This window comes from Haemaphysalis longicornis, unplaced genomic scaffold (genome assembly GCF_048455015.1).
Source record: "Haemaphysalis longicornis isolate Haplotype H1 unplaced genomic scaffold, Haemaphysalis longicornis Haplotype H1 scaffold_3, whole genome shotgun sequence".
NCBI lineage: Eukaryota > Metazoa > Arthropoda > Arachnida > Ixodida > Ixodidae > Haemaphysalis > Haemaphysalis longicornis.
In genome coordinates, this window is record NW_027526335.1 from 156,200,776 (window position 1) to 156,344,954 (window position 144,179).

The following is a 144,179-nucleotide window of genomic DNA, read 5'->3' on the forward strand; positions in this document are numbered from 1 at the left end:
GGGTGTCATAAAGGCGACACACACAGTACATGTTTTATGTCCTCATGGTCACTGCACACGTGACAGCGAGGGGACGAAACTCGGCGCGTCTTGTGCACGTAGTGGCCGGTAAAATGACGTGGGATCGAATGCGGTAAACAACTGCTTCGTCGCACTTTCCCAGGCGACGCACCATTCTGAAAGTGCTGGCGGAATCAATTGTGTACAATGGCTGATAATTTCTTCATCCGCCCGTCAATATTGAGAGTTGTAACTGCCGCGCAACGGAGTATGCAAGCGTCTACCATCATGTCGATAGAAATGAATCAGAATTATGACTACATAGGTTTCGTGTGGCCCAGGCAAGCTGTATCTTCGGCCACCACGTTCCTATTCACCCCACAATGTCCAGTTACCCACTATAACAATACCTCGTGAAGTGAGCCGGCAGCTTCTGTATGCAGGGTGTGTATTTAGTGGGCCAGTTGTTCACGCGGAAATGATGCTAGTTGTTGAAGCACCGGCAGTGAATCTGTGAAAATCACCGACACAGAAGCTTCTTCCAAAGAATGTACCAAAAGAGGAGCTCATGGGATGAAGTACTGAGGCCGTTGATGTTGTTTTGTGGCGTAACCTGGCCAAAACTGTGGTCCGGATGTATGGAACCCAGATTCCGACAACAGATGATGTGGCCGTCACCGATGCATCAGTGTATTTATGCTTGTGGTTAGGGTAGTAATTCCGAATCTGCTCTAGCGTGAAGTACTTTAGGGCTGGGATTGGCAACCTTGATTTACTGATAATTTCCGGTATTAAGTGCAGAGGGCTATAGGCGCTCGCCTTGTCGTTCTAGCTCGATTGCTCGCTCGACCCAAGTATATAGAGCAGCAACGCCGCGTCCCGGGGTACGTGGTGTACGTGGCGTACTCCAGAGGCTTCGAAATCCAAGCGCTTTATATAGTCATAAGCGGCGCTGGTGCTACATCTCCCCGTTGTTCAGCCTAAAGAAACCATAGGTACATTTAAAGACAAATATACGTAATTACCCGCAGCGCCCGCGTTAATTTTATTAGGAAGACTCGTTTTGCTTGGTGTTTACAATAAGAGGGGAAAAAAGGAGCCGCGCAAGAAAAAAATGGCGTGTTCGAAATGACGCAGGAAAGCCCCACGTGCAAGAATAAATGGTGCGTTCGAAATGCCGCAGAAAGGCTCCAGACATGCGAGAAAAAAATGGCGCGCGCGAATTGACACAAAACAGCGCCACTATAGAAATTAAAGCACGCACAAAGAGACTAGAACTTCCGCTGCCACAGTTTCAGGCAGGGGGTGCGCGAGGACTGCGAAGGCGGGAAATTTGAAATGTGTGGTGTGATGGCAGCGACCGGATAACGGCGGTACAGCTGAATATGGAGAATCACTGCTTTGAACTTCCCACAGCATACACATTGGGTGGAACGGCTTTAATTTTTTTACAAAAACCGTTTAAATTATCTCACTTTTTGTTTTGTTTGTTGCTCTCTCCACAAAGGTCGTCTTATTCAGGAGTTTCCCAGAGCCACAGCACTTGCAGTGGTCTGCTAGGCCGTATGGCCGTATGTGGAGTGGGCCTGCAACGTCTATCCCCACAGTCTTTCACACAGGCCACTCCACCTATTTGAAACAATTATTCAGCATGAAGTGTACATAGTCATGGCGAATACAAACTAATAGACAACTCCCATGCTTCATAAATCACAGCACAGCGCACCACAAAGAAACCTCAGACGTATCAGAGTTAACATCGCAGTATTACGCACCAGAAACAAGTCTTCAGGCATATGTATACCGCGGCAAAACAGGACGCCAGTCACAGTCACACAGATATATATATTTATGCTCACGAACTCCCTCAGACTCACGCTCACAAGTCGCTCTCCCACCTCGCACTCACTCGCACTCATGTTCACTTCTCGCCCTCACCACTCTGACCCAATCGCGCGCAGGGTCACCACTAGCCGCGACGACTCGCCCTTACTTTTACTCACGCTCACCACTCGAAGCCAGCACTCGCACTCACTCGCGCTACGCGCGCCACTCTTCCTCACCACTCGTACTCACTCGCGCTCACGGTCACCCCATGCCGTCACCGCTCGCACTCACTCGTGCTCACCAGTCGTCAAACCTCGCAAACGAGTGTGCACGCATACCCTCTATGAGTCACGAAACGGAACAGTATCAGAACCTTATGACGTAAGAAGCCTATCCATATCATATTCCGAAATCAGCACACAACCAGAGCAATAATTCTACGGTGCTGTTAAGCTGGAGCGCAGTCACGAGATTTTTCCGAAGCTAAAATCAAGCACTCCATTAACAACCATCAGAGTGGGCGGTGCCTGCGCCTACTAGCCAACATCGAGCACAAGCGCAATAGTAGAGAGCGGCTAGCGGCTAGCGGAGGCTCACGTTACGGTGGCAGGTTACTGGGACCCGACCGCGCATGCGCGCGCGGGGAGGGTCAGGAGGTTGCCCCTCAGTGGAGAGAAGGCGCGGGCATAGGGAAGATCGTCCGGCGAAACTAATCCCCCCACCGGACGAATTTTTCACCTTCCCCAGTCGGGCCCCGCTACCCGCCGCAGTAGCGTTAGCGCACGGTACCCGGTATGCTAAAACTTTCTAGTGGCGCTCACCGCGGTAAGTCCAACAAATCGCGTGAGTAGCAGCGAGTGCACTCGGGAGTGGTGAGCGGGACTCAGCACTCGCGAGTAGCCAGTGGGGCTTCCCAATCGCGAGCGTTGGGTGCACCTGCACTCGCGAGTATGAGTGGGGCTCATGGAATGTGGCACTCGCACTGACAAATGGGGAGCAGGGCTCTCCGCTACAGCTCTCGCACTCGAGAGTGGTGACTGGGGATCACTGCGAGTGGGGCTCTTTATCACTCGCACTCGCGCCCGCCAGTCGAAACCGATGGCGAGGCTCACTCACCACTCACTCGTGAGTGGTGAGTGGGGCGTGTGTGAGCACACTTATGAGTCAGCCTGCCGACCTAGGGGAATATCTGGGTTAAAATATAATTTCGTAAACCAGAGCTCCCTTACACTTTGCATTAGACGGACAATTTGGATTGGGCTTTTCGATGGCAAGTGAGAGAAAACTACGCACAATACGCTGTCAGCACACTTAAGAAGTCTCCTTTTGGGGCTCGAAACGCAACAAAAAATATACCCAAACACACGTGCTCTGCCGGCAAATTTGGAGCAGGGGTACAGCCTACGTGGGTAAGTACAATTTAATTAGGCGATTGTTTGCATTGACTGCCAGAGGAGTGCGAGTCGTGTGAAAGAGGAGAGAAAAGAGGCTCTTTTGCGTAAGCAGTAGCCTAAGACGAATGTTTTTAACGGAAATCCGCTGCAAAACAAGCTGGTGCTGGAATACGTCTTCGGGAGGACAGCGCGGAGGGTGAAGAAGGGGTGCCAAGCGAGCGCTCTTCCCCGCTTTTACAGTTGGGAAGGCGTCTCCGATCCGGGATCCATCATCTCCGCCATGCGTGGTAGCGTGGTGAAAAGCCGCGAACAAATGTGATGACTTGGGGACCCTTGTGATCACCGAGTGATGACGACAAGACGCCGAGGGCAAACGTGCGGGGTTTACTGTATGGCGAGAGATGAGCCGTAGCAATACAGGAACAAACCGTTACGGGCGTAATTACAGCATACTCAAAAAGAAGGACGGCATCGACCCGCTGTTGCAAAACGAATGCGAACTATTACCGAGACGGTGGATTTTATGCTCTATAGCCGCTGCGGCTGCGCAGCTGTCCCAGTGCTTCTGTGCACAGGGTCTAAAAATACTGCAGTCACATACAACGCTCTTTGTCGATTTCGTGAGGCCGGTAGCAGCGGCGGCCGTTTAGGCAGAGAGCGGGGAGAGAAGACCCCCGCTGCGGGGTTCACTGTATGGGGACATGTGTCTACATAAAGATCCGTTGGCTTCTCTTTTATGAACAGCCGAGATTAAGTCATCAACAGCGAGGTGCTCTCGAGCCGGCCGTTCACCGGCAAACTGGCAAACTGCGATCTGTTTGAGCACGCTTTCTTACACTGCACCACATATCTCCGCAACTCGCAGCACGCGTGATAACGGTAACGGCGCGCTAAATCGTAACACCAACCACAGCGAAAAGCTTCTGCCTTCTATCAAATCGTAATTCGATAAAAGCCTGGCATTCAGACCCTGACCGAACATGTGAACAGGTACTGCACCAGCAGCTAAAAATGACAGAAAAGTGCGCTGGTTTTTCTTTGATATTTACTCGTTCTTTTACCAGCGGAATGGTTTTATTAGTACTTAGAAACCAACTCGTTCATTTACAAAGAAGGTCATTGCATTAGTACAGCAAAAAACGTCTGAGTTGGGCAGGTCGAATGGTATTCCAATGACAGTCACCGTTAGGCAGTCACTGCCGTGTGATGCTTCTAAACACTGAGACTTCAAACGTTGTTGAAATGCGGTTATGTTGTTTTTGCTGTTTAAGTTTTTGGTTTTTATGAACAGTGTAAAACAAGAAGTAATGATAGCAAGACCACCAATGAACAATCCAGCCGACGGAGTGTTTTTTGTGAAACCAAAGCAGAATGCACGTTTTGAATGCGAAGTTCTGGCGTACTATTGTGCTTGGCTCCTATGTATACGCCTACACATACATTGAGCAGCCACAATGTTTCACTGTGCTTAATCAACCAGGATACCCCATGATTTAGCCTAATAAACTGTATCCATGCTATTCTGTCTCAAGCCACGATAATCCATCTTAGTTTATGTAAGCCATCTTATTTCTACTTAGTCCTTCCGCAATCTCCCTCAATACTACCCGAATCTACCCAGTGAATCATAATTCAGATAATGTTTTTCAAACTTATCTTAGTTCACCCTCACGCTGTTTAAATGCCTCTAATATCATAAATATCGCGCCTGCATCCCACCTAATAACAAACTAATCTATCTTTACATAATATTATTATATGCCTTATTTTCTGCCATAATTCATTGAGATTCAAATTCAACAGGCCTACTTCAGTCTAGGCCTTCTTAACCTTCTTTATTTTGAATGAATCCAGCGTAATATTGATTACTATTAGGCATTGCGCAATCGATAATTCATCCTTATTTAACTTAGTCTACCACAACTCATTCTAGTTTGTTGTTCGGTCCTACTTACAACTCATTTCTCTTTATAGGTTTAAAAGAAAAGAAATACCTGTGGAAGGATGTTTGCAACGCGCGGAACCCCTACAGCGGGACCGAGATATTTTCCTTAGTCAACACTAGATAAACGTTCAAAGGCCGTTGGAAGATACTAAAATGTTAATTTAGAAATATCACTTCTCTCATATTCCCCCCAATATTTTCATGCCGATTCCGTATACCCCACCGTTTCTCTGTGAAGAGTTTTAGAAAAACATTCGCGGTTAAAACCACAAGGAATCTTTAGGCCTTGCCTCTTTTCAGAATCACCTTTTAATTGCTCCGAAAACGAAGCAACCCAAACAGGAGGATGAAGGCTGTCATCGAGGACCGGGTTGTGCACTCACCTTACCCGAACATCAACATCCCTGTGTGCTCATTGTATTCTTTGGTCGAAGAGAGGTTACGGATGCAGCCGGAAAATCCTGCTCTGGTGAGCATTTTTTCTCCGGGTGTTTTTGTGCAAATGTTGTCAGGTTTAGCATTGTTAATAAATAATATACGCGCCAATGTTGTATATACGCAGCTTTAAGAGACTGCCCTGAGATAGTCTAAAAAGAACCTGCGGACACCGCATGGGCTACCTTCGGTATTCATTGTGACAGTATTAGCGACACCTACACTTCGGAACCCGAGCCCCAGACGTAAGCTGTGACCAACCTTTGTAAGGTGTTTATAGCACAAGGGTGTAAAACCACAAACGAGGGTCGTCGGAGCCCATCCGCCAGAGCTCGACTAGGGCTTCACTATGGAGCAGTAGTAAAGCTCCTGTTGATGGGCTCCCTGTCTGTTTGCCAGGCAGGGAGCTGAAGACCTCTCGCCATCAGGGAAAACCGAGCGGAGAAAAAACCTCCATTCCCAGGTTCATTTCTATGACGTGCGGTATTTTCTTAACTCCTCTCCACACATGATCGGTCCCTGAGAAGGGGCCACACCGAAGTTACATATCCACCGCTTCCAACCATGATATTACCAAAACCTTCCAACTATCCCCGTTTTTTGGTTTTTAAATGAGTTGAAAATCAAAATCCACTTCTTTCAAGTCACTATTCCTTTTGTCCAAACTCCTTGAAGGAATCTTCGGCAAATATTACAAGGCTAAATCCTAGAACAGGCGAAAACTGAGTAGAAGTAAATACTCACCAGCAAGAACAACTCTCCTAATCCAAATTCTCATGGCTGATCTGAATGTCAGTTTCACACTGCACCGCAGCCTCGACACATCGCGGGGTGTGATATCGGCTAAACGAAACAGATGCCCACCTTGTGGAAGGCGTGAAGGATCATGGTGTTACAGCCGTGAGGAAAATCACCATTCGGGAAACGATGCAAAACAAACAACTAAACGCAACACCTCGACTATCAACCGATCGAAAATTCCTGAACGCACCAGTGCTGCTCTAAATATAGGTGTGTATTACATCGGGACACCCCTACCTCACGCCGCTGGTACATGTTGCAGCTGTTCGAGCAAGGCATAAACTATTGCTGCGGCAAAATATCCTGTACAAAATGCGCGGCAAAGGTCCACCCAAATGACGAAAACTCTACCATTCCCGCTGACTCTAACTCCCAGGGAGGCCACGTGGCATATTCCCCGCCTGTGAGATATTTAAACAGGAAAGATAATCAGTAACGTCAAAGTCACTGAAAACATTTTCTTCTCAGAGGTGCGAAAGAGGTTCCTTTCTTTCCCCGTCGAGGGTACGACGACGCAGCTCACCACGGTGAGGAGTGGCGTCTGGTTTCAGCGGCTACTGTGGTGAGTGGGGCTGATCTGATTGATCTGATCCTAAGTTACATACAGCGAAGGGCAAGCTCGCAGCGGTTGTGTTGCTCATACGCACCGAAGGAACCGCTCCAGCGGCTTAGCTTTCACGGCCCCCTCTACACCTGACGGCGCCGAGGAGACGAAGGTGGAGGCTATAGCGGGGGGCCCCACCGCCATGGCACCGCCTGTGCCACCTTGGCGCTCGCGACACGCGTGGATGCGGCGAATGCAACGAAGGGCATCGGCAAAGGGTGCTAAGTCCACAGGGCCAGGTCCACCAGGCACCCATATGACTTATGTCGGCGATGTGAACCTCGGAACTTTTTTATCTGCGTAGCAGCGAATGGAACGGGTCCTATCGGGGAAACTCCCAGAGAAGCAAAACAATGCCCTCCGAGAATAAATGACCCAAAAGACCTTAGATAAGCAATCACACTAGAGTAGCTCTGAACACTTAAGAATGGAAGCAGGAAAATGGTTCAATGAAACTTCGGAGGCCTTTTTAAAAAGTTTGATGATGTGTACGAGATAGCGAATTTTTAATTAACCAAGCATCTTCCGCCTACAGGAAACTTACCTTAGTACTAAACAGACGAAGTTTATTAAGAAATTTTCCTTTCTTAAGAACGCTTCTGGAAAGTTCAGGTATTCACAAAGGATAGGGATGGCTGCACACACCTTGCGGCCGGGGTCGCATAATCATCCTGAAATACTTTGCATTGTACCGTATCAATCTGAACACTTTCCTTGAGGCTGTAAAATACATTCTCATACTGTCACGAAGCCGAAGATGATGCAGCTGTCTTAAACAAAAAACAAGTTTTTTGGAGCGAACTTGTGCTTCCCTAACAACCTAAAGCATACACAGGTGGCGAAGCAGCAGTCCGCAAAGTGACGTGCGCAGGCAAGTGGCGGCGAATTGAATACCACGGCGTCTCCTCTGCAGGCTTTTAGCTGCGGGTACGATTGTTTCTCGAACCGTCGAGTTACATCCAGTAGAGTGTAGACGAAGGAAGATTATTCTAGGCTAGTGACGTTAAGGAAAACGCTCTGTTTATCAGAATGAGATAACTCGTGAGGCATAAAAATGAAGAATTGGACAGATAACACAGCCGGGAAGTAAAAACAAAACATAAACAAACCCAACTCAAGGTTCGCGGCATTTCCCCCTCTAAGAGTGCATTGACCCCATGCTAAAATAGTTACAGTCCAAACAAAAATAAAAAAACAGTCACCTCACGTGGTAAGGTTTTAGGCGAACCAAGTGGACAACTTCGGGCCGCTTGCGCCACCGAGATGTTCTGGAATCGCTGTCGGGGATCACCTCGTACATAAGTTTGGCAACACGTAGTAGAATCCTGTAGGGTCCAAAATACCGTCGCAGAAGCTTCTTACTAAGTCCGCGTCGTCGGATGTTAGTCCAAGATTCCCTGGGTTGTACTCAGCGTCTCCGCGTGGGAGATTGTAGCGTCCGGCATCCACTACCTGCTGGTTCGTTGTAAGAACTCGAGCGAGCTGGCTAGCGTCCTCCGCACGCTGAAGGTATCCCTAGACGTAGGCATTGAAGTCGTTGTCTTGTGCGTGCGGAAGCATGGCGTGAAGCAGCGTAGTCGGCCGTCTTCTGTAGACAAGCTCGAACGGTGTCATTCGCGTAGTTTCTTCGATAGCCGTGTTGTTCGCAAACGTGACATACGCCGGCCCTTCATCTCAGGTCTGATGTTCAACGTCGACGTACATAGGCAGCATATCCCCAATCGTGTTCAAAAGTTTCGTTAGTCCGTTCGTTCGGCGGTGGTAGGCAGTCATTCTTCGTTTATCCGTGTTGCTGTAGCGTCATATTCCTTGCATCAGTTCCGCAGTAAAGGCCGGTCCGCGGTCCGTGATTAGGACTTTTGGGGCTCCATGTCGCAGCATAACTTGGTTTATGAAGAACTTCCCGACTTTTTGTGCAGTACCCCATTGAAGAGCGTCGGTCACTCTTCTCGGATTGTCACGCACTTCTCGGATCGTCACGCAGGGAACTGGCCCAAAGGTACATTCTAATCAGTTCGAAGGACCTCAATGGGACGGCGGTCAGCTGAAGAAGTCCGGTGGGTCAGGTCAGCGGCGTTTTTCGTGTCTGGCAGTCACGACAGCTCCGGACGTAGTGGGACACATCGGTTGTTATCCGGGGCCAGTAGTACTCCGCCTTGATTTTTCCAATAGTGCCTGCTGTGCCGAGATGTCCGGAGGCAGGGTCGTCATGGCACGCTTCGAAAATTTTCTCTCGAAGGTCTGAAGGGATTACAGTAATTTATTTCTTCTCGTTTCCGGGCTGAAATATTTCTTCGCAAGAACGGAGGTTTTGAGGCGGATTGCTGCTAAATTGCGTTTGAGGGTTCCACGCACGGCGACACTGCGTCCTTCGAGGATATCGACAATGATGAGTAACTCGAGTTTGGTACGCTGCTGGGCGGTCAGGGAGCTCTCTGTCACTACTCCGAAGAACCCCCTGTCTGCATCCGAGTCTTGAGGTGGTGGGTCGACGGCCGCACGGGACAGACAGTCGCCGTCGGAGTGTTTCCTGCCCGGTTATAGACGATTCTAACGACGAAATCTTTAAGGCGCAAGCTCCATCACCCAAGGCGGCCAGAGGGATCCTTCAAATTGGCGAGCCAACACCTTGTATGGTGGTCTGTCACAACCTCGAAAGGTCTACCATACATGTATGGGCGAAATTTCGAAAGGCCCAAATGATAGCGATGTCCTCTTTCTTGGAGTCAGAGTAGTTTTTCCCCTCCTTTGTCAGACCATGGCTGGCATAGGCGCTAACGTTTCACAACCGCTTTGCTTTTGGACGAGGACGTCACCCAAGCCTATACCACTGGCGTTGGTGAGCATTTCAGTTTCGGCGTTTTCGTCGAATGAACGAGAACGGGCGGGCTTTGCAGGTATTGTTGCAGCTCGCAGAATGCTTCCTCTTGGCCACTTTCTCAGCTATAAGGGGTACTATCTTTCCCCAGGTGTGTGAGTGGCTCTGCGATGCATGCAAAGTTTGCAACGAAGCGCCGGTACTTTTCGCACAGTCCGAGAAATCTTCGCACGCCCTTCTTGTCTTTCTGTCTTGGGAAGGTCGCTTTGGCTGAGGTTTTCGCCAGGTCAGGCAGGACTTCCGCTGTGTTGACGACGTGGCCCAAAAACTAGAGTATTCTTACGCGAAGCGGCCCTTTTCAGTCTTCAGTGTTAACCCCGATGTACGGATGGCCTAGAGTACTGACTCCAACCTTGCAAGGGGTTCGTCGAAAGTCCGGGCGAATACTACAACGTCGAGGTATACGCGGCAGGTGTGCCACGTCACGGCAGCTAGGACAGTGTTCATGACTCTTTGAAACATCGCTGGCGAAGTGCATAGCCCAAACGGCATCACCTTGAACTCGTATATGCCGTCCGGGGTTATGAATGCAGTCTTCTCTCGATCTCTCTCGTCCACTTCAATTTTCCCGTAGCCTGTCTTCAGATCTATTGATGAGAAGAACTTCGCGTGGCAGATATTGTCGAGGGCGTCGTCGATTCGTGGCAAGGGGTAAAAGACCTTTTTGATAATTTCTTCAGTCGCCTGTAGTCAACGCAGAACCTCAATGTGCCGTCTTTTTTTCTTCACGATTACGACCTGCGCAGCCCAGTGGGTTTTCAATCACTGTGTCATGCGTCGCTGAGCAGGTCTTTGACTTGAGCGCGGATGGCTTCTTGCTCGTGTGAAGAGACACAGTGCGATGACTGTCGGGTAGGTCGGGCTCCATCTTCGGTTATGATCCGGTGCTTCGCTAGAGGTGTCTGACGTTGTTTTGCGCTCGACGAAAAACATTCGCTATAGCGGCGCAGCAAAGCCAATAATTGGTTCCGTTGTTCTTGCGGTAGCACCGAATTCACGTCGAAGGGCTGCGGCAGCTTGAAGGATTGTACGGGTGTGCGTTCAAAGTCGGCGACCACGATCACGTCACTTGCTTCTTGCGTTTCTTCTAGGAATGCAATTGCCGCGCCCTTGTTTAAATGATGGTATTCTTCGCTGAAATTAGTGACAAAAACTTGGGATTGGCGTTGCGTAAAGTGCGCAATGCCTCTTCCGACGGAGACACCGCGGTCGAGGAGCAACCTTTGGTCACTCTCTACGAGAGCGTCGACGTCAGGAACAGCATCTTAACAGCAGACGGTTATCATCAAGCTTGCGCGGGATGGCAGGGTGACATGATCATCGGCGATCCTTAAAAAGGACGGTGTTCCGGGTTCGGTTCCGGCGTCATGGAATGATCCGAGGAAAAAGTAAGAGCGCACAGGTTGGGCAAGCTTTCTGCGCACAAAAAGCGTCACACTGTGGCGAAATGTTTCAACAAGACGTGGAAAATGTTTCAAGCCGTGGTATTAGGTTATAGAACTGAACTTTTGGAATCTTGTGTGACTATTCTATAACCGTTCGTGAAGTGCGCCGTATGCTTCTTGAATTTTGAAATACAGATAAAGAGCGGGTGATGGTCGGCTCGTATTAACCAAACTTTTGATTACGACGACGCTTATGTTTAGGATGCTGGTAAAGGCTAGGCTATTCGTTTAAACCAAAAAGAAAGGCGTGAACTTAACTCCCAAGCATATGCGCCGACGACTGGATGAAGTGATAATTCCTGTTGTTTCATTCCAACTAGTTCACAGTAGTTATCAACACAAAATCGCCTGTTTCTTAGTACCAGTATTTGTTTTCTGTACACTAACATTCGGAGTGTCTTATCAAGAATTGCCTCCCTTTCTTCTCTTCTTGATTCATGTTGCGCAACTATACTAGTATTAACAGAAACGCGGTTGAACGACAGGGTTCCTGATAGCAGCATTCTTGTCAGTGGATCGGACTTCAGCTTTTTTTGGCGGCGGCGGACTAAACCGTGGGGGAGGGGTCGTTCTCATAGCTGTCAAAAAAGAATTCTTTGGCTCTCCTATCATATTCAATTCCTCTCTTGAATGTGTTTTTGTGTGCATAAAATGTGACGCGTTTCATGTCCTAATTGCAGTTTTTTACCGCACTCCCGGTATGTCACCCTCATTCACAGGAGAAGTTCGTAAAATCCTCGTAGAAGCTTGGGCAATTTCAACTTCCCGAGCGTTGACTGGTGTTCACTTTCTGTAGCATCCAATGAAATTGAGCCATTCTCTCTTCTTCACACCTGCCTTGACTTCTCGTTAACTCCACTAATTAACTACCGAACTTGTCGTTCCGTGACGTCTGCGAATATTCTTGATCTAGTAACTACCAATTATCCCGACCTTTGTTTCAATATTACTATCTTAGGCGGCATCTCGGATCATGCCATTACAACTGGTAGCATTACTCGTCCCTTGAATTCCAGAAAAACCAATAGTAAAAAAATTAGGTGCTACGCTAGAGCCGATTTTGATGCAATGAACATTTGAACACTCAACTGTCGCGTTTTTCCGACCAGTTCTTGATTTCTTACCCTTTATGCTCCACTGAAAAAAATTGGCTCATTTAAAAAAACATTTATGAATGTGATTGAGTCGTGCATTCTAGTCTTAACCATAAAAATAATTGTGCAGTGCCTTGGTTCACCCGTGCACTTCGCCGCTTAAACAATAAAAAACGCGATTTTACAGCCAAGTTGATAAAAACAGACTCGGTGTCTTGGCTGCGCCATAAAGTGTGTGACAAGCAGTATCAATACCTTCTTAAATCTACTTGCCGCAATTTTTACACCCACGACTTAACATCCATCATCAGTAACAAAAAACCCTCGGTAATTCTGGCGCGTAATAAATCCTAAAAGCTACCCTGACATAATTATTATAGATCATAGCGGCTAATCTGTTCCAGAATCTCAGTGCGCGCAGATACGTAACTCATTTGCGTCGGTTTTTGCTTGCAAAGACGTTGCTTCATAACCGCTCACAACTGGTTTCATGGAGGGCATGATGCCTTAAATCGTCCTTACTGAAGGGGGGATCTTATCTTTACTCAGTAAACTCAAATTTCATCAACATGTGATCATATAGACATTACAATAGAGTACTAAAAATACTTCTTTAGGCATTGCTTCAGTACTAGCAGCACTTTTCACTCATTCCTTATCTGCGGGTTCAGTCCCGCGTGATTGGCGTATAGGGAAATCTGCACCCTTCAAATCAGGCGATCGTTCTTAACCACTAAACTACCGACCCATCTCTCTGACTAGCAGTATTTGTAAAACTATCGATCATATCATAAATTTTCAAGTTATTAGTTACCTAGAAGACCAAAACACTGTTTTTAATTCCAACACGGTTTCCGCAAAAGTTACTCGTTACTCGCAAAAGACCCAATTGGCGGGATTTAATAACCATTTATATACTTCAGTAGAATCCGCGTTGCAAGTGGATGCAGTCTTCTTAGATTTCTCTAAAGCCTTTGATCATGTTCCTCACCATAGCCTACTCCTCAAGCTATCTAAATTTAACCTACATCCCGACGTTGTGGTTTGGACTAAACATTTCCTTACTTCTAGACTTCAATTTGCATTTGTCAACCATCACGCATCTGCTTTCGCTCAAGTAACATCAGGGGTCCAGGAAGGCAGCGTATTAGACCCATTACTTTTTCTAGTCTACATTAACGACCATCCCCCGTGTGTATCGTCCTTTGTTCGCCTATTTACTGATGACCTTGTAATTTACCGTACCATTTCTTCTGATACCGGCCACTGCAGTCTCCAATCTGACCTAGATACTATTACTCTTGGTGCTTAAGATGGTTGATGCGCTTGAATTTTTCCCAAAGAGAGCAATTGTCGTTTTCAGGAGGAGCCCCCATTTCGCAATTTCTGATACTGTAAGTCATAATGCAATAGAGGTAACGAACACGCACAAATATCTTGGTCTTCATTTAAGAAATGATTTACAATTGCACCACCATATTAACGTAATCCTTGCCTCAGCAAACCGCTCTTTAGGACTACTCATGCGCAATTTAAAACAAGCCCTATCTGATGTATAAACACTTTCGTACGTCACCCTTATTCGTGCAAAATTGGAATGTGCCTCCGCAATCTGGGATCCTCATCAAGCATATCTCAAAAATAACCGCGAGTCTTTACAGAACCGTGATGCTCGCTTCGTCTTTTCTGATTATTCAACATTTTCAAGCGTGGCAGCATTAAAGGGGCCCTGAAAGGCGTTTTGAGCACACGAAATGAACTAGCGCAATCGTTAGATTGGGTCGTCAACGTCATCTGTGCCAAGTATTACTTTTTTACGCGCAGCGGAAAGCTCACACTTTTGTTGCAAAGTTTGTCGTTTTTTTATCACCCTTCCCTTCGTGTTTTTGTACGCCGCCATCTTCACATGTATACGTCATCGATTCCCACATGTTCGTCATGAGCTAGACATCCTGCTATTGGGCGACTTTCTCACGCACTTCCGGCAAAGAGATGAGTCGTCTGCTCAGCGTCGGCTCGCCGGCTGATCTGTCAGCGTAGTGCCGGAGTGCTTGGACATTTTACGATAAATGAAACAAGTGTAAACAAACGCTTAACCGTTTGTATTGAATGCAACACGGCCATAACACGACATGGATATTCTCTTACCTGAGTACGTTCCATAAAGAGAGCGTTGAAGCCCCGTGGCACTTCTTTCGTGCAATCGCTGAGGACGGCCTGATCCGAATGCCCGGGTTTGACGCACACATTTTATTAAACTTCAAAACAATCCAGAGATGCGTTTCGAACGAACACAACATCACAACATGCGTTGCAAGTGTGAACCGCGATTGACCGACGATGGGTTGCCTCCTCCTGCCCGTCGTAAATTCGGCACTCACCTCGCGCGCGGTTTGCGGGGACGAACAGCAAGTCACTAACTCTGGCGCACAAGCCGAGATGGCTTTTAGCCACGCACACTGCACATACACCATGCGAGGTTGAGTCGTACGCCGCCCGAGAAAGATAATCCAGAACATGGGAAGCACTATCTATCCGCAGAAGCACAACGTCGCATTTCATCGCGAAACAACGGCGTCCACAACACACACACCATCGCCTCCTGTAATGCCAAACGCACCTCGCACTTCGCAATGGGAGTGAGTGGTACGCCTGCAGTGCCCACATGTCGTGAGGTGGGGCCCCAAGCTGAACCGGGATCACGGAACCGTAACTGACTTCTAGAGTGGTTTGTGCCTTGTTGCCTAGGCAACCGATGTTTGAGATTGTCAAAGAAATGGCGATCGTTCCAGCGCTAGAAAGCTCAGAGCCGCGGCGGAGCATGTTTTGCCAACGTTGCCGCTCTCCACCACGCGTCGCCCCAAGCTGAACTGGTCACAAGATGGAAGCGTTTTGTGCACGGGTTCTGTATCGGTTTAAAATGTCTTTTTCACATGCCGCCAGCAGGAATTACCACCGCCGCAAAATAAGACCCGGCACTAGTGGGACCGCATCTGATACGGCACTTTTTGGATAAACAGTGCGCGGTGCATTAAAAAGAACGAGCGCACGATCCTTCCCCTGCGGCTGCGAGTTCGCCGCCGATAAAAAGGCACGTGCCGCCGATAGCAACTGCACCAACAGACACCGCGAAACGGCAAGGCCAGGCCGCCGCACGCATGCGGGCAGGTTTTTCGTTCGCTTTTCCAGCCTTGAGTGGAGTGCGGGATTCAAGGTGTCAACAAAGCTTGCCCGTAGCAGACGGCAGTATGAGCAGCGCAATAGCGGAAGTACGTCATCGCCGAGGAGCGCAGCATCGCGGGAGGGAAGGCTGGCGCACCGTCAACAGCGGAGAGTAAGTTGAAAGGGAGGAAACGCGGCGCGACGATAATGCGCGGTTTTTGATTTACGATTTCTCAGCTAATACTCATCGCTTTAACAAAATTCTTGCGGGAGGAGATTGCTAATACATTGGTTTATTTGGTTACATGTACATCCATGCATCGGCGGAAGGTATTTCAGGACCCCTTTAAAGCGGCGTGCTGAACTGGATAAGGTATGCGTTCGGCGCGCATATGCTCGCCTGTCCCTTTCCATAAAATATGCTTCCACCTAACACTTCACAGGGATTTATTTCAGCTTCCATCAGCCATTTTTCCACGCCGGGATCATCCCAACAAAGTTAAGCGCCCACAATGTCATTTGTCCTCGTATGCACACTCATTCCTGCCCCGCACAATAACTGACAGGAACGATTTCATCGCACATCTGGCAACTCAAACTGGCATAAATAAATTTCAAGAGTTGCTTCGAGAATTGTAATAATTTCACTTGTATTGTTCTTTGGAATGTAATATTGTGCACCCACCGCTCTTCTCTTTTTTTTCCCTAGTTCGCTTTTCTGTATTTAATGGTATTTAACTAGTTCCGTAGGGTAATTTCGTTGTCCTTTGCAAGTGCCTTCTTGCGGAGGCGCAATCCGTTTACTTGTTGAAATTATTTTTCCTAAAACACATTGCATTCCTGCCCTATTTTGTAGCACTTAAATTTTCTTTTTTTGTTCTTCTCTACTTTTTATATTTTTGTTCTATTTTTATAATACTGCTTTCAACATGTGTATTTTCAGTGTGTGTATGCCCCCTACTATGCAATACCCTCCATTGAGGGCCTTTAGGGGTAATACGAAATAAAATAACTACATAAATAAAATAAATATTGATTTATATTTATGCAATATTATTACTATTGAGAGGCTCTGGGAGTCGCCAGTTTCAGTTTCAGTTTCATTTTATTAGACAAACATAGTAAATAACATAACATCAGTATGCAGGCAGGGATCCCATAGTGAAGAACACTGCAGTTGGGACCCCTGATGAATAATAACAAAATAAACAATAGGTGCAGTCGCTGAACAAAAATAAATTCATAAGGATTATACAATTGATAAACAAAATACTAAGCCATGAAATGTCGAGGCAATGCTAATATCCTAGAGACAAACAGGAGTAAAGAAATGGTAAGAGTGCGCAAAAACTTGTAATGGAATCTAACAGCCTAATATTTGTGAGAAGCCATACACATGTAAGCACACAATTAGTTATGCACACATACAAAAAAATGTGCATTTCTATGTGTACTCATCTATAGTGTACTGTCTATAGATTAGGATATTATGAATTTTAGTCAGGTAATAGAACCTTTTTCAAATACATGGCCATATGCACATACAAACATATTCCTAAGGTCAAAATTATCGTAAGGTGTGAGGAACATGACGTCTTATGATGGGTAAAGTGTAAAACGCAGCAAGGTCTTAAATAAGTTAAGCGATCTAGAAGATGTGATAGTAAACTCCAAGTTGTGCCACTGCTTAATCTCGGCAAATTCGAAAGTGTACGTTCCGTAGTTGGCCCTTATTTTTGGGAGTATAAAATTATTTTGTTCTGAAAATCCAGTGTTATTAGGGTTAGACAGATATCGTCTACCTATTATATACAGGAGGTATTGGTTGTTGAACACGCGGTATGCCGTAATACTTATACTATAAATTATCAGCCTCTCCAGAGGGAAAATTCAAAGTTCTTTGTACAGAGGTGTGACATGGGCATTATATTGGCTACGAGTGATAATCCGAAGTGCTTGGTTGTGGATATGGCGTACTGGATCTAAATGAACTTGGTATGACTGGCCCCAAATTTTGATGCAATATCTTAGATGGCTGTGAATGAAAGCATTGTAGAGTGTAAGAAGGGTATGCTGGCGAAAGTAGTAGCGAGTTTTTACAAGTTCTCTTATGCCATATGCCATCTTTCTTCTTAGTGCGGTGGTATGGACATTGAATTTTAAGAGGTTGTCAAGCTGGACTCCAAGGAATGTGCATTGATTGCAAGGCAAGATAGGGTGCACGTCAATGTGTAATGGTTGCGGGTTATATGTTTGGTTCCGAGAACGGAAGACCACATACTTTTTTTTCGACGGATTGATTACTAATTTGTTTTTGTGACACCAGTGGTTTACACAAGAGAGATCGCAGGTTAATTGGGTAGTCAGTGTCTGTATAGATTTATCCGAAGTATAGATAGTGCTATCGTCAGCGTACATTAGACATTCTGTGGAGGTGGAAAGACAGGTGGGAAGGTCGTTTATGTAGACTAAAAATATTAAAGGCGCCAATATGAGCCCTTGCGGTACGCCGACGTTACTGTTTTTTTTTGGCTGAGATCGCACCAGAAACACTAACTACTAATACTCTATCTAACAGGTAATTAGGAAGAAGCTGTGAAGGAGGTCCTACTATGCCATATGAAGAGAGTTTTCCTAATAGGATGCGGTGATCGATGGAATCAAATGCTTTAGTAAGGTGAACAAAAATCGATCCAACAAGCTTACCGTCGTCTATGCCTCGTTTGAATTTATGAGTAAGTGCTATGAGAGCTAGGGTGGTGGAATATCCCGGGCGAAAACCGAATTGTCTTGGTGTCAGAATACTATATTTCTCGAGATAGTTAGAAAGCCGGTGGTAGATTAATTTTTCAACCACTTTACTAAAAAAAGGAAGTATAGATATGGGTCTATAGTTTGTTATTTGTGTCTTGCCACCTTTTTTATGTGTTGGAATCACTTTACTTTGCTTTAGTTGGTCAGGAAAAACACAAGTTTTGAAAATGAGATTTACAATATAAGCGAAAGGTTCTACTATATAGTGAACGACTTCTTTCACGTGAAAGACCTTGATACCATCAGACCACTGCTAATTCTTTTCATATTAAGAATAGCAATTCTAACCTCGGCATGCGTGCAAGGGAATATAAAAAATGATTGCGGAAAACGTGGAAGACTATCGACCTTATTTATAGAAGACCGGTTATCAGTGAGATTACCAGTGTTGGTATTTGGTGGTTTCGAAAATGCCGTGCTTAAAGCATTCGCGATGTCTATCGGGCTTGGAATATGTTGTCGTCTTCAAGAATGTCGCTTATTTCACTTTTAGGTATTGCATTGTTCAGAAAAGTATTCAGTATGCGCCATTGCTTAGAAACAATATTACCCGCATCAAAGGTATGTTTTTCCAGGTACTTTTTCTTTTGGCGGCTTTTAGCAGTGATGTCACGGTATTGGAATATTTTTGGTAACGTTATTTTAAAACAGCGTTGAATGGTTTTCTTTCTGTATTTGTATACAAGTTTTCTTTTTTACGCATAATGTTAAGTAAACTGTGCGTCACCCACGCGTTTCGCGGCAACAGCTAATTCTTTGACATAATCTGACCGGGTGGAAGAGTCTATTGCGGATTTAGGAATTGAATAAAATTCGGCATAAGCAGTTTTAGGATCTGTAAGAAAGGTAACACGAGACCAATTGACAACGCTTATTAATTCCGCAAACAGTTTTTTGTTAAAAACAGAATGCTGAGATTGAGGGTTCTTATCCGCCCAGGTCCAATGAAAATGCAGTGCGATCAAATAGTGATCTGTGATATTCGCCCGTATTATGAAAGCCTCTGGAGGAGTTAAAATGTTGCTTAATGTATGATCTATGAGGGTGCTTGTTCCTTAATCGGAACATCGTGTTGGAATGTTCAGGCAGGAGGTTTTATTCGTGCGGCGACAGCGCTACGAAGGCCCAGCCAGAAATACGATGCCGATGGCAGTGTCGCCGCCGGGATGAAGATGATGCGATGATCATATGGTGGACACCCAGAAGAGGGCGATTGTCGACATGCTAATACAGCCTGTACCACTGGTCACACTAAAAATAATGAAAATATATCCTAATTGTGCATAATTTATATAGGGCTCTTCACGCGTGGATGCCCAAAGTCGCCTGATCGAAAAATTCATTAAGTCCTGAGGAGCATGCCTTGTTAATAAGAAACAGCACACATATTATAATATAGAGCACAACATGTACACACCTTGACGTGGCTAATGAATCTGCAGTTCTATTTCCATTCTTGAGTGTAAGTGGGAACAAACACTTACGGAAGAGTCAACTTGCCTACCTCCCTAACATAAATGGAGCCCACCAGTTTTCCTTCTCCTAAGAGGTTCCATGAAGCCCTAGCGGGCTGAAGTATTCACAGAGACAACTAAACTACACCACACATCCATATCACACCTACAGGTGGAAGAAGCAGTCAAACTTAGCACGGCGCAGATTATTGACGCCGCCGAAAAGTCTACTCCGCAGGCCGTCAGCGCCCTCCGCAATGCTAGGAGAACATTGTCGAATGAGGACTGTAGGCGCGCGTCTTGTAGGCACGCGTTTGCGTCTTGCCGCAAACACTAATCTCTTCTAAGGTATGTGCTCTTGCGAACTCAGCCAGCGTTCCTGTTGGCCGGAAGCAGTATACCCCGGTCTCCTGACTCACGAAATTATGACCTGCAAAGAGGGCTTCGAAAAATACAAATGACACTGACGTTTTTTTTAAGGCTGGTGTTTTTATAAGACCTAAAAATGGGGTCGGTACAGCTTTCCCTTGAGTAACCTACCACAGGGAGCTAGGAGTTCGTAACGGTGGCCGAGATCCTCGTGTGAAGGAGTAAAATGTAATGGCGCGTATTTAGGGTATTAAAAAAATGGTTGCCTGTGCCGACGTTTTAGGTGATTTTATTGTACTTTAAACATGTCAAAATAGAAACCACATGTTCTCTACAAATCTTGGCGTTTCATAAGCCCAGAGTTAAGAGGCTGCATGAACGTAGTGAATGGGTGTCATACTGATATTCTGCTCCAGGTTGACAACGAAATGAGCCTCACTCGTGGTGAGCTCCTCGTGCGATTTCAACGGTATGCCGTAGGCTTCAAGCGGCACGGCGTGCGCCCTGGTGACCATGTTTTGATTCACCTGGGAAATGGCGTGGAAAACTTAGTGGCCGTTTTCGGCTGCATCCTGGCTGGAGCGACAGCAGTAATGGCGAAGCCGTCGCTTACTCAACGTATGTGAATACCTGTGCATCTTATTTTGGCTGTTTGATTGCCGTCAGGGGGATGAAGTAGGATGGCATTGATCAGTTAGTTTATTATGATGAGAGGCATCGGTTATTAGACTTTCAGGGCATTTTGGCACTTGCCGTTTATTCAATGCCTACTGAGATTTAGAAAATTAGAACCCCCACTTATAATGCTACCTATATTTACAGAAAAAACCGCTTGTCTCGCTTATATAGATCAGTTGTACCTTATTGTGGTGCTTGAGACCGAAATATACTCCTAAATAATTCCTAGTCCAGTTTAACGCAGCAAATAAAAAGTAAAACTGTCCTTTGCTGGTGCTGCCCCCTTCAGCCACGCTACTCTACATGCCACTGGTTTGTTTATGGACGCCTCAATTTAGGCTTAGCTGGGTAAAATGGACCCATGCTGGTCACATCACAAGTTTGTTTTGCCCAGAAGGACACACAATCACACGGCAAGTGTCTTTGATCTGTTGAACAGTCATATCTTCCCATCCCCTTTAAATTGGAAGCCTACGAGCTTGATCTATAAGTCTTGCAAAGACTTTGGAACGCTGAAGTTTTTAAATGAATTCACTAACTGCGCGTCATAACCAACAGAGGCTGACTACGTCATCAATGCTGCAGCGTACACTGAAACGACGCTGATTACATTCATTTCCATCAGTCGATACGCAGCCGTCACGCGAAATCCACACTGTACCACTACCTTGACCGTCCTTCTGTCCAATTACGGTACACACCTTAAAATCCCTATTACTCTTGGAATCCGTTTCTATGTTATAGGGAACTATGCAGGTGGCCGGCAGGAACGTGACCGCGCATGGCGCCAGACGGCACGTTTGAGAAAGAGTACTGAAGGATGCGGTCTCCGTTGCGATCTCCGCGGTTGTACTCCTTTCAAGTTTAGGGCACTGGTCTACTAGTATAGACAGTCGTCGGGGTTGGACCGAGGTTTCAGTCTGGCTTTCGGTCGGCAAGCCTAGGCTTTTGGATATCTTGTGGGTTTGCCAAAAGGCAGAACCATTTGCATCATTGCGGCGGAGGTGCGCCTTAGTGCAGCAAAGTCGCTGTCGCTTCCCGCGGACGTCCGCCGGAATACGTTTTCGGGGCCTCGCCGCAAGAAATCCTCACAGGTTCACATATTTATTGAGAGTTTCTATGTCAATGTACCGCAATGCCGGCGCATGTTTCCCACGATTTATTGTGTCGCGTGAATAAAGTCTGAGATTTACACAGGTACTGCAGAGGTCCTTGTGCCCTACGATTTAGTTCATATCGGTGTTGATCTTGAGTTCTGGCGCACATGTCATCGAAAAGTAGTTCGTGTTACTCGACAGGCCCGCAACCGGGAGTTTGTTGTTGTGTCCGCCTACGTTTTCCTTTGGGATTGTATAAATTCTTCACTTAACTGTTGCAGAGCAGATAACATACGAAATACTATCCCCGGGGCTTTTTTTACTCCAAAGCAGTATATCTGTAAACCAACAGTTTTCTTTCGATGAAGCCGCTTACTCGGCACAACTCTGGCGTTTATCTACACCGCAGACAATTTTTTTAAAACGCTATCAGCCTCTCCATCCCCCCCCTGATGCTTCTTTCACAATTTGCACAATGGGCTGATAACTGCTGTAGCACACCTATAATGTGATTGCCGAAAATAACGGATGCGCTGATGGGCATTAAAACTACAAATCCCCGCTGACGGCGTACGAATAACTGCCGCCGTTACCGCCTCATAATCATAGTCTCTTCAAGCAGCTGGAAACTCCTGCACGATGAAGAGGGCAGCTCCTGCGTGTAACGTTGATGGGAGGAAATCAATTTTCCACAGGTTTAGAGGCTTTCGGAGCGACGTTTCCACTGGTGTATTTTACGTCTAAGCATGTCCGCATAAGTGGTAGCCGGTTTATGCGTGCACGGGTGGGGATTAAATGAAGGAAGCGGGTGCCATTCAACTACAGGTTTTGTGGCCTCACTGATGACATGATTGTTGCGATGGCGGCAGTTTTTACGAGCAGGGTAAAAGGCCCTATGCGGCATGCCCGGTGTCCTGAATGGTCCATGTGATTCGGTTTATTCTTTACGCAAGCAGTAAAATGCCTAAGATACAAAGAGACAACAAGACACCCCATGTTTTTCTGCAATACAAAGCACAGGTCCTTCTCATTTTTATGCAGCTAATTAGGTAAGAAGTATGGTCTGTCGTAAATTAGAAACAAACATATTTTGTTTCGTGCACTCAGTGGACTCGTACACCTTCGCAGGCTATTCTTTTTACACAGCGAAACGGCACAAAATGTTTTATTTGTGACGTTTTTAAGGTACACCAGAGGAATTGCGGAGCTAAGAATAACAGGTTTCATCTCTCAAACCTTGTTGGCGCGATGCGAGGCTATGAAATAAACCTTGTTATTAACCATGGCTGTGCCACACGCGAAAGTCAGTGTCCGCCGAGACACAACACATATGAGGGAGAGTAATCAATTTTTCCTTTTTCCTAATTTCCATGGTGACGTCACGCGAACTAGAAAGGATATTACAAGCGTCGTTTCTTTGCAACCTTCTCCTGAAAGTCTAGATGAAATCATGGTCATTCCATCAAAAGGCGTTACAGAATCTACCGACATTAATAAACTCCTGCGCAATTTACAATAAAAGAGTCATCGGTACCTGACAATTTAATGGTACACAGGGTAAATCGAGGCAAGATTGCCACTTCCAGAACCGATGCCGTCAGCGCTCTACGAATTGCTCTAGTGCTGAACGAAAGGAAAAGGCGTCGGCTCTCCGTGTAGCCTCAACAGCACAACCATTGACCGTAAAGAATGTGTGGCAAAGCTCGCAGTGGAGAGACGGCTTGACTTTTGCACGCATCTCCATGGAAACGTGAGTTGAAAAAAATATTGCAACTGTTTCGCACATGGTAGGAAAACAAAAAAAACCGCAACGCTGCTTAAGACATGGCCGCGCGGAACCAAATACCGGAATCTCAGTTGGCCCTTTAGGCAGGCTATGTATTTCTTCGTCAAACCGGGACTTTACGTCATCCTACCATGTACTCTCGGTACTCAATAAAGCGAATGTTTGAAGATCTCACAGTCAGGCAGACATAGATCAGCCGTTCGGGATGAGTAAAATCCCCACAGCCTTGCAGAGGACGAATGTTTGCGGCGCCCTAAGCTTTTACAATGCCACCTTCTGAGAAACCCTAAATGATTTCCTGAATCTCACTTAAGCCCCGAACTACAGGAGATTACCGTGGTTTGGAGGACTGGCAATTTTACTAATTACTGGTGTTAATATCTTGATATACTCATTTTTAAACCAGGAAAACAAGCGAATGAACATAAGCTCCACATCTTTAGGAGCATCGTCTGCCAATTATTTGACACCTGCCTTCTCGGCAACTCAATCAGGAGCCAGAGAAGAATGACACATCCCCCTCGCACTAATTGAGCTGTCTTCTTTGGTGTTTCAAAATATTACGTGGTTGGGAAGACGAGGACACCTGAGGGAAAACACCAACGGGCATGGCAGCGATGCTCGTGAGATTGTATTCAGAAAAACGCTAGTTGTTCTAAGGTCACCAATAAACTGGTTCTCCTTCATCTGCGCCTGATTCCTGGTCTTCAAAAATTTGGTGCCGTGACCTGAATTGAAGCAACACGGATAGAGAAAGCCCATTGAAAAGGACTCACCGGCCAATAACAGGCATCGCCTCAGCTCCTGCTATAAAGGCATCTCCGCGTAAGGCGTACCATTATGAACCGCATCAAACAAAAACACGGTGCGGTGTGCGGCTAAATTATACAGATTCTCTGCGGCGAAGGCAAGGACACAGACTACCGTGTTACTGATGGGTGACCTGACAGACCAACTCAATGCGGTCACACTGAAAGAGACTCCTTTATTGACAGACAACAAAATTAGGCAGTACATTCTTGATGAATAACTAGCTCAAGGATATCAGGGAATAAATCACCCGCGTGATCTTCAGCTTGTAAAAACATCTTGCAGCTGCGTGCCCTCAAACGACTAGTACGAGGCATGAGGTCACCTCATCTAAGCAGTGTGTTCAAGTTGGACTACCAAACTTGGGATACAGGACTTTTATTCAGAATATATTCGCTGGCTGCAATTTTGGGACCAATTCGAGTACAAGTTACATGAGAATGCATCACTAAACAAAGTTCAAACATTTAAGCACCTGGCCATGTGTCTGACGGGAAATGCAGAATGCATTGTTGGAGGCTTGCTGATAACAAAAAAGAGGCACCCCATAACCATTGAACTGCTGCAGCAGAGTTTCGGCGACAAACTTTTGCTAGCCAGTTTGCCCATGAGAAACTTCCTAAACTTCCGGAAAGTCACAAATTGTGACAACTTGAATGATCTTAGACGCCTAAAGAACATGTTTATATATTCGCGTTAGATCACTCGGGAACATTTGCATAGACATTAAGTCCTACGGAATCATGTTGAAGACTGCACTATTGGACAGGATGCCCTATGAACTCATCCGCAAGTTAAACAGGCTAACGGTAAAGGAAATAACACCACCAGAAAAGGGAGGTGAACGGCCTGATGAAGCGTCGAAGCGACTTTACCTGTTGATAGTTGATGTAGGAATACGGCAGGATACTTTCATCATGACTATGGGCAATGAACACATCACCGAGATACCATCAACCCGTGGGTAGGTAATAAAATTTTTAAAGTTCTGCTTGCCCGCTAACTGTAATGTTGTCCCACGATAGTTGCCTTTTGTAGGCATTTAGACACATCAGCACAGATATCTGTGCGGCTCAAATAACGTTAGAAGTAAAGGACGCGAAATTGCAACAACATAACTGTTGCTTTAGCAGCCCCAGACCTTTTCACCACGCCAAGAGCTGCAAGCTTGCAAGAAGGCTCACATAATAGAATTCCAAAGCACGCTATACCACTTCCTTGTGCGACCTGTTTTGAAAACGACCAACACCAGAAAAACTGACAACTGTGGTTACCTCAGTGGCTAAATCTGAAACAGACAAGAAAATGAATTTTGGGTGAACGCTGCTGGGACCGCAAAATGTATCTGACCAAGCATCGACTCAGAACCAGTGACTAGCCTACAAATAACAACTGAAAAGCGGGTGTTTGAGCAGAAAAAGGCCTGTTTGGTGGTAGACCACGTAAGAGTTATACACAAAGGAGAACCTTCCGAAGAAAGCACACAGGTCTTCAAAATCCTCGAACACGAAGAAAATATGACGACAACGGCAAAGAGAATACATGGCTTTCAACAAAATTCAATGCATTCTATTCTGTTACCGATTTGGAGTTGTGCAGGTCATAAAGCCGTCTCGTACGAGATACCACTTTGCTCAAAGGGTCCACTGATAACTGCAAGTAATCGACACCCACACGCATTGGTTACCTCTTAACGAAACGAATCTTTATGCACAAATCTTTATGCCGAATCTTTATTCCAAACCAAATCTTTAATGCTGAATGCTTATGCTAATTTTAGCACGTGAACCTAACAACAGCTTCCGGGATCGCCGACTCCAGACGCCCGCGAGCACATCAGTGCGACGACGTCCTTATACTGGGTATTCTATGCAACAGGAGACATATCTTCTTGTTCTGAACCAGTCCGTGAGTTTGCGTGTGAAAGCGAGGGCCTACGCTAATATAGGAACAAATGCTACTATCCTGTACGCCTTCTTAAGGATTTCGCCTACATCACAGGCCTGCAGTCACGCTAAAAGCAAGTGTTCTACTTTATGGTGGCAATCAGCCACGTATTTCTCTCCCTTCGTCTCCTCCGCTCTCTCTGTCATATAAATATGCTGCTATGCGCCCAAACTCAGAATGCAATACGACAAGCCGCGACCAACCTGTAACGTGGCCGTTGATCGACGTTCACACCTACGAAAAAACAGCATTCTTTGTGTCAACTAACAATTTTACACCGAATTCTCATCTCCTCACGCACAGGCGGCTTCCAATAGCGTAAGCCCGCTTCCTTAGTTCAGTAAGAGGTAATCCGGAGTGGCTTCTCACCAGCGGGTCACTGCAGCATCTCCATACACTGGGTGCAGGCGGCCAATAGCCCTGTTGTATACCGTAGCTCGGTAGCGGTCGGGCTGGCTTTGTCCTTCGAAGCAGGAAACCCCACGTTAACACCACCATGCTGGTGGCACAATAAAAGTAGCAGCGATGTCTTCTTCGCAGGTAGCCACACGGAAGGACCAAATTAGACCCAGGTTTAAACGTGATACCACGAGGCCGTCAGATCACCGATTTTTGTATTGGGCAGACAACCGCCCTTGTCTGCACGGGCGTCTTTCCCCCATAAAATGGCGCCCGAAGTCCGAATGCTCATGACAATGGTAGTGTGCAGATCACAGGCAAGAGGGAGGACGAGGTATGAAGTGAGTCGCCATAAGTGTGGCGTTAACGGTGAGGGGCTTTGGCTTTATACGGGAGTGACCTTTAGTGGCGGGAAGCGGGTTACGGCGCAGACACCACAAGCCCTATCCAACCAGCACATGAGTGGCTGCTCGTTAGAGGATTGAGGTTGAAGCCATCATTTCGAGGTTATGGTCTTCTCAATACAATGCGTCATTTTAGTATGTAGGTAGTACTGAAACCTACCAAAGTAATGTGTCTACTCTTCTCAAACACGGGCTCAGTGATGGGTTGTTTCTGCAGTACATTCTCGATTCTGAGTAGCGCACTTCATTGCAACAATCCGGGTCTGATCATTCCGATTTATGGGGTTTGGTACGGGTGCAATACTGCCAGTGCCATATTTCTAAACACTGAATAAATTGTCTTCACTAATCGTCGCTCATATATACCAATTCTGCCCTGGCTCTTCCTCCCACTGCTTAACCCCGAGTAACCTTCCTGAACTTTGCCTTTTCTTAACCATCGGAGTAATACCGCTGCCTGCCTCAAATTTTCCTCGGACCTCCCACCAGCCTCCCGCATCTGCTGTCCTCGTTTCCACTCTTGCCTGCCGACACATTGGCGGCATGCGTGCCCGCGCCACGCTGAATCTACTCTTTGCTGAATGGCCAAAAAGTCGTTTCACGTACTATTACGGCAGGCGTGTTTGCGTGTATGACATTTTACTTTTTCCAGTATCTGTGCTCATTTGGGGGCGACACACTAAGATATTCAATGCGTGTTCAGATAGATAACACCAAAAAGGTTGAGCATTTCCTTTGCTGACCCTTCGTCAAAGTACGCGTTCTTCATCTTATCTGTTATTCTCTTCGCTATCATGACGCATCTTCTGGCCGTATGTATATACTATAACATTGAACTACCCCTTTACAGAGGAAATTCGCTACCAGGCTGGAGACAGCGGATGCACTCACGTTCTCACCGAGGTCCAGTTTGCGGAAAAGGTCGTGGCGGCAACCGCGTCTCTTAATATGAAGGTACGCGAGACAGAAAGCAAAGTATTGTAGCACTGTGTAGAGAAAGGAAATTGTGTTTTCGTTACCCACAGGCTTCAAAGCCGGAGTAAATATACACCTGATGTGTTAATGAACCGCTAATAAAACATTCTGTGTTTCGCAGGTTGAGTTTATAATCTGGGGCACAAATTCTTCTTGCCTTATTTGTTTTCAGAGGCAATTCGGGCATTCAAACTACACCTTGAACAAAGTTCAGTATTAACGCGCTTTCCAACGTCCTCGCGGCAGTATTTGAAATTCTTGCTATGAAAAATTTAAAAAACCGGTGAAAAAAGAGTACATGATTTGTAATGTGGGAGGGCTCCTAAGCTTTCTCGTTAAACGGGGAATCAGAAATTGCTGTATTTTTTTTTTCAGGTGAAAAACTCCTCGTCCACATACCTATTACTATACACGTACCTGACCCTATTAGCACTGTATTTCTCATATTTCATGTTGCATCTTCTGAACCACACGATAAACCTCACTGTGAAGAACTACTTCTTGGCATCAAAAACTGAACCAAACAACACTACCATTGTTTACTAGCAGGTGAACGGTTAGGGGCTCGTTCCAATTTTCGCACTCTTTTGCCCCATTGCGACGACGCCCTTCACTGTGAACATCTCGGGTATGGCGCCACGCTTTTTTGAGCCCATTCTCGTTACTAAAGCTGCTGAGCATCCACTAGGTGTTTTACTTTACCAATGCGATAACACAGGTTTGGTTTTTAGTAACGCTTTATGAATACTCATATTACAAAACTCCGGGCCATCTCCATTAACTTGAAACCTGGGGAGGGGCGAAGCATTCAGTTTACAAGTCTATTCAAGGGTTTTAATTGTCTATCTTGCCACACGGTGCGCGCAGATTGAGCAACGGGGAAGCGCCGGTGAAAGGAGCAATCGCGCGCTTGTTGAGGTGGGGGCGCCGTCTCTTGCGTTGAACCGGATTTAAGCATTCGATTACAGACAGACTGGCCGTAAGTTATCTTCGTGTCACACGCCGCAGCATGCTAATAAGTATTCTGCGAAGTTGCACGAGGTGTTAGTAACGGATTGTCGCGGCGTATTGTTTTAGTACGCGTTTTTTTCCATGTGTAAGAAACTTTCTATCGCGAGGCATTAGAAAACGACTGTCCCCGTGTGCCATTTTAGTATACGTTACATTCTAGCGCAACGCGTTGGAATACGAGTGTTACGGTGTTTTAGCCCATTAACTACTTGAGACTAGAGGAGACGCGAACCGCCGAGCTTCTTAGATTCTTCGCGCCTGAAAAGACTAGGCTAATCGAAAACGCTCCTAATGCAGCAAACGTACTTTCCCAGTGCTTTTTCTCCATGGGACCAGCTGCGGGTTTCGTGTCAGCGGCTGACTTCTCAACGCTTGACGAGCAGGAATTCGAGGAGTGCCCTGTCATCGATCCAAAGAACACAGTGATGGTAGTCCTCTATACCTCGGGGAGCACGGGACTGCCTAAGGGCGCAGAGATCTCTCACTACAACTTCGTGGCCTGCTTCTACATGTCTCGGTAATTTGTCTACTTTGGCTAAAACAAGCTGTTGTGCCTTTGCATGTTAACGTGTGCGTTGATCGACCACATTTCGGGGAAAGTAATTGAAGTAAGTTTTTTCTGCAAAGAAAAATTTGTTATCCATTTCAATGCACCCTTAACGTTAAAAAGGAAATATGTACAGCGTCCCTTTGTAGCCGTAAGGAGGTAGGTGTCAAAGGTTTCTTCGCAGTAACTTGTGCGTTAGGTCCACATTCTGTGAGTAGTGGCTTTATGCTTTTTTACGTTGAGTGATACTTTCAGGCGTTCAAAACTGTTCCTGTGTAATTATTTTGCGTTTACAATAGGCGAAAATGAGCACGCTGTGGTAGTTGACTCTAGGTAATTATGAACGTATATTGGCCTGTCTCAAAATTAACACAGCGGACAGCCGTATTTTATAGCCTTCACAAAATCACGAAAGGATTTATACGTAGCATACATTCTTTAGCAAGGCCAGTCTCATTTTCTTCTTAGCGCGACATTTTCCTGACTCTGGATACTATTTTTCTAAGGCTTATTGTTATTGCGAGTACTTTTGGACCGTCCTTGCGATGAAACGATTAAAAGATGCGATTAAATCCGGACGCTCAGGAATTTAAATTGACAGGCATGCGTTAGACTTCCCAGCTAAATCTCCTTGCTCCGTTCGATAAACTCTGTGGGGCTGCCACAGACGAAACAGCTGCTGTAAAAGCCTGGGCCTACTTCAAATATGATTAAATACTGCTTTACCGCATGGCCATACCTGAGCGCCATGTATGCGCCTGGGTGTAGAACCTGGACCCAGAGCTATCTACATTTATTTTAAAGGGAAGTTTTACATGGATACGGGGAAAAAAACTCCGCCGACCATGTCTATGCAGAAATCTCCTCAGCAGTTACCCTAGGCGCGCGGACGAAAAAGCCGGATTAAAGAGGTGTTCGAACTATGTGGAAAACGGTTGGCAGGGTATAATTCTTAGCCGGCTACCGCTACACCCAACAGCCTGGACCGTGTAACCCCCTGCATTTGCAAGAAAATGCACATTTATTGCAAGTTTCATCTGTAATCCTTATAATAGGGTAAATGGAGATACTTGGTTGAATAAAATTTCTAAAACCAAAAAATAACAAAAATACAGACGTAAAGCGAAAAGTGGCAAACAGTGCAACGCCCTGCATTTCCAAAAAATGCGTATTTTGCGTGAGTTCCACCAGTAATCGTTGCAATAGCATAAATAGAGATAACAGGTCGAATATATTTTCTTAATACCTGAAAATAGTAAACATAGGAAACAATATCGAAATGGGGCGAATAATTTAGCACCTTGCATTTCGACCTAACTGCGGATTTTGCGTAAGTTTTAACTGTTATCGTATTTTTTCGTAATGTAAGATAATTGGTTGAACAAAGTTAATAAAAATAAAAATAGGGAAAATAGAAAATAATAGAGAAAACTGGCAAAACATGCAACACCCTGCATTTTTACAAAAATGCCCATTTGGCTGATATTCTACCAGTAATCAGTAGAATAGCGCTAAGAGAGATAATTGGTTAAAAAAATTTTGAAAAAATAAATCTTAAGAAAAATAGAAAAAGTAGCGAAAAGGGCCGAAGAGTGTAAGGTCGTGCATTTCGGCCAAATGGCAGGTTTGGCGGAGTTTTACTTGCAATCGGTAAAACACCACATATAGAGATTATTGGCCCAAGAAAACTTTGAAAAATCAAGAAATAAGTGAAATATAAAAAATAGCTGCATGTGGCATAAAGCGTAACGTCCTGCACTTCAACGAAAATACATATTTGGTCGAAGTTCGCGCTGTAATCGTTTATCATCATCATTAACATCCTGCTTAGCGCCGCTGTAGAGCGAATGCCTCTCCTATTGTCTTCCAAACGCTCCGGTCCTGCGCCTCTCGAGTCCACTGTTTGCAACCGAATTTTTCTATTTCAATAGAGAGACGAATATTTTATTGTCGATGGCTCGAGGCCGCAGGGTTGCAGGAGTGGGTAATAGTGTTCGGCCATGGCTACATCACAGACGAAGTGCCACAACGCGGCTAACACATCTTCTTACCGACCATGTGGTCTGATCCAGGCCTCATAGGAGAAGACCCAGGCGGGACGGTATTTTCCACGAAGCCGATCCAGTGCACCGCAGTCCAAAGCGAGATGGCGGATTGTTGGGGTCACGTCTGTTTTGCAGACGAAGCACCGTACTGGTTATTGAAACGCAGCAGCGGAGCCACCGTTTGGGAGGTTGCCATCGTGGGATGTTGGTTGGCGCGGGTAATTCCGCGACCGAGCACCCACACCGTCTGTATAAGCGTACCTCAAACTTGTCTGTTTGAGGAACACCTGAACACCTCGGGGAAGAGCAGTGGGTGTGGAGTCGTCGCTTAGGAGAATGGTACTTTATAATTCCTGCCCTCATCAATTCCGTCGACGGCAGCGCTCTACGTCTAGATCAGTATTGAGCGTAACTGGTCTTAAAGGCACCACGAACACGTGTGCGGCATAATGAAGTGCGTGAGCCTTCTCGTTTCTTTGGTGCCCTTGCTGTCCACGAATCCAGCATACAGTTAGTACTGCAGAGTTAGCCCAGAGAGCCTGGCATCTCTGCTTGATAGCCTGCGTTGTGCCATTTCGCCTCAGTGGACCAATGAGGCACTTGAGTGCCTGAGTACTGTCAGTTAATATTTGCACTTGATTCTAACCCCGTTCGCGGTGATCTGTGATGACGAGGCGTGCAAGGTGAAGAACACCTTAATTCACAGCACAAAGCTCAAGATCCGTAATTTCGGCGTCGGCGTCCAGCGAAATAACCTGAATGTTCTGGTGGTCGTCTGAGTGGGACACTGAGGCCAGTGCTGCTATACAGTACTCGGGCTGCAGGAAGCCTTCACAGAAATCTGAAAGGCCGGATTGCGCGGAGAAGTAGCACCGGCTACATCAACTGAGGTCCGCTGCGATGCGTGTCTCCGACGCTGAGTTTTGGAAGCGGCAGGTTTTTGCTCCGTAATATACGTGTCCTCCTATGGCTGGATGTGGTTCTGTATAATCGGCGTGTCCGGCCATGAAACGTGGCCATCATCGGTCAGTAATCGGCGTCCTTGCGAGAGTGACTGATCGTGGCCTCCTCGGGACTTAACGACTATTTCTTCAAAACTTGAAAGCTGAGCATAGCGGTACAGCTGAGTGACATTCGCGTGTCTTGGAAGCCCCGTGATAACACGAAGGGCTGCCCTGCAGAGGGTCTTCAACATTTCTGTCTCACGAAACGTGAGACGGAAACACAAAGCCCCGCAGCAGGCTTTGCTCACCAGGAATGGTTTGACTGCTAAGGATTGCTTTACCTGCTTTAAATGATTGCTTTAACTGCTAATGGCACTTCTGCTAAGTGAGTCCTCCGGATGCACTTAGAAGAAGTGCCATTGCGCTTTCAACTGTCGAAGCCACTATGAAGCTCTTTCGAAATGGGGAAGTGGAATGCCCCGCGCTCGGACTCACTGTTTTAGTGCACACTGAGGTGTTCGACCCCCAAATAATGGGGGCAACTGGAGCCTACTTCTCTCGCTTACCTGTTAGGATGATAAAGTTTGGTTTCGTAAAGGAACCTGCATCCCGGTAGCGTCGAGGAGACTGGTGAACGTGTCAAGGGCTTTTTGGAGACTTCGAACAGCGCTTTCTGTGGAGGAATGATCCGCAGGTTCGGCCTAAATGGTGACATCATCGGCATGTAACGTGCCATGTACTCCAGGGACAACTGCAGCACCTCGCAAAAGCTTAGTCATGACCGAATTCAAAAGAGTGTGAGATAAGATGGACTCCTGCGGAACTCTTCGTATGGTTGTCAAATTGCGGAGTTTCGCGGTGGTCAGAGCAGATCTCAAATTCCGGTTGGTCAAGAAACTCAACACAAAATTGTTCCATCTCTTGCCTGGCCAGACCTCCGCCAGTCCCTAAAGAGCTGCGTCAGTAACTGTGTCATATGCTGTATGAGACCCAATGCAATCATGATGTGCGGTCGTTTGTGATTTGTTTTCTGTACAATGGGCCGCAGAAAAAACGGGGAATCATGCGGGCCCAGATTTTGATGGAACCCAGTTTTACATAGGTGGAAGAACTGAGCTTACTCCTCTAGGTGGTAATGCAGTCTGGTAACTCCCATCCGTTCTATTATCTTACAAAGGGTAGACCTAAGTGGCATAGATCAAACAAACATTGGACATATCGGATGGGTCTTTTCCTGGTTTGGGAATAGCAGTTATTACTGCGTGTTTTAAAACATGTGGAACATGTCCACGGATCCATATTTAATTTATCTTGTTTACGAGCTATTCCTGTAGGTCGAGGGAAGGTTTCTGAACACCGCCCAAGTGACGCCATCTTTCCTTGGTGCACTGCAACATTGATTTGTTTCAAAGGCGCGATAAGTTCGGCTATCGTGAAAAAAGTCTCGCTAGCATGCGACTCATACAGCGTAAGAGGAGCGCATATATCAGCAGAAGGTAAGGTGTCTAGTTGCGGAAAAAAGGTAGGAGCCACTTCCCTCTCGAAGTGCTCCTGATCAATGCCGGCGCGAAGCACCACCGCCTGGACCAGTGTCTGGAGCGCATTGCGTCCGCAGAGAGACCAGAACACTGAGCAAAGCTCCCCTGCTCCAGTGCGCCGTGAAAAGGAATCGCAATATATATATATATATATTCTATCCAGCACTGGTGTGGAGTAGGTTTCAATGACGATGGGTCTGCGCGGTGCCCTGCCGTATGCGCAGGATATCGTAGAACATGCGGCCAACAGCGAAGTACTTCTCTTGCAGTTTGTCTCTATGCTTCGAAAGGTTCACGAGATCGCGATCTGGGGCGGGTAGTCTCCTTGAACCTCTGAAACACAAGCAGCGGTTTCCGCAGCCCTCCCGTCGGATGGATAAGTATCTCCCTAAAAAGCTGCCAGTGTGCGCGAAGCACGCGCTTCCGATACTTCTCTGTACCAAAGAGCTGGATGCAGATGGAGTAGTGATCGCTGCTCCACGGCCTCGGCTGGCGAGACCAGGTGGCCACAGCGTCAACGATTGCGCATATCAAGCCTGAAATGGTATCACGTTGTCCAGGGTTCTGTCTTCATCGAGTTGGCCGACTAAGGTCGTTTACAAGGTGCAGATCCGCCTCGTCAGCCTCTTCCAGCAGTTGTAATCCTCGACCTCGCGATATCCGGTAGTCCCATGCCCTGCGCTCGGCATTGAAATCACCAGGAAACACCGGCACGTCAGGAGGCCAAAACGCACATAGTCGGTGCATCGCGGACAAGTTCCCTGTCGGAAAATCATGTTGAGCCGCGCGTGGGTGCACATATGTGGACGCAAAGATGAAGTTGCGGCACCCAATTCCCAGACGTGGAGCGAACACTTTTTGGGCGTATGGGCCAAAGGAGGCAGTATAGATCTTGCAGTGTTTTATTGGCTTGGGGAGGTAAAGAATTGTATGGAATTCTACAACTGTTCTATAACTATGTAAAGGGTCTGACCGGGATGAACGTGTTAGTGTGTATGCCATGTACGCTCTGTAGCCATATAAAGTGGGGCCGGTTCCCTGAAAATCTAGAAGAAAATGACCAATGGCTTGGTATCCACGCTTTTGATGAACTCATTTAGTTCGGTGGCCACCCCACAGTTTCACTGCAGGAGCAGACGTTTATCGCTGTTGGAGATAGGTTTTCTCCCTGTTATGCGACTTCTAGCTTTGCAGCATTTCAATAGGAGTACCTTCTCTTATGAATAGATACGGGGTACGTTCCCTACTTTGGATCTCAATATAGTGGGAAGGTCTGTGCACAGAAATCCTAAGGCTGCTGCACAGTCCGGCGTCTGTTTTCGAGAGGTTAACGGTTCCCGTAATGACTTGATCGTTTGGTCTTCGCTATCCGTCTTCTGCTAACCATGAGTTTGGTCAACATGCTCCTCTAGGTGCTCCAGATGGCGTCGCTGGGAGGCGATCACTTGCTGCAATATTTTAAGGCCCTCTGTAGGTGTGGTTGCCCGCGGCGCAGTGGCGATCAGTTGGCACAAAAACCTGCTTCCTCCAAGCGGGGGTCGACGTAGATGCTGCCGACGGGTTAGTCATTTCAGTAGAAGGTTCGGCCGTAACTTCACTCTCACAGGCGGGTTGTGTTCTTTCTTGTACCGATGCTGTCAGCTTTATTTTAATCTCTAGCCACGGAAAAACAGTCTGGCTAGCGATATCGGTTGTTGGCATGTTCCTTGTTTTGAATCCGTCGCACGCTTACGCACTTTGTACTGTATATGTTCCCGCACTGGCTGTGCCCTTTCGGATTTATTCATCGTACGGGATCACGCGCTCAGTGTTTTTCCGTATGACATAGGTTGCAGTATGGCGTCGCGTTTATGCAAGCCTCATTTTTATGGCATCATCCACACGTGGGGTAGGCTACGGCGTTGGGACAGTGTTTCTGGATGTGTCCATCCTTGTGACATCGGTAATAAACCATTGTTAGGGGCACATACGGTTTCACAGCACATATTTAGAAATAAATTCTCACCATTTTAGGTGGATAGCTTTTGTAAAATGTGACAAGAGTGTAGTTTGTGTAACCCTAGCGTTTAATGAGGAGAATGTTCGCCGATTCAGAAGTGGTATGAACTCAGAGGTCGTCGTCTGTAGCAGTCGGCTCCCCCCTGAGCACTCCGCGCGAGCAGCTGTGGGACTAAAATAGCTGCGCGTAGAACTCAATTATACGGCCATCATTAGTCACCGAAGAGATACCGCAGAAATTTGTCGCACGGGTCTCATTATATAAGGTGGCTGTCGCGGAGTTGCCACGAATTTCAATAAGACTCGATTTACTCGATTTAAGCCTGTTCAATAAAGTATGCGGTGCTACTTTGTCTATGACCAATGCTAGACCATGTCGCGAGATGTGGCGTTGTGGCGGAGATGTGGCGTTGTTTTTACGATGAAGCAGCAAAACAAAATTTCACTTTCACATACGAGAGCAAGCTTGTTCTGTGTGGCGTGGCGCGTTTCGGCGATGACGAACAACAGTCGTCAATGCGCCGCTATCGCCGTGGACCTACGGTGCAATCTTCGGTGCCTATACGCGGAGTTTTAGGGGTGCTCCGAGAGTCATCATAAATCTGGCCAGTGCACTCATGCGTACGCGCATCCTTCAGGTGTTGTTCAGTTGGTGAAAAGCTGTACATCACGGGAGCGGTAGCCATGGCTGAACGACGTGGTACCGTCGCGACCGTAGGTGGAGACGTAAAGGGTAGTGTCTGGACCAATTGTCTTGAAACTTGGCAAGAAGACGTGACAATGTAGCAGGAAGCACAGAGCAAAATATGGCGATGGGCACATTAGTAGAAACAGCGTAAATAATACCGACCGCACCATCGACTGACGGTGGGTGGCCGACCCGCTTCGTCTCCCTCTTCCCCTTTTTCAACCACCCATCGTGTATTGGCCTTCGCATGCTACTACACCCCTCTCTTGGTATCCGCTCCGTTTACCGTAATTGTCCACGCGTTGTCGGTTGGTCTCGCTATATGGCCAGCCCAAGTCCAGCTATTTTTTTTCTTCCACTGTAATATTTTCTACTCGATTTTCTTCTTGATCCAAGAAGTTCGTTTCCGGTCTCTAAGTGTTAATCCTACCTTTATTCGTTCATAGCCCTTCAGCCAATTTAAGTTTGCTTTCAATTTGCTTAGTAAGGCGGCGAGTTTGAGCTCTGCATTTCATTACCCGCAGTAGGCACTGGTTGTATATGTTTGCTTTGAGAGAAAAAGATAGCTTACTTCTCATTATTTGCGAATTCCTGTCGAGTTCCCCCCAGCCGAGACCGATTCGCCTGACTTCTCTCTCGTAGTTGGGGTCAGTACTAACCATCCATCCGACGTAGTTATAGTCTTTTACTAGTTCTAGCCATTCATTTTTAAGAGGGTGCTTTCGGCCGGCATGTTCTTGGCTATTTTAGATTTATTCTTTTTTATCTTTACCCAGAGACCCCACAATTTTATCGCACGGCCAAATTTCTAGCCCATAACAGCCTAGTGAACATAATTTGTGGAACAGACTATAAAAAAAGAAGAAAAACTGAACAAAATTTAAATGTGGTGAACCTTGTTGTGCCCTGCATTTACACAAAATAGCAGATTTTGCTGAATTTCCACTCGTAAACGTTTTAGTTGCGCAAATACATGTAATCGATGCAACAGAACTCGGAAAAAAAATTAAAAAATGTGGCTCTAGAAGATTCACACTCTGAACAAGCGGCCTAACGATGCTACGGATTAGTAGATAGTTCTCTGAATATCTGCAGATTTTAGAAGCATGGATGACGCGCACCAAGCATGAAGCTCAGGTCAAGTGGTAACGGCAGTGGGGACAGAGCAACGTTAACGTGGCAATGGCAAACACCGGCCGCACGTTACATTGCAGTAGTTAGACTACGCGTGAAATGTAAAGCACCGGCCACACGTTAAAGCTTCGCCGGGTTACTCTCAGCACGGGGTGAAGCGGTGCATTTTTATTTGTTTCCAATCTTTCCTGTTTTTTACCAATGTCGATTTGTCATATTGCCGCGAACCATACATTGGGTTTGCTTATTTGTGGTTTGCTTTTACCGCCCGGCTGCGCCGGTCTGCGTTATCTCTGCGCCAAGGGAAGCGCGGGTTCCATTCTTTCTTTCTGTGCCGCATGCGTTATCTGTTGTGATGGGGAGAGCGTTCCGATCTAACGTGAACGGCCCAGAATGATCTTCTTGGATCTACTATGTTCTCGATGCGAATCGACGTTTCGAGAACCACGCGCGCCGAAAGATAAAAGGCCTGCAGTGCGGACGCCGGGGCATTCGATTCGACGACACTCGCCTGTGCAAGTCGCTTCGTTGACCGCTGCTTCGCCGCCTCTGTATTCTTTTGAGTTGTTAGGGGAGCACAAGTTCGCTCCAATAAACTTGTTTCTCCTTCAACACAACTGCATCGTCCTTGGCTTCGTGACATCTGGTGGAGGTGCTGGGTACGCACCCTTCATGCCCACTACAACCTCGAAAAGCCGCCAAGCCAGTCCAACAAGAGCCAGCCCCCGCCTGCAAGATTTACCACCCGAGTTCGGTATGATGCCAGAAGGGCCCAAGAGAAGGAACGCTGCAACCAACACCATGGTACAAGAAACAACGTCGCCAATCATGCTGCAGCAGCCCCGGGAACCACCATCGTTCCGGGGAACCCCCACTGAAGACCCAGAGGAATGGTTGGAGAAGCTGGAGCGCGTGCGGATCTTCAACAGGTGGGACGATGAAGAAACCTTCCGGCATGTTTTCTTTTACTTGGAGGATGCAGCTCGAAGTTGGTTTGAAAACCACGAGAGTGCCTTGACCGACTGGACGCAATTCGAAAGCGAGTTTCTTAAGACCTTCACGACCGTGGTGAGAAAAGAACGAGCTGCGATTTTACTGGAAACTCGAACGCAACACCCGAACGAAGGAGTCGTAATCTTCGTCGAGGAAATGAAGCGACTTTTCCGCCGTGCGGACCCAGGAATGACGGAGGAAAAGAAACTACGGTTTCTGATGCGAGGTGTGAAGCAAGAGCTCTTCGCGTGCCTAGTTCGCAACCCCCCCAAGACCGTGTCCGAATTCGCGTCTGAGGCCGCCGCGATGGAGAAGACGCTCGAAATCCGAACGAGGCAGTACGACCGCCCAATCAATGCGCTGGTTTCGGAGACGATTGGTGCCAGCGCTATTAACTCCGACTCACTTCGCGACACTATCCGCGCAGTGGTAAGGGAGGAGCTGTGGAAACTTTTCCCGATGACGACACCACAACCTCAAGTCACTTCACTGACCGACGTGATCCGGGAAGAAGTACAGCAGGCTTTGGGAACTTCTGTGCCGTCCGAAGCACCCCGCGAGCCCGAGGCTATGACCTACTCTGCGGCTGTTCGTCGACCCCGCCCTGCCCCAACACGCCGTCAAGAGGCCCCGCCGTACCGCCGCCCACTGTCACCCGCCCGACCCCCGGTAGCCCGAAACCAGACGCCGAGGAAGACGGACGTATGGCGAACTCCCGATAATCGTCCTCTGTGCTACCACTGCGGAGAGGCCGACCACATCTACCGTCGCTGCCCATACAAGAGACTCGGACTGCGTGGTTTCTCCGTCGACGCTCCTCGCCCTCTCCCTGGCCAACGACCACGTGAGATCGACGAGTATCTATCTGAAACCAGCCGTGGCCCATCCCGTTTCAACCGCTCGCCATCGCCCTACCCGTACCAATCGCCGAACCGCCGTAGCAATGCTGACTTCGCACGTGGAAGGTCTCCCAGCCCACGAGGGGGAAACTAAAGGCGGCAACTTCTGGAGGTGAAGTTGCTCTACGGCGAAAAACTGGAAACCCTCCAACGACGCAAGGACGCGCTGAAGACAGCGATTCACGACATGCCCTCATCCCGACGACCCGACCTAACCCTGACGAGACTCCTGAACACGACGACAGCTACACGGCGCGACGCGTACCCGACCTGACCGAGACGTCCGTTGAGAAGACGACGACAACGACGATGCACAGTGCCCGACCATCAACACATACAAGCAGAGATACGACGCCCCGACGAACCCGGAACTCGAGGACAACTGCATCTGACGTCAAGGTGTCCATCGACGGCTTTGACGTAGTCGCCCTCGTAGACACGGGAGCTGACTATTCGGTAATGAGCGGACCATTTGCGTCTAAACTGAAGAAAGTTATGACCAGATGGGACGGTCCGCACATACGCACAGCAGGAGGCCACCTCGTGACGCCAAGTGGAACGTGCACATCGCGCGTCACCATAGACGGCACAACGTACCCTGTGGCGTTCGTCGTTCTGCCTAACTGCTCCCGCGACGTGATTCTCGGAATGGACTTTTTGACGGACAACGGCGCAATAATTGATCTGCAGACCAAGTCGATAACATTTTCCTCCAATCACTCCACGACGCCGCAGCCGAACCCCGATCACCGTGCTGCTGTCAGGATCGCCGACGATCACATCACCCTGCCACCCCGCGCAAGCTTGATGATCGCCGTCTACTGTGAGGATGCTGCTTCTGACATCGACGCTATCGTAGAGAGTGATCGAAGGTTGCTTCTCGACCGCGGTGTCTCCGTCGCAAGAGGCATTGCGCACTTTAAGCAACGCCAATCTCACGTTTTGGTCACTAATTTCACCGAAGAGTACCAGCATTTAAACAAGGGAGCTGCAATTGCGTTCCTCGAAGAAACGCAAGAAGCAAGTGATGTGATCGCAGTCGCCGACTTTGAACGCACACCCGTAGAAACATTCAAGCTCCCGCAGCCATTCGACGTGAATCCGGCGCTACCGCAAGAACAACGGAAAAAATTATTGGCTTTGCTGCGTCGCTATAGCGAATGTTTTTCGTCGAGCGCAAAACTACGTCAGACCCCTCTAGCGAAGCACCGAATAATAACCGAAGATGGAGCCCGACCTACCCGACAGTCACCGTACCGCGTCTCTTCACACGAACGGGAAGCCATCCGGACTCAAGTCGACGACATGCTGAGCGATGACATTATACAGCCATCGAAAAGCCCCTGGGCTGCGCCCGTCGTACTCGTAAAGAAAAAAGACGGCACATTAAGGTTTTGCGTTGACTACCGGCGACTGAACAAAATCACGAAAAAGGACGTGTACCCCCTCCCCCGAATCGACGACGCCCTCGACCACCTCTGCCACGCGAAGTACTTCTCATCGATGGACCTGAAGACCGGCTACTGGCAAATTGAAGTGGACGAGAGAGACCGAGAGAAGACTGCATTTATAACCCCAGACGGCCTATACGAGTTCAAGGTGATGCCGTTTGGGCTGTGCACAGCACCAGCGACGTTTCAAAGAGTCATGGACACTGTGCTAGTTTGCCTTAAGTGGCACACCTGCCTCGTATACCTCGACGACGTAGTGGTATTCGCCCGGACTTTCGACGAACACCTTGCAAGGTTGGAGTCTGTACTCGAGGCCATTCGTACGTCGGGGTTGACGCTGAAGCCTGAAAAGTGCCGTTTCGCATACGAGGAACTCAAGTTCTTGGGCCACGTCGTCAACGCCGCGGGAGTCCTACCTGACCCGGCAAAAACTTCAGCTATCGCGAACTTCCCTAGGCCGAAAGACAAGAAGGGCGTGCGAAGATTTCTCGGGCTGTGCGCATACTACCGGCGCTTCGTCGCAAACTTCGCACGCATTGCAGAGCCACTCTCACGCTTGACGAAAGACAGCACCCCTTTCAGCTGGGAAAACGACCAAGAAAAAGCATTCTACGAGCTGCAAAAACGCCTGCAAAGCCCGCCCGTGCTCGCTCATTTCGACGAAAATGCCGAAACGGAAATGCACACGGACGCCAGTGATATACAGTCAAACCTCGTTATATCGAACAGTGCGCGAACCGTGAAATAGTTCGATATAACCGAAATTCGATATATAAAATTTGATCACAAACGCGTCAAAATGCAGCGCGATTAAATCACTAAAAAGGCAACGACAAGAATGACTACTCACATGAAGCGTTAAAGTGAACTATTTATTCCCAGGGGAAAAAACTGCAGCAGCGTTGACGGTTTCTTCGAGTTGACTGCATGTCGTACCACAGCCTGCTCCATGGTTTACAAAGAGTCCACGAACGCGAGACCACTACCTTCCATTCCGCCGAAGTAGCGGCGTAAAAGTTCCACAGCGGCCACAGCTTCGCCCGCAGTTGGGAGCGGAGCGGGGTCCTCGGTGGTCGAAGGGCCAGGTTCGCCATCCACCGCCTCTGAAGTCAGCTCGCAGGTGACCTCCGCGGCGATTTCCACATCAGTTAGTTCAGCCGTGGTCCCCGTTTCGTCATCGCCGACGAAATCGTTGATGGTCATGCTCTCTGGCACAGCACCCACAAAACGTGAGAACTCGCTCCACGTCTCTTCGAGCGCGGGTTCTTCGAAATCCTCAGACGTTTCATCTTCCCCAGACGATTCCTCGGCACCGACGACGAACCGAGCGTGCCTAAAGCAGTTGGCGATCGTCTCCTGCTTTACGTCATCCCAAGCACCTTTGAGCATTTGGATGCGTTTGAGTCGCAAACGCCTGAGGCATGCGTTTGAGTCGCAAACGCCTGCTGCGCCACCGCTATTCTACCCTGCGATGCAGGAAGGCGTGCCGCCTGCCTCCGGAGCGCGCGCTTTCGGCCGGCGCTGAGTTCGATATATCCATTTCTTAACCGACCGAGTTCGATACAGAAAATTAAAAATGCATGTAATTCTTCTAAAAAACTGACAATGGTTCGATATAAGCAATAATTCGATATACCCGTGTTCGATATAACGAGGTTCGACTGTAGGCTTGGGTGCCGTCCTTGTCCAAAAGCAAAGCGGCTGCGAAAGGGTAATCGCCTATGCCAGCCGTGGTCTGTCGAAGGAGGAGAAAAACTATTCTGCCTCTGAGAAAGAGTGCCTGGCTATTATATGGGCGATTTCAAAATTTCGCCCATACGTGTATGGAAGGCCATTCAAGGTTGTAACAGACCACCATGCGCTGTGTTGGCTCGCCAATTTGAAGGACCCCTCTGGCCGTCTTGGGCGGTGGAGCTTGCGCCTGCAGGAGTTCGACGTTACAGTCGTTTATAAATCCGGCAGGAAACACTCCGACGCCGACTGCCTGTCCCGCGCCCCCGTCGACCCACCACCAGAAGACTCTGATGAAGACAGCGCGTTCTTCGGGATCGTGACGGAGAGCGACCTAGCCGCCCAGCAGCGTGCCGACCCCGACTTACGCGTCATAATCGAGTACCTCGAGGGATGCAACGTTGCCGTTCCTAGGACCTTCAAACGCAGCTTACCAGCATTCAGCCTGAGAAACTCCGTCCTCGTGAAGAAGAATTTCAGCCCCGGAACAAGAGCGAATTACCTTCTCGTCATCCCCGCGGACCTTCGTGACGAAATTTTGGAAGCGTGCCGCGACGACCCGTCTTCCGGACATCTCGGCACAGCCCGCACTATTGGAAAAATCAAGGCGAGGTACTACTGGCCCGGCCTTACCTCTGACGTCACCCACTACGTCTGGAGCTGCCGTGACTGCCAGCGACGAAAAACACCGCCGACAAGACCCGCCGGACTTCTGCAACCGATCGCCGTCCCATCGAGACCATTTCAACAGATTGGAATGGACCTTTTAGGCCCGTTCCCTACGTCACGATCACAGAACAAGTGGATTGTTGTAGCGACAGACTACATGACGCGCTACGCAGAGACCGCCGCTCTTCCGAGGGGGACTGCACAAGAAGTGGCAAAGTTCTTTATAAGCCAAGTTGTGCTGCGACATGGAGCCCCGGAAGTCCTAATCACAGACCGCGGAACGGCATTTACTGCGGAGCTGATGCAAGGAGTATTACGCTACAGCAACACGGATCACCGAAGAACGACGGCGTACCACCCCCAAACGAACGGACTAACAGAACGTCTGAACAAGACAATCGCAGATATGCTGTCAATGTACGTTGACGTTGAACATAAGACTTGGGACGAAGTGCTCCCGTATGTCACGTTTGCGTACAACACGGCTATCCAGGAGACGACGCAGCTGACGCCGTTCGAGCTTGTCTACGGTAGAAGGCCGACTACGATGCTCGACGCCATGCTTCCGCACGTAGAAGACGACGACCTCAACGCCGACGTCCACGGATATCTTCAACGTGCGGAGGAGGCCCGCCAGCTCGCTCGAGTTCGTATAACGGACCAGCAGCTGGTGGATGCGGGCCGCTACAACCTCCGACGCCGAGACGCCGAGTACCAACCAGGGGATCGTGTGTGGGTTTGGACTCCCATTCGACGACGCGGACTCAGTGAGAAGCTCCTGCGACGCTATTTCGGACCCTACCAGATTCCACGACGTGTTGGCCAACTTACCTACGAAGTGATCCCTGATGGTGACTCCGGCACATCACGACAACGCAGGCGGCCTGAAGGCGACCACGTGGTTCGCCTAAAACCTTTCTACGGACGATGACGAACTTTTGTTTTCATTTGTTCGGACTGTCGCTTATGTTAGCATCGGGTCGATGCACTCTTAGAGGGGGGGGGGGGTAATGCCGCGAACCATACATTGGGTTTGCTTATTTGTGGTTTGCTTTTACCGCCCGGCTGCGCCGGTCTGCGTTATCTCTGCGCCAAGGGAAGCGCGGGTTCCATTCTTTCTTTCTGTGCCGCATGCGTTATCTGTTGTGATGGGGAGAGCGTTCCGATCTAACGTGAACGGCCCAGAATGATCTTCTTGGATCTACTATGTTCTCGATGCGAATCGACGTTTCGAGAACCACGCGCGCCGAAAGATAAAAGGCCTGCAGTGCGGACGCCGGGGCATTCGATTCGACGACACTCGCCTGTGCAAGTCGCTTCGTTGACCGCTGCTTCGCCGCCTCTGTATTCTTTTGAGTTGTTAGGGGAGCACAAGTTCGCTCCAATAAACTTGTTTCTCCTTCAACACAACTGCATCGTCCTTGGCTTCGTGACAATATTTTGGTGGTTCCTTCGGCCGTCACAGGGGCACCGCGTCTTAACATCGGTTCTGCCATGAGCGAAGCTTGGCCATCATAAACACAGAGCGAAGTAATGCCACGTGGACAAGAGAGATAATTGCTCGACGAAAATATGGGGATGAAAGTAGCGGCCTTTAGTCGGTGGAGTTGTAATCTCATCGAGTACAACCGGTCTTCAGTCTGCACTTTTTCTCTTTACTTTTCACTCGTACTACTTCGAAACAGCCTTAAACTGCTTGAAGCTACGCTTCACTTTAGACGATGACGATGGGTGGAGGGACCCTAAGCTTTCTCGTGAGGGATTCGTTTGCTGTCTTCTGAGTTTGTAGTTCGATTAGCAGTTAGTTTGCAGTTTGATCGTTTGCGCATTCACTTTCATTACTGCATCTTTGACTTTGTCACTTCGTCATTTTATTTTTGTATGCATAAAACCTTCTCGTTTTAATCAGTGTCGTCGTTAGACCAAGGGATTTGGATAATATCATAATCATAGCCAGTTTGTTACTGGTGCCAGCGTGTCCAAGAGCTGCTTGACCTGTTGTTCACCACATTGCAGCACTCTGCGTCTTGTAATTTGCAGACCATTTAACTTTCAGAACGTTCGACGGGGAACCTCACCTGCACAGTCTGGTGTAGAAAACATCCCATTATATAAGTGGACGAGCTGCGTTTTCTAAACTATGCTTACAACGCCAAGCATTAGGCCAGAAGATACAGTTCTTTTCTGCTCTCTCACACACTGCGGATTGACTTGGCCACCATCTTGCGGTTCGCGATGCATGTAAGCCATCTTGCACAAATACAATTCATCTGGCTGCAGGGGACCGTCAAATACGCCCTCTCGGAACTTATGTTTCGCCGAATGTCTATAGAAGTGGTTATAACAGCCAGCGTAACGTTATAAAAAACCTTGTAAGATCACCATAGGCGATATCATTTTGTTTTGGGCTCTTTAACACAAGCTGGTAGTGTTAATCCAGTTTTCATCGCCTTACAAGGACATCATGTGGCGGCCAACTATTTGGGTGATGTCATGCAGGTCACTTCGCGTGTCACCATGTCTGGCCGACGGTTCCAGAGCACACAAATCGCCGACATTGCTTGTCTCAATCATTTAGCAGCCATCTCAAGTTTCAAAATTGTAGCGTGTAATCTTTGTCACGCAGTATGGTGTTGAGGCATAAACAAGTGGGCCGCAGTCACAATACCAGAAAGGCTGCTATCATCACTGCAAGGGCATTGTCAAAAATCGCGGTTAAAACGACGTATATATGAAACGCAAGAACCATAAGAATATCAAATATCTTCCCAGGCTGTTGTAACGTACAGTAGGAGAACTCCATTCGCTATGTGTAAAAGCAATCTGGCAGCCCTGAGGAGGTCGCAGCTCACCCTAAAATACATGAACGCAAGGTGAAATGCGTGCACGACTTCAACGTAGTACTTCCCCTTGCAGAGGACCCCTGGTGCGGCACAGCAACATATAATCAAAGCGGCCGTGGTTACTGCAACAGTCTCCCAGAGAACGTGAACCGAAGGGGCGCAGTAGCCCCAGTTGAGGCGGTAGCCATGGTGGAGTGCTTGATGACATAAGAGCCTGGTTATACTACGGTCTTGATCGAACAGTCAATGCTTGTTCAGCAAGCTTTTCTATACATTGATACTTAAACAGGCAGCTCATCAAGCATCAACCCCGGGCAGTACTGGTCGCCCGCCAACGACGGAATTTTTGCGCAGGAAAGAACACTTTCTCTGAAGGTGTTCTGTTTCGCGTTCCGAGTGTGTTGCCATGATTACATTGAACGCTGATGTCTTTTTCTGAAGTGGCTATGGTTGGCTCGACAAACGTGCTCCGGGGCGCGGTGCGGTGACCGCGAGGAATACCCACACCTGCGCTCGGCATTTGCTTGTTTTTTTAACTGCGAGGCGGTCGCTGCACACTTGGCCAATATCCCTAAGTGGGCATGCTTCTCATAACGACAGTGATCGGTGAACGCTGTGCGAGTCGTTGCGAGGTATACACACGCGAGTATTAGCCCTTCTCTTGGTTTTGTTAACTGCCGGGTGGTCGCCGCGAAGCCCCGGCTCACGCGCACGCGCTCGGCGATTTCTTGGTATTTGTATGGGCGGACGCCAAAAATAACGATTTGCTAAACACCTTCGCTGCTAAAAAAATCTTCGTAAAGAAAACGCATGGTGACACTGTTTCAACAGATTTTCAACTGTGTGGCACTGGGTTTAGGTTTTTGTCTCAGCCACTGAAGCCTGCCAAGAGAGAGGAAATTGTCTTGGAACTATGTCTTTCAAGAATTTATTATCTGTAGGTCGTTTAAGTGTTCTCCAGAGCTGTGCAAAGGAACCCAAATTCACACTCGAAAGTCTATGCAACTTGCTTATACATGTAACGCGATTGGAGCACGCAAAGCTCCTGAAGGATATACCTAAATTGGGAGCAAAGCGTTAACAGTAACATTTGTAAAGTGCAAAGTGCAAAGTGACCATTTAATGCCAAACAATTTTGTTTCGTGATGTAGTTTTTTTTTCAGAATACTACACGCGCTTCTTTATGTTGGAATTTGTTTCAAACTCAGGGATGTCGATGCATAAATAAACATTTATTTCTTTAAGTCCGAAAGTGCTGCTTCTTATTAAGTGTTACGATCCAACCCCTCAAAGAGATCGTATTTGTAAATTATTCTGATTTCGAATTCTTTTGTTGTAGTGAGCACCTGCCATGGTGGCCAACAGAAGTATTCCTTGATGCCAACCCCATCACGCACATTTCTGGACTGTCATTTCAAATCTTGCCCGTCCTCAATGGCGCTGCCGGGGCTGTGATGCCGTCCACATCGACTCCCACCGAAATTATGGATGCGATCGACAAATTCAAGGTTGGTCACCATACCCTTCACTGTTTATTTTAAACACGGGGCCAAAGTGTGCACGCAAAACGTACGACAAGTTTCCTTCAGTAACCTGCGGTGCTCCGATGTAGGCAGTTGGTAGTTCGACGAAAATGCGTTCATTTTTCGACATAAAACACGATGTTGGGAATTACTTCACACGACGACTGACTGCAGGCCCGCTTACCTGCTTCCTTTGCATTTGAGCACGAATGACAAAAAGAAACGTTCAGGCATTTTCTCGCGAGGCGCACGCCAGCAGACTCTAAACAGCACTTTTGACTACGAAGGTTCAGTAAAACCAAAGTCCGAGGATATTAAAGCGAGTTAAAGCGAGGACATTAAAGCGAGTTAAACTGGTATCCCTGGTGTAATTGAGCGAGACATTACGCAGTGGTGCGATTTGAAAAAAAGTCCGCATCTTTAATGTAGCGGTGTTTATGTGCGGTGAAAAAGGAGAAAGGGTGCGTAGACTCGCCGCGCTGTCGAATCATTATGGGGCGGGTTTGACACGAGGCAGATGCTGCGCAAAATAGTATACATTCTCCTTAGTGTATAGAACATTTGACAAGTTGAAACAATCGAAACGTCCACAAAATATGAAGTACTCATCCATGGCATTTGAACAAATTCCTGTTGTAAGCTAGGTTCTTCCCGTTTCGTTGTCGCTGCGATATCCTTGCAACTTGAGCAGCTGCTGCGGCCAGGATCGGCACCGCGGGCATGACTCGCGGCAATACGAGTGAATCTCCATGTGGCTTCACAGGTGGCCCGTCGTCCTCACTGCTTTCCGGAATGTCTGGGCTGAAGGCCTCGCAGGTTACCAACAAATTCGGATGATTCCGCCACAGCTTCAGCCTTCTGTCGAGACGTCTTATGACCGGGGATGTAGTCAAGGTGTAGTCGGCCAGGCTTCTTTATAACGCATGCGAAACATGGCCCCTGTTTCGAGTGGCGCCAGCAGACTTCCAGGGAGATTGGTCTGGGAGCGATTGGCGGTGCCTTGATCCGCACCAGCCCCCTTTTTCGGCGATGTGTTGGGCAGTCTTCTGTTCAGCAATATCGCCTATGGCGCCATGCGAACTAGAGCGGCGTTTCCTGTAAGCAAAAAAATAGAGCCAGAAATCTTGCCTTTCTCAGAATTCAGAATCACAAGGCCTACAAGCTTTTCTCGGTCAAACCATTCGATGTCGTATACCGTAGAATAGATATGACCTGTTTAAAGTCGTATACCCTTCAAAAGAAGCTGAACTTATGACACAAATATTTTTTTGGGGGGGCGGAGCAGGCGGCAATATCTGTCAGGAATTCTAGTGCTATGCTGTACCTAGAAAATATGACGCCAGCTGCATGAATGTCCGAGCTGGCCGATGTGTCTCGTGACTTCTGCAACTCGGGCAAATTTACCAGGGCGTTGTATGCGCTGCTTTACGACAGTCCGTAGGCACAGGGGGAATAAAACAATGTTTCAGCGGTTGCGCGTAAGCGTACGTCTTACTAACTGCGCGTTTCTGCACGAATGCAGCAATGTAGGCGTTGATTTCAGGGCAAAAGGCAAGCCGCCTTGCCATTTCTCTTCCTTTGTGGATTCCCATTTCTCCATGGGGGATTCGTTCAAAGGTCTGGCTTGTGAATCCTTTGGGGATTAACACTTTACAGTTTCTCAAGAGGACTCATCTCACCTGCGACAGCTGTGAAGAAAACGTCCTCAGCTGTCCCTGTATTCATAGCCCGTATTCCAACTTGTACAGCACACCCTTCAGGTCCTGACCCGTTTCTGCAGCCAGTTGTTTTTTGTATCATCACTGACGAAGGATGATACGATACTTACGGCGTGCACTTCCAAGTCAGCGCTTCAGACGTCAATGGCATAACTTGAGGTTGGCACCCGGGACAACATGTTGGCCATGGTAATAATAATAGAAAGATTAATAGTAATATTAATATTCATCACCAGCCTATCTACGCCCGCTGCAGGGCAAAGGCCTCTCCCATTATTCTCCAATTACCTCGGTCCTGTGCCAACTGTGACCAATTTACCCAGGCAAACTTCTTGATCTCATCTGCCCATCTAACTTTCTGCCGTCCCCTGCAACGCTTGCCTTCTCTAGGGATCCACTCTGTTACCCTTAATGACCAGCGGTTATCTTGCCTTCGCATTACATGCCCTGCCCACGTCCATTTCTTCTACTTAATTTCTACTAATATGTCTTTAACACCAGTTTGCTCTCTGACCCACTCCGCTCTCTTCTTGTCCCTTAATGTTACACCTATCATTTTCCGCTCCATTGCCCGCTGAGTCGTTCTCAATTTAAGTTGAACCCTCTTAGTGAGCCTCCAAGTTTCTGCCCCGTAGGTGAGGACCGGTAAGATGCAGCTGTCATACCCTTTCTTCTTCAGCGACAATGGTAGGCTGCTATTCATCACCTGAGAATGTCTGCCATATGCACCCCACCCCATTCTGATCCTTCTAATTATCTCTGCCTCATGGTTGGGATCTGGGGTCACAACTTGGCCTAAGTAGATATATTCGCTTACCACTTCCAGTGCCTAGCCACCTATCTCAAACTGCTGTGCTGTCCTGAGGTTATTGGTCATTACTTTAGTTTTCTGCATATTAATTTTCAGGCCCACGGTTCTACTCTGTTCGCCCAGTGCGGAAAGCATGCTTTGCAATTCGTCCCCCCGTTACTTAGCAAGGCAACGTCATCAGCAAATCTGAGGTTACTGAGGTATTCTCCATTAACCCTTACTCCCACCTGTTCCCAATCCAACATTCTGAATACTTCTTGTAAGCATGCTGTGAATAACATTGGAGAGATTGTGTCTCCTTGTCTGACACCCTTCCTTATAGGTATTTTACTGCTCTCCCTATGAAGGATGATGGTAGCTGTAGACCCACTGTAGATATCATCTAGTATTCTAACATAATGCTCATCTACCCCCTGGTTCCGTAATGCCTGAATGACTGCTAGGGGTTCGACCGAGTCAAATGCTTTCTCATAATCTACGAAGGCTATATATAGGGGTTCAGTATACTCAGCGCACTTCTCTATCACCTGATTGATCGTGTGAATATGGTCCATTGTGGAATAACCTTTACGGAACCCTGCTTGTTCTTTAGGTTGACTGAAATCTAATGTTGCAGAGATTCGGTTAGGGATTACCTTGGTAAATACCTTGTAGACGACTGACAGTAAGCTGATCGGCCTGTAATTTTTCAAGTCCTTCATGTCGCCTTTCGTTTGGATTAGGATGATTTTCGCGTTCTTCCAAGATTCCGGTACCATTGCGGCCATTAGGCATTGCGTATACAGGTTTGCCAGTTTTTCACGTACAATTTCTCCGCCATCCTTCAAGAGGTCTGGTGTTATCTGATCCTCACCAGGTGCTTTGCCCCCTTTCATTTCTTTCAAAGCCTTCCTTACTTCTTCGGTCGTTACTGGTGGGATGTCTATCTGCTCTGAACTACTGTCTCGTTCGGCATTATCCTGTATGTCCCGGCTACTGTACAGATCCCTATAGGACTCCTCAGCCACTGTGACTATTTTATCCCTATTTGTGATGACATTGCCTTGCTTATCCTTAAGTGCATACATCTGATTTTTCCCCATGCCAAGACATCTCTTCACTGGTTTCAGGCTACCTCCGTTCTTTACAGCGTATTCGATCCTCTCCATATTATACTTCAGTATGTCAGCTGTCTTACGCTTATTGATTAACTTCGAGAGCTCGGCTAGTTCTATTCTGTCAGTTGCGGTAGAGATTCTCATGGTTTGCCGTTTCCTGATTAGATCTTTCGTCTCCTGTGAAAGTTTACCAGTATCCTGTCTAGCCATAGTGCCCCCGACTTCTATTGCACACTCCGTGATGATGCGTGTAAGGTTGTCGCTGGCTTCCTGTTAATAATCAATCAATATTAATATTAATAATAATCAATCAATCAATCAACCTTTGTTAAAGTGCCCAGGAACAGCCGAAGCCTTCGTGCTGGCGCACTGTGAGTAAAAAAAAAACGCCGCCTTGAAATACATCAGCGGCTGACACAAAAACAGCAAGGAAAAAAGGTGGCTGAGTGAAGAACAAGAAACTTGAATACTATAGATAATACAGTCAAAAGTGGTATCGAAATTACATTGCACGACTAACCGAGACTGCAAATTATGATACCATGTGCAGCTTTCCCGCTCAGAGCAGTCCTTTCAACAGTGATTACTCTGCATTTTTTTAGCGAAATGAAAACTTCTTTTGCACAGCTAATATTTGGGGTGCATACTTGCTTTGTGCACAGTTTGAAGTCGCGCACGTTGCGCGACTGGGTTCCTGAGCCATGGGAACTATCCCATAGAAATGCATGGGGAGTTAGATGTGACAGTGAATTACACAAAAAAATATTTATAAACCTGAATATTCTTTTAGCGTTTTAATCTTCACGTTGACGTATAGCTTTATGCCAAATATCATTTTCCTCAAGTGGTTTTTCTTGGTTCCCGAGGGGTTGTAATTTCGAGCGAGAAAGCTGGGTATGATTGCAAAAACACATCGTACAATGAACATGGCAATAGGATGAAGCATCAATTACACAAAAATGTATAAAACAAAGTACAGGAAATATTTGTAACTATTCAAAGAATGTTATAAGTTATAGAAACATTTGTTACTGTGCCCTGCTCGGCCCACTTAAAAATATGTATGAAGAGTTGAATACAGAAGTGTGTCATAGTACATACAAGGATTACGCCCGCAGCACCAACAACTTATATACAAACAAATGAGAACAAACTCTGTGAAAACAACACACACATGAGGAAAATAACTCAAGAACCCGACTATTGTCGAAATGAAGTTAGCGCGCCGGGCCAAAAACCCCCCAAGGGGATGGCAAAAAATATCAAGTTTCCCGGAGTGAAGGTTATATAGGCGTTGCAGTCTATCAAGCGGAGAACATTTGCTAAGTTGTGCAGATGTGTGAAAAGGTTGGTTAAGCCTTGTTGCTTCTTTCGGAACACGAAAACCGATTGCTGCAAGCAGTTCCGGGCATGAAATCGTACCATGAAGTAGTTTGTATAAGAAAAGAAGGTCTGAGCGGCTTCGCCGGTAACTTAAAGAGACAGTTATCGGGAGGGGCTCAGGCGGAATACGATGCATAAATATTGATAAAAATTTGGTCTGCACACGCTCTACACGTTGACAATTATATATTCAGGTTCAATTCCAAATGACAGAGGCATATTCAAGTTTAGGAATACAAAGTGCCATGAAAAGTTTTAGGAGCGAATGAGGCGACTGGAAGTATCCTGGAAACCTGCATACAGCACCAAGCGATCGGAGCGCCCGCCGAGTCAGTTGAGTGACATGAAGCGAGAAAGCTAGCAGTCCGAGGTCTTTGATTTCGTCGACTCTAGAGAGAAAACCTTCATCAATACTATAGCGAAAGAAAATAGAGTTCGTTTTTCGGGTATAAGACATGACCTTTGTTTTCGCCGGATTAAGATTTAGTCTGTTATCTGAGCACCAGTTAGCAAAGGCGATTATATCTTGCTGCAGTGCATTACAGTCATCGATGGACTTAATACGTCTGAATATTTTGATGTCATCAGCATAGAGAAGAAACGAAGACTTTTTAATTGCGACTGACACATCATTCACAAAAATGGAGAACAAGAGAAGGCCCAACACGGAGCCTTGGGGCACACCGCTTGAGGATCTATACATAGAGGACGTCTGCCCAGTAACGCTAACGAAGCTGAACCGATCGCGTAGATAGCTACCCAGCGATGCCACGAGTGGTGTATCAATGCCCGACTGCAAAAGCTTATCAAGCAACAACGCGTGGCAGACAACATCAAATGCTTTGCTCAGGTCACAGTAGACAACGTCCAACTGTCCTCGCTCGGAAAGTACAGTGGAGGCCTGCTCCATGAAGCAGGCAAGATTAGTTGTTGTCGACCTTCCTGACAAAAATCCATGCTGTTTACTTGTAAGAAACTTCTGTACGGAACTTGACAATACCTTGTGCAGCGCTGCCTCAAAAAGCTTGGAGGCAGCACAAAGAGAGAAACTGCTCTGTAGTTCTTTGCATCAGATTTGGTGCCTGATTTAAAAATGGTAGCACTCTAGAAATTTTCCACTTACAAGGAAATGTGTTTGTTTTTAGACAGTGATTGAATATCGCAGTTAAAACAAGAACAATAATTCTGCTGAATGTTTTTAAAATAGCGGAAGGTATTCTGTCAGGGCCACACGCTCAGTGTTGCCACCGCTGGGCGTCAGATATTCACTAAAAAGTCATAAGAAATCCGCCAGATTCCGCTAGATTCTAAAACATATCCGCTAAATTTTCCGCTAGGGCCTATTTTATTAGAAAAACAGTGCAATTTCGTATGATAAATACCTTTATCATTCTTAGAATCTCCCCAAAACTGCGAGAGCTGAAATAACATAAGTCTTCCAAGGAGTCTAACTAGAACACTTGAAGCTTCAGTGCGGCGGTGGTCGTCATTTGTCAACCTCATCACAGATGAGGCTAAAAGTTATAAATGTTCCCACTGATGAAAAAAAGAACTCACAGGTCAACAAAAAACACATCGAGGTCTTCGTCGCCGCTGTCGTCGTCTGATATCATCTCTACAGGAACTTGTTCAGGTACTTGTTCAGGGACCAGAAAGGAGACTTGGTTGCATATACGTTGCAGATGTCCCGATGGCACTAAGAACTGCCGCGGGAAGTTCGTAATCAAAACAACGTTTCTGGTGTCGCTTCAGCCCCGCTCTTACGACGAAGATGGCGTTTCTAGTTTCAGGCTTCATCTTGTTCCGCAGCTTGGATTTTAGTATTTTAAGCTGACTAAACGTCCTCTCTACTTCGGCATTTGAATACGGCAGCACGAGCATCGACATGGCAAATCTGGCCAGCTCGGCGAACAGGTTTTCGCCGCAGGCGTCCTTACAGGAGTGAACTTCACACCAGAACGACTGCGTAGATGATATTTGCCTCCAGTTCAGAAGGGTGATTTTGCTCCACTGGTTTTAAATTTTTTCTTTTGTCTCAGGGGGCACTGCCATTGGCTCCTTCACGACGCACAAAGCGTTTTCGATCGATAAGAGTGATGTTTCCTGGAGAACTGTGATCTTGTAGGGAAGTCGTTGTCTGATTTGATCTACTAGCGTGGTAATAAACCTTATGCAGCTTTCTCGCATCACAGCTTCATCTGCGAGAGAGAACCCGTCGGTCTTCTGAGCTTTCACGTTGTTAACGTACGTCTCAAACACGTAGCCCAGATATGGCTTGGGGTTCAAGTGGTCCTCAAGTCTGCACGTCAGAACGTCAATCTGCTCTGTCGGAATTACGACTTTTTTAACCAAGCTTGAAAGCAAAGTCACAAGGTCTTTCTTACAGGGCGATTTTGAATCGGTGCACTGCGTGAGGTATCCGCCAGAAATCCGCTATGTATGAAAATGGCCCGCCAAAAAATCCACTAGCCGCTATACTAATTTTTTCCCAGTCAGAACAAAATGAAATCCGCCAGATTTAGCGGAAAATCCGCTAAATTGGCATCACTGCACACGCTAGAGACGGTTTTATGCACCTTAGACTCTGAAGCACCAACTGCTCGTCCAATTGTACTAAGCTGTACATTATTTAACATTACGTTTATTTCACTGTCATCCCGCTGGCCATAAGCAGTACCAAACTGCTGCCCAAAATGGCTGGCAACATCACGAACTTCTTCCCCAGATGAATCAACAAGACGGATTTGTTCATGTGAGCTATTTTTAGGGGATCGAATATATTTCCAGAATGTTGCAGGCTGGGAATTAACGCTGCTCTCAACAGAATCTAGATAAGAGCGCTGGTCCCGCTCATTAAGGCTTTTACACGTTTTACGGTAAGAGCGGAAGTCCTCTTTCCATTCATCGAGCCCGATTTTCTTATATTTTCAATGGCAGCGGTCCTTTAACTTAAGGGCGGTATGGATTTTGTTAGAAAACCAAAAGGGGTGTTTGGAACGGCATGGTTAGCACTTAGGTATAAACTGATTCATGCCGCTTTTGGCTATTTTAGTGCACCGCTCGACCTGTTCATCGCAATCATGGAGTTCATGAATTTCCAACCAATCGAACCAAGAAAAAAAGTTATACAAGCCAATGTAATCACCACGGGCATAACAGTAGGGAGCAAATTTATTATTCTTCAGTGTAGCACTGCAACGCTGAATCAAGACGGGAACAGACACTAGAAAAGGAAGATGATGCTTGTCGGGTTTGACAAAAGAGGTGTCAGACAACAATACTCGCGCGCTTTGAATGTCTGAAAAGCAAAGATGTAGGATATTCTGAGAGAAGTTTTTGATATTATTAAGTTGCACCAAGGATGTGGAATCTACGAAGTCTAAAATCATGCTGGATTTTTGCTGTACGTAATAATTGTAGTGTTGATGGGTAAGATGTTTCCATTGTACACCCGGTGCATTCAAGTCGCCCAGAATGATATGCTGGTGATTCGGGTGTGATGAGCAAACTTCTACAGATGTAAGGAGCTTTTTAAATGACGATATAGGAACATCAGGTGGAATGTAAAACGCTCCTAATAAAAGCTTTGCACCACCAGTCAGACGAATGTCCAGCCAGGCAGACTCGTTTTCGCCCTCAAGTTCATGACACCGCATAGATTGAAAAGCGCTATCGACCGCAACTAACACCCCCCTCCCTTTTGTTTCGCCCCAGAAAAGTCCCTATCTTTACGGAAAACTTTGTAATTTTTTGTAAAATAATCGCGAGAGCTAATGTCATCAGAAAGCCAGGTTTCAGAAATAACAATAATCGAAAAATTTGAAAAAAATCGCATTGGAAAAGAATTCATTTGCTTTGGTGCGAAGTCCACGCGCATTCTGATAATAGATGTCCACCCTTTCGCATCTTTTAGTCGTCATTTTGAACATCGGTGGGACAGAACATGTCGGCATGCAGCTTGCCACGGAAGGGTTTGTAAAGACAGCCCTTGGGCCACAAGAAAGGGTCACGCAAACGCTGGAAGGAGACCTCGTTGACAGTCACACAGAAAGAGGAGTACGAGGTATACTTAGTTTTCAGCCGCTGGCAAGCCAGGGGTACGACGTCCACTGTCGACAGGTGCTCCTTCAGTTGTGCTGAGGTGGTGAAAGGGAACAGTTTTGACACAAAGATGTGCCGAGGGCGTTTCGAACGCTGGACCACAGAGATGCGACACGAATCAGCCGCACCCACACACGCCGCACGCCCGTTCATTTTGTTTGTCATGGCCGAGTCGTCCCAATGTTCCTCGGGGGACACAGCAGAGGTTGCCGCTGCTGGGGTCAGCTGCTCCGGCGTTGAAGGCGTTCCGTCTGATTTCGCCACAGCAGCGGCGAACGATTCATGGAGCCCACGCTGCGGGGTAGGTGTCGGCGGCACCCCATCAAGCTCAGGTGTCGGAGGGGAGGCAGGCGGCAGGCGGCCGGCGGAGGTCAGGCGGAGGGGAGGCCGATCGGGATGGAAGGGACCGGCTCAGGGTAGCTGCTCCCTTCGAAGTCTGCGAACTTCCGCCCGCAGCGAAGCAATTACGTCTGCCTGCTGGGCGAAAGCACGTGCATTCTCCCTACCCATGCGGTCGTTGGCCTCTCTCAGCTTGGCGACCTCATCCGTCAAGTAAGAAAGTCCCTCAAGGACGTTGAAAAGCATTTCGCGGAGTTCGGCTCCGTCTCCGCCAAGGTCGGCCGGTCGGATAACGCCGTCCTGTTGCGTACACGGGGAAATGCCCTGGCTCTCCGGCACGGACTCGTCGCTAGGACTATCCGCAGCCTCCGTCACCGAGGACGCGCAGAAATCGCACATAAAGGGCCGCTCACCCGTCTTCAAAGCTTGGAGCTTCGTGTCGGGCAGCTGAATACATTTGGAGAGCTCACGCTTTTTGCACGATGTGCAGCGAAACAACTCCTGTCTGCCGTAAAAAACGGCGGATCACATCTGCACTGGGCGCCATCTTGGATGCTGATAATAATAATAATAATAATAACAATAATAATAATAATATAAAATAATATTAATCAACCTTTATTTTCGGTGCCGAGGAATAACCCAGGGGTTATTGTACTGGAACACCATATACAAACATTAAAAAATCTAAAACCAAGACACCACAACACACAAAACCACATGTATTACAGAAACAATAAAGTAAAAATAGTTACAGAGATCCCAGAAAGCAATACAGCAAAAAAAAGGAAGCCTAGTGTTAGCAGCCATGACACTCGGCCAGCAAAACGTTGAAGGCACGTGAAAAAATGAAAATACAAAAGCGAATACTCAATGAACATGACGGAGATAGATTATACACTTAAAAAAAGGTCTTGCAACAAAATTTCAGGAATTTTCAAAATGGAAAAACGAAGTTCAGCGTTACAAGCACTGACAATCAAACCTACAGAAATTCACGCAACACAAGAACCAGGAAAAGGGAAAAACAAACAATCAAGAACATGATTTGCATAAAATAAATACGGCACATAAACTTGGAATGACATAAAGGCACTTAAGCTACAACAGCTTTTAATTCAATAGAGAACAAGGAAAAAGAGCTCTGGAATATATCAAGAAGATCAGAATATTCGTTACAGGCACATTGTATTCTGCAGATGGACGAGCGTCCACTACCTACAACATCTGTTCTGAAAGTTCGAGATGTTCGGAAAAGTTTGTTCGGCAAGTTGACATTGACAAGTGCAACCAAGTCATTACACAAAATATAACCGTGAAGACGTTTATAAAGAAAGATAATATCAGCTCGCATTCGTCGACACCAAAGGGAAGGAATAGTTTTCAGACAAGACATGCTGCCGTTTGCGTCTTCTTGTACATGACGGAAACGGTGCTTAAAGATAGAATAGGACTTATTTTGAACCCTTTCGATACGGTCACTATTGGATTTGCAAGTTCAATTCCAAACAACAGAACCATATTCGAGAAGAGGTAAGCAGAGAGCCGAATACAACTTTAAAAGGAGGAGGACCTTTAAGCTCTCTATAATACCCGCAAACCGCACCCAGACATCGAAGAGAGCGTCCGGTAATTTGTGTAACGTGGGAAGAGAAAATAAGAGAAGAATCACATACTACTCCCAAGTCCCGAATTTCGGTCACCCTCGGCAGTGCAGTGCTTGCAATTTTATCGAAGTGTTGTTGCTGTTGAGTTTTCCTAGTATATGAGACAACTTTTGTTTTGGGGGGATTCAATAACAATATTAATAATAATAATATACAGCCAATCAATCCATCAATCAATCAATCAATCGTTTATTAACGTGCCCAGGAACAGCCGGGGCCTTTGTGCTGGCGCAAGAAAAAAAAAAGAAATAACAGGCAATGTAAGATGCCCACACCTCACAGGAAATGCAATTAAAGCACAGCGATACTGACACACGCACACAAAAATTACACACAGTCGTACACCAGAATATACATGCACCCACAGAAAACACAAACACACACACACACACACAAAACCAAGTAGAGTGCCTTGCAGTAAGGCATGTGACATTACGCCAGTGGTCGTCATACACAGATAATTTCAAAAATATACATAAATGTAAAGCTTGGTTGCACGGAGACGGAGTGAAGCAAGATAGCTCATATGTAAAAAAAGGAGCATGGAAGGAATGTACATGTAAAAAAAAACAGACATGGAATAAGGGGAATATATAAAAAAGAAAGTCTTGTGTTGTCATCACTTCATGCTCAAGTGACCGCGTGTGAACAGATAATAAAAAAGGTCACTTACATTACAATCTCACACACATGTTTGCGGAACTGTGTCGAGGAATCATTAAATATGTCTAAATACTGGTTGTACTGATTATACGTACACTGGAGGCGAAACAAGGGGCACAAGCCATGCACACAGCTCGGATTAAAAAATGTGTCGTGTCTTCTGTTGGATTTTTGCGGCACATGGAGTGCAACATGTTGCAGCATTTGACCACAAGACAGTGTGCCGTGAATGATTTTGAACAGGAAAAAAAGATCAGCCTTAATACGTCTGGAATATCAGCACTCAAGTATCGGTACAGAGAATGACCAAAAATTGTTATGGCTAGCAAAGCGATGATTGAAGATAGAGATAAACTTTTTCTGGACTCTTTCAATATGCATACAGAGTGTTTTGCATGCGCTATTCTATACCACAGAAGCATACTCGAGCTGCGGACGACAAATAGTCGTTTACAGCTTGAGAAAAGAGCCCGGCTCCTTGAACTCCTTTGATAAGCGACATATAACGCCAAGACATCGGAGGGCCCGCCGAGTGACCTCCCGGATGTGCGGGGAGAAGCTCAATTTACTGTCGAAATTAACACCAAGATCCTTCACCTCCCCAACACGTGGTAGTGCTACACCGTTAATGTTATAGGAGAACAATATACTGTCAGTTTTTCTAGTGTAGGTCATTACCTTAGTTTTTGATGTATTGATAAGGAGTTTGTTGCGTGAGCACCAATCTGAAAAAGACGTGATCGCTCGCTAAAGAGCGGAACGGCTTGCGGTGTTTGAAACAGCCTTAAATATTTTGACATCATCAGCATATAAGAGAAAGTGACAATCATGAATTACTGAGGAAACATCACTTATAAAAATTGAAACAAGAAGTGGCCCCAGAACAGATCCCTGAGGGACACCACTTGTGGCCTCGTAGGAGAGGGAACACTGCCGTTTGCATGCACAAAGCATGACCTATCCGATAAATAATTACATAAAAGGGTTGTGATGCATGGTTGTAAATCGAGTTGACACAGCTTTCTAAATATTATATCATGGCAGACCACATCAAAAGCCTTGCTCAAATCGAAGTAGACGACATCGAGTTGTCCTCTTCCCTGCACAGCTTCCCTGCACAGCAATAATAATAATAACAATAATATTATTATTAATAATACTTTATTTTCAATAGAAAGAGAAACTGTACAGAAGTCAGGCCTACCAAAGCCTCATAGGGCTTGAACGGCAGTTCCTTGCCGAGCTGACAGACATGTTAAATAAAGAAAACAGAAATTGGTAGCTAACTCGCAAACAAACAGAGCACTGTTTACTGGACAGGCAATGAGGTGAACATGCCCAGAATACTGAAAGCACCTATACAATGTAATGCCGTAATACTTTCCTTAGTTTATAATTAGTTTGAAAAGAGAGGTACTTTGGAGGTAGTTGATAAAAGGCATGTGGCACGTAATAAATACGGCTTCTTTTTCCTTACCTCGTGGCGCATCTAGGTAGGATACGGTTCTTTAGGGCGGAGACACGGCGTCGGAATGTACGGCGTTTTTAAACTACTACTCCAGTAATGCTTCAATACAATGACCTGTAGCAATAGCGAGTCGAAGTTTGGTATAGATAACAAGCAAATATATTAATATCCCTGGCAAGGCACAGGTCGAACGCCACATTATGCAGTAGTGAACGCAAAATAGAATCAATTATATTTTTCCATCGTGAGGCACAAAACTCATAAACCGTGACTCCTTAACGAAGCGCACTATAGGGGAAAGCATGAACAACAGTTTTTTTTTTTACTTACACTGGCATCAAATATCTGATATTAAACAGCAGGCATGACACAGCTCGAAGCGTCCGGCAAGCATAGGCGAGGGGCGTATTCCATGATAAATCTTTTTAAAAATGTACGCCAAGATATTTTACGGTACCTGTACAATTTATTGAAGTGCAATTGCATGGGAAAATATCAGATGTTTGTGGAAGGAAAGAGTAAGCAAGATTAAGTTTTTTTAATGAACTGTGAGAACAAATAAAGCGAGTTTTCGAAGTATTAACTGTGATCACATTAGCCGCAAATCAATCCATCGCTTTTGTGGCAGTTGCTTGTAACGGGGACATCGCATCAGAATATTTACAAGCAGCTGGTAAAAGTAGAGTGTCATCTGCGTATTGGAACAAGGAAGTCCTATATGCGAGCATAGATCATTGACGCAGATATAAATAATAAAGTTCTTAACTTAGAGCCTAGTAGAACACTGACTGTGATCGTTGTGAAATCACTATAGGTTCTACCTATCTTAACGTGCTGCCACCTGCCGTGCAAATATTGTTCTAATAGCAATAGAAAAAGACCGTGAAACCCCAGCAACGAAAGTTTGTTTAATGGCAGCCTATGGAATGCTCTTTTTGAATGCCTTACTTACATTTAATAGTAGCGCGCACGCAACCTTATTGTTCTCAAAACTCGAATTCAGCATATCAGGAAATTGTTCAAGAAACACTTGCGCGCACCTACCCCGAATGAACCCATACTGGCTGGATGAAAGGACGCCATTCACCTCCAGAAAACTTGTCATCGTTCGCAACACATGGGTTTCCAACAGTTTACCGATGCATGATAATACAGAAATGGGCCGATAGTTTTCAATTTTGTTGCGCACGCCGGCTTTGAACAGTGGACTCACTACCGCGGCTTTCATAATAATGGGAATGACACTACTGGTAATAACAGAATTGAGTAGAGTTAACAAAATGTGCCTAATGGTAGCAAAATGTCTGCGCAGATCATTGATTGTTTGGTTTCAGACCATAAATAATTGTTCTGAGCTCATCTTCTGGAAGATAAGCCGAATTAAGGATACCTTTTTAGCGGGAGCATGACTGTGCATTTTGTCTAACACTACGGGTAACTTGGGAAAAAAATACTTGTTAAAGTTATCTGTGGAAATTTGCCCGGTTGAATAAACGTGCGTGGACAGAAATCGTCATTATGATTCGCTTTACTGTTGCCTCTCAGACAGTTCAGCAACGACCAGGTTTTCCTGCTCTCAGAACGGGCGTCCGAACATCTTTCTGAAGTTTCTTTTCGCTAAGCCAAGCGCATCAGAGCATTTACTGGATTTTCGGACTGCCTGAGTTTTGATCTTAATTTTACAGCCTTAGGGGCTTGTTTTGGCTGTGCCCAAAGTATGTCTTTTTCTTTTATTGCAGCCAGCATTTCATAAGTCATCCAATTATTGCGCAATTTCCATTGCCAGATAGTTAAAACACGTGTGGCTAGTTGGTTAAAGTCGTAAACAGCGCAGCGAAGTCAGCGTAAATTGTATTGTGGGGTGTGGTAAAAACAAAGTTTTGCCAATCACGTTGTTTGACTAGTTTATCAAAGACCTTTGGGTCTAATAATTAGATTTGTATTCTGCAAGAAGCAGTAGGTGGTGTAGCAGCCTCCATTGTTAACGAACTATAGATAAACTAATGATTGCCTAGCATAGACTCAACAATTACCGACTTTACGCAAAGTCTGTCAACCTGAACGTTTATGTGGAGTATCCATGATGAGACTAAGCGACCACAAACCAGTTCTTCTGGTATTTCGCTTGAAATAGCATTTTGCAGACCGTATTTAGAGAAAGCATCAAGGTAATCGCCTACAAGAGCTATGTTTGGGCGAAGAGTGTTAATGTCAATATCCCCAACCATGCATATCTTGTCTGCATGATCAAGGGACTCTAGCGCACAATCAAGCCTTTCTAAAAACAACCGACCGTTACATCAAGGTTAGCGGTAAGCATATATTAAAACCAAAGATAACTCGGGAGTGCCATGCGCAGGGCAACCACTTCAGCGTGCAAAAACGTAAAACTGCATTTCGACACCAGCCAGTTACCTTTTATAAATACTGCCACGTGCCCTCTAACAATAGGTTGAGTGTGAGAGAACGACTAGAAACCGGGCATGATATACTTTGGTGGAAGAAACGAAGGCACATATATTGCCATAAGGACAAGAACATAAAAAAATGAAGAATATGGAGATGTTAGAGCCAAAAAATGATACCACTGCTTGTGAACACTACGAATATTGACGTGTGCTAGTCGAAAAGGTTGACCGTTTTTAATTTAAAAAGTGTATGCGCTTCCCCAAAGGAAGAAAACGCGACAGCATCAGCGTGCTCCACACTTAAACAATCCTTTCCAGATCCGATTGATTGCGATACGAAGAGCTGGCGCTCCCTCCGATTTCCTCGCCAGCAATTTGCAATGTCTTGTCCACGCGAACTTATAGTTGGGCTCTTTTTCTCGGGCACGGGCCAACCAATACAAGTTCCTGTTCATGCGGGTCAAATTCTCGTCGAATTAGAGGCGAGGAAAGGAGCCTTCCTGCCGCAGTGCAGTGACACCTTTTTTAGCGCTCAACTATTTCTGCTCAGCGGAGACACTTCGCATCTGGACAACGATGGGCGCGACACTGTCATCACGACTGGGCAAGCGCTAGACGGCATTAATAACGTCGGGAGTGAAGTCTCCAATTAGAAGCCTGCTAGCCATGTCTCCCAAGGACACTAGATCCTCGTCAGCCTTGTAAAGTTAACCACGGATTTTAAAGTTGCACGCGCTGCTGTATTCTTCCAACTCATTGATTCGCGCGCCTGTTCAGCATGTCCTGCCACATTGCTGGAAATTGCTACTACTTGCGGTTGCAGTTTAGATATTCGAGCATGATTAGCCGTAACTGTAGAATGTACAGAGTCGTATTTACTTAAGAGGTGTTGAGCAAACTTCTGAACTTCACCTGAAGATTCAGCCAGCTTTCCCCCAAATATCTCTGACCGTCAACAGCTCTCAAAGCTTCGCCGTGAGAGCATCCACGGTGTTCTTCAAAGCATCTAATTTTTCATGAAGTGCAGAGAGCATGACTCAAGAAGGATCAGCCGATTTGGAAGCGGCCGTTCCCAGTCTTTCTGTCTGCGTTTTGCATGCCTGACATCCACAAGCCCCACGCTTTGCTGACGACATCTTTGCAAATTAGGTATCAGTATTATTTGAACAGTTCTTTCCAATATGGTAGCAATCAGTAGAGGTAGCGCAGGTCAAGTATTTGCCATTTGTTGCAACGTTTCCGAACAGGCATCGCAGAGAGTGAAAATTTATGGGAAGTCAGCGGCAAAGGCAAAAGAAAAAAAAGATAAATCAAGTTGCTCGTCTAACTTACCCGCAGGACAAAAGCGCGACAGATTGAGCACAGGTAGAGGTTTGCCACTGACTGCAAGGTTCCCAGGTGGTGGCAGGGCTCAAGTGGCAGGCGATGGACCCCAAGCCGTCAGCAGATTGACGTCATGCTGCCCGGGCGCGGGGGGATGGTGAAGACCTCGGCCTGTCCTGGCGCGCGCATGCGCTAGCTCGCGCGCGCGTCCAGACAATCAGCGGTGCGACCAGAATGGTGACAACACGTGCACCCTCCTGTCATGGCGACCGCAGGGCGTTCGTTTAGTCGAAACCGAAACTGACACAAGAAAACGACGCCGTGAATGAATATTTACGCTGTGATCAACCGTCTAACCTGCCATTCTATGATTTGTTGGCTAATGGGCTGCCATAGCAGCAAAAAAACGTAACATCAAAATTTCGTGTCTGCAATTCTTAAGACGTGCCTGAATTCTGTACGAAAGTGCATGCTTTGTGATTTGTTCGTGGGTGTAGCCTATGAACATTTTAAAGATTAGAATCGGGTACACAATTTATTCAATTCTAACCCTTGCTAATCAGGCGGTTGTAGGCCACAAACAGAACAATGAACGAATTTCAGGTGTACCAATAATACTACTAATTTACAGAATGCAATCTCTTTTATGGAGAACCGAGAGTATTATGGAGACGCAATTAGCGACGGTCGTGTTGTAGGCGCATATGGATTTTGATTTCATTGTTTATTCTCATTATGCGGTGTTCGATGGCTTAAAAAGGTGCTCTTCTGCACGGTCGGAATAAATTTTTCAAGGTTAGTATTACCACATAGTGGTTTCGCGAAAGCCCCACACCACGGGTAATAAATCTAGAACTTATATGGCGTAATCAGTTTTCAATTTTCAATGAACAGTTTCTCTAAAATGGTGAATTAGTCGATAATGTGCCCTCAAATGCAATGCCAGCTGCGGCTGAATTTACTTCAAGATTGCGCTATGGCTGCAATTATTTGTTTCATACGGCGCCTAACAAGAGTTAAAGTACCAGGTGCACTTGTAAACGGTCCTTATTACGAAATGGTTGAAAAAGTCGGCAATACAACATTGCGACTCACTTTAGGAGATCCTTTTATTCGTGGAACGCAGTGTGTGGCTTTTTACCCCACCGAAAGTTTTCCTTCCTCTCTTCATTGTGGTTACACAGAAGTTAATTGATGACGCGTCAATAGAGAACAGGGAGATAGCAGGTTACTCTTGCTGTACTACTGTGAGCAATATGAAAGGGAACACAAGAACGCGTGGCAAACAGCCTCGAAACAGACTCGGAGCGATACGCCGATGGCGCAGTGAAAACCAAAGTGGGAAAGGAGGGCGCTCCTCCTCTAACTTTTGGCACTCCCACCAGGCTGGGATTTCTACAAAGCAGCCGCTTGCGTCATCTCGCCGATAATATGGTATCGTCCGACAGCAGATAAGACGCCCTGTGGGCATGGGAACAGTTGTTAGAACAGTGTCCGCCTTTCCACTTCGTTTCAGACGGCGGCAGCTGCGTATCACGCGTAGCTGGGTCGGAAGGTATTATCTATGCGTTCCTGTGTTCCCTTTCATATTGATGAGCAATAAACCAGAAGCTTAATCTTGGAGGAACCATGTAAACGACGATTTAATGCAAATCATGATACCGATTGTTCTATACATTGCTTTTTTCCTACACATAGGCCACTGTGATGTTTACAATCCCGCCCCGATTCCACGCAATCGTCCGCGAGATGCGTCGTACAGGGCGGAGCCTACCTTCCGTGAGGCATATAGGGATTGGTGGATCTGTGCTCACAAAATGGCTCTCAAACGCCGCCCGCTCAACGTTTGGAGGCCTGCAAACCCTGTCCAACATCTTGTGCATGACGGAAGCGTGTTTCCTGGTTTCTTCCCAACCGCGAATGCGCGGAAATTGCGACAGTGGCAGTGACGTTGGATTTCCGGCAGCAACGGTCAAAGTTAAGGTAAGCTTTATTCACGATTTCAAGGAGAAAATTATTTTATATTTAAAATCGAGCTTTTCTAGCCCCAGCGGATTTCTTCGCGCCGATTTTGATGAGTAACCTTAAAGGGACCCTGCAACAGGTTTTTCAACTTCTTTCGAAATCCTAAATGGTTGCAGAAGGCAGTCCACCAACAAATCCAGTGCTTAGATTAGGGGGTCACAAAGTACCTACTGCTCAATTCCCATAAAATATCCTAGAAACTAGATGGTACGTTTTCTCTCTTTCCCGCTCTTTGCGTTATTCTACCGCTAGAATTCCGTCATTACATCGGTCTAGCGGTTATTAAACGACTTTCTCTCAGTTCGAGCAAAGAACGCATTCGATAGCCAGTTCAAAAATAAAACCACAAAAACAAAGCACAAACGGAAGGCGCACCTCCGGCAACAAGGATATAAGCGGAGTGGTGCTCAGTGCTGGCTATACGTTTCGCACTGCTTCCTGACGCGAAGGAAAGAGTGAGAGCGTTTATCAAAAGTGTTGCAGAGAACATTTAAGAGCCCCGTAACGTAGAAATGCCGGCGTAGTCATGGGCATCAACATTTAGCGAACTATACTGTAGCGTTTGCTAGCAGCCCACGCTAAAGCCCCTATAATTGAATGGCCTTGCCACATCAGTTGCCGTGTGGCCAGAGCGGTATGTTCACCCGCTGCGCGCGCCGCTAGGAAGTGTGAGTACGGGAGTACTGCAGTGTTTTGCGTACTTGCACGCTGGATCCTTATTCACGAATGGTCGTAAGCTGCCGAATACCAGTGCCCAAAAAACAAACTACAGAACTTACTCACGGGAGTACTGCAGTGTTTTGCGTACTTGCACGCTGGATCCTTATTCACGAATGGTCGTAAGCTGCCGAATACCAGTGCCCAAAAAACAAACTACAGAACTTACTCAGCGTCGAGTACGATAACGACGTCGCGTTCTGCACAGAAGGACGAAGTTCAGGCGTCCTGCACTGTTTGGTAGTCCTTTGGTTGGACTGATTTATTGAAGCTCTTTCCAGTTCAACCGTCCTGTATGTCTTGTGGTACCGGGGTTCTTGCACCCGGCCGCGGTTCCCCAGAAGGACACTGAGCCCCCTCCATCACACCTTTACTTGGAGTCCCGCTCCGCCAAGGTCCACTGCTCAGCCGATCCGGCTGCACACACGTAGGCCAGCCGAGTCCGCCATGTTCCATCCCCGCTCCTCTCGCGCCACCTCCTCATCTCCAGCCGGCACATGTCCATCCCGTGGGATTGTCCCCCGCCACTATTGCCGGATTACCACACTCTCCCCCCTCCGAAGAAAAGGCCGACGCTGGCTGCCCTCGGCTGCAGTCGTCGGCACTCTCGAGGGACTCCCACGGCTCAGCCCGGATGGCAGTAGACCGGTGCCACAGGTGGCCTCCTAAGACCCGGGGGTCCTTGCAGAAGGTCCAAACGTGGCAAGGTCCTGTCCGCGGGCCTTGCTCCGCGGGTCGCGTCGGCACTCTCGAGGGACTCCCACGGCTCAGCCCGGATGGCAGTAGACCGGTGCCACAGGTGGCCTCCTAAGACCCGGGGGTCCTTGCAGAAGGTCCAAACGTGGCAAGGTCCTGTCCGCGGGCCTTGCTCTGCGGGGGTGGTGCCCGGCGCAGTCGTCAGCAGCTGTCCGCCTCGAGCTCCTGCTTCATCTTGGCGAACTCCTCCTTGGTCATGGAGCCCTCGCCCTCGCCGAGCTTCTAGAGCTTCTCCCGCGAGGCGTCGAAGTCCGGCCGCGGAGGGGCCGGGGGAATGATCATCCCGGCGTAGTCCTCGCTCTCCTCCAGGGCGTCATGGAGCCAGATGAACTCCTCGTGCTGCCGAAGCACAGAGAACTCCGGCTTCTGGAAGTCCGACAGCGTCGTCTTGGTGTGGACAGTGAACTTGACCTTGTCCCTCTCGCTGAGGGCATCCGAGATGTCCGCCACCAGAGACTGGTCCGCCAGGTCGATCGTGTCTGACCGCATCTTCAGCGAGCTGTCGGTCACATTTGCCGCGGAACACCAAAACAAGGAAGAAGACCACAATGCCCTTCCTAGGAACCACGGCCGGCCCCACGTTCAGGGCGCCAAATGTGGTACCGGGGTTCTTGCACCCGGCCGCGGTTCCCCAGAAGGACACTGAGCCCCCTCGATCACACCTTTACTTGGAGTCCCGCTCCGCCAAGGTCCACTGCTCAGCCGATCCGGCTGCACACACGTAGCCCAGCCGAGTCCGCCATGTTCCATCCCCGCTCCTCTCGCGCCACCTCCTCATCCTCAGCCGGCACATGTCCATCCCGTGGGATTGTCCCCCGCCACTATTGCCGGATTACCACAGTCTTTTCAGAACAATGCTATGAAATTTAACCATGAGCATTCATTGGATACCCTCTAGGAATCCACTGGCCCTCCTGGCAGGGCCTTTACAACTTAACTGCATTCAACGCAAAGGCAAACTTACGGGTACTGGTGGTATAACTAAAATAAAGGTCATAAGGTACCACCCCCGAATTTTAAGTATATGTGCAGTGTGGAATACATGTTAGAAAAGCTAAAGGGAAACGCTCAAAAACTGAATTTGAAGAGGGGCGATTTGAAGCATGTAAACAGACTAAAAAAAACTGTCTCACGGAGCCGGCTTGAGTGGAGCCACAATGTGTTTAACACCCACAAATCAGTGAATCCGGTCCGGTAAAGGACTAATTTAGAAAAAAAGAGGAGATAATGTGTCGTTGCTTCTGTCCGGATATGCAGGGCTGCTGTTGTAATAGTAGCCGTTGTAGCACTGGCTAACCATTTCTGCTAGTTACTAAGAAATGCCGCTGTGCAGCTTGGGCAGCTAAATTTATACCGCCAATTTATTGTACTCTGTGTGCTCAGACATTTTCCTTCACTTCTGTGATATGCTTCTACTTATTAGTTGAAGCTTCTAAAACTAAATCATAGTACAATATTGGCTTGGTTTATTTAACATAGCACCTAAGGTCATTCACGGCACAAGTACTTAGTTCCGTGATAATTATCCTGCGGATTACCTGTACACGCCTCTTAGGATTTACGGCGTATTGTATTTCTTTTCTTGCTACTACTATTTTCCTGATACAGCAGAAAAAAAGGTTTCTACGGAAAGGAAAACTTCATCTTCGATACAAAAGAGTGTGGTAGAGTATACATTCATGAACGCGGAGAAAAGGTTGACCGAAGGGAATCCAGTTTCCCCAGAAAAGCTCTGGAGCAGCCGTAATAATGTTAGGAGAATCACTTGAAAACGTAGCGAAAAGAAGCTGGGAGCTTTGGGCTTAACCTCCAGTTGCAAAGGAAACTGCGCGGGAAACACATCCTCCGCGGGCTCCTTCATTGTCGACATTTTGTAAATAGTGTAAATACATCGCCTTCCATGGTTTGTTTTCTGTGCCGTACCGCAACGTCGAAATACGGAAAGAAATTTGCGCCTAACTATTTGTCTTTTTATTCAAACGACCTTATTATTTTCCTCTCCATTAGGTGCTATTAGTAGAAATAACAACCAACCGTTGTACCTCTTTTTAAGAATATGGAGAAAGACAACCCAAGTTTTAACTGGTTAAAGGGGACCTCTTTAGAAGGTGATAAGTATCGTAAACGTGTTAAGCGCAATAAATTAGACTAAACACGAAGGAGAACGACGGCGGTCCTGGTCGTCGTCCTTCCTCCTTGCTCTAATGTGTTGGGCTTTACACGCCTACGCTGCAAAATATGGTGACAGTTGTGAATGGCTATTTTTTGCATTGGGAGAACTGTTAAAAGTAATAGTTTTTTTTCCAGTGCTCGTCCGTCACCCTGAGAGTGGGGCCTTACTCTATCACTAGTTGTTCGTCGCTATTACCACAGCGAACCTAAACGTTTTCTACTTCATTAGGTTGTCAACACCAAAACTCACGAGAAGCTAGGCCCCAACCAGATTGGAGAGATCTGCTTCCAAAGCGCTGCAATGGTGAAAGGGTACCACAACAGACCCAAAGAGACGGCTGATCTCTTCGATAAAGAAGGCTGGATGAAATCAGGTATTAGATCCAACAAGAGCACAATTGCACAAAAAAAGTGCAACGGTTTTACGCAACGCAGTTTTGCTTGTTTTGTAGTTTGCACAACATTGGAAGATGAAGATTCAGTTTGGATCGAAAATTGTCTTCACTGTTACGATAGTCACCCAGACACACCGTTATCTCGAGTGAACTTAGTACATGCTCGACTGGCCCTGTAAGGCATGAATCCTGCACTGTTAGGGCTTGGCATGCTCTGTGATATTTTTTATATCTGCGAACAAGTTCCCACCCCACTCTAATTAAGTGCTTGCCTTCCGTACGTTACAACAAAAGAACTGTGACATAAAAATGCGCTCTTTAGCAAAACAGTTGCAGCAAGGACATTCTATAGCAAACGCAATATTTCGGGATGTTACGGGTGAGGAAACCCACAGATTTCCATTACCATAAGGGTAATTGTGATGAGTCTGTCGTAAAGTCGGCACACAGAGCTCATGTTTGAGAATACGGTTTTTTGTTTCACTCACGACTGTTTCACTAGGCTACGAAGGTCGCAGTTGAGGTGGGAAACTGATTTAGATGGACCAAATCGGTATTTAAAACTTTCGAGAAAGTGAAAATCAACACGCACGCATTTCCGATCACCTCATTACCGTGAAAGGTTGTAAATACCCAAGGTTTCAGACAGGTGTGGGTAATTTCTTTGTTGCTCTTTTTTCCCTGAATTAAAATTTGTATTTATGCAACACAATAGCACATCAAATATTATCAGTATGGGCCTCGTGCGCTTCTATGGTGGCGCCACTGATATGCTGTGTTCAGCGCCTTCTTGCGGGCAACGGAGGCATTATTTCTGAAGTTCGTGAGCAAACGACGTCCGGTGGATAGTATTCCGCGCAGTACGATTATTAGAAGAGAAAGAAGAAATTACCGCTATTCTGTAACCATGCGATGCAAACAGCCAAATGGTACTTTAATAAATAGAATATGGTTCGCAAAGGCGACAGGAAAGCGATGCATCACACAAAAAACAGTTCTAAACAAGCGCGGGTTTGTCTCCGCTCCGCGCAGCCGAGACAATCCCTGTCATTTCGCAACTGCTTCCACTGAACACCAGCAGCGCCGCCCAAATAAAAGATAAAATTAAAACGACGGAAGCCCGCGATGTTACCAAGAGAACGAGAGGAGTGCAGGAGCACGGCCCCTCGATCAAGCGCACCTTGCGTGCGCTTGATCGAGGGGCCGTGGCAGGAGTGTGCGTCTGTGTGTGTATCGCCTCCCGGAAGCGATAATGTATGTGTGAGGGAGGGTGTGACCGCTCCACGAGTGAAAAATGGTTTGTGGTGCCGCCGGCCCCCGAAGAGCATGAAATAACGGCATAACGTCCCAACGACGCCAGCAACGCCTTGGTTGCTGTGGTCGCTTTGGTGGATTTGTTTTATTAGATCAGTACGGCTGGGTTAGAACTGCTGGCATAACCAAGCAGTTGGCGGACAGCTTATTGTGGGGAGAAGACCGACTACGCGACTTCATGGTGCTTGCAGAAGCGAATTTCTCCCGTGTATACACTCCACTGTGCCTTGTACATGTCAGGAAGTGATTTGATGAGTTGTGTGTGCGAAATTGCGGCGAAGGTTTGTGTGTATATTGCGACACCATGGATAAGCGGCTTCAAGAACCCGAAGATTCAGGTTTGTAGATGCAGGTATTTGAAAATGCCAACTGCTTGAGTAAACTCTTCCTCAAACTGCTGAAACTACGATGAGTTCGTTGGATGGGCTTATGAAAATATCGCAATACTTTTTGAAGTGCTTTCATAGGTTTATAAATGCGTACTTAATATGCGAATACCTTTGGACGTAGATGCGCGAGACGAGGCTTTCATGAAAGCATCTGAATGTTTATTTACCTTGTTTATCGCTCGACATAGACGCGGGCACAGATATAGTAGATCGAACAACAGGAGCTTTAATTGTGCACGAATGATTCCTGTCGCATTCGGAGTGCCCTTGATAAAATAAGACCATTTTGAATAATGGAGATTGTTTCAAAGCTGACAGCGTTGTACGTGATGATTGTGTGACTACGCTGGCATGACTACATGCCAGCGTGAATAGTTGTGCTGGTGCAAGTTATCTTTGTCAGCAAGAATATTTTGCGCAACAAGCCCAACTTGAACTCGCTTTTCAAACGCAAACTACAAGTTGTACATGTTTGAGATATTTGAGAGTCCTTTCAATGAAAGTGTAGATGCGAGTCTCCGAATTGTGCTGGTGTGTGTCCATCTGTTTACGGTTTTTTCGCAGTGTAGCGTGAATATTTACGTTTCTGTTTTCATTTTAAAGCTTCATATTTTGCTGGTATGACTACCTACAATTCAAGCATGCATATCCGTGGGTTGTTCCATGTATTTTCTCATGTGTGCACAGGTGCGCGCACACCAAAGGCTATTTGAGGCGCTACAAAAATATGCCCTGGATACACGGCATTTTTTTTTGCAGCGGTCTTACGCGAAGTAGCGTGCACATACGGAAATGCATTTATGGATCTGTTCTTTTTATTTCTTTTCGGCTACTATGTGCTTCGTGAACGTCGGCGTCGCAGGCAGCTGATTCGTGTACTGTCGTCTGCTTTTATTGGAGAAGAGGCGCTCTCTAAATTATTTCGGCTTGTATTCCCGCACAACTCGCCAGCGTAATATTTCTATTATTATAGCAACTGTGAATTAAAAAAAAACGTGGTAATTGTTGTATACTTATTTTGCGGTTGTTGTTTAAATTAAGCCGCGTAGCGAACTGCTGTATATGTTTATTTTGTTCTTCAGAAAAAATTCCGCCGCCGCTCCCAGGTGGCCCACATGTTTATTTGAAACTGCAGTGCACGAGGCCCATATCTACGTTTCAAAGGATGTAATCTTGGGCGCTATTATACCATTATGCATTCGTTGGAACCATGGCAGTCGCGTGGGCGAATGTTCTTCAGTAAATATTTAGGTGGACACAAAGCTTCTTACTGAAACATTCGTGAATGCCCTAGATAGTTCAATGGAAAAATAGGAAGGGGTGACTGTGATGTAACGCTGTTTTTTCAAGACTGATGGCATCAGTCAAATATAACTAGTTGGCTTGGCAAAATGTCTTCCAGAAGACAGCACATCAAAGTCCGCGCTGGGGCAATTCTTACTGGGCCACATTTAGGCGATACCTATGCTGTCTCTATAGTGCAGTAATTATGTGTCAAGTTCGTCTCAGGATAACGGTGTACAGTTTGGTCATGGATCTTTGGTCTCCTGCAAACTTAGCCCGTTACCACACAAAGAGAAAGAGGTTTGCAGGCGAGCATGAATGGGGCTTCTTGTGTAAAGGAAAGTGCACCATTTACAGAGCAAGTCACATGCGTACTCAGCGTTATCATCGTTAAGGTGAAAGCCTTACATGTTTCATCAAACGCGAGCATCAGACGCAAGAAGGGACCGTCGTCCTGGGAGTCAACATCAATGACATAAGAAAAAGACTACTTCAGCGGGAAGAACCGTGCAATCGAAGAACGCGGTGGGGCTCTGGCTCCATTGATCAGCTATCACATACACTCATTGCTTCTCGCCGTGCGGATGTATGCCTATAAATAATGATTGATTAGAGCTTAATAATGATTGTGATAGGGTGAGATTAGAGTGAGCCTATTTATCTACAAATACCAGTTTAATGAATGCCAGGGTATTTTACAGAAGGGGTAGTTTACTTGAAATGACAAAATAAAAGTTATTTCGCATAGACAGAATACCTTGGTTATGTGAATGTGCGGTTTACAAAAAAAGCAATGTTTGAGAGGTCAATTGTATATTGCATATAAATACACACAATGCGAAAAATGAAGCAAATAAAACGATTAAAGATAAATAATTATGAATAATATTAGGGTGGAATGAGGTGCATTATTACGTTTATAGTGTGAATAAGGTGGATTGAGATAGAATTAGGAGGATTAGGAACGAAATAATGGGCAATAACGTAGGATATATTTCAGTTACTACCATTTTGTTAGATGGATTAAGGTATAATAATGGGAATACAAAAATAATGGAGTAACACGATAATAGATTGTGGTGGGTTGAAAGGAATGAAGGCTGATCAAAGTAAATTGTTGAGATTGAGATAAACTAACCTGTTATATCCTTTAGGGTAACCAAAGTACGAAAAGTAGCGTAGTGAATCTGGGGAAGGATAGACCCGTATTTCGCAGGCATTCGTCAACACAGGTGCAGGCAGTAGCTTTTAATTCACACACATGAACTGAACCTGCCCAGGAATGTTATTAATTATAACAGCTCGTGTTGTCGGCTGCTGAATCGGACGAGACAACAGACGTTGTGCTGTTTCGCAGCTTCAAGGCAGGACTGTTTATTTTTAAAACAGGAGTACGCCGAGTGGGTCCCCCGACTACAAAAAGGAGAAGGGTTATCGCATTCTCCTAAAAGAGAGATGGAAAGATGCGTTCAGCCAGTAGACGGCCGCACTGCCAGGAGTCGCCCGGACAACGAAGTAACGTCCCCGCGATAGGCGACCATTCAAAAGAATTATGAAATGACCCTGCATGTGAGCAGGCGACAGCGTCGCTAGGTAGTACCCTACAAACGGAGCACTGTTCGCGACAAGCGGTTGCAAGACAGGAGAGAAACGGAAAGGTCCCCTCGATGGTAGCCACTCGCGCAGTGGTGTCATGAGACTTCCGCTTCTGATGCTCCCCTTTACCACGGATCTTTTAAAAAAACGCGGCAGTTAAGGGCTGAATGGAGAAAGGTCGGAGTCGTCAAAACGTCACTGGTTATCACTGAAAACGTACGTACGACATCATGAACAGAAGCCTCACTAGGAGCCGGCTTGTCTCGGTCCACGGTGTCGACTTCTCGCTTGCAACGCACGTCCATTGTCATAATCTGTGAGAAGCTTCCATCGCAAGCGGTGCGAGGTGCTGTTGGCCTGAGTTGCGCAAGCTATGCGCGCTGCCCTCCATGTTGAAAGAGGGGGCGTGTGCAGAAAGCGTCTGGTCGAAAAAGAATTCCCCAGGGAGGCGCACTGTTGAGCTGCACACCACTTACGGTGCGCTGAAGCCAACATACTCATTTACCGTTGAGCGGACGCCAGCAAGAACAAAAGGGAGCTTCTCCACCTTGTGCTGTCGATCGAGTTTCGCTGTGAGTGTAGCTATTAGTTGCCTGTGTAACGCTGAAACCTTGCCGTACTGGCGGAGTGGTAGGCGGTTTTATGCTGCAGGCTGCTGCTGGAGAGGGTTACAATTGCTGTCCACGGTCAGTTTTTTATGCCGGCGGGATAGCCGAAGCGTGCCACCCACGTGTGAATAAAGGCCTGCGCGACGGCCTCAATTCATATGTCCGCAATTGGTAGTCATCGGCTGCACCAGTCGATGCATGTGAGCAGGTACCTAAAACCTTGGCACTGCGGTAGTCGTCCGAGCAGATCGCGGTGAACGTGGTTAAAGCGCGACTAAGGAGTTCGAAATTCTTGTACCTCAACCCGAGCGCGACGAGTCACCTTCACCTGCTCACACGTGTTATATCTCCAAGTGCCAAACGAAGCGTTCTCTTATAAGCTGCAGTATGGCACGGACAAGCCGGGTAGCCAATAAAATTGAACATGTTGAATGCCACTCGGCGAAAATTCAGTGAGGCGAAAGCTTGTGTTCTTCCCTGAGATGTACCGCAGGTTATCTAGCTATGGGCGCAGGGAAGTGTAACTTCAGAAAGCACGAGTGATGAGGCCGCACCTATCAGTCTCGTCAACCCAGTGTCCTCTCGCTGAGCCTCGGCAGCACCTCGAAGTCAAGGTCGCCCAGTTTTTGGTCATTGCTTGCCCAGCTTTTCCCTGGCTAAGAGCTGCTGAAGTCTGCTTTCTTCATGTGGCTCCAAACGATCTGGCACCCTATTTTTGAGGGTATGGTATCCATCTTGTGAGGGGGGTGATAGCAAGATGTAGTCGATAACGACGGGGATTTCATGCCGCTGGGCGGTGACGGCGTGCAGGTACTTCGTCGACTGCTACGTGATATCCCGCAGCTGGAACCGGACATGAACTTGGCTCTACCAAACTCTTCGGTTTTTGGGCTAAATATTTGGTAGCTTCACTTCCATGTCCAAGATTTCAAGCGTGGATGCCGCAGTGTGGCCGTCGGAGGTCATCGCGTCGTGCTTGTTACAGCGTTGTCCGGGTCACCAATTTTGTAGAGCTCGGGATGTCGGCTGATGAAGGAGAGGAGAAGAGACGTTGGACTGGTACCCCGACGAGGGAAAGGAGAATTGCTGGAGCGGTTTTCTAAAAGAGAGAAGGAAAGAGCCCCTCCACGAGCAGATGGCTGCGGCGCAATGAGTCAGCCGGGTTTCTCGATGTCGGGTTCTTTTGGGGGGGATAAGTGGGAGAAAAGGGCCCCAAACTGTTTGACGTAGGGTATCGACAATTTATCCAGCCCTGAGGGCCAAGGGAACGGGAATAAAAAGCGATAGGAGAGTGAAAGGCAGGAATAAAGAAGAAGAGTTGCCGCTGCGACAGGCACCACGGCGTACAAAACCGTTCACAAACATAGCAACCTGGCGTCATGCTGCGCCCGGCAGGGGTTCTCGAAGGGAATGCTCAAGCGTAGAGGTGAGGCTGCGTAGTGACGAACTGTGTACGGTGGTCCGAAGTCTGGAGAGCTTGCTGGGTGAACGCCCGAGCGGACGAGTGGGTGCTGGCAAGCGGGAGCTTGCGCTCGATGGCCCGACGCAGCAGAGCACCCACCTCCCGAAAAACGAACACCCATGGCCCGCGACGTGTGGCCGGCAAAATCGCGAACCACTCCGGCTGCGAAGCGGCGAAAAAAATTACACCATCTTTCCGAAGAGAACTATGTGGTGATGCAAAGCATGGGGGTTCCGTGTAGATTCCACGCCGGAGCAGAACCGGCACAGGCGGTGTCTCGGAGCAGACTGGACGCCGCGCAGCGCGCGCAGCTGCTTTTATATAGCTGGAAAAGAGGAGAATGAAGGAGAGACGCACATGCGCAGTGGGGATGTGGACGGCGCAACAACAAGGGAGTGACATAGCCCAGACCATGAGATGGCTTTTCGAGTGACACTGTCGCCGGTATCTCCCTTGGTCGTCACGAGACTAACACGCTTCCCCTTTAAGGGCTCCTGGAGCGACAGTGTTGAAGGTGTCTTCCTCAGCCGGCACGATACGAGCCGTGCGTCGAGGAGGAGAGCGGCGTTATCACAGCTGGCGTGGAGAGGGGGACAAGCAGGAGAGGTGCGGAAGCCGGACGCCGACGGACGGCGCAGGGTCGACTAAGAGATGCTTTGCATGTAAAAGAACATGTCCGAACCTCACGATGACCGAGGCAAACTCAGTCGGGCAGACAACAATGTAAGAGTTCCCGCGGAAGGTGGCTGTTGAAAAGAAAGAGGGAATGACCCCGCATTGCACAGGCGATGGCGTCGCTGCGTAGCGTCTCCCACACAAGCAGCATTCTTCTCGTCTAGCCGGCAGCAGACAGGAGAGGAAGGGAAAGGGCCCATCAGTGGAAGCCGCTCGCGCGGTGGTGCCGTGAGACTTCCGCACAAATTCTAATGCACGTGGACACAGCGGCACGCGGGATAAAATATAGTCGTTGTAGTGTTTACAACTGACTTCGTTTGCCCTTCGTATAACAAACTGCTGCAAGCCAGTCAGTGCTGTACCAATTTCATCGTGCTGTATTGCTGCGAAAGGACAACAGCACGGGGGGATGCAGTGTCATTTTTGCCGGAACGAGTGTGCCGACGAGGATCATCACCCATACCTAGATAACTTCATAGGGCAGCTCTCTGTGTTCTCGGAGCTCACAGAGTAGATTGCCTGGACCCACGGCAGTGGTGAGCCAGTAACGTTCGGTGTACGAATCTATGCAGCAAGTTCCAAAGCGCCCGTCTATTTTTAGGAACCAGGCTTGGTGGTAAGGAAACTCTAGCACCGGGAAAGGCGGAAACAGGCAGATGAAGCGAAGCCACATGGTGTCTACGTGCGTTGTCATGGACTAACTGATGCGCCGATGTGGTTGTGCGTCAGGGCCAACATTTATTTACACATGAGAATCAACAAGAAGAGTAGTCCGCGAACCTAGGAGCGCTCATACGATACGGCAGAGCGACGCAGAAACTGTGGTTCTTCTCTGGCGCGTGGCTCGTCATATCTGCCGAGGCCACCCGCTGCTAAGATTAAGGCAGCGGCCCCTGGTGATAATAGAGGGCGCTTGTAATAAATGAAAAAGAAAAGTGGGCCCTAAAGATTAAAATAAATTAGGGAGCATTATTAGGATGAAGATATCCAGTTTTTATGGCAGTGATGTCAGTCTCCTTGACTTATTGCAAAGCTCATGTTCCTAAACTGAAGGGATGGGCCAGCTGCTTAGCCTAATACATTAAAATGAGAATAAAAGAGCAGTGCATTCACGTTTTTGATGATGTATAGAGGAAGATGATACAACAAAATATTTTTTTACTCTGATCACGCCAAGTTTCGCGTCCTTCCCAATACTTCCCCTGTGGTGGAGTTACCTTTGGTGGGTTTACTATATTGGGGTTTTAAAATGTTGAAATATAATAACAGTGGTGAGACCTATCCCTCTCAAGCTCAGGGTACACATGATTCGTGGGTAGTCATTAATGTTCTGTTAAAGCGCAGCATCACCAATTATGGTTGAGGCTATAGTAAACCAGGCAAGTGGCATTGGAATAGCCTGCGGCACTGCACAATGTTTAGGCAGGGAGCCGCATGCTTGGCGAAGAGTAACGACGACTCAGGAAGCGTGGACTGTAGTAAAGTGATGGTGTAACCGTATTTCCCGTGTACATGGCTATGCTTCATTTGCGAGAAATTTATTGCTGAAAACCAGTTGACAAATACAAAGCATACATAAATCCCCCTAAGGCCACCTTCTCATATAACGCAAACCCATTGCAGGGGATGCATTTTTCAGGGGCAATATGGCAGCCTGATAACGAAATATGGAAGCCACGCGAACATAAAATGTTTACAGAGTTCTTTCGCATGCTGAAAACACACCTATGTGTACACTGTGGCCGCCGGCCGAAACCTGGTGAACCTTGGCATACACATACTAGCTGTGAGAAGTGCTTCCGGAAGACATTGTTTTAGGCATCGGCCATTAAGGAAAATTATTGCTGTTAGAGCACACGATGATGGGTCCTTCGATATCTGTCACGGACAAAATGGCGGCTGCTGATTGTATTGGGGAGATACGTGGCGTAATATAGTATGAGAAGCGTTATTATCAGCCAAGAAAAACCGCGAGTAGTGTTATGGAGGAATTTCTGTCTAGGGCTGACTGTAAAACGCCTGATATCGGTAATCACTGGCGCCTTTATTTCTCAACAAGAAATCCCCCAGATTGGTTCCCTGTTTCTCAAAATGTGTTACTATTCTCCGCATGTGAGTGAATGTTTCTCACCCACATTCAGTAGACGATATACGTATCATAAAGCTCTTTTTGCATTGTTCAAATTGTCGTGAGCGCTACACTCTTAGCCAAAAAGGACGAAAAAAGGACTAACTACAGGTCTTAGTCCTCGCGAGCGACCGTTCTCCCCAAGAGGAGTAACTGTGGGAGCGTGCGTGCCGTGTACATAATTGGCGGAGTAACTGTTCGTCCCCGTCGATCTACGGAGCAACGGGAGAAGAAAACGCCGAGCAGTTACTGCCCCTGGGGTCGCTGCTATACGACCGACTGCTGCCGCATTTCTCTGTTGAGTTTCATAATTTCCAAACAAACGTAGCTGCCAATACAGAATCTTTCATATGGTATCTTACGAACACATTTTAGTTTTAAAAATAACAAAAAGCGCCTTGTCTAAGTGAGGAGGCGGCTCGCGGCACGGAGCGGCGATGTGTGATATCACCAATGCATTTTGTTCACGTTACTACGAATTGTCATGCACATAGGGCTCGCGAGCGATAATACAAGTAAATGAAAAACTCTGCGCACATGACACAGTGGGGCAGGTATCAGTAAAAAATTGTTAACCTTACTCACTAAGTGTAGTGAATGCACATGTCTATACCAGTTGACAAATGTCAACAACGACGACAACAACGGGAAATCGTAAGCGCACACCACAGGTAAGCGCTTTGCTCCTAGATTTTATTAGCGGGGCATAAATGCCTTTCCTACAAAATCAATGATAATGCCTCAACAACCGTAAGACCCGGCTGCATTTTCCCGTCTCATCTACCAGGGCTAGCTGAAGTCTGCAGCACCGCAATTTGTTTCGTCCATGCAGGAACATCAGCCCTGTACCCCTATTATTTCTGTCGCACAGACAACCATGATCTCGCACATATGAGATCAAAGAAATCTGGGAAAAGTAGCGAACATTACGAAATTGTAAATTTTTGCCGAAGCGGTTGCATCGCTAGAACGCTCAGCCTCCTGCCGCGACGGTGGCGGTTGGTTTTCCTTTCTTTTACAAGGAAAAACTACGCTTTTGAGCGTGTCATTGCAGTGGAAGGTCAGCAATAACGTCTACAGTTAGCAGCGCGGAAATATCAAGCAGTTGCATCGCTAGTAATTACGACGCCAGCAATAAACGCAACGACGTCAACTTCATAGTACAAACGTTTTGAACTCGAGTACCCATTTTCTGCCCCCTCCTCCACCTTGCCTTGTGGTATAGTCGGTAGCGCGTCTGGTTGGTGTTGCGAAAGGCGATGGTTTGATTCCCCGCCAGGGCGTATTTTTGTTCGGCGCTAGTAGCTCACCTCCGAGGTTAAGGGGGGTGTAACGGAACGGAACAAGCGTTCGTCCGTAAAGGATGAACGGTTTGAGGAGTAACCATTCGTGCCTTAGCATTTACTACCGTAGGGTACTAGTGGTTGTGGCAACGCAGTTAGTCCCCCAAAGGAGCAATGGCACTCCCCTGTTGATCCCTTTTGGCTAAGAGTGTAGAGCTAAGTAGAGCAGAGAATACTCCTCAGCAGCCCAGAATATTCATACGGGCCGAAGGCGGAAGTTTGAGGCTGACAGACTCAATTGTTACAATTTTTGTTTTAAGCAATACATCGTAGCCACTTTGTTTACGGGAGCTCCTTATTTCTTTACCTTTGTTGTAGAACTTACGAAGGCGATGAATCATCGTAGGGAAACATCGCGCTTGTGTATCAGTACGAAATCCTGCATCTGTCAACATCGCATGTTTTTCAAAACGGTCAGATTATAACAAGACACGCTGGGTTAAGGTGGATTTAGTAGCGACGTGAAAAAAGGCTTAGTCGATCTTTAAACAATCTTGGGAAAAATGCAGGGGATGCTGGCTACTATGATGAAGATGGGCGGCTTCACTTCGCCGAAAGGTTGAAGCAAATGATCAAGTGCATGGGCAACCAGGTGGTTCCAGCTGAGCTAGAAGAACTGCTGCTGCAGATGCACGGTGATGAGATAGCGGAAGTGTCGGTCGTGGGTCTGCCCCACGACGAGTACGAGGAGGCAGCAGCAGCGGCCGTCGTTCTCACGGAGCAAGGAAGGCATCAAGATCGCCCTGAAATGGCTGAAATGATCAAGACCACTGTGGCAGGTAAACTATACAAACCCTCCTCATTTTTTGGTTTTTTAATAAGCGGGACTAGAAAGGCATTTATAAACTTCAATCTCCGTATTTTTTAAACGACTGTGCAGCTGCCACTTGATGACTGACGTTGTTCTATCAGTTGTCGTTGCAAACACTTGGCAAACAAATACACTTAGCGCGCAGAGCAGCACTTTTGAGACAAAAGAAAACACTGAGCAGTAAACCGAATCGTTCTTCACAATTTTACCCTCCGTGAAGAAACCTGGTTCATAATGAATACATCACCGCAAATAGTTCTTTTATATAACAAAGTAATCGCTGCAGAGAGAGAGTGCGCAAATCGCATTTAAGCTGCCGTTTTTACGATTCACCCTGTTAAATCTTTTAGGTACAACTAAAGATTCGAGATGTGGCCGTTACACTATCGAGTTTTCTTCAGCGACGAGTATTGCATTTTGTGAAACAATTATCAACTTATTCCCGACCCGTTCGCATGTTTGTTACAAACTCCGATACTCGTTAAGACACGAGCGTGCTGTTGAAGTCGCTGCTTGCACAAATCTGATAAAATGAAGAAAGTTCCACTGTAGTTTGTTCCGGCGTTTTCATATACAACGCTGATAAAAGGTCTTCTTGGTAAACGATCCTACACACTCAGCGGCTGCTGCGGTGTGTTTTTGGGCCGAACATGTGCCACCTGTACGTTACACTCCACAAGGACAAGTTTACAGAATTTATGACGTACATGCCCTCTTGTTTTGGAGAGAGTCACAGGAATCCGGTGGTCTGAGATGTGTCAGAGGATATTCGGTAGCGCTAAAGAAGTTCCCAGAGTACTCGCTGTTTTAGGGATGCTTCCCTGTCTTCGTCTTCGTCGTGTGCATAGCCACGCTCCAGGTCTTGAGCACACTGATTTGGCAAGCTGCCGTGGCGTAATAACCGCCATCTTTATTGGGGTGAAGGGCTCCGAAGGGTAGTTAGCAAGTGACCTGTTGGTGCATCCTTTGCTTAGAGGCTGCCAAAAGCCACCCTAATAACTGCGGTAAATAAAAGCGCTATTTAGCCACTTTCCGCAGTGTATATTGTAAATGGTTTTTTTATGCAGCTTGTTATCCCAGTTCTATACCCCCATGGCGATTGCATAACTCCACGCAGTGAGCTATGTAGTCTAATTCTGATTTGGTCTTCACCTCCAAGCAGGCTGGTCTTCGCCTCCAAGCACGCTGACCGATATTGAAGTATCAAAATCTAACAACCTCGATATGACGTAACATAGACCTATCACTACTTAACACATGCGCAACCTGCTTAAAATTTTCAATACATTTTTTTATTATTCAATTTTTGGCGGTGATCTTGTGTTCTGAAATACACACTTGAAAAGCATGACACCTTAATGCTTAAAATCGGCGTTAAAATAAACGTAAACTGGTGTTTTATACTGTCCATGAGTTCACAAGGAGACAGTTTTAGGTAGTGTTTCTCTGTAAAACGGCTGGTCGGCTACAGCAGACAGCACAAATGCGTTTCGCTGCTTGGCACCTGTGACTTTGCACTCAGTCGCAGAGCTCTAAATAATACCAAATTTCTACCCCCTGCCTGTAATATTTTTCATGGTTTTCTTTTCAGCCAACCTCTCAGTGCAGAAGCACCTGTACGGTGGCGTCTTCTTTGTGGACTCGCTCCCAAAAACGGAAAGTTCCAAAGTCAACCGGACAGCTTTGGCTCGTTTACTTGGAGGAGGGCAACAAAATTGACAACCTAATTAGGCAAAAATACTGCACAGCAGCCATATTTTCTTTTCTGTGTTTTTCCTTCTCTAGAATTGATGCTAGAAAAAATAGTGTTGCAACAGCAAAGGTATCAAGTGATTGCTAAATAGTTGTCCACGATCGACTTTACCCTTGAAGACCTGCCTACGACCACTTGACATTACGTTTAAACTTAAAAAAACCAGCGGCTAATTCTAACGCCTGGCTGTGCCTTCGATGCAAGACAGTACTCCATTTGAAATTTATAATAGCAACAATCGATTCTACACCGTAAGTTGTATTACTTTTGGCAACAATGAACATTCCTAAATGTAGTAAATCGTCTGTAGGACTCTTTGAGCCATATGCTTCAGGTGAAAGCCTTATGTTTACATTTGCGCAGAAAACCGTCCTCTTTCTGGCTCTTGCCTGGCAAACAAAATGGCCATCGCTGTGACTAGTAAATTCAAAAACGTATAATATTCAATTGCATTTGAACCCGGGTACACGAAGTAGCCGCCTTATTTTCTACCACTGCGCTATCTTCGCATGTGGCCAGCGGTGGAACAAAAGTTGTTATTGCTCATTTCTACGTAGCGGAATCACACTTTGAGTATTCACCAGATACCAACTTCCCATGTGCTTTTGTGCCAGCTTCGCAAAAATCACAAAAGTGTATTCGAAACGTGCAAGTTATAGATAAGGGTATGCCGCGTCAGAGCTGAAGCCGATGGCACGGGAGTGGAATAGTTGTGCACTACGCGCGCAGAACCCTGGTTCTATGGTAAATGCGTCTTATGCCCGGTTATTTCCTGACGTACTTGTTGCGATAAGTAAAAAAAACGAAAGCGAAAAAAGCGACGGAAACGAGGTGTCGCAGAAAAGAAGCCACTCGAAGGAATCAGCTATAGAAGACGGAGCAACAAGAGTAAAGATACGCAAATATGGTTTACCAGTAAGAAATAGTAAGTAGCAAAAAATATTAAGGCTCGACTGGTCAAGTGAGCCTTCTCAGCAACGTGCTTACAGCAGCATACCTACCTTATCACACCCGTTTTATCGCACCGAATACAACGTTCAGGGGAACAGTTACCCCTCAGCGGCAGACCGCAACAACGTGCCTGGAAAGCGTACTTCGAACAGCGTAGTTCAGGAGTGTGCTGCATGAGTTCCCATGACCGAAAATTCCTTCTTTCAGATTTTGAGTCTCTGGTATTTCAATTTTCTTCCGCATTCGCAGTCTTTTGGTCGTTTCCATTAAAAACTAAAGCAACCACCACACAAAAAAATTCCCCCGCATTTCCCCGAGGGGGAGAATGTGAAAGTGCGAATGCACGGTTGTCGGCCCGCTTGCGGCGCTTGCGCTCGGCCCCCGCAGCCCACCGCCTTCTCTTCCATCTCTTCCATCGGGTTTGTAGTATCACGTGTACACCACGCAGTTATCAAGCCGCTATAACGCCGCTGAGTCGCCAACGCACGCCGCTGACGACGTAGTTTGAATGCGTTAAAGATATAAGGCGCGTTACTCACTGCGATATCAGCGTGGCTTCCGTGGCTTAGTCGGTAGCGCGTCGCGCTGCGGCCGCAAAGTCCTCGGATCGAAACCTGGCGCCGGATGCTGTTTCTTTTTTAAATGTAGAGGAGCACTGCGGACGCCAACGCCGCCGACGCCGCCGCCGCCGCCGCCGCCGGCGGTGGATGGTTTGGGGTCGCTTATAAAGAGCATTCGCTCTTAAAAAACTCTGGCCGTGCGCAGAAGGACGTGTGCAGATTTCGCGGTCTGTGCGCATACTACCGGCGCTTCGTCACAAAATTTGCACGCATTGGCAAGCCACTCACGCGCTTGACGAAAGATAGCACCCCTTTTGAGCTGAGGAAACGCGCAAAAAAGCATTCTGTGAGCTGCAACAATGCCTGCAAAACCCACTCGTGCTCGCGCATTTCAACAAAAACGCCGAAATGGAAATTCCGATGGACGCCAGTGATATAGGCTTGGGTGCCGCCCTCGTCCAGAAACAAAGCGGTTGCGAAAAAGTAATCACCTTTCCCAGCCGTGGTCTGTCGAAGGAGTAGAAAAACTACTCAGCGTCTGAAAAAGTGTGCCTCGCTATTATATGGGCCATTTCGAAATTTCGCCGTTACGTGTATGGAAGTCCGTTCAATGTTGTGACAGACTACCATGCGCTGTGTTGGCTCGCCAATTTGAAGCACCCCTCTGGCCGTCTTGGTAGGTGGAGCTTGCGCCTGTGAGAATTCGAAGTTACAGTAGTCGATAAATCCGGGAGGAAACACTCCGACATCGACTGCCTGTCCCGCGCTGCCGTCGACCCACCACCGCAAGACTCTGACGAAGACAGCGAATTATTCGGAGTCGTGACGGAGGGCTACCTAGCCGCCCAGCAGCGTGCCGACCCCGAGTTACGCGTAATGATTCACTACCTCGAAGGACAATACTTCGCCGCGCCTAGGGCCTTCAAACGGAATTTACCATCATTCAGCATGAAAACTCCGTCCTCACGAAGAAGGATTTCAGCCAAATAACAAGAACGAATTTTCGTCTTGCCATCCCTACATACCTTCGTTGACGAAATTTCGGAAGCATGCCACGACGACCCGTCTTCCGGACATCTCGGCACAGCTGGCGCTATTGGAAAAATCAAGACGACGTACTACTGGCCCCACCTTGCATCCGACATAACCCACTACGTCCAGAGCTACTGTGACTGCCAGCGACGAAAAAGGCCACCGAAGAGACCCACCGGACTTCTGCAGCCAATCGCCGTCCCATCTAGGCTCTTCCAACAGATTGGAATGGACTTTCTGGGCCCGTTCTCTACATCCCGATCGGAGAACAAGTGGATTGTTGTAGCGACAGACTACATGACGCGCTACGCAGAGACCGCCGCTCTTAATAGGGGGACTGCACAAGAAGTCGCCAAGTTTTTTATGAACCAAGTTGTGCTGCAACATGGAGCCCCTGAAGTCCTAATCACGTACCGCGGAACGGCCTTCACTGCGGAGCTCCTGCAAGGAATCTTACGCTACAGCAACACGGATCACCAAAGAACGACGGCATACCACTCCCAAATGAACGGACTAACGGAACGCCTGAACAAGACAATCGCGGATATGCTGTCTATGTATGTCGACGTTGAACATAAGACTTGGGACGAAGTCCTACCATACGTATTGTTGGCGTATTGCCAGGCTATCTAGGAAACTATTCAGATGACACCGTTCGAGCTTGTCTATGCAAGACGGCCGACTACGTTGCTTGACGCCAATGGTTCTCAATGTGGAAGACGATGACCTCTGCGCCGACGTCCAAGGATACCTTCCGCGTGCAGAGGAGGCCCGCCAGCTCGCTCGAGTTCGCACAACCAACCAGCAGCTGGTGGATACGAGACGCTACAACCTCCGACGACAAGACGCCTAGTACTGCCCAGGAGATCGTGTGTGGGTTTCGACTCCCATCCGACGACGTACGCTCAGTGAGAAGCTTCTACTATGGTACTTCGGGCCCTACTGGATTCTACCACGTGTTGGCCAACTTACTTACGAGGTGATCCCCTTTGGTGATTCCGGAACATCACGACGACGTACGCGGCCCGAACTCGTCCACTAGGTTAGCCTAAACTTTTCTACAAATGATGACGGACTTATATTGTTTATTTGTTCGGACTGTCGCGTATGTTAGCATCGTGTCGATGCAGTTTTAGAGGGGGGGGGGTTAATGCCGTGACCATGCGGTGAGTGTGTTTATTTGTGTTTTGCTTTTGCCGCCCGGCTGCGCCGGTCTGTGTTATCGGTGTTGTCTGTGTGCCAAGGGAGGCGCGTGTTCCTTTCTTTCTTTCTGAGCCGCATGTTTTATCTCTTCCGATAGTGAGTGCGTTCCGAACTAACGTGAACAGCCTAGAATAATCTCCGTTGATCTACAGTGTTCTGGATGCACTTCGACTATTCGAGAAACCCCCGCGCCGAGTGATACATTCCCGCAGAGCAGATGCCGCGGCATTCGAATCATCGCGCACGCCTTCGCACGTCTCTTTTTTGACTGCTTCTTCGCCACCTGCATTTTTTTGAGTTGTTAGGGGAGCACAAGTTCGCTCCAATAAACTAGTTTTCCTTTAGGACAACGGCGTCGTCTTTAGCTTCGTGACAATTTCTTCCAACGTGCCGGGCAGTGCGGTGGTTCATAAACTTGGACAACCACCCTTTAATTCAGCTTGTGTTGTCAAGCACTGAATAAATACCGGCGATGGTAACCCCACACCTAACAGCCATACCATGATTTTCATGGTGAACACCTAGTCATACACCAGGAAGCTTGCGAGATGCTCTACAAGGAAACTATACAGCCCTCATACACCCCGTGGTTGTGCACCGTCCTACCCGCGAAGAATAATAATAGTACCCAGATGTTTTACGTTGATTGTCGGCACCTAAACAAGGTAACAAAAAAGCCGGCTACCGTTTGCCACGGATAGATGATTCCCTTTTTGTTGTACGTGTAGCCAAGTATTTTTTTTTACAAACAGTCGACAAAAAAACACCGAAAAAAGACGCGGTTTGTGACACGCGGTTATCCTTCCCACGTTAAGGGGACACCTTCTGGACTCTATAATGTGCTGGGTACTTTTGGGAGACTTCATAGGCCAACTTCAGCACGTATTTAAATGACCCATTTGCCTTTATTATTTTGATGGCATGATCGTGTCCTCACCCACCTTTGCAAGTCACATCTACGGCCTCCCAAAACATCTTCCGCTCTTTCACCGAGAGGATCTACACCATAACTGCAAGAAATATCACATCGAGCTTCACCAGCTGACCCTTCCCGGCCACGTGGTTTATTAGATGGGAGTTCCACCATAACCTGATAAAATCAGTGCCATGAACACTTTCGCTTGCCCCGCTCACCAAAAGTTTTCGGAAGCTTCGTTGACTTGTGTTCATAATTCCGCAACTTTTGAAATATTGCGACCATCGCGCATTCTTACTGACCCCTTTTAAACGAACGGAACGTTTATCTGGCGCGCTCATCAATGGTGTAGCCTGGAATATATTTCGGGAAGTGTTACGCCCCGCCAGTAAAACCAATTACAAAACATAGTTCGCGCCCAGACAATACCTGATTTTCATTTTCTTATATTGTTCTCGGTTTGACAGATATAAAGTTTTAAATGAAGTGGGTTAAAAGAACGTACGAAAAAGAACGCCGACTGGGGGGAGTGGGTTGCAAAACTCAAAATTTTTAGGCGGGTTCTGACACCGACACACCTCCTCTGTCTTCACCCTTGGCACCGATCGAAACGAAGCAGTCTCTGCACTAATTGAACTTCTAGCCTCTACGCGAATTTTTGATCCCTTCGACGCCTTCTATTTCACTGAAATTCGCAACAACGCCAGGGGCTACGTTATTGCGGGTATATTGGCCAAACCAAAAGCAGGTCCTGATTAAGTGTTCCCGTACACCTGCGGCCTCCTCCTTCATCGGATCATAATTACTTTATTGCTGGGGGCAAATATTGGGCTTCGTGTGGTTGGTAGGCAGATTCCGCCCCAACGTGTACCGTAGGCTCTTCTTCCTCGCGAATGTCTTCATTCGTCGGTTATGACAGCCTATACTGGCTGTCTTTGTTAAAATACTCATCAGGCCGGCCTGGTCACTGGGCTTTGCGCTTGCATGAGTACTTCTATTCCTTCATCCACAGGCCGGGCCACTTACATACGGATGTCGAAGGCCTGTCTCCTAACCATGTCAACCCACCTGAGCACTCAGGGGATGACTCTCACGCTTGCGTATTACCAGTTTCAGACACTTCGCATACAGTCGACAAACAGCGCCTCGAGGTCTTGCCGCACGCCATGATCCACACCATTACTCCGCTTTCCTGTCTCCGCTTTCCCCTTTTTATTACTCCGCTTTCCGCTCCACTTTGTTTCTTCGTCGCCAAAAATGTCCTTTTATAACGCCCTAACGATAACACAAGTGGTATTTAACTCCTACTCATCGTATCGACTCACCTCCGCAAGACTGCTTTATCAGCTTTATGACGCGTATAAGAACAGTCATCACTGAGTGACCTGCAACTACGATGAAGACGAACATCGTTTGTTGTCCCAGATTTTATAAATCAGTCCAACGTTACGGTATTTGGGGTTCCAACGTTACCATTGCCATTTACGTTCCAACGTTACCATTGCCAACCCAGCAAACCTCTTCCAAGCTGCCTGCAGGTCGTCGCCGCCACCTGAAATTTACATTGAGCACTTCATTTGATTTAGCCTGAAGTTCCAAGGTCTCGTTTCTTTGTCCGCATTTGGAGACAAAATTTGGAAACAAAGCAATAGTTGTGTGGATTGCATCAGCACTAGCCAGCCAATGATGATAATGATGGTTGTTAATTGTATATCCTCTGGTGAAGGGGTGATGACTTGTCATCTTACCAAAGAATCTAATTTATCTATGTTGTACTCTCGGTTTCATTCTAGAATTTTTTCTGCCCTAGGCAATACTTGTCAATATTTGTCTGTCCTAGCAATCTGTCTGTCCTAGGTCATGTCATCTTTCTTATGGATTCGGATGATGTTCGTGTTCTTCCAAGATTCGGGTACACAAGCGGTCATTAGCCAATGCCTATACAAATTGACTAGTATTTCTAGAACGATTTCCCGGCAATCCTTCAAGAGGTCTGCAGTTATCTTTCTCCATGAAGTGCTTGTTCCTTTTGCATTTCCTTCAATGCCTTCTCTACTTCTTCCGTCGTTATGTTGAGATGTCTATCTCCCCTGAACTACTTTCCCTTTCGGCATTATCCTGGATGTCATGATACTGTACAGATCTCTGATGAAATCCTCGAATACTATGACTATACTATCCCTCACATGGCCGCACAAGGCCGATGGCACTATGCGTGTGCAGTGTAGGAAAAAATTCAAATTATCTGTTCGGCCGGGAAAGCAAGTCAGTGTGACCTCGCAAAGTCGAGACTGCGCTAAGTCACACTTCCAAGAACACCAGAGATGCTCAATGTCGGGGCAGCCAGCAATACTGTATGGTGGAAAGCTGTTCAGCGAACTGTACCTTCGAAACCTAGTTGCGACAAGGTAGGCTATCGGGAGCACAGTATTAACCAGAGGACCATTCAGTGGTACTCCTGCCAGGTAATCGGCGGTTTCGTTAAGTTCAACACCTCTGTGCCCTGGGACCCATGCCAGACGGACTTCCCTGACATGTGCCGGTATAAGCATGGACAGTGGTCGGCGAAGTGGAGTAACAGTTGGTGAAGATAAAGCGGAGCAGACTGAAAAATCATCATCATCATCATCGTGATCATCAGCCTATCTACGCCCACTGCAGGGCAAAGGCCTCTCCCACTATTCTCCAATTACCTCGGTCCTGTGCCAACTGCGACCAATTTATCACCGCAAAATTCTTAATCTCATCTGCCCATCTAACTTTCTGCCGCCCCCTGCAACGCTTGCCTTCTCTAGGGATTCACTGTGTTACCCTTAATGACCAGCGGTTATCTTGCCTTCGCATTACAGGCCCTGCCCACGTCCATTTCTTCTTCTTAATATCTACTAATATATCCTTAACACGTGTTTGTTCCCTGACCCACTCCGCTCTCTTCTTCTCCCTTAATGTTGCACCTATCATTTTACGCTCCATTGCCCGCAGAGTCATTCTCAATTTAAGTTGAACCCTCTTAGTGAGCCTCCATGTTTCTGCCCCGTAGGTGAGTACCGGTAAGATGCAGCTGTCATACACTTTCTTCTTCAGTGACAATGGTAGGCTGCTATTCATTATCTGAGAATGCCTGCCATATGCACCCCACCGCATTCTGATCCTTCTAATTATCTCTGCCTCATGGTTGGGGTCACAACTTGGCCTAAGTAGATATATTCGCTTACCACTTCCACTGCCTCATTACCTATCTCAAACCGCTGTGCTGTCCCGAGGTTATTGATCATTACTATAGTTTTCTGCATATTACTTTTCAGGCCCACGGTTCTACTCTGTTCGTCTAGTGCGGTAAGCATGCTTTGCAATTCGCCCCCGGAGTTACTTAGCAAGGCAATGTCATCAGCAAATCTGAGGTTACCGAGGTATTCTCCATTAACCCTTACTCCCACCTGTTCCCAATCCAACGTTCCGAATACTTCTTGTAAACATGCTGTGAATAACATTGGAGAGATTGTGTCTCCTTGTCTGACACCCTTCCTTATAGGTATTTTACTGCTCTCCTTATGGAAAATGATGTTAGCAGTGTACCCATTGTAGATATCCTCTAGTATTCTTACATAATGCTGATCTACCGCCTGGTTCCGTAATGCCTGAATGACTGCTAGGGTTTCGACCGAGTCACATGCTTTCTCATAATCTATGAAGGTTATATATAGGGGTATAGTATACTCAGCGCACTTTTCTTTCACCTGATTGATCGTGTTATTATGGGCCATTGTTGAATAACCTTAACGGCACCCTGCTTGTTCTTTAGGTTGACTGAAATCTAAGGTTGCAGAAATTCTGTTAGCGATTACCTTGGTAAGTACCTTGTAGAAGACGGACAGTAAGCTGATCGGCCTGTAATTTTTCAAGTGCTTCATGTCGCCTTTCTTATGGATTAGGATGATGGTCGCGATCTTCCAAGTTTCCGGTCCCACTGCGGTCATTAGGCATTGCGTATAGAGGTTTCCCAGTTTTTCAAGTACAATTTCTCCTTCATCCTTCAAGAGGTATGCGGTTACCTGATCCTCACCAGGTGCTTTGCCCCCTTTCATTTCTTTCAAAGCCTTCCTTACTTCTTCGGTCGTTACTCGTTGGATGTCTATCTCCTCTGAGCTACTGTCTCGTTCGGCATTATCCTGGATGTCCCGGCTACTGTACAGATCCCTGTAGAACTCCTCGGCCACTGTGACTATTTTATCTCTATTTGTGATGACATTGCCTTGCTTATCTTTAAGTGCATACATCTGATTTTTCCCCACACCAAGACGCCTCTTCCCAGCTTTCAGGCTACCTCCGTTCTTTACAGCGTATTCGATCCTCTCCATATTATACTTCCGTATGTCAGCTGTCTTACGCTTATTGATTAACTTCGAAAGCTCCGCTAGTTCTATTCTGTCAGCTGCGGTAGAGATTGTTATGGTTTGCCGTTTACTAATCAGATCTTTCGTCTCCTTTGAAAGTTTGTCAGTATCCTGTCTAGCCATACTGCCCCTGATTTCTACTGCACACTCCGTGATAATACGTGTAAGGTTGTCGCTGGCTTCCTGTGTCGTAAGCTCGACTTCCTCGTAAAGAGCTGAATATCGGTTCTGCAGCGCTATCCTGAATTCTTCTACTTTACGTCTTACTGTTAGCTCATTTATCGGCTTCTTTCGAACTAGCTAGTTGCGGTCCCTACTCAAATCTATCCTAATTCGAGATCTTACCATACTGTGGTCACTGCACCTTACCCTTCCGAGTACTTCCACATCCTGCACGACGCCAGGGTTATCGCATAATATGAAGTCTATTTCATTTTTATGCTCCCCATTCGGGCTCCTCCAGGTCCACTTCCGACCCTCCCATTTACAGAAGAAGGTATTCATTATGCGTAGGTTATTCCGTTCTGCAAACTCAACTGGTAGGTCCCCCCTGCTATTTCTACAGCCCAGACCATAGTTTCCAATTGCCTTGTCTCCAGCCTGATTCTTGCCTACTTTAGCATTGAAGTCCCCCATACCTACGGTATACTGTGTTTTTACTTTAGCCATGGCCGATTCCACATCTTCATAGAGGCGTTCCACTACTCTGTCGACGTCGCTGGATGAGGGCGCGTAGCCCTGCACCACCTTGAGCTTGTACCTCTTATTGAGCCTAATTAGAAGAACTGCTGCCCTTTCGTTAATGCTATAGTATTCTTCTATGTTGCCAGCTATGCTTTTATTGACTATAAATCCCACTCCCATTTCTCTTCTATCCTCTAGGCCCCGGTAACATAAGACGTGTCCATTTTTCAGCACCGTAAAGGCTTCTCCTGCTCTCCTAACATCGCTAAGCCCTATTGCATCCCATTTAATGCCCTCTAATTCCTCATACAACCCCTCGAGACTCGCTTCGCTAGATAAGGTTCGCGCGTTAAACGTTTCCAGGTTCAAATTACATTGGCGGCCTGTCCGGATCCAGGGATTCTTATCACCCTCTGCTGTGTCACAGGCCTGACCGCCGCCGTGGTCAGTTGCTTCGAAGCCGCTGGGGACTGAGGGCCGTGGGTTAACTGGCGTATTCATGGGAGGTTATGGCCGTTACTAGACCAGGGTGGCCAATCCTGCTCTGGTGAGGGCGTGTATTACCGGCAATGGTCGTCGGGGTCAGGCCGCACCCCAAGCCCCTTTGTGCAATTCCATCAATAAGCGGATTTCTTCTTTTTTTTAATCCGATTAGGAATTGTCCGGCACCGGCATTCGAACCACGGTCCTTCTGCACGCGAGGCGGATGCTCTACCTCTACGCCATCGCTGCATCTACTGAAAAATAATCAGTCACAATGATCACCAGAGATCACTTAAAACCTCAGCTCCCTGTGGTGCCTCTCATTCCATATGTAAGCAGCGATTACTGCCCGTTCGGTGTGCCTGCCCTGCTTTGTCACCTCCGGTACGGTGCAGACAGCAATCAGCATGTTTGGGGTCCCAGCCCGCAGGTCCTTCACTCCTTTTGATGTCTTACGTCCAACTCTGCCCTCCCTTGTCTTGAGAACGTCGATAATCCCTGCGGCAATTATCACAAGCATTCTAGATCGTCTGTCTGGACAAGGCCAGCTGTTCCTTCGCATTCGCCATCATATTCTGCATCGTCTGACGGTGTAAGCCCACAATCTTGACACGCGCATCACCCACTACCCTTTCTATTACGGCACGGCCATTTCTTATATGTTTAAATATCCCGCAATGAAAACTACCTTATCTGCCACATGCTGGAGTTTAATGCCACCTTGCTCTCCCACTGGTTTGGTAAGCCTATTTTTCAGCACGTGCGCTAGCTGTCGCTTTTCGTATCTTCCGTCACGTGGGGGACTTCGGTGCAAGCCTCGGCTCCGTTTTATGTTCTCAGGTGTTCGTCATTTTTGAAATGACACTGCAACACTTTGGATAGGCGCTTTCACACTATCCTCCGCATCTGCAACATCTGGGAAAGCTATACTTATCGCCTGCACGGAGCGGCATTTGCGTCATTTGGTGGTCGCACGGGATACGCCTTCTATTTCTGCTTTCTTTGTGGCTTTTCTTAAGTTGCTACCGAAAAGCGCTCATTGCTGCAACTTAAGAAAAACCGGCCAACAGCCGCTACATGGCCCCAGTGACGTAACTCGGGCCATCGAAGAACGTCAAGACCGAGAAGGAGAGAAAAACCTACTGGGGGTTTGCAATTTATCTGGTGGCCCTAGAGCAGTATTTTTTCGCTGAGGTATTTTGCAAACCCCCAATCTAAGTACTGGGTGTGTTGGATGACCACGTTCTGCAAGCATTTAGGATTTCAAAAAGGTTGGAAAACCTTTTGAAGGGTTAATTTAAAGGGAAATGACGATCCTTTTTAGCTCCCTCGTAGTTGCTTCTAACGTATTCACAGCGGCACTGCGTTCGCCGCATTCGTTACCTAAATCTGCCTCAAATTGTGCAACCCGCTTAAATAACGCTGATTTATCCGCTTCTACGCGCTTGAGCCGCGACGCCACTAGACATAGACGACACGTATGCGCCCCTTCGTCTGCGTCGCCGACATCACTCTGAAGCTCCTCTGCGTCTACGTCCCGCGAGCAGCTCCCACACTGTGCCAGCTTTCTACGCGTGTTTGTCATTTCGGCTGAAATTCTGATCCAACGCGAAAGAACCGTGCATGTAAATACACAACTTCGGCTGTTCTCCGCTGCCTCTCTCGTTGTAGGCAGCTCTTCCAGGTGCCGCGCCTGCGCTGTCAAGGCGACCTAACTGCCCTTGCCTGCAGCTGCCTTGCTAATACCTTTTGAATAGCCTCTCATCTCTACATATCTCGTAAATAGAACGCTTGTTGCAGTCTGTGCAGCAGCACGGTTCGGAGGTTCCGCCTACGTTTTTGTTTCTGCGACTTTCTTCTGCCCTACTCCCATCGTGCAATTATGTACTCCACGGCAGTAAAACGTGCGCTGAAAAAATTGAATTCAACTGAATCAAATATACAATAACACTGCAATTCGATGCTATGCTAAAAGCTCCAAAGAACTAGAGGATTCATTTGCTATACATGCAAATCTGCGGGTGAGCGGCAGCAAACGCTTAAGCAGCTTGGTGCAAGGTGGTGCGCAGCGTTGACGCCAAAATCAGAGGGTTGTATGTCAAGGTTGACAGCATCCTCTTGCTTTGTCGTTTTAGAATGGAGCACCTGAAGGACTCCGTCACCCGTGGCAACTGCATTGTCACGGTTGATAGAATGTTGAGTTCTAATCCGTCTTCCCCATGGTGCAGCCGAGTGGCGAACCCTAGAATTCATTTATCTCAGAAGAAACAGCCTGTTACCGGGTTCAAAGAAAACAGGATTCCTACTACAACTAAAGAAGGACACACGTTGCATATTTTGCTTTTAATTTTCAGGCTAGATTTTATCTCTTTATTTTTAGGCCATTCGCTGCCAAAAATGCTGCCCTAACTGTTCGCATTTCAATCCTATAAACTCCAGATTTTTACCACCACCATGTATTAGACATCCCCAAGGACAATTATTCTGGCCATCCACCCTGCTTCCACATTGTACCATACCGTCTTAAGAAAGAACGAGTGACCTAACTCTTTAGTAAGGAAATTACACTGGTAAATTTAATAGGCGATGCAATCGAACGGTATGCACTGCGGGGCCGCAACCAAGCGAGACACACCTGTGACTAATGTAGCAGAATCTACTTTTAGCATCCATGCATGCTCCTTCACTAACTTGCTTCACAGCAGTACCTCCCAAATTCGAGGGCCATGACCCTCGAACAACGGCGACAGCGACTACCCTCGCGACCCTTTCATGATATTGCCCGCACGTCTTCGTATTCATTTGCAGCAAAACAACGCGCGCGTTGAGAATAGTTCAACAGGTGACTAGAGTATGCGAACAAGTAATTTGAGCACAATGCTGTGACCAGCCGCCGCCGGAATTTTGGCGTGTGCATGGTCCTCCTCTGAACACCATTTATTATCGATCAATGTGCTTTTGTGTAGTCTAATGCCAATGTTTTTGCAGGCACTTTAGCGACCGCTGAGGTAATGAACTGGACGGTGTCCCCTCGACCCTTTTGATCTTGCAGTGGTCAAGAACGGTCTACCAAAATATTTATGGGCATGCCCTTGGCATGATAGAATTTGTGCTCATTTAGGCCTCTGCTATGGTAATCAATAATATCATTGCCGCATCTTTCCGCGTGATTTCTAGCAGTAGTCTGTTTACGCTACGGAGCATTCCTCGTTCACGCCTTTCCCGGAGCCCACCAGGCTCCAGATCATGCCTAACAACCGTGGAGTTGCTTTATATATCGTTCTTTCCCTTTCCGGTGAACTAGTTAAGGACGCTGAATATTGCAACCTTGTATACATGTAGTGACTTTTATAAGGTCCAACTCGTGTAGCCTATTATTATTACAATTTTGTTTACTGCGGAGGATATGTATTTAGCTTTTTCTTTGGGGTTTCGTGTTCTTATCTCCATTCAGCTTTTGTCACTCACCCTTCCACTTCTCACGCATAGAGGTAGATTTGGGAGCCCGCAATTATCACAATCCTACGACTACAAAATATCTTCTCCTGTCACTACTTCAGCCATTCACTGGCCTAATTAACAGCCACGCTTGGCCTTGACTAGAAGTCAAGTCACAAGTGTTGAACGTTTGTAGTTGCGAACCTGCCTAAATAAGGTTCTCGGTACTCCCCACCCAAGGAAGACGTTGAGATGTCTGAAGATATAGATATAATAATAAAGGGAGATAACTGAATATAACTGACGTCTGAGGAACAGTTTTTAACCTGCGGACATCGCACTGTAAATCTTACCCTATTATTCTAGCTACTCGATGATAGTACGGCAAATGGAATTGTACGCGGCAAGACTGGGTGGGGCAACAACGTTGCTGCCTTAGAATTGAAGTTATAAAAGCGAAGCTTTGGGTGACCCATTGATTGCAGTGTCGTAACGAAAACGAACTGCACGAAAGCTAACTTCACACAATTTGAATGTGACGTGTGGTGTTGATGAGGGTGATGATGAAACAACGAAAAACGCGTTGCGTTGTCGGAATCGAACCTGGGTCCTTCGCGCTATGACGCCGTCGTCTGTGCGTTTACGACATTGCGACACGGTCGAAGCAGTTTGGAGTTACTGTGCAATACTCGATCTTTTAAATAAATTGAATTTCAACAAAGCACTCCCAAACGTCCACTTGCTTAACTTCCCCTACAGAAAGCTTCGCGTTTCACGCATTTTTATAAATATAAGGGTCTTTGATTTTACTTGTATTTTGTTTATTTTTCTTTTAATTTTATTCTTGCGAATGTTTGAATGCGGCAGGATATTTTTTAAGTACATTGCATGCCGTGTGCTAGTTCAAAAGTTTAAAGTGGCATGAGGGCAAAAAACTATATGATAATCTTGTGCCTGATCAGACCAGCATAAGTAAGTTATCTTTGATAGACGTGCTGCTTATCATGCACAACTAAATCGCAATTATAGGTACTCAAAATACTTGTGCTACGTTTTAGGCTTTCCTCTAGACATTTTATTTCATGCAATTACTTCGTGTGTTACGAAGACGAATGGATCAGCGTCCTTTGAAGTTTTGCATTGGTAATAATTCCCAATGCCCCATCGATTCCTCAAAATTTAAGAGACCCATTTTCGGCATTGCTTGCGTTTAAGGCTTTCCAGCTTCACCCGCCACTTCCGGGCCCCTATGTTAGCTACCATTGTTTCTTCTTATGCCACACCTTTAACTAAAACCAGGCTTCACCACAGTGACTTTCCCCTTATGCCAGTCTTCTGTGGAGCGAAGCTGCCTAAAATCATGCAACTATTCATTAGAGCGATGACTGGGGCCTATAATATTGTTTGCATACTCGAAATAAAAACTAAATTCATTCTGAAATGAAACTTTTCCGTGTTGATCATATTCTAGAATTGGCGATATCCTCACCGCGTGTTAAAGGGACACTGAAGTGATTTGTAAACAATGCGGGATTACAAACGCAAATTGTAGTCCGGAGTCCCTAGGCCGTGTTTCGACCACTCTGAGCGCGTTTACGCGAATTTATTTAGTAGAAAAATCAATTTAGAAATGTCCTATTCTCTGCACTCTCGCCCATTTTTTTTGGCGTTTTTGTGTGACGTCAGCAGGACAGGAGCTGGCAATTGGCTGCGCTACTGCACGGCTCGCCGACCTTCCGCGACCGAGTCAGTCGGCCATACGTTTAGTCCGCCGGCCGCCGACTGGTCAAGGCAATTCGCTCGATCAGTTGAAACTAAGCCACAACACGTTTGTGAACGGAAGAATGTGCCTTTCTTTACTTCGTTAGTTTGTACTCTGTATCTAGCTCTATGTCAAGGTCACTTCACACAAGCGCTGCACAAGCGCACATGCGACGCTTCGCTGACTGGTACGCCAGTAGGAAAATATAAGACCTCTTGAAGGGGTAGAAGAGTCAGCGAAGTCAATATAGGTACTAAGTAAATAAACTCAACTGATATTTTTACCGTACAGCGTAAACTAGGGTGCGGGAACCACTTTTTTGCGCTGGGCGAACAAGCACAGCGGTCAGCAGCACGACTACGCATCTGCGAACGCTTTTCCTTCCAAGAAATGCACTTGCTAGACGTGAGCTATTGTGGAAACTCGGGGGACGCTTACTGCACGAGCGCAATACAATAGTCACCTAAGCTACTTGAAATACTAAAACTAAAGAAAAGCGTAAACTGTTATACATTATATACCTGATATTTCCATTGTCTGCGGCGCTCTAGCCCGTGGCCGTGTGGTCTGGAGCGCTAGGTACATCATCGCGAGTGTTTTGCCCGTCACAAGTTCGAATCCCCGCGGGTACAAGCTTTTTTTTCTTTATAAGGTAACTTTTTCGTTTTTCGCCGATGTTTTCTATACTGAGTTCACCTTTTTTTGGGCCGCAACGTTCACTGCTCCACGAACGAGTCCGCAGAACTCGCGCAGCCTGGCACTGGCGCGCTAGCGAGTTCTCGTTGGCGCGCGGTTGCCATTAGCACCGAGAGAATTAACTTTTATTTGCACCCGTCTAAAATGACGAGGGAGAGGGCATTAGCCTAGACCCCCGTTCACCCCCTAACCGTCGGCCGGAATCCCTTGGGATTCGGCGGCGGTCAGGGCCAGACCGATGACTTTGCGTTGCTCTTCTGCTTTATGGTTGAGAAATAAGATCTCCCAGGATTCCACATTTCTGTTCGGGTCGTTATAGAAAGTGCATGTCCAGACCAGGTGGGCTAGGTCCGCAATGTTATTGCAGTGAGTGCACTTAGAATTAAAGACTTCCGGATGCCATTTGCTGTATAGTTGAGGGTTTGGAAACACCCCGGTTTGCAATTTCCTCCACATGACTTCCTCTTTTTTTGCTGAGCTGTTTATCCGCCGCTGGATAGATCTTGCGACCGAGCTTATAATGAGAAATTATTTCTTGGAATGTCGTTAGTTCGTCACGTGAAGGAAGGGGTTCCTCGCGTGGAGGCGGTGCGTCAGCTGCGATCGACCGGTAAGTGAGGCCTCGGGCGGTCGCATGCGCCTTCTCGTTCCCCCGCAGACCCTGGTGGGCCGGGCACCATATCAGTGAAATTTGATCTGCTGATACTTGACCTTCTCTGAGAATTTTGGCGGCTGCAGCAGAGACCCTGCCCATATCATAATTCCTAATGGCTGCCTTAGAGTCACTAACAACCACCCTTGTACCGGTTTGTGCTATTGCTAGAGCAATAGCAACTTCTTCTGCCTCAGTTGCATTTGTGTTTTTGACGGTGCAGCACGAGACCGGGTCTCCACTCTCACGAACTACTACCGCTGTGTGTGCGGTCTTGTTATTGTCGTATTCGGCAGCGTCCGTGTATAGCACATCAGACCTCCCTTCAAATTTGGCCTGCAAGGCGATAGCCCTATTTTTTCGTCTGCTTTTGTGAAATACCGGGTGCATGTTTTTAGGCAGCGGTATAATCATGAGTCTATTCCTAGTTGGTCTAGGTACGATATCAGTCTGCTTGGAATACAGAGACGGTTCGAATCCCAGGCGCTCCATGATGTTCCTTCCAGTTTTACTTCTCAAAAGTCTTTGATGCTGAGACACCGTGGCGGCTTCTATAAGCTCATCCAGAGTGTTTGATACACCTAGTCTTAGAAGCTTTACCGTCGGGGTGTTCGGAGGAAGACCTAGTGCGGTTTTGATCCCTTTCCTGAGTATGATTTCAATTTTATCTTTCTCTGTTTTACAAAGTTTGATATAGGGTGCACTGCTTGCGGGCAGTGGGCACAGGCCAGAACCAACAGACCCTTGGCCTGGTGCGAACACGCTTTTTACGATACACGCATGAGTGAGGCAAGCTCCAAATATGGGGGAAAAGCGCATGCATTTGTGCGTCTGCGGGGACGCGGAGGGCGTTCATGCACTGCGTAGGTGTCGGCTAGTGAATGCTAGGATTCCAAGCCGTCCTGGGAGGCTTATCTAATGCATTTTACAGCCGACAACATGGCAGAAGCGCGGTACTACGATTACGGGGATATTGAGAATGCCCATCCAAAGACGCCATCGCATGTCAAACATGTTGTTTTACAGAACCGAAACCGAAACCGAAACTTGTTTGATTGCTAACCTTGGGCATCGTCCAATCACGGTGCCCCCTCCTCGCCTACCTATCCCTTTATCACTCCCTTTCTACTCTCTAATCTTTATATACCCCTCCTCCCCCTCCCCCCCCCCACCCCCCCCCCGCACTGGGTTGTATGCAGGTGAGCCCCAGCTGGGCTCAATAATATCCCCAGTGCATCTCCTTTCCTTTTCACTGGAACCACTTAGTAGTAGTAGTAGTCCCAACGTCACAGCTTAGTTGGAGCGGCCGCCGCAAACCGCGCATGGTAGTTTTCCTTCTTTCGCGCTTTGTAAATAATTACCGATTTGTCAACCGGATAAACGATGAAAAGTGAGCTAATTGTAGCCAGTCTACGCAGTGCAAGCAAAAACGGGAGCTTGACAAATTCACTTCAGTGTCCCTTTAGGACATCCACACTTCCAAACCAGCGTAGGTGCCGCATTTTGCTTTTGCAGTTTGCTCAATGTGGCAGCTGCATGTCTTTCTGGAAACAAAAGCACCTACCTTCGCCTCAACGGGCGGCCAATGAACAGAGTTCAGTGGTATAAAACGAATGTTACAGAGTTGGGAGCCAATTATACGTGCGTGAACTTGCTGATACGCCAGTTCGCAACAATAATTTTGAAGCTATGCGTTTATTTTTGTCCCGAACACGGCCGTGTATTTGTAAATGTCAAACCCTAAGGTCTAACGCCTCCCATAGTTTATTTACTGCAGTATGAACCGCCAGGCCTCGCATTCTTTATTGATATCACAACGAACCGGTCCATCCCGTACCTGACCTCTATGATGATGTCCCCTCCTGCTGATCTAAAAGCAGTGTTTCGCAAACTGGCTGCCGAGACCTAAGGACTCTACCACTAGGGAAAATGTCAAAGGACCATATTTAGGCGAGCTGTGAGCCTTTAAAAACAGTATTTAGAAGTCACAGAAGTAACAAACTGTCAACCGCCAAATTGTAGTGTTGTAGCATTTGCCACTTCAACACAACTCCACAACGAATGTAATGCACTCACTCTTCACTTGAACATTGTAGTTTTCGTTCGATTTTAGTTTCAAGCAGGATTTCCACCCCTGGGGACGAAACAATTGGGAATATATCGCGTGTGAAACCACGCTATGTGCATGGCGCAATCCTGGATACACGGATGATTGAAGGGTAGCACCATTGGCATCAGTTTTTTCTGCTAAAGTGGGGCCATATTCTCGAGTTACATTTGTGAAAAGTTCAATTTGCGTCCGATGGCATAAGGTGCCCACGCGAAGTTGTCACTTTTTTCAACACTGCATGTACTGTCCGCCGATGCTATGGGGGTGACGTCAACACCTACGCCCACTGCTGGATCCTCCGTATTTTGCGAGCCTAGTAACCTCACCCGTGGACCGGCTCCAGGAGGGGCGGAGTGGTAACGGCCGATAAAATCGAGCGATAAGCCGCACAAAAAATTTGAGGATAGAATAGTTCATATACATGCTGCGTCTCTTGCTTAGGCAATATTGCCATACTACCTTTTTTTGCAATGTTGAAGACGCGAACCAAGAAATTTTGTGGATATTACAGAATTTCAGGGTTATTTGGTATCATAAAGCTAACTAGGTTCCACAATTGGGGGCAAAGACGGGTGAAACACCAAAACCATAAATTTTTACAAGCCGTCAAGCGAGCGGCCACCAGTTTCGTTGCATTGATGAGCTGGTAATGGTAGAGTGCATACGCTCACTGATGCCAAATAGCGTGGTCCTTCGTGGGGCTTAGTACAGAACAATTTCAAAGGCACGGCAGCTTCGTGTTTACCTCATGGATAAAAATGGTGACTTTTGATGCAACTTGCAGAAAAACAGAAGAGATTAAGCAGGCCTCGAAATCATCGCGATCGAGGAACAGTCGCACCCTAATACAATAGGCAAGCAGCCCTGACTTTTGCTGTGATGTTGTGCAAGGAGGTCGCTGATGTATCCGCTTGCTTTTTGTGCCAAACCACGTAGTACCACCAAAGATCAACGTAAGATGCGCAATGTAGCGGGATGCAAAAACATCTGAACATCTCACGTTGTGCTGATTCAAAACATGTACTTGTCTCACATTCAACGAGATGAATAAATGCTGCTCATTGCGAAAAACAGCGCATTCGAGACGAAGACATAGAAGGGAAAACACAAACACGGCACAGCCTCCTCTGTCTTCGTCTTGGATGCAGTGTTTACATCATGAACATTCAGCAACCTGCCCAGTTCGCCGCACTCGTAAATAAATGCTGCTTTCTGTGGACCCACACGCAAGGATGAAAAACTGCTAATCTGTCCTTTCTTTCATCGAATTAATCATAGCCCCGATTCTTGGAGCACGAATTTTTCCAGATGTTTGCGGACAGCCGACACCTGGTGAACCGTCAAATTGGTTACAATAATGCATAGCAGCTACATAAATGCAGCATCAGTTAATGGTAAATGTAACTAAATCACCGCTGTTGCTCTTCCTACGTTGTAAATATCAAATGCTCCAAAATACATGAACCACAACACCAATTGTATTACAGACACGTTTAATTCCACTTGCCTATCAAAAGCGGTGTTTTATCATTTTATGCCTAATAATTTACTAATGCCAATGAATATAGATGGGCACCAAACCAGTCGGACTAGCCTGATTTGTAATTGCATGGGCCGACAAAACTTCGGAATACCACATCTGGGGGCACGTACTAATTTTGTAGATTTATTTATTGATGCTTTGAGGCGAAGAGGCTCGTTGAAGGGGGGTTCAAAAATGCAGTTTAATGTAAAAATTAAACAACTCTAACACTTGTGGGTACACGCAAGAAAGCCAATTAAGGAGCAATACAGCATAATATAAATAAATGACAAGAAATTGACTTTTTGATACTGTTCCACACCCCGAAGCTTTTAGAGATACAACCTCGGTTTTGCAAGCGCTGCATCATGTATTCCAAAATCATACAGCGTCAAGGAAACGTTTGAAGAGACAGCAGTGAAACTTAAGCCATTTTACAAATTAAGCAGGAATACGTTCTACGCTTAACTCTTACCACATTTAGATGCGTAAAGTCCAAAACACCGGCCTTAGTAAACACATACGCCATGGAAGGAAGGTGCATCTAACTACTTGAAGTCTCTTTCGCCGACCCTTCCGGTGCGCGTTGACGAGTGTTTCTGCCAGTGAGTCAGTCGGGCGTTCGGCTTGTCAAAAGGTTGTTCATTCCAGCACTTCTCTTTCCATGTATAAATTACCGTTGTTGTTTTGCTATTGCGGTACAACCCGTGTATCGTTTGTGTGCATTTTCTTTGCGAGGCAATAATTTCCACTTTCACAAATCCTAGCAGCCGTAATACCTTTGATGCTCCCTTCATGTAGGTTTTGTCCCGGATATAAACTTTTGAATAAATAATAACTCGTCTGCGAATAAGAAGCTGGTAGGATAAGTTTAATGCACTGATATTAAATGCACAGTTTAATGCACTGAATATTGAACATATGAAAAAACACTACCTCTACAAGGCAACGGTGCGTTTCAAATTCGTGAGATTTATTTATATAGTTTACAAAGCTGTATTTATTAGCAAGGTATGACCGGGTTCATTCGAGAACTGCCTAATAAATACATTGACGTCGAGTTTTCTGAGTATTTATGCGTACTGTACCATGCGTAATGTTTAAATAGACCTAGTCATGCTACATCAATTTTGCCTACTTCTCGACGAATTGGGAACATCTTTATGTGCCAGAAAAAATAATTTCACCGTTCATATCCTTTGTTTAAAGCAACCATAGATCACAAAAATATTAGAATTTTTAAAGTAACTATGCACAATTTGCTGAATATACTTGAGGATGTTTAATGTCTGTTCGGTAGAGGAGGGACCAAAATACAATACTTTTTAACGAGGTACAAGGCATAGAACAATTTTATCTGTAGCGTGTCCAAACCTGCAATGATAAAAATAATTCCGCGCCAGCAATTCTATGTCCAGAGGAAAGCGCGTAAAATTCTCCAATAATAAACTCCTAAGCAGTACAATAATCAGAAAAGAAAGTTTTTTACCCGATGTACTATCTCCCAGTTTTAACAAAATTATAATAGCACGCAAAAAAATAAAAAGTACAATTAGGTGGTTGTGTGGGAAGGGCAACAGGGTTATAAGTATTTGAAGTCAGAGGCAAAGCACTAGTCACACATCCTCTGGAAAAGGAAGAGATTCGTTATTTGGTGTGGGAGGCGTTCTCGGTATTTTGAGAGCTAAAATTTAAATTATCGGTGCCAGCCTTGTTAACTGCACCGTTTATATTTTGTGTTCATCACGATACCACGGACTATTTTACCGCAGGCTGAAAAGGGGGCTCCATTGAGATGCTTCTGGCATTACGCATTGGCAAGGTATCGGCTTTGTTGCGAAAGGGTTCCTCACTCACACGCCTGTTCCTGGCCTGCACTCTTCTTGTTTAATTGACAACATTCTACACGCCATTCGCCGTTTGTGAAAAGAGCGCGCTCCGAAATGAATGGGTGCGCAACAGACGCTACCGAACATGTTAAGCTGCTGCTGATCCGTGCAAAGCACTTGATCAACTTCTTTTAAGTGCGAATGCATTTTATAAGCGACCCTGAATTCCGTTGACCGCCGTCCGTCCACATAGCAACAGCTGCGGGTGCGCGCGCTCCTCGTCTTCCTTGGCAACAGGGGGAGATGGCACATACCCACGTGGGAGATTGGCCAGGAATCTCCTCGTCTTCCTTGGCAACGGGGGGAGATGGGCGCGCGCTGCCTGGCCGCTGACATGGCACATACCCACGTGGGGGATTGGCCAGGAATCGGGCGTGAGAAGGGCTAATGCACCCGCTTAAAGGAGTACTGACACGAAATTTCAAAGCTGAGATCCGCTCTAGCAATCAAGTACAACGACAACACAAATAGGTGTCTGTGAATAAATGCACCTTTCTTTCTTTGTAGTTGTGTGTGTGTGTGTGTGATCTCTCTTTCGCGAACATTACCGAACCGCGCAAATTCAACTCCTGCATTCGCAATTTCACATTCTTCCCCTCGGGGAAATGCGGGGAAATTTTTTCACAGTGTTTTTTAGCCTGTATTATAGCGGAGCACAAGTTTGTCTAAAAATATTTTAATAATACGAGATGTTTGCATCATTTCTCTCTACGTTAAATCAGGTGGAGACGTTGGGTATATGCACAACAAAACCCCTGCAAGTCTGTAAGCAACCCCACGCTGTGCCAGGCGTTTACAGCAAAGCAGTGGGCCGCAATATGAAACGCTGCCATAAACGTTCAAGAAAATGGTGGCCATGACAGACACTGTTAACTTCGAATACCATGCGACCAATTTTTCCAAACTCCTGTATGCTTTCTGCACACCCCAAAAGCCACTATTATTTTAGGGATCACCTCCAAGACAATCCTAACAAATAGCCGGATCAACTAGAGGGGGTAAAGACATTAAATCACTGAGCGATATTGAAACGAGGTGTTTTCATTAACTTGGAATCTCGGCACACACTTAGTTCAAGAACCATCATTGCTCTCTGTCGTCGTTTGTATGTTGAGCAGTTAGTTACCAAAGACATTAAAATTTGTCCGCGGAAATGAGCCTACCGAGCCATTGCTTCAAAATAGCAAGCGATGTCCCAATGAAAGTTCATTTTTGCTAAAGAAATATGGAGGTTGATACGGAGTGCTGCCCTATTATAATGTAAAAATAGTGCATTGTTTCTTGTGGGGACTCCGAGAAAAGCTTTTTTGCTGCTTCCCCTCTCAGTGGTCCAAATGTCCAAGTAGGCCGCTGTGATATAGAGCACCTACTAACTGCACTCAAGGAATGAAACACGCAACTCAGTACAACCGTGGAAACTGTTAGAATTCGATATCTTCGATACGCTTAGAATTAGGATGGACTCCGCACGTAAAATGATTTGATGGTTGTTCGCAAAGCCCCGCGCAAAGTTTACAGGATCACCGCTACCTCATATAAAAGCCCTCACTTACATGATCCAAGAGAACCTGGAGGAATCACTGGATAATGGTAGTCCGCGTAACACACTGGGCGAGCTGCCTGCCCTACGGCCCTAATGTTATTCGTAGTTTGTATATATGTTGCTGCGTCGTATCGCCTCACCGCTCATTGTCACCCACCCGACTATCGTACGTCAAATACCCCAGGCAGTCCGCAAACAGGGGCCCCATTTCGCTACTTCAAGGCTGGTTTTTCCAGTCATAACCACCACGCCCACCCTATGACAGCCCATATAATGTCGTCGTCCAATTCAAAACGAGCTCTCAGACGGCAGTGTGTTGATACCGGCTAGCCTTTTCCATCAACTCGCTCTCCCCATTTTTGAGGGGCAACCTGTCGAAAGAGATGTTCCGGAGTCCCGGTGTGCTCCGCAACCGAGTAGGCGTTTTTTTTACATTTTCATTTCTTTTTACATCGCCTGGATTAAGGCACTGATTGCTGGCAACTGGAGCATACATGCAGACACTTCCCTCAGGCTCGCTATATTGTACGCCGTTCATACGATCTTGTTTGCCTTCCTGCATAGGCAATAAAAACCCTTGGAAGTATACTGTCTCTTTTTCCTCTGATTCTTTCGTCAAGCACAATTCTGATTTCAGCTTTGCAGATACGGGCAGGAGCTTTGTAATATAATCACCAACGCATTTCTGTAAACACTATTATGACGAACGGTCCAGTGGCATAACAATAAGGAAAGATTGGCCTTGTGCCCCAGTCGAGTCCCAAGCACAAAACCAAAGGCGGCGTTGATTATTATAGCAGGTCGCCACTCCCCAATTTGTTCTGTTTCAGTTCCGTCCAGTGAATTTTGGAAACACGCCTGCATTTAGTGTCTCTGTGTCACTGTCGTCATGCACCCACAATTATACACACTTCTTGGGAGAAGAAAACGTCGCAGCTATTGGCTCAAACTTTTTACCTTTTTTGGTTTGTTTCGTAGTAAAGTTTGTTTTGTTAAACGGCGTAAAGGCATCACAGGGGACGAGTTTACTCGAAGGATAAAGCAGGAAACCGTCAGAAAAAGAGATTTCTGAGGCTACACGCAACTGCAAAACTTACCCTTGCATGCGCAAAGCGATTAAAAAGTGCTAAAGCATATTATTGTACCGGGTAAAATACGGAGACACTATTTTTTCAGAAAAAAATACAAATGTTTACTATGCAGCGGATAACTATACATTTTCTAGTTACTTTATGATTGGTTTTGCTTTGGAATATCAACTTCCACTCCACAATATTCTGTTTATCGTGCAGCTCATGATAATACACCTTATATTTTATTTTCAATTACTTGCGCTTTGGAATACCCACTTCAAGTCTGCAAATGGACCTCTATAATTTCGATAAATTATTGTTGCTAAGTTTAAAAATATGTAGTATCAGAAATTAAACTCTCATAGAAATAGTTGTGGTATATCGGTTGGAAATGAATATACGGCTTTACATTTATATAGTTATAAGCAATAAAAACGCATTGCCATGACGCTTTGGTGCAAAGGGAGCCTAGGCTATTTATTAACCAGAATTTTTTAAGTGCGAATGCACTTCTTAAGCGACCCTGAATCACGCGTCCACCGTCCGTCCGCAGCCTAGCAACGGAGTTAGCTAGCGTGCCTAGCAACGGCGCCGGATTTCCGACGTGTGAGGGCGCTCGCGTAGCGCCTCCACTCCCCCCTCGCCTACTCTCCAGCTCGCAACACCCTCTCTCGGCGCGCCAGCCAGGCCACTACACCACTGGTCGGCGACTCTGGCTAGTTTCGGTTTCAAAATTGGGGCGATCCTAGCGGCAGGGTGCCGCGGCGTGGCCCTTCCCTTTCCCTCATCGTTTCTTTCTTTCCACACCACGCATGCTTCCGCGCCTCCTCACGCATGCTCAACAGCTCACCGGCGCCAATATTTTTTTTCTTTCTCTGGGCGCGCACGGCGGGCCAGTTCATTGCGTGCGTAAGCGAGCCTGCGTGCGAAGGGCTGCGCGGGTTGCCTAAACGCCTCCACGGGCTGGAAGTTTCGCTGCATTATAAAATATATACGAATGTATTCTAAATATGGGGCCGCGGGGGAAGGAGCGTCACCAGTCCTGCGCAGCTCTGTGGTGCAGCAACACAGGGCGAAACAGTTCGGCCAAGTTTCTCGCCTTCTCCAAAAATGACGGGTAAGCAAATTAGCTTTGTACAAGTTATAGTGAATTCCTTAGAAGCCGACCGATTGCACTCTCCTATTTTCACTTCGCACATGTAACGTGATGTTAATGAGACATGTAAGTCGTCTTGGAGTGGAAACTAATGTGCAAATATATCCCAGCCTTGCAGGTACACAAAGTTTTAATAGAAGTAAACGCGCATTCGGCGCGCAGACTCTTGCTCGTAAGGTGAATTTGAGGCGGCATTGCCGTTTTGCGATTGCCTTAGTAACTGCTTGAACGTCGATTCAGGATTCTTATCGATGTATTTTTTGTTGTTGTTTCGTGCAGTGGGTTTGGGTCTTGGGTGGGGCCCCAGGTCGAGGACGGTTCGAGACTTCATTGGACGTTTCCTGTGGTGAATCACCTCAACCCCTCCAAAGTTATCACGCTGCACCTGCTCACAAAGAAGGCGAGCTCAACTGTACGCGCTTCTTGTCATTGACTGCGTACCTATTACCACGGCGATTGTTGGCGCGGGGTGGCGTGCCCTAACCAATTTTTCCGGTGCCATCTTGCTCCAAAACGGATATTTGCGGCAAGACTGCTGCCAAACGTTGCTTCAGTGCTCCGAAAAATCTGACGTAAAACCGCGGTGTTCAATGCCAGTCAATTTGCACAGGGAGCAGTGGAAGGCCAAGCCGAAATACATGCGTTGTCTGCAGCTGCCATTGCAAGCGTTTCGCTCATAAAAAAAAGGGTAGCATTGCCGGCTTTGCTGTTCAATCTAACCTGCGCGCCCGCGCCATGTCATCTTATCGCGAGTGGCTTTGCTGTTCCGTAGTTCTAAAGTTAGAATCGATATCCGACAGGATGAGATAAGAGGCGCTGCCCAGACACGAGCTATAGAGTAGCTGGTGACAACCTAGCCGATATCTGCAAGTAATGAGCTCGGTACATGCGGCTTACAATGCAGGAAAACTTTTTTTCTGCACGACCCCCCCCCCCCTCATAATCAGACTGTTCATGCGCCATTAAAAGAAAAAACGGGTGCGCTCGATTTGTGTTGCGATTGTGTACTGTATTATACGACATGGTTGCGCATTATTTTTGTACGCAGATATAATCTAGCAATGAGTGGTCAATAGTGCGGTTATAGTGTTGCAACAGTTTTTTCTCGCTGCATTTTGTTGGTGTGAACAAGATTTCTCGGAAGTGGATATGGTCGGGTCAACGCTTCCTTTCAGAGTTTGCATTAACTGGCTCAAAAGGCAGGCGTTGAAGCATACCTGCGCGTGCTTTCTTTTAAATTATAGGTTCCCGTTTACTGTGTCTCTGAACTGAAACGAATTTTTTGAATGTCTAAAGAACATTCCAGTCTCGAGGCGAGCCCAAGAAATAATTATAAATTGAGTGGAACTTTCAAGTTTTTTCCTTCTCCCGCGGAGGTGTACGCCAAAAAATATGTATAGTGATTAGAACTTTCGAAGTTATTCTTGCGTAATCAATTATTGTGTACCTAAATGTGCATCTTGCACGTTTTTTTCCTATTCTGCAATGTTGCATGCCTAAATTTGCATGTCATATTTTTGCTTAGAGTCCAACAGAGTGTACATAAAATGTATTTTGCATTATATTTTGTGTAGTGCATGTGTTTTCATGACTTCGAATCAAAGGTGTCTTCATATGAAATTTGAATAAAACAAAAGCGAAAAGAATGTTTGTGTAACGCTCCAATTATTATCGCCACAAAGACAACAGATATTTACCATCTGTATTTTTTCTTGGCACATGAGTGTACCGTGTGCTTTTGTTATTCCCCCCCTATGTAATGCCCGGAAGGGCCTTTAAGGTCATAAAAATGAAAAAAAAATTCGACACCAGAAAACATACTATTACTAACATGTTTTCTTCGTTCAATTGTTAAACACGTTACTGCACACACATACCAAACGACGGGCGGCGGCCATTCCGAGGCATCGCCGCCGCTCGTCCAACTTTCGCGCCTGGTGCCATTGCAAGCGACCCATGAGCAGCGACCGGCGGAAGGCGCGGAAGTTGGGCGAGCGTCGGTTGCTGCGGCCGGCGCGCGGGGGCCCGGACCGGCTGCCGCGGAAAAAATGACGTCATCAGCGTCCGCGACGTCAGCAACCTCCTTTCCCCCTCGCCACTCGTTGCCATGACGATAAATGCAACGTTTTTCAGACGCCACGTACCACTAGGGGAGTATTTGACGCTGTTGGCGCGAATTACGCGGGACCACGGTGGATGCTAGAGAGGCCGCCCCGTGACTACACTATATAAAAAAATAACAGCATCCGGCGCCCGGTTTCGATCCGAGGACGTTGCGGCCACGTGGTTGCGGCCGCAGCGCGACGCTCTACCGACTAAGCCACGGAAGCCACTTTTCTTTTTTTTTTCTTTACTGCATGGAAAACTTCCCTTAATACAGCCTACGAAAGTTAGGAGTCATCCAAGAAGGTGCACATCACTGCAGCTAAAATAAGCCGTCCGTTAAAACTCTGGCAAGCAGACGCACGCGTACAACAGATGCAGCCATTCTGGTGGGTCACTTTGCGCCGCATAAATGCTCCGCACCAACGCAGTTTGCTCCCGAAAAATGGACTTCGTTGGGCGAGGGGGTTCCGCGTGCCTGTCCGTCATGCGGCACTTCCACAAGCTATACAATCCGATCACAACAAACATATCATAGGGCACTCCAGTAACATCTCTAAAAGACAAGAACCGAATTGTATAAGGGGTAATGTCCATGTCCTTTTTAAGAGTTCGTTGCAACACATCCCAGAAAAACACCGCATCCCGGCACAAAAGAAAACAATGATCAATGGTTTCAGGTTGATTGCATAAACGGCAATTGTCAGACCAAGGAATAGACATTCCTTTCTCGCGCAACCATGTTTTCACTGGGAGTGTTGACGTATGCAGCTTAAAGAAAAACGTTTTTGCATTTGGAGGAAGACACATATGTGTGACCCGCTTCAAAACACTGTCCTTATGGTGGCCAATGTAAGGCTGGCGATAAACCGGCACTGGGAACAGACTCTCTAATAAAGTGTTCGTCAAAGCCTTCCTGGAAAGGGTAAACAGATATTGCAGGGAAAACCTCGCAGTAAGGAAATTGAAGGTGTCAACCACCTCCTTTAAAAACCCCCATGGCGGTTTCGTACTGACTTCACCAGTGGAAACAAGCAAAAACGGTAAATGAAAACTTATGCGCTGTTGAATAACGTTGAGCAGAAGTGGATGATGCGTCACCTTATAGAAGAAAAACCGAGATACAAGCTGGTGTACAAACAAATGTATCAGCCCAGCACCCCCAGACACTAATGGAAGAAACAAATAGTCCCTACGCATAGGTTTCCCATTGGGATCCCCACACAAATGTTGCAAAAACTCTATGTAGAGCTTGCACTTTAGAACGCGCACAGTGGAGTACTTGCAGCACATAAACAAGCTTTGCGACAAGGAAGACATTACAAACGTGCGCACGCGCAAACACAGAAAGTTCTCGCCACATCCATGCCTGAGAGGCTCGCTTGACTTTTTGGAGTGCCAATGACCAATGAGGCCCGGTGTTTCGTATTTGGTGCAAAGGTACACCTAGGTATTGAAGTGCGTCCTTATCCCAAGGAATGCCACCAAATAAGGACGGTTTCGCACCCCATTCACCAAACCAAAATCCCTTTGTTTTTTCCATATTCACAGCTGCTCCAGACGCGCCGCAAAACTGCCTGGTGAGATTAAGGGCTTCTTGAACGCTTTTTTTATCAGCACAAAAATAGGCAATGTCATCCACGTAAGCAAGGACCTTAACCTCACAGGATAGCGATGAAAAGCCCCGTACTCTTTCACTCTGCTGAATACTAAGGCACAGAGGTTCGAGGTATAAGGCAAACAACAAGGGTGAAAGGGGGCAGCCCTGTCTAACAGACGACTTAATCGAAACTGGCTTAGACAGAACGCGGCTGACGACCAGTTGTGTGGTGCACTGTTTGTAACAAAGCTGAATGCCTATTAACAACACATCCCCTAAATTTACCGCTGCCAATAGTGCGAATAGAAAATCATGAGAAACGCGATCAAATGCCTTTGAAAGGTCAATTTGGATAAGGGCCACCTGCTCTGCCGAATCAGACACACACGCCAATATTGAACGGGCAACATGTATGTTTGTTTGAATGCTCCTACCTCTAATACCGCAAGTTTGATGAGGTCCTACTAAACTAGTGATGACAAGTTGAAGGCGCCTAGATAAAATTTTTGCGAAAATTTTATAATCTACATTGCAGAGAGATATTGGCCGATAGCCGTCAACCGATTTCAGCTTTTGTTCATCTTGCGTTTTCGGAATTAAAATTGTGTCTCCTAAATAAAAGGTTGGCGGCAAAACATCATGGTCGTATGCTGCTGTGAATATTTCTAACAGAACGGGAGCAAGGACATCAGAGAACGTTTGATAAAACTCTCCGCTCAAACCATCGGGCAGCCTTAACTTCTTCGAGTGTAATAGGCCCAGAAACCAGAGCGCACTCATCGTCTGTCAGCTTTGGGAGTAAATCAATGAGGGAACTAAATTCTTGCCCCCGAGCTAATAGACTTGACCCCGAAAATAGCGTGCTGTAGTGGTCGTGGAAAGCACTAGCAATTTCAGCTGCTTCAGTGTACTTAATACCGTTATGTTGAATTTCGATTACCTCCTTTGCAAGTGCTGACTCCCGCTCATCATTTAGTGAACGACGAGTGGGGTAACTATCAAAGAATTTTTCAGTTCTCGACCGAATTTGAGCGCCATGGTATTTTTCGGTAACATATTGCTGAAGTTGTGCCTTAACAATGCCAATTTCCTCTACACCCGATCCCGGACTGACCGCTTCGAGTTCATGAAGCCCTACCAATGTACGAGTTAGTTCCCGTACATAAAAACGTTTTAAAAACGAAAGGCGTGTGGACTCTTCTATTGCGCAATCCCTTACCTCCTGTTTGAATAAATCCCATTTCTGATATAAACAAAGACTGTGTGTTTGAAGAATACTAGTCAAGCAATCGGATATACGTTTACAAAATATTCCATCGGCCAATAAAGAGGTATTAAGCTTCCACAGATCCCATTGAGGCAGCACGCTACGCGGTCTTGCTCGTCCTAAGCAAACAGATACCATGCAGTGGTCTGTGAAGAAGATCGGGCGTACAATATAGTCAGAAATGCTAGGCATCTCTTCTGCTGAAATGTATATGCGGTCAAGACGGGCATTCGAATTGCTCTGAAAGTGAGTAAAGTGCATGGTACTCCCTTTTACCTGACCAACAATCAACAAGACCATTATCATGCACGACATCAGACAGGGTGGCTGCACTTTGGTCGTATTGTGAACGTGGTCTAGATCGGTCTTGCTCACAGCAGACACAATTAAAATCCCCCATGAGGAGGATTTTCCGTTGTGTGCGTAGAAAATTCCCTAGTGACATAAAAAAGGAGTTACGTTCCCGACAATTCACTGGAGCATAAATGCATATTATACGCCATTCAACTCCTATCATAACAAGGTCACAGCAAATAAAACGCCCAGCATCATCTATACTACAGGAGAGACTGGAAAACTCAACTTTCTCGCTAATAACCAAAAAACATCCACCAGACAAGCCTGCAGAGGGGCTAACACATACGCTGTAATGTTCTAAAAAGGGATCTAATGCAGCCGCCGTGTCCTCATCACTGCAGAGCTTTGTCTCCTGGATGGCCGCAATGTCCACGCCCATCCGTTTAAGGAGGCGTAAAAGCTGGTATTGCCTTCTCCTGTTTCTTAGACCTCTCACGTTAAGTGTGGCAGCGTGAAATGCTGTGACACTTGCCATTTTGTTGGAGCTTCTCAAGCGACCTTTTCACCTCCAGATGTGCCACCCTTGCGGGTGGTCTTGGATGACAGTGATTTTCCTGACTTTTTGGAGCCAGCCCGCGTCACAAGACCACTAGTCACCACAGCCATGTCGGAAGAATCTTGAGCATTGGACGCTTGCTTTTTGCAAGCGCTCGATGACTTGTGTTCGCCGTCGGCAGGAGCTGGCCTCTTCACCGATCCGCTGTTACCACCCGGAACATCCTCTGGTAGAGCCACAGCATCCGCCCAGGATGCGGACGGCAAGGTAACGGAACTGTCATCTCCACCTTCTCCGCACGAGGCATCACTGCTGTCATCATCGCTGGCAGGTAAAGGTACCGCAGCATGAACCTCCCCTGAAGCGTCATTCGAAGCTGTCGAATGCGTGTCCATTTCCTCTTCCCGGTTCTGCTTACTAGACTGGGAATCATCCTGCCGCTCGCGATCAGGTGGCACAGGGTAGGGCTCCAGTTCCCTGCGATCCACCGCCGAAGAATCTTGAGGCCCAGCCTCCGGATTTTCTGATAGCACCGACTGGCCAACTTCACCTGATGCGTCAACGACCTCCGTCACATCCATGACATGAGCGGAGACGTCATCTTCAGTAGTTGATTCCTGGCCATGACGAAGCTTTTCTGCGTATGTCATGACGCACCTTTCCTGCGGTATGACCATATCGGCGACACTCGTTGCACCGGGGTGTTCGGCACTCCCGTCGCACGTGCCCAATCCTGCTGCACCGCAAACAAAGAGGTGGCCTTCCAGGAATCAGTACAAGACACTTGCTCCCATAAATGTCCATCATATGCGGCACATCAGAGACCGATACTCCATCCTTTAGTGTAAGGGACACCTCGCGAGCTCCAGTCTCCATATGGTCCATTCCCGGACACCGCCACATTTCTCTGGTAATGGATTGGGTGGTTCCAAATGGTTCGAACGCTTCTGTTACTCTACGGTTTTAAATGTGACGCGGCACCCAAAGTAGCTTCATCTTAACATTCTTTGTATCCGGGTCAAACACCATACACTGCAATCCTTTGACGATGAACTTCTCCAGCTGGACTAGCTTCTGCTTGACGGCGCTCGAGACGCAAGTAACCATCCACACGTGGCTCATTTGGTATTGCCCTATACACAAGACGTCGCGGAGGTTGATCACGCGAGCCAGAGCATCCCTAAAATCGGGAGCACGGTATGGCCGGCATTTCAAGTCCGCATGCAGGAAGACAGTGTTCAAGACAACATTACCGGTTGGCAGACGGGGAAGGATGATCTTGTACGTATCCATGTTAGTTCCGGACGAAGTAGTACCTCGGCCAGTGGCCGATGCGCTGTTTCCAGCTGAGAGCATAGAGAAACACAGCCGCTCGGAACGGCGTCTTCTTCTTCTACCACGGAAGCCACGGAAGCCATGCTGATTTCAGAGTTAGGAACGCTCCTTATATCTTTAACGCATTCAAACTACGTCGTCAGCGGCGTTGCGTTGGCGACTCAGCGGCGTTATAGCGGCTTGATAACTGCGTGGTGTACACGTGATACTACAAACCCGATGGAAGAGATGGAAGAGAAGGCGCCGAGGCGGTGGGCTGCGGGTGCCGAGCGCAAGCGCCGCAAGCGGGCCGACAACCCTGCATTCGCACTTTCACATTCTCCCCCTCGGGGAAATGCGGGGGAATTTTTCTTCCTACAACGACAGTTAAACAATAGCGTGGTTCCATGTTTACAAAGAACAACTCTAAAGCCCACATACCTAGGTTTAAGTGAGGAAATTATAAAATTTCACCACCCCTAAGACTTCTTGATTTCACTGCCTTCGCTAAATTCTTACAACAACTACTTATGTGCTTTTTTACGCCTCGCTTGGAAGAAAAAGCAGCCGTCACCGCCATTATTCTTCTCTGCCGAGACTCTTCTGCAGAGGGCAGTTGCCTGAATATATGGGGTCAATGGTGGGTCGACCGGTGCAACTTTTCATCACTGCATACGATGAAAACAAAACTGTATGGATTTCACGAACGCTGCCGAAGCTGTTGTACGGTGAACTTTGATTGGTGCCAGGAGCTGTTCAATGGGTATGTACCATTGTGCACCGTCAAAATTTTTGAGGAGCCTGATATAGGCGCATGCGGCACACCGGCAGTGACCAAAGCTGCAAGAATCAAGCAATAAAAACATTCACCGTGATTCTACTGGGGCGTCAGCAGGTACAGACAGCAGTTGCATTGAAAGTGGTCACAATGCGAGTCTTCAATGGTGAGTGTTTCAAACCTGCTGATCTGCACTTCGCCAAAGAATTTGTAAAAGACAAAGTTGGACTTGTCACAAGAGGCCATAAATAAAAATACTGAGGTCAAAGATAACGCGCTGCAAATGTACTGTACCCTCTGCTTGCTAGCCGTTTATTATGCGGTATTTTAAGCCCTTGGGAAGGGGGCTTCTTTTAAAATGCTTTTATCCTATTTTGAACTGGGAAGGCCATTCGCCGAACAATTTTCTGGTGTTGAAATTGAATACAAGTATTTTTAACTACTTCTAAATATTTGTTTGACGACCCAATGGCCGGGGTTATTGTGCTTCCTAATTGACGTGTAGGAATATTTTGAAAATAGACTTCTAGAGAAAGTTTTAAATTTTACGGTCTTCCATTTGAGGAAAATCGCCTGCCCCACCTGGTGGTGAACAGAGTGAAAACTTGGACGGTGAAGTCCTGAACTTCAAGTATCCGATCAGGCAATTGCTTTCCATTTGTCGCCATATTGAAACTTCACGCTCCCGCAAAATGGAAAAGTAACTGCCTAATTTAACTACTCAAAGCCGAAGTAAATACCCCAAGCAGATAGAATGAGGGAAGCTCGCCATCAGCTCACCTTCTCAAGAAGGTCCTGCGGCGCTTTGCAGCAAGGTTTTCGACATTAAAAACACCGTTCTTGTTGATTTTTTAGAGAAGTACCTCTCCTCACAAAAATATGAATCGCAGCCTCAATAGACAATGCATCTAGCGTGTGAACTATCCCGCCGTGTATGTAAATCCTAAAAGCTGCTTTGATGGTCGTGTCGTTAGGATTGCCTGTGAACACGAAACTGACGCCTCCTGGTAGAGAGAGCTGTGCCGTAAATACTCTGCTTCATGGAGGGATTTCCTCCATGCTCTGCTTCAGTGACGCCATACGGCGTCGCAGTAGCGGCGATGCTTGAAGGGGCCCAGCCAACAATGCGGAGTGGGACAGATTTCGGAGGTGCCGTATCTGATTTCTGCTGACGGCAGAATAAGACACACCACTTCCTTCTTTCTGTACAAAATACCTGACGCAGTGCTCAGATTTAGCCCTTTCGGTTTAGCGTCATCTCCACAAGCTGGACTTTGTTATACCACGGGCCCTCGATCAAGCGCACGCAAGGAACGCCCTGCCGAGTCGCGACACTGCCAATGGGCGAACGTGTCTCGGCGGAGTTGACAGTTGCGGCTGTTGTTTTCAGTGAGGGCACCACCGTCCGGGGTTGAGTCGGAGAGCCGTCCGCGCTTAGATGCGCTGTTGGCAGGTAGGGTGCACGAAAGCAAGCGCATCGTTTGCGTAGGTGCGCTCAGCCCATCAAACGCACGTGGTGCGGGTGTGAAATGTGATTGTTGCCATTAGTGAGGCATTGTTCTGTGTGCGTTTCAGTGACATTATAGTCTCACGCAAGCGGTGCGATACCGCGCAAATGCTGTGTGCCACTCTGCGACTCGAACCTTAAAAAAGACCCCGGATTGCGGTACGACGAGCTTCCTAGAAACTGGGAACGTTGTAAGGCGTGGCTGACGAATGTTTATCGCGAAGGACCAGCGTGAAAAGGAAGCAAATGGAAACCAAATGACCTGTTGCTGGTATGCTCTAGACAATTTACAGAAAGCGAATTGAGGACAAACGCGAAGGTAAGGATTTCACTTCCAACCTCCGTACACACCGTGTTTCCCAACAACCAAGAACACATGCAGAAAGGAACTGCGAAGCCCAGAAAGCTTCGTAATTGTAACTGTGATGTTAATGCAAGTAGATGCCAACGAGAGAGCCTCGGCAAAGGTTCCCTGACTGATCACAATAATGAAAAAGCTCTCGGTCCTGACTTACCCGTAAAAGTGCACGCAGAAAGTCGGTTTTCAACTGCAGTGGGGTGCCAAACCACCGTACACATCATGCACATCTCAGAAGAGAATAAGAAAACAGAGGCCCGACTAAAAAAAAGATTTCCCGCCAATTGAAATACCTGCCGAAATTGCAGAATGAACTCGATGAAATGAAATGCCGCCTTCCATCGTATGAAAACGGCAATGCAATTCAAGCATTCGTGCAGGTTTTGGAAATATCAAAAGAGGGCGACAAGTCTGCTCGATTTATTAGCAACCAAGCGGCTAATTTTATAAAGCAAAAGCCTTCCTACTGTTAAGAAATGCTGCGCGAATGTGTGCTTTGGAAAGCATGCTCGCAAAAGCGGTTTGAACATTTGCGCGCTTGAGGCCTTTTGAATTTGCCATGTCGTTCCACACCTCAAAAATATGTTGCGCACTCGACCGGTGAATTTGGCGTGACCTCCTTGATAAAGGAGTGCAGTAATGCAATTTGACTTGCAAGGGATTTTTATTAAGGGGAATATAAATATCTATGAAGATGACTCTCAAAGCTCCAATAGCCTGTGACTTTTCCGGATATAAATAAAAATGAAACATGATATTCATAAAACTCCTGTGAATGCGAATGCAGTAAACACGTAGAACGCAATGCCAGTTCGTAGTATTAATGTTTGTAATTTCAGGCTCCTTATGAGCAAGACCGTGGCGCCCTCCTCTGGTAATAGCGGGATAACCGCGGAGTCTGACAAGGTGGCGAACATTTCAGCTGCGTGTGAGCTGTGCGTTTCTCTGTCCGTACGAGCGTCCCCACAGTTGCCAATGAGTCTGACCCCCCCCCCCACCCCCCCCCCCCCCAGAGAGAACAGCGGAGAGCGCGACCAATTCTATTGTGGCATGACTTGGTGTACCCAGCAACCCCCCTAGCGGTTACTGCGTCGTCGTCCCGGACGGCCACGGAACCGGGCTCTCCAAGGACCACATGACCACGATGTACGGTGATGCGGCCGACCCGCACACACTCAGCTTGATGTATCCAGACAACCGGTTCAGACCTCGGTGCCACTCGTGGCAGTTCCTTGTATCGCTGGGTGCCACGAGCCGGCACAGTTTCCACTTGCAAGACGGCGGCCGTACTGGTGCCAGCGCTAGTATCTGTTCTGGATTTTGCGCTCACAGAAGTGTCCGCGTCCGACAAGCGCAATGGCGCTGTTGCTCAAATACCGCGAACTACCAAGTGAACCTTGGGCCGGCGGTCTCCTGAAAGGCAAACCGGAGGCTTCGATGGCCGCGCTTTCACGGGAACACGGGCTAGCTCGCACCTTGTGCTCGTGGAGTTGGGTCCTGATAAGTGCAGCGAAAACACGACAGGCTGTCTGGCTCCCTTCTCGCGTCACTATGTGCGACACTGTGTTGATGGACGTCTTGACTGTGTTCAGAATGCGCAGTGTAGCGAAGTACTCTTCAAGACGCGTCTTGTCAGTACAGCCCCTTTTTAGTTTTTTTATTGCATTCTTGTAACAGAATTTTGTGTTGGTACACCACTGATAGTTGAAGCAGCCCCACCCTACACAAAGAGTCGAAGGTAATTGAAATTCTCCGAGACACTACGACCACCGTTTCGTTTGATCCATTGGTCGAACTGTTACTAGAACTTTTCCAACCGTCACAAATTTCAATAAAGAAAGCGATGGTTAGTTTTGCAAGGCTTGCTCCAATTTACCGTTCCTCGCCGACTTGGAGATAGGAGTTCACGTAGACTTTCAAATTACTGTCACAGACGCATACCTGGGCAAAGTTGGCGCGGCTCACTCAAACTCACTCACAATTTTTTTTTCGAATCACCACTCACTCAAACACAGATTTAATGCTGAGCAACACGTCAGCGCTCACTCAAACTCAAACTCACATAGAGCGCAAAACTCAGAACTCACTCGGACTCAAAACTCCAATTGTACTCAGAACTCCAAATGTACTCAAACTCAAAATGTAATCAAAACTCAAAATGTACTGAAACTCAAAATGTACTCAAACTCAAAGTGTACTCAAACTCAAAATGGACTCAAAACTCAAAATGTACTCAAAACTCAAAATGTACTCAAAACTCAAACTGTACTCAAACTGAAAGTGAACTCAAAACTCAAAACGTATTCAAAACTCAAAATGTACTCAAACTCAAAATTTACTCAAAACTTAAAATATACTCAAAACTCAAAATGGACTCAAAACTCAAAATGTACTCAAAACTCAAAATGCACTCAGAACTCAAAATGGGCTGAGAACTCAAAATGAATTCAGAACTCAAATGGCCTCACAACTCTCTCATGGTAGGAATTTACTCGGACCCGCCGCGGTGGCTCAGTGCCTAAGGCGTTGCGCTGCTGAGCACGAGGTCGCGGGTTCGATTCCCGGCCGCGGCGGCCGCTTTTCTGATGGAGGCGGAAAGCAAAAACGCCCGCGTGTACGAGATTTCGGCGCACAAAAAAGATCCCCAGGTGGTCAAACTACGGCGCGCCTCATCGCCTGCGTTGCGTCGGCGCGTTAAACCCCGCAATCAATCGAATTTACTCGGGGTCATATGGACTCTGATTTCATTAGCAGTCAGTGTTTTCAAATTCACGCGTGGTAAAAATATTACGGGTGCAAATTCGTGAGCTCAAACTCTTGCATTCGCCACGACATGACACCGTAGCTACTGTGAGGTCAGAAAAAATTTTCGTTGCAGATTTAATACAGCTCTCCCTGCTCCCCATGAAGAGTAGCGCTGTTTGGAAGCAATTTTACGTATATATTGGATACCAAACTCTTGATGTAGGCTCCGTGTTCGTGTTCATGACAGAGGCGGTCCAGGCTCGATGGTGTGCTGGGTCCCCAGGTCGAAACAAGCAAGATTGGGTGAGGGGACGTGCGCTCACTGCTCTGTTCATTTATCTCGAAGCTGTTTAGGGTTATGGTTCCGTGCATTCTTGCTCTGCATTTTGAAAAAACGTCTTGTGTCAAAGCGAACTGTCCACGCGAATCTCTGAAGCGCGAGGCGTTCATGGATATACCTTTGCTGTTTTATTGCGTAGCATTCTTTGCCGAGTACACCCCTCCCCCTATCCCCGCCATGATCTTGTAACGCCCTGCATATACACAAAAATGGAGATATCACGGAAGTTCAACCTGTAATCATTATAAAAGCGTAAATGTAGAGAATTGATAAAACTAAATGTTAAAAATCTAAAAAAAATAGGAAAAATTTTGAAAATGGCGAACCGTGTACACGGGAGCCATAGATCGTCTCAGATTGGGTGAAAATGCAGAGAGGTGTGGCGCTAAATAATGTGGGGTATCAAATTGAGGGTCTCGAGGAGGGAAATCACGTGGGACCAACAAAAAAGTGCCTCGTTGTTTGCTGAGGCGCTTGTATTAGTTTTTATTAGCATTTGCTAGGTGGGATGAGCTCTCGTAGCTCGGAAAAACACCACGCTGTCGTTGTAAGCAGTGACCGCCACTTTACCCAGCTGTTAACTTCCAGCATGCACGCGTGCGTGAGTGTGTGTGTGTGTTTTAGAGAGAGTGTGAGTGAGAGAGAGAGTGAGCGAGAGAGAGTGAGAGAGAGAGAGAGAGAGAGAGAGAGAGAGAGTGAGAGAGGTAGAGTGAGAGAGTGTGAGAGTGAGATAGGGTGAGAGTGGGAGAGTGCGTGGGAGTGTGAGAAAGAGTGTGAGAGTGAGAGAGAGAGTGTGAGAGTGAGAGAGTGTGAGAGTGAGAGTGTGAGAGTGAGAGAGAGTGAGGGAGAGAGAGTGTGGGAGAGAGAGAGTGAGAGTGAGAGAATGAGTGAGAGAGTGAGTGAGAGTGAGAGAGAGTGTGTGAGAGTGAGAGTGAGAGACTGAGATTGAGTGAGAGAGTGAGAGTGAGTGAGAGAGTGAGAGTGAAAGATAGTCTGAGAGAGAGTGTAAGATTGAGAGTGTGAGAGTGAGAGTGTGACAGTGAGAGTGTAAGAGTGAGAGTGAGTGTGACAGCGTGAGTGTGAGTGTGAGAGTAAGAGTGTGAGTGAGAGTGTGAGTGAAAGTGAGAGTGAGGGTGTGAGAGTGTGAGAGTGAGAGTGAGAGTGTGAGTGTGAGAGTGTGAGAGTAACCCAGGCAGCACAGGACTGTTCGGCCTAAAACAGGCCGGTGTACTTTGGCCGGTGATTTTCTGTCCGGCCGTTTTCCGGCAGCCATGTTCGGCCCATGTCCAAATGTGGGCCTTTTGGCCGTATACGGCCGTACTCCCATGGCTGTTCAACGGCCAGTGTCCGTCGGCCAGTCGACCGGCTTACGGTCATACGGCCAGATTCCAGCCGTAGGGCTCCGGCCATTCTAAAGCCACCCGTGTACGGTCGAAGTACGTCCGCCGGAGGACAGCCGAGATGCGGTCGTCGGACTCCAGCCAGACTACAGCTACCGGAAATACGGCCGTGCTACGGGCATTGGAGTTCAGCCACAGTACGTTAGCTGTACTGAGGCCGGTCACTGCATGTCGCGCAAGCAGATGACTCATTCGCGCAGTGCAGAATCAGCACAAACCCAGAATTTTGGGTCCAATGCAACCACATCAACGTGAGCTCGCGCGCACCCTCCAGCCGTCAAGCTTTCAGCGCAGCCTTGCTTAATTACCAGCCTCAGTTGACAGCAAAATTCTTTTATTAAACAGTGCTCACAAATTGTCGTTCCTTGAATTGCTGTGCCTCATTTACTGCCGAACACAGAAAATATTCAGTTCTTTGTAGAGCTTGAATAGATGTATTGTCCAGGTCCTGATATCCTCTGTGGGGGGGGGGGGGCTTACCTGTAATAAACGGGGAAAGAGGAGGGGGGGGTGGCTGCGGAGGGCGCATACTTTAGTGGGTTGAATTTCAGAGAGACAACTTGCGCCGCTTTTAGCCAATTTCTTCTAGGGCAATATTCCGGAACACTTTCATGCTATGACTACATAAACTATTTTTATAACAGCTGCTTGACCAATTTTGATGTATATATAACCGGCGTGAATGCCTTTACGAAGCGTTTTGGTCCTCAACAAAACACTCAGCAGCATTTAATATAACTTCTTCACAAAAAAGTATGTCCAGTTTTTGCCCATTTTTTTTGCAAAGACATTTTCTACTCGATCAACTTTTCTGATGGTCTTGCGCAGGGCTGATCATAAGAAGGAGCGAACAGGTACTCTGATTTTCAATCTATTTTAATGTTGTTTTCATGAGTATACGTCCACACCACTTAATAGTCCAAAAGTGCTTAATTTTCTTCTAATGTCATTCTACATTCAAAAAATTCTAGACGCGTCGCGAATGACACCCTGCTTCAGGTGGCTGCAGTTGTATCCCTTTGTGTTCACGCAAGGAAAGGCGTAAAATTAGAGTTACATAATTTGTTTCAAACCAATAACATAGCAATGGTAGCATGCATACAGGAAACCTTGCATACTGCAACGAATAGGGCAATAAATATTTTATTGATCAAGGTTGAATGCGTAGGGTTCTCAACCCGTCGGAGGCAAACTTGCGCCTCTGGAAGTTTATTTATTTATTTATTTATTTATTTATTTATTTGTTTGTTTGTTTATTTATTAATTTTTATTCATTTATTTATTCATTGTTTTGTTTATTTATTTATTCATTTATTTATTTGATGCCTGCTTGCCTTTGCATGAATTACAGAAGGGAGATACATAACACTAAGCATTAAATATGAGACAAAATAACAAACTAATTCTACAAAGCGCGCTGAAGATCGTCAATATAAACAGTTAATGCAATCATACGTCGAAGATAATTACACTGCAGTATTGATGTAAAATAAAATGAATCGCGCAAGGCGTCACCTTTAAAGGAAAGTTAATAATTTGCTTTAAGCTAGCGGTCCCAATTTGCAATATGTAGAATGGCGCTTGGACATACTTCTCCCCTTCTACAACAGTTTTCGAATGATAGGTATTACGAAAAAAGTTCAACCTGTGGTTTCGCCTGTGATCTTTCACGTCCTGCCATTTCAGTTTACTTTTACTTTCTCTCATGCAAAGTTGAGCGTGCCAATTACCTAATACGAATCGCACTGACATATTCTGTATGTTTTCGAGCGTATCAACGAGCTCTTTGGTGTAGGGATCCACGAAAACACATGCGTACTCCAAGATTGAGCGCACATGAGTGAAATACGGTTGTTCTTTTCAGTTAGATGGAGGTTCACTGAAATTTCGTCTCAGAAAGCCAAAAACATATGCAGCCGCAACTTTTATGGTGTGAACCTGCCTATTTGACCTCTAACCACTCCCTAAATAAACTCCTAGGTATTTATATTCCTCGGCCGTTGTCACAGCAGCATAATTTACGGTATACGTATCCAATTGGAATGAAGGTTTTTTTGTAAAGGTGCCGTTAACACACTGTTTAACATCCAAAAACTTTTCTGAATCAGCACACATGATGTTATTAAATTCGAATAAAGCTGCAGGTACACGCAATCACGTTCATTCGCTATAGTCCGGTTAACTACACAGTACTTTTGAACCAAGCTATAGGGCCAATAGTAATAACAATGCAAAAACCGATTCATTCAGTTCATAGGATGAAATGTACTACGCAGAAGGTGATATGCAACACCATCATTTGCTTTTTTGCAGTCCAAGAATATACAGTCAACAACTTTAAGCTTATCTATTGCAAGAGCCAAATCGTGCGTGAACTCAACAATCTGCGTTAAGCAAGAAAATCCTGACAAAATCCGTGTTTGCTAGGATGCTGGCGATTATGTTTACCCAAATGAGTCATATCCCAAGAGTGGCTGAGCTCTCCTTCAAACATCGGAACTAAATTAACAGCTAGGCTTCGTCAGTGACAAGGCTCTGTTGTTATCGCAAATTTAAAATAATTTTTTTTCTAAATAGGCAGTCGTAAAATCCCGTGAAGCAGCATATTGCAGGGCATGAAGTTGATCCTACCAATGCACGAGCGAGTCTCTTCTACGTTTATTACCAACAACATAGTGCAACATTGCTTGTCGCAGTTTAATTGTAAGCAGAATAACTTTCGCTTTTGCTCGCACTTGCCTTTATTTGGTGGGGAGTCCTTGACATGGTGGCGGTTTAGCTCCTGCGTGGTGGCCGCTTGCTCGACACCCTTGAAGGCCAGTTATTTTGGTGAACCATCTCCATCTCGGATCGGACATCTCTGGCGGGTCGATGTCTCCAATGCTCTCCATTTTTTGAGCGGGCGAATAGCCTAGAGCTGATGCGTCGACGAAGCCGGCGGCCGAGGCGCGGTAGTGGCGATGACTGGCGAGGCTTAGCTCATCCGTCGGTGTGGCACAGTATTCTTGTGGCAATAAATAACATTTCGATGGCCTAAAAGGTTCCCTGCTAATGTCCAGTGAGTCCTTGCACCTTGCCCGTTCACCGAGAACACTCATTACTGTTTGACAAACGATGTCCGTTCATTTAAAACGTAGAAACACGGAGCGGATGAAAAACGCGTCCCCGTCGTTCGGCTCCCTAACGGCTTTTTCTCCCCCCAAGAAAAAACCGGTCGATCTCCTTCCAAACACGTCTGTGCATAATTTCTCGGCGCCCAGGCGCGAGCCCTTGTTCGGCTGTATGCCGTTTGCCGAAAAAATGACATATAACCAGATACCTTACGTAGGCCGGTCTCCTCTTGAACACCGGTTGCCAAATATTCTGTGGCCATTCGCTTGCCGTAATTCGGCCGAGGACAGCTAACCGAATGAAAAACGTATATTCTGGGGCCGTACGTCCGCCGGACGCGCGGTTCACCGTTGAAACAACGAATGCACGGCAGCCGCGCTCCGGCCGGTCTCCTTTCGAACACCAACTGCCGCAAGAATACGCATATTCTGTGGCCGGTCGCTTGCCGTGCTTCGGCCGATTACCGCTTCCCGAAGAAAAAACGGATGCCCTAAGGCCGTACTTCGGCCGTTCTCTTTCTCAACATCGGCAGCCGTAAGAGAACTGAATATCTGGCAGCCGGTTAGCTGCCGTTGTACGGCCGGACACGGGCGGACGGAAAAATGCCGAAGCGCTGGTTGCCGAATGTTGGCCCTTCAACGCATGACCAGTGGCTGCCAGAACCTGGATGCTGGCCGGACATGCCAGAAAGCGGCCATAGACGGGCCGGTCTTGGGGCACACTTTCTGTGCCGCCTGGGAAGAGTGTGAGAGAGTGAGAGTGTGAGAGAGTGAGAGTGTAAGAGTGAGAGTGACTGTGAGAGTGTGAGTATGAGTGTGAGAGTAAGAGTGTGAGTGAGAGTGTGAATGAAAGTGAGTGTGTGAATGGGAGTAATAGTGATCGTGAGAGTGTGAGTGTGAGTCAGAGTGAGAGTGAGTGAGAGTGTGAGTGTGAGTGTGTGTGAGTGAGAGTGAGAGTGAGAGTGAGAGTGGGAGTGAGAGTGAGAGTGTGACTGGGAGTGAGCGTTTGAGTGTGAGTGAGAGTGTGAGTGTGAGTGAGAGTGAGAGTGTGAGTTTGAGTGAGAGTGAGAGTGTGAGTGTGAGTGTGAGTGAGAGTCAGAGTTAGAGTGAGAGTGCGAGTGCGAGTGAGAGTGAGAGTGCGAGTGTGAGTGAGAGTGAGAGTGTGAGTGTGACTGGGAGTGAGAGTGTGAGTGTGAGTGCGAGTGAGAGTTAGAGTGTGAGTGAGTGAGAGTGAGAGTGTGAGTGTGAGCGAGAGTGAGAGTGAGAGGGTGAGAGTGAGAGTGAAGGGTGTGAGAGTGAGAGTGTGAGAGTGTGAGAGTGGGAGTGTGAGAGTGAGAGTGTGAGAGTCAGAGTGTGAGTGTGAGAGTGTGAGAGTAAGAGTGTGAGAGAGTGAGAGTGTGAGAGAGCGAGTGTGAGAGTGAGAGTGAGTGTGAGAGTGTGAGTGTGAGAGTGAGAGTGAGAGTGTGAGAGTGAGAATGAGAGTGAGAGTGTGAGTGTGAGTGAGAGTGAGAGTGTGAGTGTGAGTGACAGTGAGACTGTGAGTGTGAGTTGAGTGTGAGTGTGTGTGTAAGTGTGAGTGTGAGTGAGGGTGAGAGTGTGAGTGTGAGTGTGAGTGTGAGTGAGAGTGAAAGTGTGAGTGTGAGTGTGAGGGTGAGTAGAGCGAGAGTGAGAGTGTGAGTGTGAGTGTGAGTGAGAGTCAGAGTGGGAATGTGAGTGTGAGAGTGAGTGTGAGAGTGTGAGTGTGAGTGAGAGTGAGAGTATGAGTGTGAGCCTGAGTCTGAGTGAGAGTGTGAGTGGGAGTGTGAGTACGAGTGAGTGAGTGAGTGTGAGTGAGTGAGTGTGAGTGTGTGTGTGAGTGTGTACCTTTTGCTATATACCTTTTGCTATATCCTCATAATTATAACCAGAAAGCATTTTTATATTTGTCCCACGTGATCCCCCTCGACGAGACCTTTTGTTTGATACCCCACACACCCTAGCAGGGTCATATGGAATTCATACCAATCAAACTAACCATGACTCTCATGACTGTAACCAGGACGCATTATTTAAGTGTCCGATGTGATTCCCATAACTGGAACCTTCAATTTGACGCCCCAGATGCTTCAGCGGCCTCACCTTGAATTTAATTCAATCCGTGACCCATAATGACTATCTCATGATTCCAACTGCGGAGCCTTTTTTTATTTTTACCACGTGATTCGTCTCGTCAAGACCGTAAATTTGATACCCCACAGGCCCTAGCGGGGTGACTTCGAATTTTAGCTCAACATAAGACTCGCCATGACAATCTCATGGTTATAACCAGGAAGCATTTTTGTATTTCTCCCACGTGATTCCGCTCATCAAGACCATTAATTTGATACCCATCACATCCTAGCGGAATCAATTCGAATGTTAAACCAATCAATGACTAACCATGACTATCTCATGATATAGCCCTACCACTATTTTGTCCCACGTGATTTTCCTTATCGGAACCTTCAATTTGATGCCCTGGGCACCCAGTGGCATCATTGTGAATTTTAACCCAATTTATGACCCATTTTGACTATGTCATGATAATAATCAGGAAGCACGTGATTACCCTAATCGAGAACTTTAATTTGATATGCCACACGCCCTAGCGTCGTGAACTTGAATTTTAACCGAATCTATGACTTACCATGACCACGTCATGATATATCCATAAAGCATTTTCGTCCCGAATGATTCCCCACATCGAGACCTTGAATTTGATTCCCCACATGCCCGCGCAGCGTCATTTTGAATTTTAACCCAATCTATGACTCATTATGACGGCCTGATGACTACAATCAGGACGCATTTTTTATTTACCCCACGTGATTCCGTTAATCCGGACCTTTCATTTGATACCTCACATGCCTTAGCCTCATCAGTTTCACTTTTCACGCAATCTAATGTGCTCATTATTCTGTCTTAAGGGGCGCTGCCAGTCAATTCAGCTAATTCATTTGAAACAGAAGAAAGGACAGCCCCCGCCCCCATTTCCCCGTGGCTCTCACCTCTTCCTTTGCGACCCTTAGTATATCAAGCCGTTAACAGTAGCAGGCGAACAACCAGCACGCCAGCGCCGCCGTGTGCTTTCCCACCACCTTTTCCCACGCTCTTAGTGGATCCGTCAGGAGGAAAAGTTAAGACAACCCTTTTTTATGACCTCACCAGTCAATTATCACTCACGCGCCCAGCCGCGAAAATTAGGTATACAGCAAGTGCTTGCGGCCATAAAAATTCAACAAGAAACTAAAAAAAAACAGACACCCCCTCCCTCCCAACCGATCATGCAGATCGCGATTGGTGCGGTACCCGCAGGTAACCTGAATTCCGAGCCCACAGTGACGCATGAAACTTAACAGCCAACCATAGCTGCCTGCTAGGCTACTCATATGTACTCAAACTCAAAATGAACTGAAAACTCATATGTACTCAGAACTCAAAATGTACTTAAAACGTAATATGTACTCAAACTCAAAATTTGCTCAAACTTAAAATGTACTCAGATCTCAAAATGCACTCAAACTCAAAATGTACTCAGAACTCAAAATGAACTCAAACTCAAAATGTACTCAGAACACAAAATGGACTCAGAATTCACTAGGTCTCATGCGTACTCAAACTCAATCGCACTCAAACTCAGTCGGGATCACTCGGCTGAAACTCACTCAAGCTCAAACTCACCATGCCACACTAGCCTCGCGCTCACTCAAACTCAAACTCACGCTTGAGTTTGAGTCCAAATGAGTCTGAGTGAGTGGACGCATGAGTGAGTTCGCCGACCTCTGCACAGACGGCAATAAACGCTCTTCTGCTTTCTTATTCTGCAAGGATGCGTGTCGCGTCGTGCTAGTACACAATAAATGGTATTCTACAACCTCGAACACCTCGTCCTCGACGTGACCTTCTAGCTCATTTTGTCGATTACAGAGTGATTTGATATTTCGTTAAAATATTGCATACAAGGACGTCAGTGTATATGACATGGCGCAGCTGTACATGAAAACGGCACTTGCTCGTTCATGAGCTTCGTGTTGAACGCCCGCCTTAATGATCGCTTTTACTGGGTTTTATCTGTCACACCCGGTGTCATCGCTGCCCTCAGCTCATCCCGGCCATTATGCCGGCTCCTGGGCACAAAAAAATGTGAGCAAGAAGTCCCCAAAACATCACGGAAGAAAAACTTATGCATTGACGTTTCGGACTGCTTCCGAACAATGCCCTGCCTTATTCGATGCACGAGCTGGAGTTATTCCACAGTTGTCCGGTCGTCTTCATGGCCGCAGGAGGCATCTGGCAGATACATTGAACGTATGTCGGGTGCGGAAAAAGTTGTTGCGGAAATTTGAAATGGACAGAGTCTCTGGATAGCCCTGGTGAGGTCAAGCCCGTTTTGCAACTTCTAGTGCACCAGCGATAGGGCCATCTATACTTTCTAGAATTTAAGTTTGTGAGATAGCTTCCACATTTCAGACTCCGTTTTCCTGGCATGTAAAAGCACAATGATCCCCATGCTGAATTCTGTGCCCATGCTTTGGGCTCAGAAACCGGATAATGAAAACTTAAGGAAATACTTCTTCTCGCATCTTGGGAAGAAGTTTTCAGTGCGAGGCTTTCTATACGGTTGCCTTCCGACAACGTCTGAGCGCGTTACTGTTGTGGCGACATTTTATGACCCATGCGGCAGGACGGCGACCCTTAAGATGTCAACGGTACTCCTCCGACAGTTTTCGAAACGAACGAAAAAAAGTACTCCCTTGAAAACTAACACCGCTTTGAAGTATCTTGGGGTGACCGACGCAGTTAATTGTGGATAGACGGATTGTTGGTAATTCCGTTGTTCTTGAATTGGCGCCCCCTCGATGATCCGAGAACTGGTGGTGCAGTCGAAGACACCAAAGCCTATTCCAGTAGCACTAGACTTTAATGTACGGAGAGTCAGGGATCTAAACAGTGGGTGAGACGACGGCTTTCACCCAGGCGTGTACCAACACAACCGTCCCTAGTGTCGTCCCACCACCGTCTCCCCCAAAAGTCCCCCGATCAACATCAAACGCAGCATACACAAATCACAAGTTCATGTGCTGCCCAATCACAGCCATTAACACAGGTACTCTCCATTCCCCCCGACTATTCCTCCTCCCCATTGGTCCTGCCTGGATTCCGTCACCTCCTCACCCCACTGCCCCATTTGATCGAGTAAAGACGTTCTCACGGGAAGGGAAGAGTCAACGCCCTGACGGCCACTGAACGTTACCGCGCCGCCATCGCCGGTGCCTGGCTTACTGAGGGCTAAGTACTACTAGACAAGGCCAGCTCCTTAGATTAGCCTCCACAAACGCGCGCCGCGTCCGCTGTCAAACGGCGTCGAGCAGAAATCAACACGGCGACGTCTCGTCCCGCTAACGACGGATGCACTCGGCGTGTCTCGCCGCCCCGCGCCCCGGCACCGCCCTCAGCCGACAACAACAACAGTGGGGGAACCAGCAAAGCATCGCCGCCTCCGCCGGCTTTAGGCGCCGGTAGAACTCATGGACAATTTTCCCCTCAAGCAGCCCCCGTCCGAGTGAAAGCGGTGGGAGGCGAACAATGCACTCTGCCGTCGCGTTGCAAAGCGGCTCCGATTACAGGAAGGACGTACGCTGACCCCTACTCGTAAAACTTGCACCACAACAAGGTAGCATACATCAATAACATACACCAACTTAACTCCTCCCCCCTCAATGATGTTACCGGACACTTGCTGTCCTTGTAACATGAAAAGAAAAATAAATAAATCTACTCATTCTGTTAAAATACCATTATATCTATCAAACTCCAGCCCTTCATAACCGTCGGACAAAGAAATGTATCACTCTACACTGTTCCCATAATAATCAAGAGAACATAAAACATACTTTGAAGAAAGTACACGTGAAGTAAGATAAACACCAATACGACTCATTTTCCCATCAGCGAAAATCGTTCTTATTTATTTTCAGAATAACAACAAAAGCACCGTCGTTGTTCCACGTGTCACGCAGAATAGATGAAAAAGTGCGACGTTCGTGTGAAGTTTGAGCGCGAACGGAGCAGCGGCTTGCTCAGCAAAATGTTTTAAAGTGTTCCAATTATGGTCGCACTGTCCTGTATTTCTATAACACGCAATTTGTATTTACATGATTATCTCCAACATAGTACATAGGCGCTTTGAACTCTACCGCAGCTTCATGGCCAGTAGTAGCAGTGTGTTTGTGAGAAACAGCGGCATCGCAGCCTTAGGGCCTGGATTGAATCTATTCCAACCTATTGTCCCGGTGAGCAGCAAGTTCGCCTGGCCAATGTTTCACTGTTGGGACAATTGCCATGCTATGGCGCGTCTAGGTGAAGAGGAGAACATAGAAGAATGTTGTGGCTGTCTCCCTCCTGACTGACTCGGACTGGCTTTTTTCTCTTATCTCCCCAATTGTGTAAATAATATTGTGGTGTAGGTGAGGGGTAATCCCATGCACTTCAAACCAGGCGAGCTTATCGACCCACGCGAGTGTCATCTAGAGACAACACCAGTGCACAACTGAAATCCCCGCATTCGAGGTCTACAACCAGTATTTGGTCTAAATCTACAACCACAAGGTCTACAACCACAAACTTAACGCAATTTTTTACGTGTTTACTTGATATGGCCAACTGGACGCCTGCCAAAATCATGAAAGAAGCTTATTGTAATTACTGTGCCGAAACAACGAAGAGAGGTTCATATGGCAACTACAGACCAATAGCCCTTAGAGGCTGCTCATATATATTGTTGGAAAACATCACCGACCGGCGTTTTCTGCATTTCTTGGAGTTTTATGGTCTACTGGATAATTACCAATCAGGCATTTCAGTACATCGTTTCACATGCATCACCCTTTAGCTTTTCAGTGTTATGTACGAGATTAACGTTAACAGGGCATCTGTTGGGGCTAGTTGGTTATGCATAGCTTGAATGGAAAGCGCTTAAACTTTGACTAGTAAACAAGGACGAGAAAAACTACAACACAGGACGAAGCGCAAACTAACGACTGATTTATTTACGTGGATGAACATATATATATACCAATGTATGAATATACCAATATATACCAATATATCAATGAACGGCTCCGGGAGCACAAGTACGCGTGCTCGTTGATAAATGCGCCGAGCAACTTGGCACAGCATTGTGGAAGGTCTGGATGCACGCCTGAGTACGGTAAAACGTCAGTGCTCCTGAGGTCCAGAAACAAGATGCAGCGCGAGATATGGGAAACATACAGCATGGTGTCTGGTAAAGAAGAGGAATACGTCAGCGCACCATCTATCACATTATCAAAAAGAGAAATAGACTTCTTGTCGCGCTAAGAACTGAGCACGCGCTCCTTGTAACACAGTGTGCAGTTGTAATCATACGTTCAAAATTTTGTATCTTTTTGTTTTTTTGTATCTCCTTTCCACACAAGCACGTGTGTATATATATGTTCATTCACGTAAATAAATCAGTTGTTAGTTTGCGCTTCGTCCCGTGTTGTAGTTTTTCTCGTCCTTGTTTACTAGTCAAAGTTTAAGCTCTTTCCATTCAAGCTATGTACGAGAGGCTTTTGTTCACAAACAATCTTCGTGTTGGTATTTTTGGGCCAGACAAGGCATTCGATACAACGGGGTGCCACGGAATTTTACTAGCCCTTCAGTCGTTTTGACTCTGCAGAAACAAGAAAGCTGTGATCACAAGCTATTTAACTCACCGTATTTGCCGAGTTGGAGTAGGTTACTCTTTAACGCAAACTTGTGCCCAAAAAAATGGCGTTCTTAAAGCGGGCGTTTTGGGTTTCGCCCTTGTTATGGTGAAAATGAACTCCCTGAAATATATCCTGCCACGTTCTTGATTCTGTTCTGTTTATGTGGATGACATCCAGATAATTTTCAAATCATATTATGTAGCAGTTTGCGAGAGACAAGTACAAATATAGGTTAACAGGCTGTCGAAATGGGAGGCCGATATGGTTTTCCATTCAGCGCCGACAAAAGCTCCTGTGTTTTATTTTCTGGGCAGCGAGACATGCCAGTTCAACCGTGCATTAGGTTCAATAGAAGCCACCAGTGAAAGATAAACACAGGTTTTTGGGTATTTTGCCAGACAAAAAGGTCACTTTGGTACTACATATTCAGAAACTCAAAATAAAATGCATGCAGTACACAAACACAGTTAAGTTTTATCAAATTAGTCCTACGGCACCGACAAGGCTTTCTTACTAAAATATTCCGTAGCCTAGTTATCTCCAAAATTGACTGTGGGAGCACTGTATCAGTCGACATCAAAACAGCCCTGAAGATGCTCAATGTTCACCACCTTGTTCACCACCTTGAAGATGTTCACCACCTACGACTCTGGCTTGCTAAAGGAACCTTCCACACGAGTCCCCATAAGAGTCTTTATGTGGATTCTAACAGGTTTTCCCTAGAGCAGCAGCGTAAACTCACAGCGCTCTTATCCTCTTCAATCCCAAGAATGCGCAAATACAAAAATGTTCTGTAACACAATTTTATTCGGTTTGATTATCCGTAAAAACAAACGCAAAAAATCACAACAGCAAAAAAGCAAACGAAAGTAATAGATTTTGATGGTATCCATTTGGGTACTCTTGGTTTCAGTGCATGTGGAATGCAAGGACAAGTATTTTTAAAAAGGCTACAATGCTTCAAAAATGCTATAAAAATGGTACAACGCACTTTTATACGGTTCATTATCCATAGAAATAAATGCAACAAAATTACAAGAGCAAAAAAGCACACAAAAGTAACAAATTTGATGGTACCCATTTGGTACTCTAGGTCTTGCTTACCCTGTGGACGCATTGGAGTGCCCGTGCCGTTGAAAGCCAATTTTGCCGCCTGCTTCTTCGGAAATGACTTGACACACCGCGCCACCTGGGGAGGCTTAGTGAAAGCAAGGCATGATTTTTGCGGGAAAACAAGTTTTGATGCGTGAATTTCGAATGGGGGAAAGCTTTTGCATTTATGATTATGGTACCCTTTTGGGTACCCCGGGACTGAGGAGGATAAGGGCCGTTAAAGTGCCCTCACTACCTCAGCCTCTTTGTTGTACTTAACAGCATTCTAAGGAACGGCGTTACTGGAACTAGTTCCTTTTCGGAGGAATCGAGGAACGCGACAGTCCCATTAAGGGTCGGTGGAACTTAAACGGTAACTGGTTAGGTTTATGAAGGAACGGCAGGAACGGTGTACCTTCTGCAAACGTCACATTGCTAGGATGTGGCTGTTTTTGATGCCAACGCCGGAGTACAAAAATCCACAAGTCGCTACTGTGTTTCTCTTCCTACAAGCTGGCCAGTTTGCCCACGCCCTCAGCGGAACGTGATTCTTCGAAAGTCAAAGGAGAAGAATAACAACGCAGCGGGCGGCAGCTTGTGCTTCCAATAATGCCGGCGGATCTTACGCGGCGTTCGACAGTTGAATAGCGCAGCCGCGAAAATGCTTTTTACGTTTCATCGTTTCTCTGGAAAGGCCAGGATGCGCGTCTGACAGATAGAATTGTTGTTTGCCGGGCTAAGGTTGTCTGAGTCCGAGCGGCGCTGCAGGTTTCTTGTTAACCACCGTACCTGTATATCTTCAGGGGTAATTACCTCGACAGAGCGTGCGAGGCCCGTGTTTGTTTCTATGCTATGCTATGAGGTTTTAAGGGGTGCGATGGATGGGTGAAAAGGGCCCGAAACTGTCTTCCGTGGGGTGCCGACGGGGGGAGTTGCACTCTCTGTGAGGTCATTCGAAGTGTCACAGGCTATGAATAGGGCTGGGCGCGCCGCAGTGTCTCGAGATGCTGTACTGCTCGAAGATACACAGTACGCATGCAGTTCGTCACGGCGTGGTCTGTGGGTCGACGGGAGTGCCAGGTCCTTTTGTATTGCACGCGTCGTGTTGACAAAGGACAGAAATATCGCCATTGTCGGCCATAATTTCGTCGCGTGCCCTATGGACAATACCTGAGGGAGGCTGCCCGAACCTGGTCGGCCAGAGTTCAGAGTTACTTTACCTGGTTGGTTTCCAGTTCGGCTTTGAAAAGTGTCTGTTCGCTTTCTGCGGCCACACCAGGTACTTTTGAAACTTTCAAGTCCTTCTAAAGAGCAATTTACGCTTTTAATGTTTTATATTAGCGATGTTTTACTGAATAAGTGCTACCACAGCCAATCCTGTGGCGAAGACACGTGAAAAATAGCGCCTTTGCGGGGCTAACATTTTTAGGCTAGCAGCCCTTTGGCGCACGTTGCTAGGCTGAGCGGCCTCGCCGTCGACGTTGTGACCGATAGAACGATGGCAAGATCAAAGAGTGAAAGTAAGCAAAGGAACAGACTGTCGCGAAATTTGGAGGTTTGGGCGGTTCGCTGTGGCGGCGCGAGACGCTTCCACGAAAGTGTGCGGGGTGGGGGGGCAGTATGCTGTGCCCGCACGAGACTCTCGAACGCACCAGCTTGGCGAAAACGTGAATGGGGGTATGCGCGTCACGATGGTGTTCATTCTCTTCCTGAGACGCAGTTCGTTGTGCCTTCCTGTGATCCACCTCGCGCCGAATACGCAGAGGCTCACCATAGCTCCCGTCGAGAGAAGCTATGAGTGAATGCAGCCTTAGCGCACTGCAGCAATCAGGAGTGACTTCTGAACTGCCAGTGGGGCAAGCGGTCGTGCGCTTCGTCAGACGCTGCAGCGAAACGAGCTGCAAGAGCGGAGACACAGCACCGCCAATGCCAGAGCACCGAGTGAGTGCTGAACAATGAGCGAGGCAACCGTTGTATGTCCTTTGTCAGCCACTGCATATACAAGTTTTCTGTAACCATACAAGTATCTCCGTCTTAAAGTCTGTAACTAAAAATATTTGCACAGTCAAAAAATGCTAATCTGCTGCTCGCATAAGGGGGCAGATGATTAGCTGTTTTAGGGTGTATCGCATTAGGGTGCATTGTAATCGCTACCAATTTTTTCAGTAAAACGCAAAGAGCAGGGAGTCAAACAAAATGTATTGATGGTTTGACGACTGCTGTAACTGACCAGTACTGGGTGGGTGACACAGAGAGGGCGCACTGCTCACCCAATGGTAACTATAGTTTGTGAATATGGTGTGGTTTTTGTTTTCAAACATTTTAGTCAGAACGATCAAATCCTGCCGTGCGCACAGATCCAAACTTGGAAAAAGTTGCAGTCTCCAGAAACCTCACGTCACTCGCTCCCCGGTTGCAATTTTTTCCCGGCAAAGTACGCACGCTTGAGAAAAAAAGATTGCAGTTTTAAGCTAATCTCTCGCTTGCGCAAATCTTATAAATCACCGGAAAATACAAAATATTTGCGTGTCCACTAATTTCGCTCTCGTGCAATCAGCCACCAACACTTCTTAATTCTACAACAGAAATATCAATCCACAAATTCTACACTCACGTACCAATAAGCACGCCCTGCAGTAGAACGCGTTTCATAGGGAGCAAACGTTTTCTGCTCACAAACAATAAACCTCAGCGCAAGCATACCGACAGCAAAAACCTACAGTACCACGATGGCTGTTGAGTGCCTAATGGAAATCATAATACCTGTCAGTTATGTAGACATGCTTCCTTAGTGTTACAATTGGTTTATTGTCTTGTAAAACCCTCAAAAATACATATTTTAAAGAACTTCTAATGTTTATAGGTATCAATACTCTATGAGGCTCTAAATCACAATATGGTGGTTCCCCGGCCATTGTGGAATAGTTGGAAATAAGTCTGCTGATAGAAAAGCAGCTGCCGCTACCCACCGCGATGAGGTTGACGTGACATTTATATCATACACTTATCTAAAGGCTCTGCTTAGACAAAAACTCCACAAGTAATGGCAAGAAAGACCCAAGAGAACCACCGCTGCAATCACCAATATGGTGCAAGAAGCAACGTCCCCGATGATTCTGCAGCAGCCCCGGGAGTAGTCGTAATAGTACAAAGCGTTTATTGGAGCAAAAGGGAAAGGTAAAAGGGTGGTGGTGAAGCGTCCCTAGACCAGGACGCCTCTTGACCGGGCCGACTCAAAGGCCCGAGAAACCAAGGCCCTCTGCCGGGCCGGGTCCGGGCCGCTCAGTTCAGTCTCCCACTGCTCCGGGGTGGGGAAGGGGGGTGGGTTAGGGGAGTGGGGACAGGAATATACGAGGTGGAATGGGGTGAGTGGGGCCCCGGGAACCGCCATCGTTCCTGAGAGACCCCGCGGAGGACTCAGAGGAATTGTTGGAAAAGCTGGAGCGCGCCCGCATCTTCAACAGGTAGGACGATGAAGAAACTTTCCGGCATGTTTTCTTTTACTTGAAAAATGAAGCTAAAACTTGGTTCGAGGACCAGGAGAGCTCCGTGACCAACTGGACTCGATTCAAGAGTGAGTTCCTTAACCATTGTGAGAACCGTGGGGAGTTCCATGACCGTGGTGAGAAAAGAACGAGCTGTGCTTTTATTGAAACTGGAATGCAGCACCCGAATGAAGGGTTCATGATCGTCGTCAAGGAGCTGAAGCGACGTTTTCACCGTGCGGACGAAAAAGAAACTAAGGTTTCTGATGCGAGGGGTAAAACAAGAGCTCTTCGCCCGCCTTCTCCGCAGCCCCAATAAAACAGTGGCCGCATGCGTGTCTGAGGCGGGCACCTTGGAGAAGACGTTGGGAGTTGGTACGAAGCAATACGACCGTCCCATCAATGCGCTACATGCGGAGACGATCAATGCTGGTGAATTTAGCTCTGAAACACTACGTGACGAAATCCGCGCAGTTTTAAGGGAAGAACTGTTCAAACTCTTCCCAACAAAGCCGCAACCCCAAGTCACCTCTATGAGCGAGGTGATCTGGGAACAACTTCAAGTAGCTTTGCGGACTTCTAAGCTATCCGAAGTACACCGCGAACCACAAGCTATAACCTACTCCGCGTTGATTATCGACCTTGCTCTGCTCCAACACGTCGTCAAGAAGTCCCGCCGTACCGCCGTCCAATTTCGCCCACCGGGAACGCTGCTGTCCAAAACAAGACGCCGAGAAAGACGGACGTATCGCGAACCGACGATAATTGTCTGCGGTACTACCACTGCAGAGAGGCCACCACATCTTATGTTCGTGCCCTACAAGGGGCTCGGTTTGCGAGGGTTCTCTTTTGACGCACCACGCCCCGACCCGGCCAGCGCCCATCTCAGATCGAAGAATACCTGTCCACCACCAGCCATGGACGGCTTGTTTCAACCGTTCGCGTCGCCCTACCCATACCAGTCACCGAACCGCCATAGCAAGGCTGGCTTCGCACGTGGAAGGTGCCCCAGCCCACGCAGGGAAACTAAAGGGAGAAACGTGTAGAGGGGAAGTTGCACAAAGGCGGAAAAAGGAACACCCTCGAACACCGCAAGGACGCATCAAACACCGTGATTCACGACATTTCCTCAGCCCGAAGGCATTATCTAACCCTGATGTTACTCCCGAACACAACGATAACCACACAGTGCGACGCGTACCCGACATGACCGGGCTTGCTGATGAGACGACGACGACAACTACGACGCATAGTTCCCGACGGTCAACACGGACAGGCCGAGATCTGATGTTCCGACGCACCCTGAGCTCGAGAAAGGCGGCGTCCTACGTCAAGTTGTCCATCGAAGGCTGTGATGTAGTCGCCCTCATGGACACGGCAGCCGCTTACTCAGTATCAAGCGGATCATTTGCCTCCAAGCTGAAGAAAGTTGCGACCAGATGGGATGGCCCGCACATTCGCACATTGGGAGGCCATCTCGTAGCGGGAAGTGGAACGTGCATATCACGCGTTCCAATAGACGCCACCACGTACCCTGCCGCGTTCGTTTTTGCATAAGTGCTCCCGCGACGCGATTCTTGGATTTGGAATATACTTTTTGGTGGAAAATGGCGCAATAATTGATATACAGACCCAGTCAATAACTTTTCATCCGGTCACTCCATGATGCCGGAACCAAACCCCGAACACCGTGTAGCTGTAAGGGTCGCCGACGATCATGTCACCCTGCCAGTCCGCGCAAGCTTGATGATCACCGTCTACTGCGAGGATGCTGCTCCTGGTGTAGACGCTATCATAGACAGTGACCAAAGATTGCTTCTCGACCGCGGTGTCTCTGTCGCAAGAGCCATCGCGCACTTTATGCAACGCTTATCCCACGTTTTGGTCCCTTATTTCCCAAAGGAGTACCAGCATTTTAACAAGGGCGCTGCAATTGCGTTCCTCGAAGAAACGCAAGAAGCAAGTGACGTGATCGCGGTCGCCGACTTTGAACGCGCACCCGAAGATGCCTCCAAGTTTCCGCATCCCTTCGACGTAAACGAGGCGCTACCATAAGAAGAACGAAACAAATTATTTGCTTTGCTGCGTTGCTACAGCGAGTGTGTTTGGTCGAACTCAAAATTACTCCAGACACCTGCACCGCAGTACGTATTATAACCGAAGATAGATACCGACCTATCCGACAATCACCGTACCACGTGTGTTCATACGCACGGAAGCCATCCGAACTCAAGTGGAAGGGGGGCTCAGCGACGACAGTATACAGCCATCAAAAAGACCCTGGGATGCCCCGGTCGTACTCGGGAACAAAAAACACGGCACAGCAAGGTTGAGTTGACTACCCGCGACTGAACAAAATCGTCAAAAAGGATGTATACCTCCTCCAACAAATCGACAACGCCTCGACAAAGCTTCTCACTGAATCCACGTCGTCGGATGGGAGTCCAAACCCACACATGATCCCCTGGGCGGTACTCGACGTCTCGGCGTTCGAGGATGTAGCAACCGGCATCTACTCGCTGCTGGTCAGTTGTGCGAACTCGAGTGAGCTGGCGGGCCTCGTCGACACGTTGAAGGTATCTTTGGATGTCGGCGTTGAGGTCTTCGTCTTCTACGCGCGGTAGCATGGCGTCAAGCATCGTAATCAGCCGTCATCTGTAGACAAGCTCGAGCGGTTTCATCTGCGTAGTTCCTGCATACCCCTGTTGTACGCAAACGTGACATACAGATGAACTTCGCCCTAAGGCTCACGTTCAACGTCTACGTAAATAGATAGCACATCCGCGATCTATTTACTCAGACGTTCCGTTAGTCCGTTCGTTTGGGGGTGGTACGCCGTCGGTCTTTGGTGATCCGTTTTGCTTTAGCGTAAGATTACTCGCATAAGCTCCGCAGTGAAGGCCGTTCGTGGTCCGTTATTAAGACTTCAGGGGTCCATGTCACACCACAACTTGGTTCATGAAGAACTTCGCGACTTCTTGTTCAGTCCCCCTCGGAAGAGCAGCCGTCTCTGCGTCGCGCATCATGTAGTCTGTCGCTACGGCAACGCGCTTGTTTTCGGATTGTGTCATAAGGAACTGGCCCAGAAGGTCCAATCCAATCTGTTCGAAGGGCCTCTATGTGACAGCGATCGGCTGCGGTAGCCCGGCGGGTCTCGACGGTGGCGGGTTTCGTCGCTGGCAGTCGCGGCAGCTGCGTACGTGGTGGGACACATCGCTTGTAAGGCGGGCCAGTAGTACTTCACCTTGATTTTTTTAAGTGTGAATGCACTTTATAAGCGACCCTGAATTCCGGCGACCGCCGTCCGTCCACATAGCAACAGCTGCGGGTGCGCGCGCTCCTCGTCTTCCTTGGCAACGGGGGGAGATGGGCGCGCTGCCTGGCCGCTGACATGGCACATACCCACGTGAGGGATTGGCCAGGAATCTCCTCGTCTTCCTTGGCAACGGGGGGAGATGGGCGCGCGCTGCCTGGCCGCTGACATGGCACATACCCACGTGGGGGATTGGCCAGGAATCGGGCGTGAGAAGGGCTAATGCACCCGCTTAAAGGAGGACTGACACGAACTTTCAAAGCTGAGATCCGCTCTAGCAATCAAGTACAACGACAACAGAAATAGGTGTCTGTGCATGGCACATACCCACGTGGGGGATTGGCCACGAATCGGGCGTGAG

The 144,179-nt window shown here is 47.0% G+C and overlaps 1 protein-coding gene and 2 pseudogenes across 1 annotated transcript; 1 reads left to right on the forward strand and 2 right to left on the reverse strand.

Annotated features, from left to right (window-relative positions):
- The first annotated feature begins 5,477 nt into the window (after positions 1 to 5,477).
- Positions 5,478 to 84,732, forward strand: LOC144175493 (uncharacterized). Its single transcript, XM_077704574.1, has 9 exons — positions 5,478 to 5,635; positions 20,639 to 20,840; positions 28,194 to 28,297; positions 29,644 to 29,846; positions 48,149 to 48,317; positions 67,009 to 67,293; positions 71,210 to 71,354; positions 82,684 to 82,953; positions 84,577 to 84,732. The coding sequence occupies exons 1-9, from the start codon at positions 5,513 to 5,515 to the stop codon at positions 84,702 to 84,704; spliced, it is 1,629 nt and encodes a 542-aa protein (XP_077560700.1). The 5' UTR covers positions 5,478 to 5,512; the 3' UTR covers positions 84,705 to 84,732.
- Positions 84,733 to 100,974: 16,242 nt separating this feature from the next.
- Positions 100,975 to 108,781, reverse strand: LOC144175494 (uncharacterized; annotated as a pseudogene).
- Positions 108,782 to 116,618: 7,837 nt separating this feature from the next.
- On the reverse strand, positions 116,619 to 117,794 carry LOC144175495 (uncharacterized; annotated as a pseudogene).
- Between the last annotated feature and the right edge of the window lie 26,385 nt (positions 117,795 to 144,179).

Coding starts and splice junctions, on each gene's coding strand:
- LOC144175493 (XM_077704574.1), top strand. CDS start 5,513: ATGAAGGCTGTCATCGAGGACCGGGTTGTGCACTCACCTTACCCGAAC. Junction 28,298..29,643: donor CCGCGTCTCTTAATATGAAG/GTACGCGAGACA, acceptor GTACTTTCCCAG/TGCTTTTTCTCCATGGGACC. Junction 29,847..48,148: donor GCCTGCTTCTACATGTCTCG/GTAATTTGTCTA, acceptor CTTTTGTTGTAG/TGAGCACCTGCCATGGTGGC.